Here is a 144,179-nt window from a genome sequence, read left to right on the forward strand (position 1 = left end):
AGTTACTCACCCTGCCGTCAGAGCAAAAATTTCCCCCATTATGACCTATTGTATCATCCTATTTTGCATTCTAGTCTGGCTTTTATGTCTGTGGCTGTCTAAATTGAGTTCTTGGAAGCAAGTGGGATCCTGTTGGTTGCTTTTTGCATTTTTAAAGCGAACATAGGAATTTCCTGTATGTCTGGAACACAGGAGTGCCCTGCATTTTTTTTTCTTGTGAGTTTAAGGTTAACTTTCTTTAATTATCCGATGAATCAGAACACTACCCCTCACCCAGGTCTCCTGGATACTGAAACACTGCCAGAGAGCTAACTAACTGCCCCTCTCAGTATCGCTGTTTTGCAATTTGGTTTTACTCTTTGGGCTATGTGTGAAAAATATGTAAGGAATGAGTTCAAGTTATTCTCCTTAAAAGCTAAAATGTTGCTGGGTGCTTCCAACTTTATACAGTGGATATTCACTACATGTAGAAAATGAAGAGCTGCAGGTAGGATGATATATACCTTGGGCTTCTTCAGCTTGGTTCTCCTGCCAATACTGTTAGCCAGACACTGGACTGCAAGCTTAAAGGAAGGACTTTCCATGGCTACAGAGTCTTACGGAGGTTTTCATCACCCTCCCCCCAACCCCCATCTCATTAGAGGTCAAGATAGCGAGGATCCTTCCACACTACTTTCTGAAGCCTGGGTTTTATTTGTTATTCCTTGTATAAGCGCATAGCCTTTGGAGAAATCGCTCATTCAGGAGCTGACGATCGTGTTTCTGATGCTTTACAAACACCTACAAAACAGAAATCTAAGGCTCCCAGGTTTGTTATGACCTCTCTGATGAAAATCAGGTTCTACCGTTGGTTTTCTATTGTGATTCAGTTTTATTTAATATGGTATTATACCATTTTTTTTTGTCTTTGTTTTTGTTTTTCAGGACAGGATTTCCCTGTGTAGTCTTGGCTGGCCTTAGACTCACAGAGATCCTCCTGCCCCTGTTTCCTTTAGTGGTGGGATTAAATACATATGCCACCATGCCTGGCTTCTAGAGATTTTTTTAAAGCTTGTTTATTGGTTTATAATTATTTTCTGTATTTTAAAGTATTACACAACAATATCACAAAGCTTTCTGTTTTAACTTTGTTTTCATTTTATGTGTGAGTTCTTGTCTTCATGTATGTATGTACGTCATGTGCATACAAGTGCCTGCAGAAGCCAGACGAGGGCATTGGATCCCTTGTGAGCCGCAATGTAGGTTCTGGGAACTGAACTCGGGGCTTAATCTTTTAATTAACCTCTGAGCCACCTCTCCAGCTCCCCTTTTAAATTTTCAGTAAGATCTAACATCTAGTTATCTTCCCTTCTGTTCTCAGATTCTTTGGGGTACTATTATAAAACATCACCGACCAAGCTGTAAACAACAAATTCATTTCCCACAGTTACGAAGCCTTGGAAGCCATGATGTTGGTAACAACAGCTGTTGGGTTTTGGTGAAAGCATCTTGTAGGTGGTATATCAGAATCTTCCTGTATTCTCTTGAAGCAAAAAGAAGAGAGAGAAGTCTCTGTGGCTATTTTCTTAAGACACAATCTCACCTACAAAGACTTCACCCTTACAACCTTTAAGACATTATGTTGCGCATTTAATATCAGACTTTGGGAGGTGTAAGAAATGACTCTATGCTATTTAGATTTTCATCTTATAATAATATAATAATGTAATAATATAATTCAAGGTCTGTAAAGAACTGTGTTGGAATTTTGACGGGGATTGCACTGAATCTGTAAATTGCTTTTGGTAAGATAGTCAATTTTACTATGTTAGTTTGACTGTAAAGTGAAAAAATGAATAAATATATTAAAAACAAACCAAAAAAAGAAATACAATAGTTATGCCTGTCTCCAAATTTAGTTTAAATACTTTAAATAATACGGGGAGTTAGAATTTCAAATATGAAATTATAGCGTGCACAAACATTCAGTATATGACATTACACCCATGGCCCCAGAAATCTGTCTGCTCAATTGCAAACCATATCCATTCCACCCTAAAAACCTCAGAGATGGCAACTCCCCCCAACACCACCTTTCAAACTTCAAGTACAAGGTCTCACCTAAACATGTCCAAAGTCAGATATGGATGAGACAGTCAAAACTCTTTTTTTTTTGTTGTTTGTTTGTTTGTAACTTGTAATGGGAAGCATGCCACATACTTCCAAAACACAATGGTGGGACTGACCTTTAAGAGATACTACCATCTCAACTGGAAAACATAAAAAAGAGTAGGAGAGTCCCAAGAAGGCACAAGAATCAATAAGGTGAGCCTAATGAGTTAGTCAAGTTTGAAAAGCAGTCCTGCTTGGCCTTACTCAGACAGTTCCTGTTGACCCTCTCAGACAGCAGCCTGCTTTCCTGAACCACCGGATTGGCAACTCAGCTGGGCACAGCGCTGAATGCCCTGTGGTTCCCTGCTGAGGCCCCACCCAGCCAGCAGTTTTCTACAGTGCTGGAGCTTAAACTCCCAGTGTGCTGTGGGGCTGTAGTCTCCCACTCTTACAGCTCCTCTGTGAATTGGTTCCATCTTGAAATCTAGGCTCTTCCTTGCCTCCTTCCCCACATTCTAGTTAGATTGGAAAATGGTGTGAAAGGCAGCCATGATGATCTGAGTTGGCTTCCCTTGTTTAACAGGACACAGAATATCCATCTTTTTAAAAAATTTATAAATTACAGTTTATTCACTTTGTGTCCCCACTGCAGCTCCTCCCTCATCCCCTTCCAACCCTCTCATGTCCACTGATAGGGGAGGTCCTCCTCCCCTTCCATCTGACCCTAGCTTATCCAGTTTCATCAGGACTGTCTTCATTGTCTTTCTCTGTGGCATGGTAAGGCTGCTTTCCAGTCAGGAGGAGGTGATCAAAGAGGGAGCCACTGAGTTCATATCAGAGACAGTCCCTGTTCCCATTTCTAGAGAACCACTTGGAGACTGAGCTGCCATGGGCTACATCTAATTGTTCTGTTATTTGTTTCTGGAGGGCACAGGTCTGCTATTTTATGTTTCTGTTATGTTTGTCTCTTCTTTTTCAGTCCCAGTTTCTCCTGGAACAATCCCTTATCTTGTTGGAGATGGTTCATGAACTCTTTACATTGCCGTCTTCATGCAGATGTAAGTGTTCGGGTTTGAACAGTCTTCCATGTAGGCCTTAAAGCTTGAGGCGTAGAGAGCACAGGATCCGCTCGGCATTTCCACCAGTGTTAATCTGGAGCAGAGAGGATGGCACGTTACAACCAGACTTGGTTAAGGAAGGATCTAAACACGAACTCTTCTTTATAGAATTTGAATGTGGGAATTTCAATAGATTTCAGGTGACTTTAGTACTGTTTAGCAAAACAGAGCCAATTCAGATAATAAAAGGAAAAATGTCATTCTTAATGTGCTCATGTCAGAAATTAATCACCTCAGAATTCAAATATCTCTATGTATCTGATTTAAAAAAAAAGCTTCAAATGTTTACTTAGTAATAAGTATTTACATTAGAAATGAATGTAGAATTAAACTTAGAATTCAAGTGCTGTAGTGTTTTGTGTAAAAATAAGGAATCCTCCATAGACAAACAGTTTACCATTGTCAGATAAAACTGGCTACAGACAACAAATATTCAAAACAAAGCCCACATCTGTACTGAGCATATGCCTTGTATCTTGTCCTGCTTTCCTAAATAATACATTGTGAGAACTGTTTACTTAATGTTTACATTCTACACGGTATTATACTCCATACGAAAATGATTTGAATTATGCAGAATTGTCCCTGGTTCACAAGCAGATTCTATGGCATTCTGCATAAAGATGATGACCATTCATGGGATTCAGAATCTGTGGGGAGAGTAAAGCTTTGGAACCAGTCTCCCATGGACACCAAGAGCTGACTGCATACACAATTTTACATGATAAAGAAACAAAAGTAATTGTAAAACCCTCTACACACATGCACATGTGTTGTATTTGGCGTCAATATTTACTATTGATACATCTTTCAGTAAAGCTGCGGTTATTCCTAAACAGCTGTATACCCAAATCCCCACACAGAGACTAGGATTTATTTGGTTAACCTAGAACACAATGCTGGGCAAGAGCTACTCCATCGTAAACCTCAAAGCCCGCATAGTTTCCTACCATTTAGATTTCCCACATTACACTTGCTTTTAGTGCTATCTTAGGTCTGATTCATTTCTCCAAGTCATTCCAAGACTTCTCCTCTAGCCTCTGCTCCCCCAGCTTCTGCCTCCTCCTCCCCTCCCACTCCTTCCTGTCTTCTGGCTCCTCTTCTCTCCCTCTTACTCCTTCCTCTCCATTGCTCAACATTGTGGCTGGTTGTTTTATTTTGGCATGTTTACACAAACTTGAGACAGGTGATGCTCAGACTGAGTATCACAATGCAATGTCCAGATTGAAACCAGAGAGTGGGGGAGAGAAATCAGCATTTGAATGAACAAAGGTAAGGTGTATACACTTCAAAAGAACATTATATCAACACACATGCATACACATAAATAACTGTGTATGTACACACATGAATGGGTGTGTGGTATGTGTGCATGCATATGTGTGCATGTGTGATGTATGTGATGTGTGTGTGTGGTAATGTGGTGTGGTGTATGTGTGCACACATGCGTGTATGCATGTCAATATGTGTGTTTTACTTCTGTCTTGACATTTGGAATTCCATGAACAATTTAACAAATGAAGTTGCTTTTTTTTTTTTTTTTTCCTTCTAAGAAAAAGTCAGAAAGAGAAGACTCAAGAAAGTGATAACGTCACTTCAGGGTAAAATTTAAAAACTAAAAGAACAATGCTCTGCTGTTATCCTCATTGAAAAGGATACAGAATACCGTTGGGATAAGAACAAAGAGCTGGTACTTGGAAGGAAATTTATATTAGGAACTGCTCTTTCTGGGTCTCAATTCAAACACATTAGAGAATTCATTTTAATTGAAACTACAATTGTATGTAGTTTGGGGGCATCCCCTCATGATGTGATAGGTGTCAATGCTGTGTATTGATCAAGCAAAGGTATTTAGCATCTCTGTGACCTCATGCCTTTGCTATTTCTCTTTGTGCCACTGGACAATAGAGTGACTACAGCTAGTAGTAAGCTACTTTGTATTTGAAAGCACCTGTAACCCCAAAAGAGATAAGAGGGTTCTAAGGTTGAAGGTTATGGCTTATTGTATGTTGATTTTTCCTCCGTAATTCTAGTCACGGATGTACAAAAGAAAATATGTGGTGCTTCAGCCTCATATCTCTAAAATTGATGTGCTATTGGATCGATCTGCCTCAGTTCTTAGCATGTAGTGATTTATGTCACTTGTTAATGTTGTTCATGCTGGCTACTGTGCCACCCTCCCTGCCCTTTAGATTTAGAGTCAAAATGATTTTTTCTAACTCTATTAGAATATGGTAATGTGTCAGATTGTGAAAAAGAAACTGAAAAATGAGTGCCCTTAGGGACAGCTGATCAAACTCCCAGCTTGAGACCCGCTGGAGTGAGACTCACTGGTTGGATGAGAGAGAGGAGCCATCTTCCCACTGCCAGGATCCATTTGCTTCAGTATGGACTAGTCCAATCCAGTGATATGACTTCACCAGCTTTAAGAATTCCTGTTAGAAAACCGCAAAAAAAAAAAAAAAAAAATACGGATGAAACACATGCATAGAATGTTAGAAACCCAAAGCCACTCACTTTCCACTTGGGGAAGGAGGCATTGTCCAGTGGCCACAGCAATTCTTATTGAACTACAGGTGTTCATGTGTTTTTGTTCTCTAAAATTTTCTATCTTTGGAAGTGGTCAGCAGCTGTGTGCTGTGTGTACGTGTGAGTGTGCAGCTGCTCATCCTGCACACAGAAGCTAGGACAAGAAGACAGCATCTATCTTCCTTCCTTGTTCCCTGCCTTATTATCTTGAAACATGGTTTCTCGCTGAAGCAAGAAGTCACCTTTTCAGTTAAGCTGCCTGGCCAGGAGCTTTTTTGATCTACCTGTCTTTGACCCCGGTACTGGAGTTATAGGCGTGTGCAGCAATGCCTAATGGGTGCTGTGAAGTTCATATTCAGGTCCTCACGTTTTCAGAACAAACACTTTGTCACTTTATGTCTCTAGCTCCTACTTTCTTAATTTTTATCACTGCTGTCTTAGGTGGGTATCAGAACACCTTGGTGGCTGTTGTATGTTCCAAGTTCATGCTCCAGTGACTTTCCTCCTGTTTTAGAATCAAATGGAATTAAATGCTCAACCTGCTCCTCTTTATTGTATATCTTCAGAAGGCTGGAATTTTGAGACAGACACGAAGCTTGGCTCTCGTTCCAGGTTTTGTTGTCATTAAAAAATTGGTAACAGTTGTTTCTATGACATATCCAGTTGTCAGGGCATGGGCCACAGTAACCTTCTAGAAAGAGAATAGATTAATTCTACGCATACCCGACTGTTGAAGCAGATTTTATCTAGTCAAATTCAATACCTTTCCTGTCTCAACTCTGAAATTCTAGATAATTGAATGATTATAATATAAAGAGAACAAAGGCCCTAAACTAAGGATTTTCTACCTTTTCTTCCTTCCTTTGTTGTTTCCTTCCTTCTTCCCTCCCTTCTTTTCTTCTTTCCTACTTTTCTTTTATTGAAAATAGATTCTGTTCTCATAAAATGCAGTCTGATTAACAGTTTCCCCTTCCCCTACTCCTCTTAGTTTCACCCCACCTTTCTGTTTCTCAGAAAAGAATAGACTTCTAAGACATAACAACCAAATATGACAAAATAAAATGTAATAAGATTAACCAAAAATTATCATATATGTTTACTTATTTTTACCACACAGGGACTCATAAAACTCATTTTAGCTTTTAACTATCTACACAGCCAAGGTTGACTGTAAAATCCTGATCGTCCTATCTCCACCTGTGAAGTGCTGGAATTAAACGAAGGCAGTACCATGACTGGTTCTTCCACCCATTACATGGCCTTCACAGCTAAAAACAATAAAGTTTACAGTGAACCACACACAAAATCCAACTACATTCTTCTCTTTTGAATGCATTTGAATATATATTGAATCTTGGCATACCTGTCTGCAATATGTGTTTAACATTAAAAAGATTCACTCACCTCTCGAGGAAACTGGGATTTCATTGTTGCATAACACTATAAAAATAATTATACTCGTTAAAACTTAGTAACATACTGTAAACAAAAGTAACTTGCATGCTTGTGGACTGCTGAAGCTATGGTTAAAAACACTTTCACTACTGTTACTGTATGTTTTTGTGCTTCTCTACTTTCTCTTACTTTTTAAAATATGTGTGTGTGCCTACATATGTGTGCATGCAGGTACGTACATGAGGGCACCTATGTGCCCGGGAGTGAGCGTGGAGGTCAGAGAGCAACTCTGAGGAGTCAGTTCTTCCTTCCATCTTATCTGGGTATCAAACTCAGGCTGCAGGCATATACAGCAAGTGCCTTTACCTGGCTGAGCCATCTCTCTGGTCCCCTCCCAGTGTGCTTCTGAAGTCTAACCAAGGTAATGCAGTACACCTGCTCGATTAACTCTCTGTCTTGTCACTTACAAGTTATAAAAACAACAAACCACATCACTGTGATAACAATGAAGCGAATTGCCATGGCTGCAGCAATGACTCGAACAAGGAACAGTGGAGACACTGTCAAAGAAAAACAGGAAAGGTTAGAGCAAAAGGAGGGCTAGGGGGCCAGCTGAGGTGGCTTTCTGTCTAGTATAAACGCTGGCGTGCATCTCTATGAGAAGGTAGACAAAGTGCTTTTCCTCAGACCCAGCAGTGTAAGTACTCTACAGGTGACTTAAATCTAAGAGTACAAAAGCATGGTATCCACTCCCATGATTGCTTCTATGCAAGTTTTCTAAACTTGTTTTTTTTTTTTTCCTTTACACAAAGTTTCAAAAGTAGCCTCAGGCTTGACACAAATTTGCAGTCCTGTGGCCTCAGACCCTGAGTTGGGGGGGGGCTTACAGACTGTGCTGCTATTTTTCACTCCCTAAATAAATCACACGTCTCAATTTTTTTTACAAGAGTTACTAGATATGAATACTTTGATAATCAATGTTTTAATAACATTCATTTCTATATTAGTAAAGTATTCTGCATCTTTTTTTAGGAGAATATTCTAGGGTATGTCATATTTTGACATATAAAGAGGTCAAATTGAATAAATACTTAATGTTCGCTTTCATTGATATCTGCATAAATTCTATTAACAGACTTTTAATTTTTCCAGTGCACATTTTAATTGTATGCTAATTTTGGGCATTAGAAGTAATAATATGTTTTATACTCATTTTTGAGTTCCTTAGGGAGCTTCCTCTTATGGTAACTAGTGTACAAAGGGCACACGTGTTACATTTTCTAGTAACTGAAACTTTCAGTACACAAAAGTTGCACTAATTTTATAGGAGCACAAATAAATGAAATTCCCTCCTTGGTTGCATCTTCCTCAGTAACATATTATTTGCATGTTTTAATTTATAAACTTAGTATGCAGTATTTTTGTTTTAATCTTTTTATCCTTTCATGATAAATTTAAACTCATGTCTAAGTCATAAGTTTTTATTTTTTTCTGAGACTTTTCTTGTTTTTATCAAGTTACTGGCTTGTTCTATACTTCTGAGTTGGTGACAAGGCATGACAACATACCTTGTCCTATATTTTGCATACATATGTTTCAAATATTATTTCTACTTTGTTTATGATCCTTCTGAGGGGTAGAGTGGCTTATTTTTCCCAGGTTGATTCCATCAAGCTTCCCTTTATGGTTCATATTTTTAAAATATGAATAAAATGTCTTTCACCAGGCTCATGTTTTCTCCTTCAAAAAAATTGTCACAAATTTTAATACTGATAATACCCAGGCTCAAAATGGTTGAGTACAGATTGTCTTCACTCCATTCAGAGAGGTTACTAAATATTGCTACAATTTATTTCTTCTATCATGTTTAAGAAGATAGCTGCATGATTTTTAAAATTTCTTTTCTATAGTCTATTTCTACATATTCTTCCTTAAAGTTAGATTCCCCAAATCCTTGTTTCAGTTGCCCTTATTATAAATTACATCATTACCTACAATTTGATTGTACTTTCTAATATTATCTTAGAGAAAATACAGCTTACTTCCCTGGGGAGGTAAAAGGAACAAGGGTTGTCACTGACAGCAACACAGTTTCCACCCTCACCTCACCATGAGGACACAAATGTAACCCAAGACTTACCATTTTCTCTGGACTGGCAGGTGATTAGTGCAGATCTTTGTTTCAGCTGTCCTGGAGAAGCATACTGCTTTGCTGGCTTGAGGTTGTAATTATGGCATTTGCTCATCTCTGGAGAAAACAACTCAAGCTAATACAAGTGCATGGACTTTGTGTCATTTGATCAAGACATTTCTATCTTCCAACTTGTGTTTCTCATGAAAATCCTTTTAAGAGGCAGCATGAGTTTCCATTGCTTTTGCCATCTCATTTTTAAGATGCTTACACTTCTTAACAAACATAACCATGCCCATCCTTTGGAGAATTAGAGTTAGAAAAATGGTATGGATTTGTGAAATAAACCAGGTCATAGTATAAAATGAAATCTAACATTGAAGCGAGCTTTATGTAATGGAAAAAAATAGCCGAGGAAGACAGATATATAATTAATTACACCATACACTCAGAATGTAATATTGGTAAGCAGAAGTAATTTAAAATCTTCATCCAGCTCCTTACAGTGTGGAAAAGAAAACATATCTTACAAAATCCTAGGGACATCATAACAATTATATGAAATGTGATGAACTTGGTATTAATAATTCCAACTGCACAAACAATAAATAGTAGTTTACCAAACTGCATGAAAGTTAGAGACACATAAAGACATAAATAGTAGACTCCAAATCTCAGAATAAATATGACAGTCTTGAGTTTGAATGAAGCAAGTTAAACAAAACCATATTGTTCTTTTCTTAAAATTTCCATAATTAATTGAATAATTTTATAAATGAAAAGACATTATCTACTTTATTTTAGGCTTAAATTTACCCTTAAACATTTCTTGCATATAGTTCAATTACTAGACCTGAAGAAAAGAGTATTAGTTATTATATTGGGTGAAAAATTTGAATTTCAAAAAATATTCACCATTTAATATTATTAAATATTCACTATTTAATGTTAGCAAGTATGAGAAATTCATAACATTTTTAGAATAAGAAGCACTTTCAAATTCTATATTCCATGAGTTTCAGAGTCTAGAATTGCACTAAGGTAAATCCGGCATGTTTTATTTTTCTATTGGTACAAAAAGAAATGAAAATGTATAGAGACCATGGACTGCCCCAATTTAAAGATGGAAAGCTGGAAATATTTGATTAGAACCCAGTTCCTCTGACTCCAAGTCCTCCTTCCCTGTCATTATTTCAAGCTCTCCTATGTTATAAATGACTTTACAGTAGTTAGGTGGTAAAGGGAAAATATCTTTGCACATCCTCAAAAACTACAATTTAAATACAATATAAACATAACATGAAATGCAAATAATGAGAATAGCAGTAAGAGGCCTCCTGTGCCTCACATTGCTTTGCATCGATGTTGGATATGTTAGCATCACAAAACAGGCTCATAGATTCACATGCGCACTACATACCTGGGCTGTGCTGAAACTTTCGATCACGAATCAATGCCATCGTGTGATGATTATGACACATTCACTTCAGAAATAGATCCAGGTCCTGGCTTTTGTTATTTAATTAATTAACTTTTTTTTTTAGACACTCTGTTTCTATGCAGCCTTGGCTGTCCTAGAACTTACTATATAGACCAGGCTTGTATCAGCTTTACAAGAGGTGACCTGCCTCTGCCTCCTGCGTGCTGGGATTGAAGACATGTGTTGCCACTCCTGGCTCTGGTCTAACTTCTGTGATGCACAAAGGACTCTTGAATAAGCAAGGCAGAGTCTAAAGATTTTTTCTGATATCTTTGTGGTGAGACTACATACTTGTATTAGACAAGTAAAATACAGAAAAAAATTCATTAAATATGAAATAATGGAAATAAGAGCTCACACAAGACAATGGAAAACCAATTAACATTTTATTGGAAAATAAAAACCCACTGTTTCAAAATATCATAAAAATACAAAAAGTATTTTTAATTCGCTTACATTGAGATATTTAATAGAAAAATATTTGGCTTCCTGACATTGAACATCAGCACATACAATTTTCTGTTTATGGTTTTTATTTGGTGTTGAGCAATTTTTTTTTGTAAATAAACTCATGTCAGATACATGAGTTTCTGTTGCACATTTTATTATCTTTTAGTAAAACTTCTATCATCACCAATAAAATGTTACCATTTTCATCAACAATTTCATATATGTTTATATTGTAACATTTTACATCATCTGACAGTGCTCACAGAGCATAGCTGTTTAATAAATAGTACTTGGACTTTAAAATGAGCACTTTCCACATTTGATTTGATAAGTTGATAAATGAATATAACTTGTCTCTTCATGAATGTGCAGTTATGCTATTTCAGAAGCAGAAATAAAACCACCTTCCATAAGATTAGTTCATTTGTGTGAGAATTCTTATTCAAACTTCAGCCTTTCAACCCCTCAAACATATCTTAGATGGAGGGCTTATTATCTCAGCAACACAAATTCTTACTCTTCAATATGCGGGTCTTGATTATGGACACCAGATATAGTGATACAGAGTATCCTTAAACCTAAGACAAGAGAAGCACTCTTTGCCTTCAGCAGCTCTACTCAAACATGTAAGCTAGAATTATCCGACAGTGTAAACAGTTATAGAACTCTTTTAACTTGACATTCAACTCTCATTTCGTGGAAAACATTTATTAGAAACACATGCCTAAGCACGTACACTCACAGACCTGAGCAGAGCAGAGAGGTCCTGTTTCTTGTGAATCAAAGCCTGGTACTCAACTAGAAATGGTGGCCTTGTCCCCAGCAAAGATATGGAACTGAAAATAGGGGTGTCTAGGTGACTTCTCTCTCTGAGACTGATTTGGTAGAGATTAGTCTCGTCTTCCTGTGAAGACACACCTCAAAGCCACAGCACTTCTGCATTTTCTGCGCGCACACAATTTGCCTTATTTGGTTAATGAGGTTTGTGAATAAATATCAAGTCCTAGGAACATTTTAGGACTTTTATAATGCTATGAAATAGCACGGAGTTTTGAAAAAAAATAAATGGTAGAATTATATAAGCTGGGGATCAAAAGTGAAAATATATAAAACATAGTTTTCAATCTCTGTTTGAAGTTAAATAAAAGATAAAATATTCAATGCTTTACTCAACCTGTGCATAAGCTTTGGCTCATTTGAACGGAATAAAATCTGTTGCACTGTGTAGGTGGGAACCATGGGAACTATTTTTCTTGACCAAACACACACATGCACACATATATGCTATATGCATACATATGAAAATAGAAAATGAATACATAGTAATAACCTCATAAGGGTTGATGATATGTTTATGTGCATAGAAAATAAAAACAAGCTAATAGGTTATTATATAGTAGGTCACTATTGTAGGACTAGTGGTAGCATAACAGGGTACCATTAATTTACAAACGTTATTGTATTCTTAAAGATGAATGGTTGACAGAAACAACCATTTCGTTAAATGTGCAATTATTAATAATGGAATAATGGCAAAACATTTGCGAGGAAATACGAAGCACACCTGTGTGGTATGGGAAACATTACAAATAACAAAATAAAAACGTACAGGACTTCTGTGTATGCATAAAGCTGTCAAGTATTCCTAGCATGCCTTAGATAGTTGGTTCAATTTTAGTTACCACTCTGGGTTTTGTTGTAGGAAAATCTTAAATATGTATTAAGCACATGGCCAAGAGCCAGGAAGCCACAACTGAAGAAACAAAATTTGGTGACATCATTTTTATTGTTTGCTGTTTTGTTGTGCTGCAGAGATGGCTCTGCAATTGAGAGTACTTTGCAAAGGACTTTGGATTAATTCTCAGCACCCATATTGTGAAGCCCATAACTCCAGCCCTAAGAAACTGTCAACCTCTTCTGGCCTCTGCACACATCAGGAAACTCTATGAGGCACATACACATACACATGCAGGAAAAACACACGTATACCTAGAAATTTTAAAATGTAATGTTTAAAAGACATTTTATTTTTAAACTTAAGTAAAAATATAATTACTTTGTTACCTCTTTCCCTTCCTTTACTTCAACCCCTCCCATGTTCCAAGGTTTCCCCTATTTCCTCTTAAATTCATGTTTTTTCTTTACCTTTGTTTCTTTAATTGTTATTCTTCAAGTGTTACCTATATATTATCTATGTATCTTTCTATCCACATATCATCTATCTAATATTACATATATGAATAAATATATAACTACAACTAGATAATTTTCTTTAGTGCTACTTGTATCTGATTTCAGGACTGGCCACTTGGTACTGAATAGTCAATTAGAGAACTCGTTCCTGAGGAAGATTATTTTCCTCTTATTTCATCATTCCTTTGGTTCCTGCAGTTCTTTGTCAATCGCAGGGCACCAAGAAATTTCCCCGTTGCATTGCTGTTAAATGCAATACTTGTTCAGGTCCTCTCTAGGCAGCCATATTGCTGAGATGTCATGATGAAAGCGACCTGTCATTTCTAGGGGATACAATATCAGAGCAGCTTTGCTGGTCCTCTAGCTGTTACAGTCTTTCTGCCCTCTCTTCCTCAAAGTTCCCTTAAATATGAACCACAACAATAACCTAAGGACCCAACAGTGACAGTCATATCTTGGCAGCAGATAACAGCTATAAAATTAGATGTAAGACTTACTCAAGAGGAGGGAAGTCATGCCTGGTACTGGAAACATAGCCAGCTCATTTCCCAAGGCTAGTGACTTCATGGTCCCCACTATTGCCACTTTCTTCTCTTTTTACTTACTTTATTTATTCACTTTACATCCTGATTGTAGCCCCATCTCTCCTCTCTCCCCAATCCCACCCTCCCAATCTCTTTCCCCATCCCCCCTCCTCTGTTCCTCAGAGAATAGGAGCTGTACAACCCAGCTCATCAAGTAGCATAAAGCATTGTGGGACATAATTATCTGTTCAAGGTGCTGTGCTTTGTGGACAGCCTAGGTGCAGGCCACTTGAGGAAAACCACCAACAAACAAACTATAACTCTCCCCTATTAGTTGAGATTAACCACCAAGATGAAACAAATGGCCTCTACCCTCCTGGCACATTATGTTCTTCCTGTGCTCACCACTGAAGCAAATGTGCCCTTTGCGGTAAGACAGAGAGAGGTGGGCAGGATGCTTACCTCAAATTGTGAAGCTAAAGCTGCCTGTCATCAGAGAAAGCTGGACACTTGCTCAGAAATGAAACTAACAGGCATGTGGTTATGGCTAAGTGCAAATTCTCAACCTTTCTGGAAATGTGTTTGAACTGATAAAAGACAAGAAAAATGAGCAGACTCTTAAATATCTACATGTATACACATATACATATATACACATATACATATGTATATATGTGAGCAAAATGAAGTACATAAGAAAGTAAAGAAAATCAGAGCTGAGTTATTGGATATGTGTGGCATATTGTAGTTGAAGAAAAATGGCTCATAACTGTTAAAAGAGAAAGAAGATTTGGAGAAACATATATCTATTTGTCTTTTTTCTGGCTAAGACTCCAAACATTATGTTGAATAACAGTTGAAAGGACAATCTTGTCTCCCATTTTTAGATGAAATGCTTTCAGTGTTTTACCATTTAGGATAATGTTGGTTGTAGGCCTTTATTATGCTGAGCATGTTTCTTATATTCTGTCTCTGTGTCTCTGTATCTCTCTCAGTCTCTGCTTCTTCCCCATCCTTCCCTTTCTCCAGGGCCATTATTGTTAAAGAATGTTGGATTTAGCTGGGCACAGTGGCACACACCTGTAACGTCAGCACTCAGGGAGAAAAAGGCAGGCAGAGCTCTGTGAGTTTGGAGACTGCCTGGTCTACAAAGTGAGTCCAGGACAACCAAGGCTACACAGAAAAACCCTGTCTTGAGAAACAAAATAAAACAAAACAAAACAGAACGTTGAACTTTGTCCAAAGCTTTCTTTACATCTTTTGAGGCAGTCATGAGATTGCTTTAAGGCCTGTTTGTGCACTTTGTTACATTCATTGGCTTGTGCATACTTAATCATCCTTGCATCACTGAAATGAAACTGTTGAAGCCTACTCCTTTTCGGTAGCATACTATAGCCATTTTTATTTCAAACCTACCAGCCACATCATCTCAGCTCATTGCTGACTTAAAAGAATCTCTGTATAAGGTTAGGTTAACCATAAACTATGTTTATGTTCAACGAGAAACTCCGTGACCTGGTTGTTCATAAAAATTCCCCAACCAGAGGCGGGACCTGGGGCATCAACCCGCATGCAATCAGACATGCTCTTCTCTGGGTCCAAAGCGGCTGACCCTGAGTGCAGTGCTTAGCCTCGCATCCTGAGCTTATCATTTTAGCTTTTTATGGTAGCCAACCATGCTTGGGGAGAATGTCCTGCTTCAATGGCTGTAAAGGCCTGAATGATCATGGCTGCATCACACTGTTCGGGTCTGATGCTCTTTAGGTGGATGACACCTAAATGAACATCTGTACAAAGTCCCAATTTATTTCTAATATCAGAGATCAGACCTCTACTCTTGCCTGATGCGTCTAAAACAAAAAGGGGGAACTGTAGAGAGCTGCGGAATGCTATGCCTTAAAGATGGAGCTGGTTTCTGCCTTCCACCTTCCCGATGGTGAGTGCTCTCTGTCACGAACAACTCCACATTTGGCTAAGGCCGAGGATCTGGCTTGCTTCCATGTATGTGGACCTATCTGCATTGCCCCCGTGGCACGCCTGGGTTGGCTACCCAGAGGCTATTTAAGCTGTGGGCTGGCTTTCCCCGGGGTCCGAGGATTGTTCAATGTTCCTGAATAAACTGCATTGAAAAAAAAAAAAATTCCCCAACCATAGCATAGCCGACCCCAGATGCTAAGTACACTTTCAAGGTTAGCTAGAACTGTTTGTCTAGTTAGTGAAAGTAACGAGTCTGAACTATCTAACTTACCTCACTTGGGACCAACCAACTTAAAGGTTAGCTGATAATACTTTGTCTAATTAGCCAATACATGTGTTACAATGTATTACTGCCATCCTCTTGTCTTCTGCGCTTGGGCTTCCTATAAAAAGATAGCCCTAAGAAGAGATCGAGGTCACAGTTTGGCTCTAGAGTCCACTGTGTCCCTGACCATGGTCACTCAGGGTGTTGCATTCAATAAACCATCCATATCTAACTAAGATCGGTGTCTGAATGGTTTGTGCTGCTTCCTCTGGACCCTAACAGAAACCAACATGGTCATGTTCTATAATATTTGTAACATGATGTTGAATTTAGTTTGCAAATATCTTGATGAGATTTTTCATCTGTGTTTATTAGAAAACTTGGCATATAGTTTTATTTTTTTGTTGCGTTCTATCTGCTTTTGGTTTCAGGGTTCTGGTTTTATTTATGAGTTTGGTGAGTTTTTTCTTAATTTTTAATATTTATTTTAATTTTTTTGAGAATTTTATATATAAATACTATATCTACATCATTTCTACCTCGTATTCTCCCTACTCCTGCTTCTCCTTGATCACCAACTGTCTCTCATGACCTCTAATTATTACCATGATGCACACATATACGTATATACGTGTACATATGTATATACAAATATATGCTAATGAGTCCATTTAGTGTTGCTCATGTATATATGTGTTTAGGGCTGAACACTAAGGATTAGATAACCTTTTAGTGGCCTCATCCCCATAGAAGACCAATTCTCCCTCCTTCATTAGCCTGAAGAGCCTCATCTAAGGGCTTTCTGAGATTCCCCACGTCTGCTTTGGAAATCATACTGTTGAGAGTTCATCTGTTGTGACTCTCTGTTATATATAGATGACGCTACCTTACAGCAGACATCCTGGTCCTCTGGCTCTTAGAATCCAGAACACACCATCCTGTTATTACCTTAATTTCTTTTTCTGTTATCTTTCGTGCCCGACAAAAGAAAGCTGAGGGGGTAAGATCCCATTGTGGCTCAGTGATTATAGAGGGAAGTCAAGACAGCAGGAGCTTGAGGCAGCTGGTCACACTGCATCCACAGTTAGGAGTCAGATGTCAGTGGATGCATATTGCTACTCAGTTCCAGACATACAGCCCAGGATTCCACCCACGGCCCAATTTCCAGCAATGCAATCAAACTAAGAAGCATGGCCAGAGGCTGCTCTCTCTAGTTGGTCTAGATCCTGTAAAGTTAATGGCTGACACTCGCCACCACAACTCCACCCCTTTGTAACTTGACACCCAAACCCTTTAAGCCACACTTTCCTCACATTGTCCGCATAGTTTCATGACCATGTTATAACATAAGATGCACTCGGTCTAACTTTAGAGTTGCCACAGTCTTTAGCCGTTTCAACGAATTTAAGAGTCCAATGTCTCTTAACTGTGAGGCCATGCGGTTCAAGATGTCCCAGGTGTGGCTCACAGTTATGGCATTGTAATTCTCAAGGTTGCAAAATTCTAGTTAGATAATGGCTTCCTCCTCATAAAAATTCAAATCAACCACCAGAGAGCCTGGAGCCTGGAGCCTGGCAGAAAAACAACTTGTAGGCTTGGATTTACTGTTTAAGTTTCTGTAATGAGCCATGTGAGCAAGGCTGCATTCAGGATGCTAGCGGGTGATAGCCACTGGTAGCTTGCTATGCCTACTTGGGGATAACACCCACATCAGTTTTTTTTTCTACTTTTTAAGCCTCCCCTTCCTTCTTTTCTCCCAGTCTCCCCCCAACCTCCTACCCTATATCCACCCCCACCCTACCATCCTCCTGTCCTCCTCTTTTTCTACAAAAGCCTCAGAAAAAAGGAGAATTCCCTTGGACTGGTATCAATTTTGAAAAAGAACAACAACAAGAAGAACAAGAACAAAAACAAGCAGAAGCAGAAGCAGAAGCAGAAGCAGAAGCAGAAGCAGAAGCAGAAGCAGAGCGGAATACTTAAAAATAGTCCTGACAGTACTCGTGTTTGTGTGTGTGTGTTTGTGTGTGTGTGTGTGTGTGTGTGTGTGTGTGTGTGTGTGTGCAAGTCTCATATCTGCCCAAGTGGCCAAACCAGCAGTCTCCTGTCTCTGCTTAAATTATTCAAAGTGGTTGCTTCTTTTTTTCCCCCTAGAGCTTTCAGGTGTGCTGTTGGTTGCTAGTATGAGATCATTTCAATTCCTTCCTTCTTTCCTTCCTTCCTTCCTTCTCTCTTTCTTTTTTTCCTTCCTTCTTTTTGGTTTTTTGAGATTTCTGTGTAGCCTTGATTGTCCTATACTCGCCTTGTAGACCAATATAAGAAAATTGAAATAACCCTTTGTATTTTATCACATCACCATGGATCAAAGCTGGACCTCAACAACAACAGAAATAACAAAAGGACTACACACTCACGGAAACTGAACAGTTCTCTACTCAATGACCACTGGGTTAGGGAAGAAATAAAGAAAGAAAGCAAAGACATCCTAAAATTCAATAAAAATGAAGGCACAGTATACCCAAACTCATGTGACACAATGGAAGCAATGCTAAGAGGAAAGTTTATGCTGGGACTCACAACCAAACATTAGCTAGAGCTTGGGAAGAGTGAGACTAGTGAGAAACATAGAAGGACCCAGAAGGGATAGTATCGCCACAAGAGAACCAACAGAGTCAACTAACTTAGGTCCACTGGGGCTTACAGAGGCTGAAGCACCAACCAAAAAGCATGCACGGACTGAACCTAGGTGCCCTATACAAATGTAACCTGTGAGCAGCTTGGTCTTAAGGTAGGTCCACTAGAAAGTGCTCTCTCTGACTTGGACTCTGTTGCCTGCTTTTAGATCACTTCCCCCTGGTGGGGCTGCCTTGCCTGGCCTCAGTGGAAGAGGATGCACTCGGTCCTGAGGAGACTTGATGTGCTGGGGTGGGTTGGTAAGGGGAGCTCCCATTTTCTGAGGAGAAGGGAAGAGGAGAGGAATGTGGGAAGGTGGGACTGGGAGTAGAGGCGGGGGGGGGGATATTGGAATGTAGAGTGGATAAATATAACATGAAAACAAAAAGAAATTGTTCAAAGTGTAACCTGGGTCTGGGACCTGAAGAGATTTAACTATGTCAGCATATATGAGATGGATAAGCCTAAGTTCTATAAAGGCTGGTAAATTCTTTTTTTCAAAGCTGGTTCCATTTGTGAGTTAGCCAGAGCCAGTTGTGCCTTGTAATTAAAGAGGTTTTTCTTTATGTGTTTCTTGTCTCTATATGTACAGAGTGATTGCTTACTAGAAAGACATTTTCATTCAACACCACTACAGCCTTTCTCATGAAAGTGGATTTTTACTAGTTCTTTGGGGAGCACATGCTTTGCTCTTCTCTTTGTCACTGGACTCCCATAATACAGAGTCACAAATGAATATCAGCCTCTTCCCTTACAGATTACCCAATCTGAGGCATTCTGTTAGAGGGAGATGGGGAGAGAGAGAGAGAGAGAGAGAGAGAGAGAGAGAGGGAGAGAGAGAAAGAGAGAGACTTTGGAAGGAAAGGTTTTCAGTTTCTTCATCTTTTTACAAGAATGGACATTATTTATCTGGCACCAAATGATAAGGGGCTGAAAGTTTTATTGCTAGAATGTGGCCTTTGCAATCCAATTGTCTCCACTTCCATAGAAGATGGCTTTTACGTATGTGTGTGTAGAAGAACACATGAGGGGAAGAGATTGAGCATTTTGAGCACTAAGAATAAAAATGTTAATTTTTACAAATAGAATTCAGTAGCTAGAACATTTACTGTCTATATATGGAAGATACAAAATTTAAAAAAAAACTACTTCTTTAGAATTCTCATCTATTTGATATAGGGTGAATTAGTTAAACTAGATTAATTTTTGATATCTGAATTTTATGAAACAATAACTATCTTACAGGTTAAAAGAAGACTGTTTCCTAGGACTTGATTCTTCATAGAAGTTAGTTTGTTGCTATATTTGATGAGACTATGATGCTTTAAGTACTGAAGACTTAGGGAGTATTTATGGCCCAAAACATGTCTCTTAAAAGCTTTTACAAGTGTGCTTGAGTTGCCCTATGAATAAGATGTCTTGTCTGTCATATTTTGTAGGTAAGGACAGATGCTTGACTGAGTTAGTAAGTAATGGAATGCTACCAGGGTTAACAAAATGAAGTTAGATGACTCAACGAGAATGACTGTGGTTACAGAGAACTGAGTACCATGACACCTCCATCCATGTTGCTACACCCAACATTACTCTTTTCAGGTTCAATTGCTGTAAGGTTCATTATGAAATGATGGGGATTTTATAAAGTTTTGTTTTGTCTTTGCGTCTTGTTCCATTCTGAATCTACTGATAAGTTGTTTTATACTCCATTGCATATTCTCTGTCTTATTTTCTTCTCCTGATCCTGAGATAAGACATATTTAAAAATTTTTTTATTAATTACACTTTATTCACTTTGTATCCCACCTGTAGCTCCCTCCCTCCTCCCCTCCCAATCCCTCCCTTCTTCCGGCTTCTCCACACATGCCTCTCCCCAAGTACACTGATGGGGAGGTCTTCTTTTCCTTCCTTCTGATCCTAGTCTATCAGGTCTCATCAGGAGTGACTGCATTGTCTTCCTCTGTGGCCTGGTAAGGCTGCTCCCCCTTTCAGGGGAAGGTGATCAAAGAGCAGGCCAATCAGTTTATGTCAGAGGCAGTCCTTCTTCCCATTACTATGGAACCCACTTGGACACTGAACTGCCATGGGCTACATCTGTGCAGGGGTTCTAGGTTATCTCCATGCATGGTACTTGGTTGGAGTATCAGTCTCAGGAAAGACCCCTGTGCTCAGATTTTTTGGTTCTGTTGTTCTCCTTGTGTAGCTCCTGTCCTCTCCAGATCTTACTATTTCCCACTTCTTTCATAAGATTCCCTTCACTCTGCCCAAAGTTGGCCATGAATCTCAGTATCTGCTTTGACAGTCTGCAGGGCAGAGCCTTTCAGAGGCCCTCTGTGGCAGACTCCTGACTTGTTCCTTGTTTTCTCCTTCTTTTGATGTCCATCCTCTTTGCCTTTCTGGATGGGGATTGAGCATTTTAGCCAGAGTCCTCCCTCTTGATTAATTTCTTTAGGTGTACAGATTTTAGAAGGTTTATCCTATATTATATGTCTATATGAGTGAGTATATACTGTGTGTGTCTTTCTGCTTCTGGAATAGCTCACTCAGGATGATCTTTTCACCTTACACCCATCAGAATGGCTAAGATCAAAAACTCAAATGACAACACATGCTGGAGAGGTTGTGGAGGAAGGAAATCATGAAATTTGCTGGTAAATAGTGGGAACTGTAAAAAGGGACAAGACATCTTGACAACTTAGCAAAGAAAACATTTATTTTCACACATATTTCAGGTACAGTTTATTCTGTGAGGAAGTCAAGGCAGCAGGGGTGTGAGGCAGCTGGTCATACTGTTCCCACAATCAAGGAACAGAGAGTGACAAATGAATGAGGCTATTTACTTCCCTCACTCTCCTTACTCATTCCAAGATCCCAAACAGAAAATGGATATGGGTTCATCTTCTACCTCAATTAACTTTTACATTCTCCAAGTACACATTGCTCAGCAATATATAAACATGTCTAGCTTCTGAAGTACATAATATGTGACAAAATAAAATGTAATTTTGCGTTTATCTCAGAGAGACACTAGTCTTTGTAAAGATTGTGTGCCAGGCTCTGAAGATAAGATACAAAAAAGATTTCAGCCGAAGTTGTTGGCTGGAACCAAGTATCTTCAAGCTCATCTTAGATTACCTGAAATCAAGGAGACCACAAAGCTTGAGTGAGAAATAAATCTTTATATTTTAAATGTCATCGCAGTCTGTGATTTTTATTACACAGCTTAACAGTTAGGCTTACACATAACTTATGTATTTTATAAAATTAAATTTGAATACATAGTTCCTAATTTGATGTCAAAATAGAGACTACAAAACATCTTTCATATAAAAGCATATGAAACTTTAAATTATTTCGTGAATAATTTTTGTCTTTTTTTAAAATAAACCACAGTTCTCTAATCATTGCTAAATTACTAAAATACAATGCCTCGTCACAATACCAGGATGCTTGGCTCAGGCAAATCTTTTTTAGCATTTTACTTATTATTTCTTCATTATTTAGTCTATTTTCTTTTCAATCAAGGTATTTTTTAAGTAGTATAGTCATGAGAGAAAGGGAGACGTACATAGTTCAAGCAAACAAGTCAACTCTCAAAATATTCTAAATACACTGGTGGAAAGCCCGCAGGTGTGAAATATATCTAACAACGTTGATTATTAGCAAAAATATCTGAGGCTGAAGAAATGGGTCAGTGCTTAAGAAGACTTCATTGCTCTTGCAAAGGACCTGGGTTCAGTTTGTAGCATTCGTGTCCGGCAGCCAACAATAGCCTGCAACTCCAGCTCCAGGGGATTCGATATCGTCATCTGGCCTCTTTAAGGTGTTTCTTTGGTCTCTGTGTATGGATTCTAGAATGAATAGATATTTTTTGTGTGTGTGTGTGTCTCCTGAGGAAAATTAATGCCAACAGGTTGATGCCCAGAGACCCAACAGAACCCAAATGAGTGTTAGAATGTCCATTGCATGGGCAATGAAACACATGTGAGGTTGAACTGAGTGTAGAGTGTCTGTGGAGAAAATCCCAAAGGGATCATATTTCCCTTTAAAGAAAGGAATAATATTTTTCCTTGCCATAGTGGGATAAAAAAGGGAAATAGACATGCAGGAGACTCCCTCCATACTTGCCTCAGCTTTGACAGGAAAATTGGCTACAGAGATGGGGTCACAATGGGTAGGAGAGGAAAGTTATTTCCACATCACTTAAAAGCTGATGTAACAAGGTTTCAGTTGAGGTTGGGTTCTAAAGGATAAACTTGACAGAAAGCCAGATGTTATGCTTGTGGACCTGATGGGATTCCCAGCCTAAACAATTGCTCCTCAAAGAACAGGGAATGAATGTGGACTCCACTGCAGCTACTGCTGCTAAGGAACATTTTTTTTTTCTGGGCACTATCTTAGCCATTTCTATAACAGCACAGCCAATGTTGCCTACAGATGAGGGTCATGCAGGGCGTGCAGAGGCCCAGGTTCAATGGTGGATTCATTGGCCTTCTACTAATGATCAGATCACTGTTTCAGGGTGGATGCTGGGTCCCGGTGTGTCTTAGGTTCTAACGGTCCCAGTAGCATTAGGGTCAACGGGAAGCAGTGTATAGCTATATTGATAGAATAGTACAGATGGAAAGGCTGTTGTTTCCTCCACCCCGAGTATACTGTGTTCCTTATCACAAGCAAGAAACGGTTGTCAAGAAGCACCCTGCTTAACAGTTTTGGTAAATTTTGCCTGAGGGTGAAAAATGAAGCTAGATGGCTCCAGGAGAATGGCTGTGGATTACAGAGAACTAAATCCTGTGACACCTCTGTCCATGTTGCTATACCTAATATTACTCTTTTGATGTAAAATTGTTGTAAGTGGTAGGATACTTTCATGTTGAGTTGGAATTTTGTAGGATTTTGTTTTGTCTTTGTATCTTCTTCCATTCTGACTTCAAAGCCCATTTGGTACTACCTGGAAGTGTAGATCAGTGACTGAGTATTTAAAAGATTTAGAGAAACATCCCAATGAAACAGTTCACACACATCGAAGATAGAGGACCAAAAAAAAAAAAAAATCAGTTCATACAGGGTACAGGGTACAAGCATTAGAAATTCTTGGAAGTTTCGTAGTTGGGTCATATTCAGATGATGCTTGACAAAATCCTACAACAACTTGCACCTATGAAAACGAAAATAACAGATAATATCTTTAAACATGGAAGAGGTGGTTCAGAGGGGCCTTGGGGTATTCAAAACACTGAGTTATGGAATGGTAATTCCAGTGAAGCAGAATTACCTCCCTTCGATTATTGGCCACAGAGGTCGCTGAGGACTCACACATTATACGGGTTATTGCGAAGGATATTGGCTGCACACCAGTGTTAGGTGATAACCTCATGTTTCTGAAAGCCTCACATGCTCTAGTGGCAGGGCATATGGAAATCACGACGGGGTTTCTGAAAACCTTATTTTTTCTGGATAGCATGTGGTCTGGAAGACAACATGCAGGCCATCAGGTAAAACTGTCACCTGTTTAACTATGGAACCTTTTCGTTAATGCCACCACCATCATCATGCCAAGGAAGCTGTGCCCTTTTGTGTAATAGCGGAATGAGTGATATAAGTGTAACCAATTGCTTTTTAAATTTGTTTTAAGGCGCTTCTTATGAAAGAATTTTTATAGAAAGTCAGCATAAATACTACGGCTGGTAAATACTAGATTCTGATGAGCTAACTGCTTTTGTGGTTTGCTAATAAAATGATTTCTACACAGTTTTGTTTATGGCCATAGATTACTTCCTTGGCTACAGTGATTGAAAAAAAAAAATCTTTGTATAGTTACTAGAAGAGACTCATAACCAGTTACACTGCTGGGAATAAGCTTCCGTTGCTGTCATTTATACTGTGGCTGTATAATGATTAAAAAAACAATCACACATCTGTATTGTGCTTTAGGAAAAACAGATGCCACCTTCATTAGATCAGCTGTGTCTGAGTTCATAAGTCCAAGGGTCCGACACAACGAGCTTTATGGTGTTACTATTCCCTCATGGAAAGTGATGGGCTCTGAAGGGTTATTGTGCCTCATTTCAATATATCTATGAGACAAAAAGCTCTTAGAACACATTTGCCTACACACACACACACACATACACACACACATACACACACATGAAAATCTAGGTAAAAATGAATGACCTAAATATAATAAAGAAGCTAAATATGTAATGCAACTGGCAATGCTACAAAGTCCTATTACAGTGCATTGAATGGTAAGTTTGAAAAGTAACAGCAGTTCTGAACAAAGCCTTCTGGCATGTATAATCTGATAAAATGTAATATTATAGAGACTATCCTGAGCAAATCAGATACAAAGGTGGTATTTGTACTTTTTGTGTGCTTACTATATGTCAATGATTGCTTTTGAAAGAAAGTTGTTATTAGGACAAATAAAATAATTTGCTTTAAAATGTACACGCTCACAATTCTATTCAGGTTATGAACTCTGACCTTACCTGGCAGACTCCCCGTGCAGGTGTCTCAGCTGGTGGGCTTACACTTACAAACATATGAGTGTAAAGTTGCACAGTTCTCTGCTGTGAGACCAGAAGTTGACAGCATGGCACAGTTATGTTCATCATGGGAGAAGTCTGCTAGCCTGCAATGGCAGATCCACAAAATTCATATATGTGTGTGTGTGTATAACACGTATATGCTATATATACATATATATACCATACACACACATATATCTACCAAATGAATGACTACTATAAGCCAGTGCAGAAAAGGATCTCATCAAAGTGGGCAATGGCGTCTTTATTAACAGTGTGGTAAGAACTGATTGTTATGAAAGCCAAGCTGCCCATTCTCCAGATTCACATGAGCAGGTCATGAAGGTCTGCATCATTCTGTCTGTCTATAACTCAGCTTCTTTTATTGACACCGTTCTTCTGAGGGTTTCTTTTCTTCTTTCTTGTTTATTGAGTCATTAATGAAAACTTAGTAGCTGGGTGAGGTGGTGCACACCTTTGATACCAGCGCTCTGGGAGTGCAAGGCCAGCCTGGCCTACAAATCGAGTCCAGGACAGCCAAGACTCCACAGAGAAACCCTGCCTCAAAGAAACCAATAATAATAATAATAATAATAATAGAAAGAAAACTTACTTTGGTTTGAAAGTTGAGTCATTTTTCCAAACCCAGGGTTGACTCCTGCTCTTTCGAAAGACTCCAATCCATGAGACCACTGAGAGGGATTTCAGAAAGTCCTGCCAGAGAAACAAGAAATTTTCTTCAGCAGGAAGGCTTTTTTTTTTTATTTTTAAAACACATTACTGTAATCTGTCATAGTGTGGTTATTGTCCAACACAAATCAACTTATTAGTGCCAGCAACACTTTTTACATTATCAAACACTTACATATGCGTGTAATTTTGATCTGGAATTAACTGTTGAATGTTCATAGTTGGAAGTGGTCTTTTTTTTTTATATTAGTACAGAATTTGGTGATTGATTTATGTAAGTTAGTAGACACTCATGTTAACAACACAAGCATAGCAGGGATTCAAACAAATTTCCAGAAACTGTGCATGAAATTTTCTCAATGTTGTACTCAAATCAACTTTTCTACTCTTCATCAAAGTTCAGTTTTAGAAGGAAGTTCATGTTTTGCTCTTGAAGAAATGAGCGATGTAGTAGACAAAGATGCTCTTTTCTGTCTACTATATTATCATTAAGCAGCTGAGACCTACTGTTGTTTATCACTGTAGGGGTAGATTACTGACAAGGTAGCATCAATATTTCTTTTGGCTACTGTGATAACTACAAGGGCAACTTGGAAAGTAACAATAAAAGACAAAACCAAGGAATGCTGAAGGTTTGAAACAAAAAAGTGAAAGGGCTTGACACCTGAAGATGAGGGACTCCAGAGTTGCAAGAAATCCAGTTTTCTCGGTCCAATGGAAAGAAACGATGTTGCAAGCTCTCTCCCAGGACCCAAGCAACAATAGATGGATGCTGGGAGATCTCTTTCTTTGTGTGTAAGGGAAGCTGGGTCAGCAGTGCTGAGCAAGGTTGAAAACACCTAATGTGGTGAATGGCTTCTCCTACCTACTGAAGGACACCAGGGTAAGAACTGGAGTAGGGGATCCCATGAGTAAGAAGCCCATGTGAGATGCCTCTGTCCTTGAGGCTGTGTCACTCCCATCCAGAGACCCCAGATGAAGTCTGTTTTAGAATGTTTTGCTTTACATAACAGAGCAGTGAAATTAGCAAAATGCAGATCAATGCAGGAAAATGGATCAATGATTTACTGTATATCCATGAAAGAGTTACAGTGGTGGTTCCCAGCCTTCCTAATGCTGTGACCCTTTAATTCATTCCTCACGCTGAGGTGATTCAAAACTGTAAAATTATTTTTGTTTCTACTTCTTAACTGTAAATTTGCTACTGTTATGGACCACAATGTATATATTTGGCATTTTCCATACTTTTATGTGACCCCTGTGAATGGGCCACTCTACCCTCCAAAGGGTTGTGACCTACAGGTTGAAAACTGCTGAGTTACAGGATGTCTATGCAACAGTGCACACATGTGCCTGAACCTTGTCTTACAAAACTCAAAGGGTTGTGGAGTTAACTATAATACAGATCAGATAAATGGTTTTGGGCAGGAAGACCTGATGACAGTATTTTCCCACCATTTGCCTGCAAATTCATGTTTTCCTTGCTGAGTAGTATCCCATTGTAAAAATGTACCACAATTTCTGTATCCATTAATCAGTTGATAGAAGGGGAGGATATCCTTCCCTATCAGTGGACTAGGGAAGGGGGATGGGGGAGAAAAAGGAGGGTATAGCTGGGAGGATCTGAGGGAGGGGGGCTACAGCCAATATACAAAGGAGTAAATTGCAAAAAATAAATAAATTAAGCAGATGCTGAGACTCATAGACAAACTCTGGGCAGAGTACAGGGAATCTTATGAAAGAAGGCGGAGATAAAAAGACCTGCAAGGGATAGGAGCTGTACAAGTTGAGTTACAGAACCAAAATATCCTGGCTCAAGTGTCTTTTCTGCGACTGATACTCCAAACAAGGACCATGCACGGAAATAACTTCGAACTCTTGTACAGATGTAGCCCATAGCAGCTCAGTCTCCAAGTGGGTTTCCTAGTAAGGGGAACAGGGACTGTCTCTGACATGAACTCAGTGGCTGGCTCTTTAATCACCTTCCCCGAGGGGGGAGCAGCCTTGAAGGCAATGCAACCATTACTGATGAGATGTGATAGGCTAGGGTCAGATGGAAGTGGAGGAGGACCTTCCCTATCAGTGGACTTGGAGAAGGGCATGGGCAGAGAAGAGGGAAGGAGGGTGGGATTGATAGGGAATGAGAGAGGGGGCTATATCTGGGATACAAAGTGAAAAAAGTAATTAATACAAAAAATAAAAATTATTAAAAAAATAAATGTAAGGCTAAGCCTTGAAAAAAAAGATAGTATTAACCTCTTGGCTACTGTGATAAAACATAGATAAACTTATAAAATAATAGTGGAAGGCACAAGCAATTACTTGGAAAATACAATGGAAAGGCAGAAGCCACTAATTGTTAGAGAGAAAAAGTTGAAAGGGTTTGGCACCTGAAAACGACCAATAATAGAGAGGCAGGGCATCTCCTGTCCCTCAAATGACAGAAAGAGATGACTTTACACGCTGTCCCAATCACCCGCTTCACAACAGGTGGGTCCTGTGAGTGCGTGCCTCCTCTGTGTGGACGGGGGTCTCGCCAGCAGCAAGTCTAAAAGCGCTGGACTGCAGCATCTCTCATCATGGGCCGGCATGACCTCTCAGAAGTGCTGGTAAGCATGGTTAACCAGAGGGAGTGGTTTTGTTTTTCTCACTAAAGGACACCAGCGCAGAGCTGTAGGTTGGAGTTGGATGACTACATGTGCCTAAGGGCATGGCTCTCTCACAGCTTCTGCTCAGGGACACAGGTTTTAGAGCATAATCCTCAGACACTACAGCAGTGATAGTCTAGAAAGCCGCAGATATCAGAGTAATACTGTGGACGGACTGCCCCAAACACCATCAGAGAGGCTACAGTAGCAAGATAAAAATGCGTGCAGGCTGATTCTATGCCTGTGCAGCTCAGTGTCAAGCACAATTTGTGAGAGCAAATGTCAGGAAAAAAGTTTAGGCGCAAAACCTGATGAGAGCATACACAGTGAAAGGGCACGGGGGAAATGGAGACATCTGTTCTAATAATTGACCAGAATCGCCTCCATCTAGTCACTTACTGATCAGTCTGAGCCACCAGGACATGTATAGATCATTTTTTTCATTTACAGTAAAACTAAATGGCAAAGTTTATTTCAGACTAAAAGCACTTGTACAAGAATGGGTTTCATACATAAAAGTAAAAAAAACTGGAAATAAATATTTACTGCCAGTACACAAATACAAATAAAACATTGTAAAATAAAATAGCAAAATATTATACAGGGCTGTACATAAATGAAACATAAATAAGAATAGGAATGAGCAGGTTGGCAGTAGTACATGCCTTTAATCCCAGCATTCCGGAGGCAGAGGCAGGTGGATTTCTGTGAGTTTGGGGACAGCCTGATCTATAGAATGAGTTCCAGGACAGACAAGGCTACACAGAGAAACCCTGTTTTCAGAAAAAAATAATATGAATGGCCTCTACAAACATCACATTGACAGAATGAAAGGTTAAGCAATGATTGACACATATCAGCTCTTACCATCTCCTCTTCACTATTTATATAAAGCAGATCACAGGTTTTGCTAATGCAGGACTCCAAACTGTCATTCCAAGATTTTTTCTCCACACCAACGTAATAACAATTGTGGGAAAAGGATATCCCATCCATCGGACAATGACCACAAGGATGTGCTGAAGAAAGATTATGATTTATTAACTAGAAACCACATGGACTTAATAATAAAAATTAATTTACATGTTTGCACAGTTTTGAACATCCATGTACAAAACGTACCTATGTTCCCCATATGCTGTTATACAGAACACAAAATACACACCCAAATACATTCCAACACAGAGTTAACTTCTGGTCCATAGTTTATGTGTCCATATAAAGCATATAAATAAAAAACAAATCATCTCAGCAAATTTTTTTCATAATTTCACTTAGTATAATCTCTATTCTAAAAGACTGATTTCACTTCTAACTCAACATAGTTTGCCAGTAGAGAACTTATGTCAACCATCAAATTTTTGAATCGTTATTTTACCTTATTATCTCTTCTTATTGCTGAACAAAAAGTATTTTGATCCTTTAATGTTTATTTACGAGAATGTAGTGTTAACGTTTCTAGATTATTTCCTTCCTAGAAATATAACTTAAGCCTTTGCATGGCTTAAGTTAGACACAAAACATAATGTGTACAAACTTCAGAACTTTGACAAGTGAGGTGTACTTTTTGGGTTCTGATCATGAGGGAGTAGTTCTGTTCCTTTGGTTCAATATCTGGAGAGGTAATGTACTGCTCAAAAAATACAGCCACTTTTGATGTGAACTGACAGACTAAGATCAGAAAGGAGAGGAGAACCTCCCCTATTAGTGGACCTGGGGAGTGGCATGCAAGCAGAGGGAGGTGGGAGGGTGGGATTGGGATGGGAGGAGGGAGGGGCTTATGGGGGGATGCAGAATGAATAAAGTGTAATTGATGAAAAATTTAAGAAAAAAGGGAAAAAATAATTTAAGAACCTTAAATGACTTTCAAAATTGGAGGAAAACATGGAGTTAGTCAATTGGCATGGAGCACGTCTCGCCCCTGGGGGCAATGGTCTCCTGAACCTACTCAGACCTCGGACACCACCACTGCTAGTTCTAGAACTGACGCAGGATGTTCCAACGAGGGGTTAAGGCTTCTCATAATATTTCCTATAAGCCCACACCTGTTTGTCTATATCCCCCATTTTTATTCATTATTAGCCAGATAGAGCCAAGTAATTGTGGTAATGATACTTGCTTTTTTGCCCAATGCTGGAATGCTAGTAAAGTTAGGTATGCCCTGGTTACTCGCATGCCTCACTGGGTGCCTGTGCCCATTGATGCCCCTCATGCTATGACTCTCTTCAGACAGAAAAGGGATCTTGGAACTACAGCCACCATTGTTACTACCATCTCATTGACGGCTGTTGGAGCTACCACCAGGGCATTAGCCATGAGTCATACTGGGCAGACTGCTCAGACCCTGAATAATCATTTAGCCAATGTAGCTCATGCCTTAGTTGTACATAAAGGAATTAATGCTCAACTAAAAGGAAGCTTGATGGTGTTCAATCAGAGGATTGACCTCTTGCAGGAGCAAATTGATACCCTATGGCAAATCGCTCAACCTGGCTGTCAATGAAAGTATGCTGGACTTTGTGTCACTAGCATACAACATGAGAATTTTTCCTGTGCTGCAAATCTGTCTAAACAATTGTCGAGCTATATTTTAGGTAATTGGTCTGGAGAATTCGATACTACGATGGAGCAGCTGAGAGTGGCCATTGTCACAGTAAATTCTACCGGTGTGGACGCAGGACTAGCCACAGGATTATCATCATGGATTGCTGCAGCCATGAATCATCTGAAGGAATGGGCGGGCATGGGAGTGTTAGCAGGCCTTCTGGTGTTGGTCTCCTTGGTTTGCCTGTGGTATATATGCAAGATTAGAGTCTCACAACAGTGTGATGCAGCAATGATCATTCAGGCCTTTACAGCCATTGAAGCAGGACATTCTCCCCAAGCATGGTTGGATACCATAAAAAGCTAAAATGATACGCTCAGGATGCGAGGCTAAGCACTGCACTCAGGGTCAGCCGCTTTGGACCCAGAGAAGAGCATTTCTGATTGCATGCGGGTTGATGCCCCAGGTCCCGCCTCTGAGAAAAAGGTATCGGACGGGTCTGATGCTCTTTGGGTGGATGACACCTAAATGAACATCTGTACAAAGTCCCAATTTATTTCTAATATCAGAGATCAGACCTCTACTCTTGCCTGATGCGTCTAAAACAAAAAGGGGGAACTGTAGAGAGCTGCGGAATGCTATGCCTTAAAGATGGAGCTGGTATCCGCCTTCCACCTTCCCGATGGTGAGTGCTCTCTGTCACGAACAACTCCACATTTGGCTAAGGCCGAGGATCTGGCTTGCTTCCATGTATGTGGACCTATCTGCATTGCCCCCATGGCACGCCTGGGTTGGCTACCCAGAGGCTATTTAAGCTGTGGGCTGGCTTTCCCCGGGGTCCGAGGATTGTTCAATGTTCCTGAATAAACTGCATTGAAAAAAAAAAAAAAAAAAAAAAGAAAACTATAAGTCCACTAAGGATTCTCAATATTAGTTTTATTGGCATCACTGTATTTCTGGTTCAATTTTGGAAAAGAAAGATAAAGGAAAACTAAGAAGCAATATCTTCTTGGCTTGTATGATTGCAAAAAAGGTCGTGCATTGCACTCATGAGACACGTAAAAGCAATCTTTTTCTATTATTCTGTCAATATTGACTTCTAGAAAATTGTTCCTTTCAATGTCTGCTGGTGTCCTGTGAAACAGCTTTGGTAATAAAATTCCAGAACCTTGTTGACCATACACTTTTATTTCACTTTTTATTTTATATTAATTTCCTGTCCTCAATAATATGTTGTTGCTTCAGTTTTCATATGTACTTATTCTTCAAATGAATTTTCTCATTTTTCAGGCTTTCCATTATAGTGATTTGAGAATTTGATATTTGAAAAACATCAGGGAGCTATATTTTCTCTGAATTATAAAGTGTATTTTACTATATTTTCAGTCTGACTGTTTTGAAAGATTATCCTGAATTGTTATCTTCTGTGTAGCATCTCAAATATTGCTAAATGAATTGAATAAATTTTCCAGATGTTTACAAAAAAAAAGAAAATGAAGATAACTGTTAAGACAAAATCATATTGGACTTGCTATTTAAATATTTTTTAAATATCCTGATTATTTTATAAAATAATTTTATAATAACATGATCAACTGTCTCTTTCATACTCTAACACCTATGTTTATTTATCTTGAGAATATTAAATAAAAAAACTAACACATCCATGACAAAAAAAAAAAATTGGACATCCAAACAATTTTACCTTCTTAGCTTGAAAGTGATGAACTATATGCATTAGAATAAACACAGAATACATTTGCATTTGCAAAAATATGAATAATATGGTAAAATCTTGGGGAAAAATTAGTTCAAATGAAAGCTTAAATTTCAACATCTTCACCATACAAACCATGAGGGGAAACACTTTCAAAACTTAATCTGTGTTTCTCAGTGGAGTATTCTAAAGAGTGTTGTTGAACTTTAAAAGTCATAACTGGTATACTTAACAGCAAATATATTGTAATGCCCCTGTCATTCTTAAGTTTGACAAAATTACAGTAACCATTTCACATTTAGTCTACATATGTATTTGAAAATAAAAGCTATGTTTCTTAATAGGAAGGAACATTGAGAGACACTTGGTCATCAAGGGGGAAGGCTCTCCTAAAATGTCTCGAAAGTATGCTTACATGGAGAGGCAACTCTGGCTGATATCACCAAAGCGACCAATAAGGCAAACCAGATGATGCCCAGGATCCCAGAGATGAGCTTCTCTGGAGGTGATAAAAAGTCTGTAGAGATAAATGGAAGTGATGAGAAAGAAAACGGGCTCATGTCCACAGGGTTTACACAGAAGAGAGCTCAGAGAAGCAGGAGGATAAACTGAGCCCCAGGCCTTCCTCTATGCTGCAATCAGTCAGTAGGAAATACCATCGCATTTGCAGATGGTCTTGCGACAATGCCTGAATGAAAACTATGCCCACAGCTTACCTTATAACAGCCTGGGCCACATTGGAGCTCCTTTTCTTCCCATAAGGGACACATTCCCACCTCCGCATGCCAGCGGAAACCCCAGAGCAGTTACAATGAGATTGGGTGCCTTACTTTTGCAGCGGTGGTGTCTGCTGGTCTTGGGGTGGTTCCAGGAAGCATGTTGAAGGCTGAACTCCAGCGGGTGATCTTTTGCTCCCTTGCTGAAATGGAGCTGTGATTGGGTTTTCTTTGCTGCTTCCCTGGATTCTGAGCGACATTCATGTCCCAGCAAGTCCCCCATGATTCCTGTCTGCGGCGCAGTGATACCTGCTCTGTGCTCTTCAGTGATTCTGCTGTGATCTGTGCTACGGAGATGCTTCTTGAGAAGTTGCACATCCTGATGCAGTCACGAAGGAGGAGCCCACCGACTACTGGAGCCTTTGTACAGTTTAAATATCTAAATTTTAACTTGTGCTTTGAGCTCCTGTGCTATGGCTAAAAAAATACTCTAACTGTGACAAACTGATTTTAGTAGGGGAAATGAAAATAAATTAGTGAGACCAAAAGGTTCACAAATAAAGGGTAAAATTTATACATTAAATTCAGTTTTCATAGGAATAACACCGTGAAATATTTCAATGCCTACATGAAAAGGCCCAATGCTGTAATAAAACTAACTATGCATCAGTTTCAATAAGGAGTAGAAACTGAATGTTCTAAGACTGAATGACTAGGAAGGTTGATATTTTAATTACTTGGATTATCTTATTTTTAGTCAATAATTTATATGAATTTAATAAAATAAAGTGCTATTAAATTAGAATCTATTTGGAGTAATGGAGGGGTTCAGAGAAATTAAAAAAAATTAAGGATATGGTAAGTATTAGAAAATGTTTTGTGTCAAAATAAACATGTGCAAATTAAATAATAATTGAAATACTTTACATGTTATTTTTCTTGGAAGTGATTTTTAATGCTCATTTTACTTGAGAAAATCGTTATTCATACCATGGCTAAACCCTGAAACTACAAAGTGAGGAAATGAACGTACTATGAAATTGAATATTGTTGGTTCATACTTGCCCAGAGAACCTATGGTTGTTATAACACTGTTTTAACTGATTGTTAATTCAATTGCACTAGAAGATTTGATCGAACAATTTAATCCATGAGTTTTGGAATTGGTGAGATCTAGAATTAATTCTGGCTTTGAGGCTCATAACATGTGACTGTTGAAAAGTTGCTGGAAGTTGGAATCCAGGAACCCTGTTTACTCCTCTGGAAGGTAAGGTCAAGTGTACACAATAAATGTGAGGTAGTTAAGGTAGTTAATGCCCAACTTGGTCTGTGACACTCTCCATCTGTGCCCTTTGGGACAAATCGATGTGTTTCTCTCCAAAGATCCACAGACCACAAACTGCAACACTTAAAAATCACGCTTCCTCCATCCGGTCACCCGCAGCTGCAGGCGTAATTACATTGACAAAGAAACAGAAACACGAGGGGATGACTAAGCCTCCACAGACAAGGACAGAAATGTGGGACAGTCCTCCAGTGTGTGTCCATGTGCCTGGATTTATCCTGGTTGTTTAAAGGCATCCGTGTCCCAGTTTGAGTCTCTGTCTGAACTGTGCCTCAGCTGCTCCCCGTGCAGCATAGCAGAGTCTCCTCACTGACTGGACTGGTGGAGACAAGGGAGCAGTGACAAACTCCCTCTGTTGCCAGAGAGCCAGGCCTCCTGCGGCGAGGTGTGGTGCTCACAGGGGGCCTGTGGGAGCTGAGCACCAAGAGGTGAGAGTCAGTGGCAGAAACCTAGGACGTCAGCGACTGCCAACTTCGCAGGCTGCCTCATGAAGCTCAGAGTGAGTCAAGGGAAGAGGAGATTTCTCACTAACGTGTCACCAAAGGTTGAACAGGAAATTCTCATACTCAGCTGCGTTTGAAATCAGTTTTTCTCATGACACCTTTACACTGTAGGACCCTTTGGGTTCTTGTTGAAAGGACACAGTGGTCCTCTCAGTGTGTTGTGTAGAGTAATTTTCCGAGTATCTCACGAGAATTGCTATGTTTTCTAAAAAGGCGAGAAAGGACTAACCACAATGACCAAGCTTTCCCTTTACAAGAAGTTCTTAGATTTTTTTTCTCGTTCATTGAAAAAGATGCTTTCATATAATATATTCTGATTAGTTTCCCCTTTCCGACACCTTCCAGTTTCTCCACCTCTCACCTCTCATCTGTCTCTATGCTCTGTTCGTCTCCCGTTAGAAAACAATTGGGGATCAAAGGAATATCAATAAAATAATATAAATCAAAACAAAACAACTCACAATGGGACAAAACAACAGGCAGAAAAAAAAGTGTCAATCAAAAAGCACAAGAAATGCATACCGACACAGAGACATACACATTCACACACAGGAATTTTAAATAAAGTTTAAAACCGGAAGCCAAAATACATACGTGAAGGATCTGTAAGTTAAAAAAACAAAACAAAAACAAAGACTGACAACATTGGAGACAAAGAACCTCCAAAGATGCTAAAGAGTTAGTTTTGAGTTGGCCATCTATAGTTGGGCCTGGACCTAGAGCCTACCTTTCAGCGTGAGTTTTTTTCCTCAATGTGACTCCCTTTGAGAAAATTAATTTTACTTGCAAGTGTCTATCAATTGGAGAGAGCTTCTGGGTTAGAAATGGGGAAGTGTTTATTTCACCTTCCAGTTCTAGGAGTCCATCTGGTTCAGGCCCATGCAGGCCCTGTGCGTGCTGCCACAGTCTCTGTATTTATTATTTATTTAAATTTATTTACTTTGTATCCCTGCTGTAACCCCCTCCCTCACCTCCTCCCAATCCCACCCTCCCTTCCTTTTCTCCTCTCATGGCCTTCCCCTAGTCCACTGATAGGGGAAGTCCTCCTTCCCTATCTGACCCTAGCCTATCAGGTCTCATCAGGACTGGCTGCAGAGACTTCCTCTGCAGCCTGGCAAGGTACAATCTTTACTTAGGTACCAACTAAACTTCTCTGTGTTCAATGAATTGTGTAGGTGTTGTCTTCAGCAACAAGGCCTCACCCTCAGTTTGCAGAAAGCCACCAATAATAGCCTTGGCAATAGCCTGGTTTGTTTGCGTGTTTACATTGGAGGTTTCTTAGATATGTTTTTTTTTAAGTCTCTAGAAGCATGTTACTGAATTACAAAATTACAACATATAGAGATGAAATAATTTTGTTATTGCAGTTTTGATAAATTCAGAATAAACATTTGACAGATTTCTATTTACAAGAACACATAAATAAAAATATGTTAAGTGTCTCATGACTACATACAGAGAAATATGTACAGAGGCTTCCTGCCATCAGAGTGAAAAATTCCCCTATACTCATCCAAAAATCATTCTTACAGGCAGCAACAATTTTGTTTGTCACTGCCAAATGGGATGTTTAGAGGGAGTAGATGATCCTTTGTATTCTAGTCTCAAGTTCATCTGATGGGAACAAGAAATCTGCAGGGAGAAATGGAAGCCATAAGAAAGTCAAGGACATAGCTGTTCATGGGGTGGTTACATGTATGCAGAATAGAAAAGATAAACTCATTCCAAAATGCCTCAACCACAAATCTAATTCTCTTTTTAGAATGGGTTTGCATTTTCAGTAAATGTGTGTTTCAAAAATGATAGAGATTTTAGCAGCACATCAGTAATATATTTACCATACCCAATTTAGATGTTGGACTATTAAATGTGAAATGAATTATAATGAACCAGTTTCCAATTTCAAGTCACCATTGCCATGCGTGTCCTCTGACACACACAGAAAGGTGAATACGTATCTTATTTGAATCATGGCAATTCTTTTCACTTCCTTCAAGGTGCTGGGAGCACTTTGAGGGTGTAATTCCAGTCAGGCTACTTCTTGTGTAGTCACTGGACTGGAGTGTAGCAGGAGATGTCAGGGATTATGCTTTAGGTAAATGGGCTTAAAGCTTAATGTAGTAAGTTTCCCATAAGCTTATATAGGATGGGAAGCCTAGGACCATCCAGCTGGGTGAGATATGAGGTGAACACTATGTTGCAGCTGGATCCAAAAATCTAGTTCAGATTTCCACAGACCTCTGAATTGTACCTCACTGTAAAAATGAGCATGTTTCAATAGATGTGTGGGTTTAATATAAATTGATAATTCAGACCATGAAGTACAATAGATTGGCAAAAAATTAAAGGAAAGCATGAAAGCCTGGCATTCTGGTTGGCTTTTTTGTTTCTGTGATAAAACATTTTGACCAGGATGGAAGCCTACCATAGATGTCTCCTGAAAGACTCCACCCAGCAGGGGTTAGAAGCAGAAAGAGACTCACAGCCAAATTTTGCGCAGAGCACAGGGAGTCTTATTGAAGAGTGGTGGGATAGAGAGACCTGGAGGGGACAGGAGCGTCACAAGGAGACCGACAAAGACAACAAATCTGGGCCCAGTGGGGTCTGCAGAGACTGATGCCCCAACCACTCATAGAGAAGATGCCTTGCTCAGATGTAGCCCCTAGGCAGCTCTCCATGTGGGTTCCCTAGTAAAGGGAACAAGGGTTTTCTCTGACATGGGCTCTGTTGCCCACTCTTTGATCACTTCCTCACTTCCTCCTGGTGGGGCAGCCTTGTCAGACCACAGAGGAAGAGGATCCAGGCAAGTTCTGATGAGACTTGATAGGCTAGAGACAGATGGTAGGGGAAGAGGGCTCCCCCTTTCTGTGGACCAGGGGAGAGGGATGGGGGGAAATGGGAGGGAAGGTGGAACCTGGGGGAGAGGAGGGAGAGGGCAATAAGATGAATATAGTACAAAAAAGTAAATAAAAAAATGTGAAACAGAAGACATTTTGACCCAAAGCAACTCAGGAGGGAAAGGATTTATTTCAAGACATACTTTCAGGTCATATCCATGACTGAGGGAAGCTAGGGCAGGAACTGAAACAGAAAGCCAGAATGAACACCGCTTCCATTTCAAGCTTTCTTATACGGCCCATGACAATGTGGCTAGAAATGATGCCATAGACAAAGGGATGGGCCATCCCACATCAGTCATCACTCAGGATAGCCTCTCACAATAGTGACTAGAGAGTCAATCTGATAGAGGCAATTCCTCAGTTGATACTTCTTCCCGGGTTGTGTCAGGTTTACAATGAAAAAGTAACCAGGACGTCTGGCCTAGTGGTTTAGATTTATAATCCAAGTTACTTGGGAAACTGAGGTAATAAATACAGTCTCTGAGCATTCTGAGGAGTGCCTCAAACTCAGTGATGGCCTGGTCTATAGAGATTCATGCTGGTTCCAGGAATGAAACTATGTAAGGTCTGTCCCTAAAACAAAAAAAGTGAAGGAGTGTTTCTGGGCACCAGCTCAGCCTCTAGTCTCAGGGACTGTAGCCATTGAACACCAACAGCTGAGGTGAGGTCTGTTCTGTGACCTCCGTATGGCAAAACCAAAATGCCAGCTTAGCCTGTGGTCTCAGGGACAGCAGCGATTGGAGATGGACAGCGGAGGTGTGGTCTATTCTGTGAACTCCACACACCAACTCCTGGGCAGCCAGCTCTGCTTGGGGTCCCAGGGACAGCAACGATTGGAGACTGTCAATAGAGAGAAGGCAGACATCAGCAACTATCAAAGGTGACAGCCATCAGTGACTACCAGGGTCCTTCAAGCCTGTCAGCATTAGGGACAACCGTTTGTCTGGAGGACAACATAATAATACAGACAACAAAACCCAGGGTCATCAGAACCCAACTATCCTGCTACAACAAAACCTGGATATCCTAAGACACCTGAAGCTCAGGAAAAGGAACTTAAATCTAATCTTGTAAAGCTAGCAGAGGCCTTTAAACAGAAAATAAATAAATCCCTCAAAGAAATACAAGAAAATACAAACAAACAGGGGAAGAAAATGAAAAAAATCCCTTAAAGATAAACAGAAAAACACAAGCAAACAAGAGAAGGAGTTGAATAAAACTGTTTAAATCCTGAAAAAGAAAACAACTGTGATAAAGAAAATATAGTTTGAGGCAATCCTAGAAATGGAAAACCTAGGTATGAGAACAGGAACTACAGATGAAAGCAACACCAACACAATAAAAGAGATGGAAGAGAGAACCTCAAGCATAGAAGATACAGTAAAAGAAATCTACATCAGTCAAAGAATATGCTAAATCTAAAAAAGTTTCTAAAACAAAACATCCAGGAAATTTGGGACACCATAAAGAGACCAAACCTAAGAATAATAGGAAGAGAAGAAGGTGAAGATTCCCAACTCCAAGGCCCAGAAAATATCTTCAACAAAATCAAAGAAGAAAATTTCCCTAACCTAAAGAAACAGGTGCCTATAAATGTACAAGAAGCCTACAGAACACCAAATAGAAAATCCTCCCACCACATCATAAAAACACTAAATATACAGAGCAAAGAAAAAATATTAAAAACCGCAAAGGATAAGGGACAAGTAACATATAAAGGCAGACCTATAAGAATTACACCAGACTTCTCAACAGAGACTTTAAAAGCCAGAAGGGCCTGGACAAATATCCTGCAGGCCCTAAGAGACCACAGATGCCAGCTCAGAATACTGTACCCAGCAAAACTTTGAATCAACATAGATGGAGAAAACAAGATATTCTATGACAAAACCAGGATCCATCATTCTACTACATACAAGAAACACACCTGAGCAACAAAAATAGATATTACCTCAGAGTAAAGGACTGGAAGAAAAGATATTACAAGCAAATGGAGCCAAGAAACAAGCAGGAGTAGCTATTTTAATATCTAATAAAATACACTATCAAGCAAAAGTTATTAAAAGAGATGGGGAAGGGCACTACAGACTCATCAAAAGAAAAAATACACCAAGATGACATCTCAATTCTGAACATCTATGCCCCAAATGCAAGAGCACCCAAATTCATAAAAGAAACATTCCTAAAGCTTAAATCGCACACTGAATCCCATACATTAATAGCAGGAGACTTCAACACCCTCTTCCCACTAATTGATAGTCAACAAGACAGAAACTAAACAGAAATAATGAAACCAACTGATGTCATGAATCAAATGGACCTAACAGATACCTTCAGAACATTTCACCCAAACAGAAAAGAACATCCTTTCTTCTGAGCATTACATGGATCCTTCTCCAAAATTGACCAAAGGGGAGTTTGTTAACTGTCTCTTCAGGGATGTACATGGCCATGAAATGTCTGGAAGACTGAGCTCAAAGAAATCTAAGTTTTTATTTCCTAAAGTCTACAGAAATAGAACTTAGGTCTCTAGAGCCATCAGTATGACTTGTACGGTCATTGGCTACATAATTCTGTGGCTAAGAATGTGGCTCAGTGTCATACAGTACTTGACCAGTATGTGGGAACATTTCCAGCAATCCAACAGACAAAACAAACCAACAGCAATGAAATTATTCTGGTCAGCAGTGAATCACTTTTAACTATGGCCCCACAATTTTATGTAGCTGAAGACAGTACAGCTGCGGCAGTCGGCCTATTACAGTTGGCCTCATTACATGAGACTATGTAAGATACATTTCTCAGAATGTCACTATCACGAATTGAATCATGAATTGTATGGTTCTCTGCTACCACCACGGCCAGCAGGGTAATGATCAGAGGGTAACAATGGAAATTAGCCAGCGCTGATTCAAACTTTAAGACTCTGACCTCAAGTAGTTTATTTTAGACATATTTATGCACAGCACAACTTGGATAAAAGTTTTCTGATGAAAATTAAGCCTTTGTACACAACAAAGCCTAAGAGATGACCATATCTAAACTCCGTAAAGTACAAAGTGACATCAAATAGAAATGGATTAACGAAAACAATAGACTCAAGGTGAAGATCTGGGGGGAATACTGTATGGCTTCAGCCAGACATCCAGTGCAAAAGGAACCAGGCAATTAACCACCTCCACTTCCAGCTTTCTGGGTAGAAAACAAGTTATACATCTTTCTCTTTGAAGAGACAACATTGCGTTTTTAACATTCCAGGTGCTCCTAGTATTTATCCGTGAGAACATGGACCTACATGTCTTGCCTAATGGTCTACCTATATTGCTATTAACTGTGTTTTGATTTTTACCAAGCCTTATTTTCAAATGCTTCGTGTATGTCCTCTATGCATGTTCAATGAACTAAATTTATTTTGTTTACATATTAGTACACTTAAGATTTAAAGCTCTCAAATAGTGTAATCACGTTCTATTCATTTATGTTAGTTTTTCATATTTGATGTAGCTGTATCTATCACTGCTGTAGGCATTGACTTGAAGTTTTAAATTATGTAATCCTACATATGACATATAGAACATATTTTTATTATATACAATAATGTGGGCTTTTACATTTTTGGGATGTAACTATGAAATCCACATTCAGACAATGATGTAATAAAACTTTGAAAACAAAGTAAAGTGATTTAATATAACAAAATAGCTAGAATTTATCTTTTAAATATAGGAAAATTTATTTTTTGAAAAGGATAATTGCGTTTTCCAAATTACCCATCTGTATGGAAAGTACTATGAAAATAACTGTCCTTTGGTATCTTATTGAAGGAATGTTGACACAAAGATGACTAACTTGGAAGTAAAAAAGAAGTCAATGTTTTGTTTTTTAAACTATGGTGCAAAGTTAATTCATTTCTCAGGAATCAGCCAAAGTAGGCAGTCACCAGTTGATTGTGACTAAAGGAAACACTTGAAGTTCTCCTAAAGGTAAACACTTCCTGTAGATGAGAGCCTTGGGCATGCAAAAAAGAAGGGTAGAAGGAATTATTGGAGATTTCTTAAATAGATACTGAGTGGGTGAAATAATGGCAACAAAGTATCAAATTTAAAAGTTCATTAGTATCAGGAAGTACACTGTAGCATTTCTGAAAGAAAATAATAGAATAGACAGTGAGTAAAAGTTGAAGGTTGTCAGAACTTTTGTGAATTTACTGATTTCTTGGATTTTTTTAATATAATAAAAAATATATAATAAAATATAATATAATAAAAATAAAAGTTTTTTATTTTTAAAATTCATTACCATTTATTCACTTTGAATCCCAGCTGTATCACCCTCCCTTGCCCCTCCCAATCCTGTTCTCCCTCTCCCTTCCCTTTTTCCTTTGCCCTTTCCCCAGTCCACTGATAGGGGAGGTCCTCCTCCCCTTCCATCTGACCCTACCCTATCAGGTCTCATCAGGACTTTCTGCATTGTTTTCCTCTGTGGCCTGGTAAGGCTGCCTGCTCCCCAGTGGGAGGTGATCACAGAACCAGCACTGAGTTCATGTCAGAGACAGTCCCTGTTCCCATTACTAGTGAACCCAAGATAGAAAGACCTGGAGAGGACTGGAGCTCTACAGGGAGAGCAAAAGAACCAAAAAATCTGAGCACAGGGGTCTTTTCTGAGACTGATAACTCCAACCAAGGACCAATCATGGAGATAACTTAGAACCCCTGCACAGAGGTAGCCCATGGAAGCCAGTGATTTATTGGATTTTAATGAGTAATGAATTATACTGTAAAATGTGAGACATAAATAATGTTTAAAGTTAAATTAACAAATTGAAGTTAAATTAACAAATTCATGTAATAGAATGTGATCAATGCAAATACTATGAAAATACAAGGATACAAAAAGCAAAAATACAAAAAGATACAAAAAACTTTATCCTGTAGTTTACAGGATAAAAGTGTTGAAAATTAGTTAATTAAACTTTTTTGTTTTTATTTTTTTCAATATTAATCACAGGTTATTTACTTTGTATCCCAGCCATCGCCCCCTCCCTCATTCCCTCCCAATCCCACCCTCCCTCCCTCATCTCCTCCCTGTCCCTTTCCAAGACAACTGCTAGGAGAGGTGCTCCTCCCCTTCCATCTGACCCTAACTTATAATGTATCTTCAAGACTGGCTGCAATGGCCTCCTCTGTGGCCTAGCAAGGCTGTTCCTCCTTTCAGGGGTGGAGGGTACATAAAGAAGCCAATCATTGAGTTCATGTCAGAAATAGTCCCTGTTCCCATTACTAGGGTATCCACTTGAATACTGAGCTGCCATGGGCTACATTGGAGCAGGGGTTCTAGGTTATATCCATACATGGTCCTTGGTTGGAGAAACAGTTGCATAGAGGAGCCCTGTGCCCTGATATATTTTGTCCTTGTGAAAGCAAGTTATAAATAATATTTTAAAAATCTAATAATACATTAAATATAAGCTACATAATATTTACCTTAAATAATATGGGTTTGTAGTTCAACTTTTTCATTAATAAGAAACCTTCAACATAAGCTTAAAGAAAGATCAAAGTAACAAAACAAAATGAACCAATAGTGTACTATCATAAGATGACCAAAAAATTAACGGAGATATTAGTAATGACAAAATTATCATTAAAACCACTAATAATATTTCATTAGTTGTTGTGCACTTAAAAATAAGGGGATAAATAATAATAAAACATAGAATTAGAATACAGGAGTTTAATCTGAAATGGGACCTAGATATGTCTGTATCATACCTCAGTCAACAGAGGAATCTGTGAAGTTATGGAAACAACACAGGTTCTCACTTACTTCTGTGAGCACAGAAGGCTCTTAGAAAAACAAGGGAAAGTTTCACAGAAACACACGAATATTGCTAAGCATGTAATTAGAAATGGTTGCGATGAGCCACACTTGCACAAGGCATTAAAACTGTAGCTATTCATGAAATGTTAAATAAGTTTTTCTGTCTTACTAGCCATATCCAAAGTCACATGTCAACATCATTAAAAATCACCTTACACCCACCAGAAATGACTAAGTTAAAAAAAAATTCAAATGACAACACATGTTGGATAGGCTGTGGAGAAAGGGAAATTTCCTCCTTTGCTGGTGGGAACTTAACCTGTATAACCACTTTGGAAATCAATCTGGCACTTTCTCAGTCAATTAGAAATAGCGCTTCCTCAAGATCCAACTATACCACTCCTAGGCATATATCCAAAATATGGTCAAGTATACAAGGACATTTGCTCAACCATGTTCGTAGTAGCTTTGTTCTTAATAGCCAGAATTTAAGTAATGATAGGAAAAATAAATTATCATTAAAGCTCTTTTCAATTATGAATTGTATGGAAAATACAGAAAATTTTTCCTTATGGATAACTGATATCTTCAAAGGCCATATGACAGAAAAGTGAATAAAGTAAAATTAATAAAAATTAAAAAAAGAAATTAAAATCAGAAAATCCAAACAAGTTGAAGTTCACAATGACTGAAGCAAAAAGTAGAAAACAATAAACTGTTCAAAATTATGATAAAGAACAAAATTCCAACAGAGACGGTCAATGAGGACACAAGTCAGTTTCACTGAAAAGATAGAAGAAAGCCCACCTCAGGAACAAATGCCTGTAAAACTCTGCTCTCGAGAGACAGATGGTTGCTGGCAATTTGAGGTCAGTCTGTATACAGGGAGTTATTGTCTCAAAAAACCAAACCAAAACAAAAAAGCAAACAAACAAAAAAATCCCAAAGGATTGTGGGATGTTTGCCGTCAAACATGCCAAGCTGAGTTTAAATTCTCAATCCTACATGGTAGTAGAAAAACAGCTTCTGTAAGTTCTGTACATGCTCCATGGTATGTGAGTGTGCGTGCGCATGCACACACACACACACACACACACACACACACACACACACACACACAAACACTAACAAAAGAAGACAAAAAATAAAATGTGAAAGAGAATTTAAAACAAAAAAGATGGAGGGAGGATGGGAGTAGCAGGAGATGAGGGAGGAGGCTAAACAAACTACTAACTTGAACATAAAACAAAAAGAAGAAACAAAAGATGCATAAAATTGATTAAAGAAACTTGAAAAAGAATTAAGGCATAAACATTTTATGTTCATATTTAAAAACAAACTTTTCTATATAAATTTTACAAACATTAAATATTGAAACTTTATTAAGCAAACATTTCAATATGTCTATGAGACAAAAAGATCTTAGAACACATTTGCCTACACACACACACATATATACATGAAAATGTAGGTAAAAATGAATGACCTAAATGTAATAAAGAAGCTGAATTTAAATACAACTGGCAATACAACAAAATCCTAATACAGTGCATTGAATGGTAAGTTTGAAAAGTAACAGCACTTCTGAAAAAAGCCTTCTGGACATGTGTAATCTGATAAAATGTAATATTACAAAGACTATCTTGAGCAAATCAGATACAAAGGTGGTATTTGTACTTTTTGTGTGCTTACTATATGTCAATGATTGCTTTTGAAAGAAAGTTGTTATTAGGACAAATAATATAATTTGCTTTAAAATGTACACGCTCACAATTCTATTCAGGTTATGAACTCTGACCTTACCTGGCAGACTCCCCGTGCAGGTGTCTCAGCTGGTGGGCTTACACTTACAAAGATATGAGTGTAAAGCTGCGCAGTTCTCTGCTGTGAGACCAGAAGTTGACAGCATGGCACAGTTATGTTCATCATGGGAGAAGTCTGCTAGCCTGCAATGGCAGATCCACAAAATTCATATGTGTGTGTGTGTGTGTATAACACGTATATGTTATATATGCATATATATAGCATACACACACATATATCTACCAAATGAATGACTACTATAAGCCAGTGCAGAAAAGGATCTCATCAAAGGCAATGATGGGCAATGACGTCTTTATTAATAGTGTGGTAAGAACTGATTGTTATGAAAGCCAAGCTGCCCATTCTCCAGATTCACATGAGCAGGTCATGAAGGTCAGCATCATTCTGTCTGTCTATAACTCAGCTTCTTTTATTGACACCGTTCTTCTGAGGGTTTCTTTTCTTCTTTCTTGTTTATTGAGTCATTAATGAAAACTTAGTAGCTGGGTGAGGTGGTGCACACCTTTGATACCAGCGCTCTGGGAGTGCAAGGCCAGCCTGGCCTACAAATCGAGTCCAGGACAGCCAAGACTCCACAGAGAAACCCTGCCTCAAAGAAACCAATAATAATAATAATAATAATAATAATAATAATAGAAAGAAAACTTACTTTGGTTTGAAAGTTGAGTCATTTTTCGAAACCCAGGGTTGACTCCTGCTCTTTCGAAAGACTCCAACCCATGAGACCACTGAGAGGGATTTCAGAAAGTCCTGCCAGAGAAACAAGAAATTTTCTTCAGCAGGAAGGCTTTTTTTTTATTTTTAAAACACATTACTGTAATCTGTCATAGTGTGGTTATTGTCCAACACAAATCAACTTATTAGTGCCAGCAACACTTTTTACATTATCAAACACTTACATATGCGTGTAATTTTGATCTGGAATTAACTGTTGAATGTTCATAGTTGGAAGTGGTCTTTTTTTTATATTAGTACAGAATTTGGTGATTGATTTATGTAAGTTAGTAGACACTCATGTTAACAACACAAGCATAGCAGGGATTCAAACAAATTTCCAGAAACTGTGCATGAAATTTTCTCAATGTTGTACTCAAATCAACTTTTCTACTCTTCATCAAAGTTCAGTTTTAGAAGGAAGTTCATGTTTTGCTCTTGAAGAAATGAGCGATGTAGTAGACAAAGATGCTCTTTTCTGTCTACTATATTATCATTAAGCAGCTGAGACCTACTGTTGTTTATCACTGTAGGGGTAGATTACTGACAAGGTAGCATCAATATTTCTTTTGGCTACTGTGATAACTACAAGGGCAACTTGGAAAGTAACAATAAAAGACAAAACCAAGGAATGCTGAAGGTTTGAAACAAAAAAGTGAAAGGGCTTGACACCTGAAGATGAGGGACTCCAGAGTTGCAAGAAATCCAGTTTTCTCGGTCCAATGGAAAGAAACGATGTTGCAAGCTCTCTCCCAGGACACAAGCAACAATAGATGAATGCTGGGAGATCTCTTTCTTTGTGTGTAAGGGAAGCTGGTCAGCAGTGCTGAGCAAGGTTGAAAACACCTAATGTGGTGAATGGCTTCTCCTACCTACTGAAGGACACCAGGGTAAGAACTGGAGTAGGGGATCCCATGAGTAAGAAGCCCATGTGAGATGCCTCTGTCCTTGAGGCTGTGTCACTCCCATCCAGAGACCCCAGATGAAGTCTGTTTTAGAATGTTTTGCTTTACATAACAGAGCAGTGAAATTAGCAAAATGCAGATCAATGCAGGAAAATGGATCAATGATTTACTGTATATCCATGAAAGAGTTACAGTGGTGGTTCCCAGCCTTCCTAATGCTGTGACCCTTTAATTCATTCCTCACGCTGAGGTGATTCAAAACTGTAAAATTATTTTTGTTTCTACTTCTTAACTGTAAATTTGCTACTGTTATGGACCACAATGTATATATTTGGCATTTTCCATACTTTTATGTGACCCCTGTGAATGGGCCACTCTACCCTCCAAAGGGTTGTGACCTACAGGTTGAAAACTGCTGAGTTACAGGATGTCTATGCAACAGTGCACACATGTGCCTGAACCTTGTCTTACAAAACTCAAAGGGATGTGGAGTTAACTATAATACAGATCAGAAAAACGGTTTTGTGCAGGGAGACCTGATGACAGTAGACATGACGGAAATAGAAATGTCTGCCTAGTTATGTGACCAATAGGATACTTTCTGACCAATTTGTTTTATATGGTAAAATTAAGTGGCAAAGTTAATTTCAGACTAAATGTGCTTGTACAAGAATGGCTTTCCCATAACATTAAAAAAAAACTGGAAATGAATATTAACTACCAGTACTCAAATACAAGTAAAACTGTGCAAAATAAAACAATGAAAATATTATACAGGGTTGTAAATAAATGAAGCATGTATAAGAATATCAAGGGGCTCTACAGACATCACACTGACAGAAAGAAAGGTGAGGTAATGGTCGATACACTCCAGCTCTTACCATCTCCTCCTCACTATTTATATAAAGCAGATCACAGGTTTTATAAATGCAGGACTCCAAGCTGTCATTCCAAGATTTTTTCTCCACACCAATGTAATAACAATTGTGGGAATAAGATATCCCGTCCTCCGGACAGCAACCACAAGGGTGTGCTAAAGAGAGATTGTGGTTTCTTTAGAAGCATTTTGAACTTAAAAATGAAAATTAATATATATTCATAGCTTCAAATATTCATGTAATATATATAAATATACATATATATATCCTAGAGAATAATAAATATAAAATTAAATATACATGTAAGCTCACAACCAACAAAAGAATTGAGTACCTCTCTGGCTCCGTTTGTATATGTGCATCTAAAGCAAATAAATAAGTGTTCACCCTACAGATTGTTTTCATTGTCACAGAAAATAAGCTCTGTTCTAAAATAGTGACTAATTTCTGTCTTATCAGAGTTTGTCAGTAGGACAATCAAGCCATTATTAAAATTTTGTGTGGTTATTTTGCGTGAATATTATTGTGGGACAAAAAGGTTACATTCTTAATGTTTATTTATGAGCATATAGCATTCATGTTTTTATGTTATTTCCTACCTAGAAACCTACAATTATCTTTGCATGGTCAGACACAAACTATAATGTGTACAAATATCAGAACTTCGACAAACAATGTATACCTTTGTTGGTTGTAGGCAAAGATGAGTTGCTCTGTGCCTTTGCTTCAGTATCTGAAGAGTTAAAATAATTCTTATGAAAATTAACATCCAAAATATTTGTAACAATTTTAGTTGCTTAGTCTGAAGTTGATGTACCACTTTGAATTAGGATTCTGTGGAATACAGCTTAAATTGCCAAACAATAGATAACATGGGAAAAACTGGGGAGAAAAGAACTCTAATGAAAGCCTAAATTTTAATATCTTTTACAGTGTAACCCAAGGCAAACTCACTTTCAAAACTGTTTTCATACCTTCAAGGTTCCAAATTATGTGTTTGAGTTATGAAATCATTGATAAAATCAAAAGAAAAGTGTGGTACAATTCCTCTGATAGTCATATTAAGAAAACCACAATAATGATTCCACATTTAATCCAACTACATACTTTAAATTAAAAGCTACAGTTCTTGATAAGAGATTTTGAAAGGCACTTCCAGTTATTAAAGTTCAAAGGTCCTTTATAATCTTAAAAACAAAAACAAAAACAAAAGCATGCTTACATGGTGTGGTGACTGTAGTAATTACAATCACAGCAGCTAGTAAGGCAAAGCTGATGATGCCCAGGGTCCCAGCAATGAGTTTTTCTAAAGGAGATGGAAAACCTGTAGAGAGAAATGCAAGCAAAGGCTGGCTGTTCACACGTTTATACACACACACACACACACACACACACACACCTACACACAATGAGTCAGACAGATAAACTTTGGCTGCAGGCCCTCCTCCATGCCACAGTCTGCTGTAGGCAATATCAATTCACCTTTGGTGAACAGAATGATCCACAAATTATCCACAAATTCTTTCAACAGTATGTCATCCATGCTCACAATTTAAAAAAGCAAGGGTTGGTGTTTAATTTCTTGAGTTCTTTATATAGTCTGGATATTAGCCCTTTGTCAAATGTAGGGTTAGTGAAGGTTTTTTCCAAGTCTATAGACTGTCATGCTATTCTGTTGACAGTGTCCTTTGCTTTACAGAAGCTTTTCAGTTTCATGAGGTCCCATTTATTAATTGTTGATCTTAGAGCCTGAGCTGTTTGTATTCTGATTAGGAAGTTGTCTCTTGGGCCAATCAGTTCAAGGCTTTTCCCCAAGTTTTCTTCTGAAAGATTTACTGTATCTGGTTTTATGTTGAGGTCTTTGATCTACTTGGACCTTAATTTTGTGCAAGGTGATAAATACAGATCTATTTGTACATGTACATATCCAGTTAGACCAGCACCATTTGTTGAAGATGCTTCCATTGTATGGTTTTGGCATCTTTGTCAAAAATCAGATGTCCGTAGGTGTGTGGGTTTATTTCTGGGTCTTCAATTCTATTCCATTGATTCACCAGTCTGCTTCTATACCAGTATCATGCAATTTTTATTACTGTTGCTCTATAGTACAGATTGAGATCAGGGATGGAGATACCTCCAGAAGTTCTTATTGTACTGGATTGTTTTAACAATTCTGGGGTTTTTGTTTTTCCACATGAAATTGCTACTTGTTCTTTCAAGGTCTGTAAACAATTGTGTTGGTATTTTGCTGGCAATTGCATTGAATCTGTAGATTGCGTTTGGTAGGATGGCCATTTTCACTATGTTAATCCTACCAATCCATGAGCATAGGAGATCTTTCCATTTTCTGATATCTTCTTCAATATTTTCTTTAGAGACTTGAAGGTTTTTTCATACAAGTCTTTTACTTGCTTGATTACTCAAGAAATTAAACACCAACAAACCAAATAATCCGATTAAAAATGGGGTAGAGCTAAACAGAAAATTCTAAACAGAAGAATATCAAATGGTGGAGAAACATTTAAAGAAATTCTCAATGTCCTTAGTTATCAGAAAATGCAAATCAAAACTACTCTGAAATTCCAACTCACAACCATCAGAATGGCTAAGATCAAAGACTCAAGAGACAACACATGCTGGAGAGGATGTGGAGAAAGGATAACCCTCTTCCTTTGCTGGTGGGAATGTAAACTTGTACAATCAATCACTTTATAAATCAATCTGACGCCTTCTCAGAAAATTTGGGAATAATGCACCTCAAGACACAGCCACTACTATACCACTATACCACTCCTGGGCATATACCCAAAAGATGCTCCACCATACAACAAGGACATTTGCTCAACTATGTTCATAGCAGCTTTTCATGTAATAGTCAGAATCTGGAAACAACCTAGATGTCTCTTAACCAAAGAATGGATACAGAAATTGTGGTACATTTACACAATGAAATACTACTTAATTATTAAAAACAAAGAAATTATGACATTTGCAGGCAAATGGATGGCACTAGGAAAGATCATCTTGAGTGAGGTATCTCAGAAGCAAAAAGACACACATGGTATATACTCACTTATAAGTGGATATTAGCCATATAATATAGGATAAACATACTGAAATCCAGGCGTAAAATAACAAAATACTAAGGAGAACCCTGGGGAGGATGTTTAATTCTCATACAGAATTGCTAACAGGATAGGCACCAGAAGCAGTGAAAGAGAGGGGACAGGACAGGAGCCTACCACAGATGTCCGCTGAAAGTCTCCACCCAGCAGGGTATCAAAGCAGATACTGAGACTCACAGCCAGACTTTGGGCAGAGCACAGGGCGTCTTATGGAAGAATAGAGAGATAGAAGGACCAGGAGAGGAGAGGAGCTCCACAAGGAGACCAATAAAGCCAACAAATCTGGGCCCAGGGGGTCCTGCAGAGACTGACACACCAACCATGCATGGAGAAGATTCAGATGTAGCCCATAGGCAGCTCAGTTTCCAAATGATTCCCTAGTAAAGACAGCAGGGGCTGACTCTGACATGAATTCTGTTGCATGCCCTTTGATCACCTCCCTCTGGTGCGGTGTCCTTGCCAGGCCACAGACGAAGAGGATCCAGGCAAGTTCTGATGAGACTTGATAGACTAGGGTCAGGTGATAGAGGAGGAGGCCTCCCCCTTTCAGTGGACTAGGGATGGGGGATGGGGTGGAAGAGGAAGGGAGGGAGGGGGAAGAGGACTGGGAGGAGGCTACAAACAGGATATAAAGTGAATAAGTTTTCTTTTTAAAGCGCGGGTCTATTCAGAGCTCTGATCCTCACAAGGAGGCCATTTTCACTGCTGCCCACACCCCGTTATGCTCCTGGCATCCTATTGCAGTGAGGTCCCATTTGGTAGGTTCCATTTGGTACCTCACCTTTGCAGTGGCGGTCCCTGCAGACTGGGCGCTGCTCTGGAGAAGCATCGTGAAAGCTGAATTCCGCATAGGTGATTTCCTGCTCGATCACTGAAATGGAACTGCGCGGACCCCTTGCTTTTCTTTGCTGGTTCCTTGAGCTCGTTGCCACATTCAGCTCTGCGTAGGTGACTCTTTCGTTCATCATCTCTGAAGTTGAGTGATGGTAGGGTCGGGTCTATGTTACGGCGGGCGGTGTTTCACAAAAAGGTATACGTTCTGATGAAACCAAAAGGGGTGGAGTTTAGAACATCAGAGCTCATTTCACAGTTGGAAATTTTGATCTAAAGTTATTGGTTTTTCTTGCTCAATGAGTACGTGTGCTGTGATAAAATAACAATACTAACAAAGTTTTAAAAAGATAATCCGCTTTTGATAAAATACTTTGATAGGACAATAACTTAGCGAGGATGAAAGATGTTTGCAAAACAATTGAAATGTTTTATAAATTAAATTTAGTTTTCATAGTACTAACACCATGAAATGTTTAATGCGTACATAAAAGATATCAACAATGTAACAGAAAACAATGTTGAATTCATTTCTTTAATTTAAATTTTTTATTGTTTAGAGAATTTCACATTATTTCCATCCTTCTCTCTTCTCTTCCAAACTGTTCCATGGTCTCCACTCTATCGAATTCTTGAGCTCCTCTTTAATTATCACTGCTACATATATGCAGATATGCTCATGCACACACAACAATATGCTAAACTTTTGTAATAAGTTGAAACCAACCACGAGTGCTCTACATGGATAGTCTAGGAGGATTGATACAAATATATGAATATAAAACTTGCGTATTACTTTTAATAGCTAATATTTTTGTTAAAAATAAATTGTATGTTCTTACATTTGTTTTATTTGAAATAACTGAGTTCAGAGGAATGACTAAAAATTTAAACATATTGCAAATGCTAAAAAATGGCATGTCAGAAAACCTGACATAAAACAAATGATATTGGAAATACTTCAAAAGTGATTTTAATACCCATTTTATTTAAAGAAATAATTAGCTAACATGTGAAACCATACATGATAAAAATGATTCATAGTAGAATGTTGATGGTTTAAACTTTCCCAAAGAGTCTAAGGCTGTGAAAGTCAGTGTCATTTTAGTCACATAAAATATAATCCTAATAACTCAACATAACTTAACAATTCATTCAATTAGTCCTGGAGTCAGTGGGATCTAGAATTAATTCTGGCTTCAAAACTTGCATGTGAACTTTGAGAATTACTAATCGCCCAGTGCATTCATCTAAAATGTGAAAAATAAATAAATAAGGAAATTTATACTCACCTCTGGCATGCGGAGCCTTCGATAGCTCTGAGCTATTGAAATTACTATTTTAGCTTCGACTTCCACTATCGCTGTTTGTCATCGCTCAGTGAGAGTCCTTTTAAGAACCTGTTCCTTCTGGGATAAATCGATGTGTTTCTCTCCAAAGAGCCACAGAGCACGACCTGCAGCACTTAAAATTCACACCTTATCATGTCGTCTGCAGCTGCAGGCGTAATTACATTGACAAAGAAACAGAAACACGAGGGGATGACTAAGCCTCCACAGACAAGGACAGAACTGTGGGACAGTCCTCCAGTGTGTGTCCATGTGCCTGGATTTATCCTGGCTGTTTGAGTCCCAGTTTGAGTCTCTGTCTGAACTGTGCCTCAGCTGCTCCCCGTGCAGCATAGCAGAGTCTCCTCACTGACTGGACAGGTGGAGATAAGGGAGCAGTGACAAACTCCCTCTGTTGCCAGAGAGCCAGGCCTCCTGCGGTGAGGTGTGGTGCTCACAGGGGGCCTGTGGGAGCTGAGCACCAAGAGGTGAGAGTCAGTGGCAGAAAACTAGGACGTCAGCGACTGCCAACTTCGCAGGCTGCCTCATGATGCTCAGAGTGAGTCATGAGTGGAAAAGGAGATTTCTCACTAACGTGTCACCAAAGGTTGAACAGGAAATTATCATACTCGGCTGCGTTTGAAATCAGTTTTTCTCACACACCTTTAAAATATAGAACCCTTTGGGCTCCCTTGGAAGGGACAAGGTGGTCTCTAAGTGTTCTGTGCAGTATGGTCTTTTTTAAACTGTTTCCCTGTAACTGTTTTCATATGTGTAAGATCAAGCAGTCAGGGCAGGGAGCCTGGCCATGCAGAGTTAATTGTTTTCAACATCAATCATAATCATTATGATTATGATAGAAGAGAAACTTAGATTTGTAAGTCTCAATTTTACCAGAGAATACCGTTTCTTTTTCCTTCCCTTTCCTTCCTCCCACCTCCTCATTTTCTTCTTTGCTAATTTTTAGAGCTCCAGCCTTATGCAGCTCATGCCAAGTGAATGCAAAATTATGACACACATACTATATAAATATATATGCAACATTATAACACATAATAAGTATATATACACACATATACAAAGAGAAACATATATCCCAAATCTTAATTATATCATGATGGAAAAATTAAAAATTCATAGGAATATTATCAATACATATATACCCAATGCTATCTGTTACTGATTTTTTTGAGCAGTGAATATGTTTTCAATTTCTTATGTCTGGCACAAAAACATCATTGCATAGTCATCTCAAATCCTTGTGTTTGAGATCTTACAATTTGTAATTTATTTAATTTTATGCATACAGGTGGTTTTTCTTCATGTATGTCTGTGTACCATGTGCATGCCTTGTGTTCTTGGAGGCCAGAAAAAGGGCATTGGATCTCCTCAGACTGGAGTTACAGAAGACTGTGTACAACCATGTGGGTGCTGGGAATTGAACCTGGATCCTAGAAGAGTAGGAAGAGTGGCCTGTACACTTCCTGGATTCCGGAAGAGTAGCCAGTGCTCTTTTCTTGTTTCTTTGTTTTTCGAGACAGAGTTACTGTGTATAGCCTTGGCTATCCTGGACTTGCTTTGTAGATCGGATTGGTCTTGAACTCACAGAGATCCACCTGCCTCTGCCTCCCCAAGTGAAGTAATTACAGGAAAGCGCCAAAACACCCATCTTGGCCAGTGTTCTTGACCTCTGAGATATGTCCCCAACACGCCTATATTTTATTTTATAATTTAAGAACAATAATCTGTGGGATTTCTTGACAAAAATAGAGACTGAATAGATGAAACATTATTGATCTTTAAGCTGTATCAATTTACCAAATATTAGAAATTTTATCTGCTTCAGGGTTATCTCACTCAGGATGATCTTTTCTAGATCCCACCATTTGCCTGCAAATTTCATGATTTCCTTGTTTTTAATTGCTGAGTAGTATTCCATTGTGTAAATGTACCACAAATTTATGTATCCATTCCTTAGTGGAGGAACATCTGGGTTGTTTCCAGATTCTGGCTTTATGAATAAAGCTGCTACAAACATGGCTGAGCAAATGTCCTTGTATACTTGAGCATATTTTATTTTTTTCAATTAAATTTTTATTTTTTTAATATTAGTTACAGTTTATTAACTTTGTATCCCAGTTGTAGCCAGCTCCCTCATTCCCTCCCAATCCCACCCTCATCTCCTCCCTGTCACTTTCCAAGTCCACTGATAGGGGAGGTCCTCCTCCCCTTCCATCTGCCCCTAGCTTATCAGGTATCTTCAAGACTGGCTGTAGTGTACTCCTCTGTGGTCTAGCAAGGCTGCTCCTCCCCCCATGGGGGGGGGGAGGTCAAAGAGCCAGCCAATGAGTTCATGTCAGAAATTGTCTCTGTTCCCCTTTTACTAGGGAAACCTACTTGGATACTGAGCTACCATAGGCTACGTTCGAGCAGGGTTTCTAGGTTATATCCATACATGGTCTTTCGTTGGAGATACAGTCTCATAAAAGACCCTTGTGCCCAGATATATTTGGTCCTTGTGGAGCTCCTGTCCTCTCCAGGTCATACTAACTCCTCCTTCTTTTATATGATTCCCTGTACTCTGCCCAATGTTTGGTTAAGAGTCTCAGCATCTGCTTTAATACACTGCTGGGTAGAGCCTTTCACAGGCCCTCTGTGGTAGACTCCTGTCTTGTTTCCTGTTTTCTCCTTCTTCCAATGTCCATCTTGATTTTCTTTCTGATGGATTGATCATCTTACCTAGAGTCCTCCTTCTTGCTTAGCTTCTTTAGGTGTACAGATTTTAGTATGTTTACCCTCTATTATAGGTCTCCTATCCAATTTAAGTGAGTATATACTGTGTGTGTCTTTCTGCTTCTTGGATACCTCACTCAGGATAATCTTTTCTAGATCCCACCATTTGCTTGAAAGTTTCATGATTTCCTTGTTTTTAATTGCTGAGTAGTATTCCATTGTGTAAAAGTACCACAATTTCTATATCCATTCCTCCATTGATGGACATCTGGGTTGTTTCCAGGTTTATATGCCTAAAAGTGGTATAGCTGGAACTTGAGGAATCACTATTCCTAATTGTCTGTGAAAGTGCCAGATGGATTTCCAAAGTGGTTGTACAAGTTCACAATTGCACCAACAGTGGAAATGTACCACTATATCCTCTCCTGCATGTATTATCACTTGAGTTTTTGATCTTAGACATTCTGATGGGTGGAAGGTAAAATCTTAGGGTTGTTTTGATTTGCATTTCCTTGATAACTAAGGAGACTGAGCATTTCTTTAAGTGTTTCTCTGCCATTCAATATTCCTCTATTGAGATTCTATTTAGTTCTGTATCCCATTTTTTAAATTGGATTACTTGATTTTTTTGCTGTTTAACTTCGTGAGTTCTTTATATATTCTGGATATTAGCCCCCTGTCAGATACAGGGTTGGTGAAGATCCTTTTCCAGTCTGTAGGCTATCGTTTTGTTCTGATGACAGTGTCCTTTGCTTTACAGAAGCTTTTCAGTTTCATGAGGTCCCATTGATTGATTGTTGCTCTTAGAGCCTGTGCTGTTGGTGTTCTGTTCAGGAAGTTGTCTCCTGTGTCAACGAGCGAGATATCCCAGAAGCAGAAAGACACACAGGGTATATACTTACTTATAAGTGGATATTAGACATATAAGATAAAAATACTAAAATCTGTACCCCCAAAGAAGCTAAGCAAGAAGGAGGACTCTGGGTAAGATGATTAATCCTCACTCAGAAAGACAAGTGGGATGGACATTGGAAGAAGGAGAAAACAGGTAACAGGATAAAAGCCTACCACAGAGGGCCTGTGAAAGACTCTATCTATCAGGGTATCAAAGCAGATGCTGAGACTCATAACCAAACTTTGGGAAGAGTGCAGGGAATCTTATGAAAGAAGGGGGAGACAGATGTAGAGGGGACAGGAGCTCCACAAGGAGATAAACATAACTAAAAATTCTGGGCACAGGGGATCTTTTCTGAGACAGATACTCCAACCAAGGACCATGTATGGAGATAACCTAGAACCCCTGCACAGATGTAGCCCATGACAGCTCAGTGTCCAAGTGGGTTTCCCTAGTAAGGGGAACAGGGGCTGTCTCTGATATGAACGCAGTGGCTGACTCTTTAAGCACCTCCCCCTAAGGGGGGAGCAGCCTTACCAGGCCACAGTGGAAGACAATGTCGCCAGTCCTGATAAGATCTGATAGGCTGGGGTCAGATGGAAGGGGAGGAGGACCTCCCCTATCAGTGGACTAGGGAAGTGGCATGGGAGGAGATGAGGGAGGGAGGGTAAGATTGGGAGGGGACAAGAGAGGGGGCTACATAGCTGGGATACAAAGTGAATAAATTGAAATCAATAAAAAAATAAATAAACTTAAAAATAAATAAAAATAAATGCCTACTTAAAGAAGAAATTCTAAATAACCATCCATTATTTATTCTTTTATCTTCTATCATAACTATTTTATTTTAATAGGAACATATTGCTTTAAATAAAAAAAAATCCAAGTCAAACTATGTTGGGAAATAGACTGAATTTCAAATGTTTACCTATGAGATATGAACAGATTTGGGGTGGTATTACAGGGAGGTCCCCCCTCATCTCCCCCGGTAGCAACAGTAATTTTGCAATCATCCACAGATAAAGGGATATTTGTGGGGAATTTGAGATTCAGATAGGACTTCACAACATTCCCATGAAACCTGACATCACAGACAGGTCCTTTGGAAGGGGGAGATGCACTCAGGTGGCACCTTTGTTGAAGATTGTTCTTGTTCCAGAACCAGAAATGGCCTCGTTACCCTAGGAGCCCCATGACAATTCTGATAGGAACTGTTACCAAAAACACCTGCCTTGAGATTTGAGCTTCTCCTTAGCATCAGTCTTCTACCCAAAGGGACCACTTGCTAGACTTGTCTATGTGCATCCCGAGAGCAGGCTTGAAGACCCTAGTCCGACAAAAGATACTTAAATGGCCAAGCACTGTGCATGTGCCCATATTCCTGGCACTTGAAAGTGCAAAGCTAGAAGGCTAACCCTGAGTTTAAATGACCTTGCTGGTTTGCATAAGGGTTGTGTGTATTACGACCTGTGTTGGGACATGGTGGCCAGTATAAAGAAACAGAGAAAAATCCTGGGAACATGTTTGTGTCATGGGGCTCTATTTTTATAATGGAATTATTGTGGTTGCCATGAAACTAGACACATTTCCTTGAGAACAAGCCATCACAATGTGAATGCAGCATCCTTGTCTTACTCTCTTGCTTCTGCCTTCATCACATGACCAGTCATTTCAGTACAGCAACTGGTATGGCATGAGGCTCAGGCTAGAAGAAAAACAATTGTTAACACCTTCCCAGCAACCAGAACCACAAGAGGAAAAAAAGTCAAAACGCCAAAACTCTTTTCTTTATGAATTAACCATCCTCAGGTTTTATCTTCAGTGACAGAAAAGAGATGAGGTTATTTTTAGCCCCTCACAGTAGCAGCTTGGGTGCATCCTTGCCCACCCAGGAACCCAGCAGACATACCGAGTAAATGACTTGACAAGCCAGGTTAGCATCATATTCAACAGAGAATTTATATATATATTTTTCTCTAACTTCAAGAACAGGCAAAGGCAGTTACTCTTATCTTCTCCATTTAGCAAAGTAGTATAAGCCCTAGGCGAAACATTTAGACAAAGCGATGAAAGCTGTCACCTTCAGGAAGGTTTTTCATGTTACATAATCTTGGCACAGAACCCTAAACACACCAACAAAAAGCTTAGGAGGAAATAAGTGAATTCAATACAAAGTGAAGTGATTGAATTAAAATCCAGTAGCATTTTGCCTTAGAAATGAAAAACTGAAGAAGAAGCACGATTAACAATAACATCAAAAAGAGAAAGATGACACAGTGTTATCAGCCATCATGACAGGGTTGAAATGGTGAGGTTGGAAACAGAGGAATGTTAATAAGAGAGGAGTTGTGGCTGGCAATGGGATAGGTACACTGACAAGAGGAAGAACAGGGCTGTCAAACAAAAACCAACCAAACAAGTAAAAACAAAAACCAAAACAACAATAACAAAAATCAAAGCTGATTTCCACAGGCTCTATGAAATCTCCACCCAACCAGAGGAACACACTCACACCATTTTTGAAGGCTAGAGAAATGGCTCAGCAGTTAGGAGCACTTTGGGTGCTTTTCCAGAGGCCACCAGTTCAAATCCCAGATCACAATCACCTGTCACTTCAGTTGGAAGGAGATCTGATGCTCCCTTCCAGCCTCCAAAGGCACTTTACCACATACAGCATAGACAGAACAAACATGCAACCAAAACCACCCACACATAAAAAAATAATAATAAATAAATTTTAAAAAGGACTGCCTCTCCCCCTCATAAGCATCTCAGCGTAGTGAGCAGTGTAAAGATTAGCCTTAACTGTCAACTTGACACAATGTAGAATCCCCTGAAAGGGACTCTCACTGAGGAATAGTCTGCATTATGGTTACCTCGGGGCCTACCAGTGAGGGATTCTATTTATTGTGCTAATTGAGGTAGAAAGTGTGTGCGGGAGGCCTGGACTCTGGACTGAATGGAACGGGAAAGCTACTGAACACCATTATGCATGCATTAATTCATTGCTCTCTGCTCTTGGGTGTAATGTAAAGTAATTAGCTCCTTCAAGTTCCTCCCAATGTTGAGTTTACGGGGATGAACTGTAACCTTCGACCTTAAGCTGTTTTTTTTTTTTTTTTTTTTCACGGCATTTTCTCACAACAACAGAAATGCAACTGAGACAGGTAGTTACACCATCACATCTTCTTGCATCTAGTCCATCTAACTATAAGAAACTGAATTGTGATTGAAATGGCTTCAAAGCTGGCTTCTGCCTGTTCGAATAAAGAGAGCAACACAGATTGCCCCAGGGACGCACAAAAGTTAGGGAAGGGGTAGAGCAAGCCTTACAACTGCAGATGCTAGAAGCTGACCTGCACTGGCTTCCTGCACAGAAATTGTGGTACATCTACACAATGGAATATTACTCAGCAATGAAAAACAAGGAATTCATGAAATTTGCAGGTAAATGGTGGGACCTGGAAAGGATCATCCTAAGTGAGCTATCCCAGAAGCAGAAAGACACACACAGTATATACTCACTCATATAGACATATGATATAGGATAAACCTACTAAAATCTGTACACCTAAAGAAACTAATCAAGAGGGAGGACTCTGGCTAAAATGCTCAATCCCCACTCCAAAAGGCAAAGAGGATGGACATCAGAAGAAGAAGAAAACAGGAAACAAGTTAGGAACCTTTCACAGAGGGCCTCTGAAAGGCTCTGCCCTGCAGACTATCAAAGCAGATGTTGAGACTTATGGTCAAACTTTGGGCAGAATGCAGGGAATCTTATGAAAGAAGTGGGAAATAATAGTTAGATCTGGAGTGGACAGGAGGTCCACAAGGAGCACAACAGAACCGAAAAAAAGAACAGAGGGGTCTTTCCTGAGACTCATACTCCAACCAAGTATGGAGATAACCTAGAACCCCTGCACAGATGTAGCCCATGGCAGTTCAGTATCCAAGTGGGTTCCATAGTAATGGGAATAGGGACTATCTCTGACATGAACTGATTGGCCTGCTCTTCGATCACCTCCCCCTGAGTGGGGAGCAGCCTTACCAGGCCACAGAGGAAGACAATGCAGCCACTCCTGATGAGACTTAACAGACTATGATCAGAAGGAAGAAAAAGAAACCCTTCCCTACCAGTGGACTTGGGGAGGGGAGTGTGTGGAGAAGGGGGAGGAAGGAAGGGACTGGGAGGAGAAGGGGGAGGGAACTAGAGGGGGGATACAAAGTAAATAAAGTAAATAAAAAACTCAGACTATTGTTGCAGTTGGGATGTGAAGGATGCAAGGGGAGATCTGTTGGTTTCTCCTTATCCACAATTCTTGGGAGTAGATTCAGCTGAAGGAATGGTATTTTTGTCATTGTTTCCTGGGTATAAAGATATTCCTTATATTTATTTATTTATTTATTTATTTATTTATTTATTTATTTATCTTCTTGAGACAGTACCCCTAGCCTAAGTTGGTCTTAAACTCCGTATGTAACAGAAGATGGTCTTGAACTTTCAATACCCCACCTCCACCTCCACCTCACAAGTACTGGGACTACAGGCACCGTGTGATGTTTTAGTTAGGGTTTCTACCGCTGTGATAAAATGCCATGAACAAAAGCAACTTTTTGTTTATCTGCCTTACACTTCTACATCATGGTCCATCATTGAAGGAGCTCAGGACAGGAACTCAAACAGGGCAGGAACCTGGTAGCAGGAGCTGATGCAGAAGCCATGGAGGGGTGCTGCTTACTAGCTTGCTTCTGCTGGCTTGCTCAACCTGCTTCCTTAGAGAACCCAGGGTCACCAGCTCAGGGCATGGCTCTGCACCACAAATCATTAATCAAGAAAATGCCTTACAAGCTTACCCACAGCCAGATTTTATGGAGACATTCTTTCAACTGAGGCTCCCTTTTCTCTGATGACTTTAGCTTCGGTCAGGTTGAAATAAAACTAGCCAGCACAAATGGGTTACCACGCTCAGTTCCTGGTTCCTGGTGCTTGGAATTGAACCTCAAGCTTCAGGTATGCTAGAAAAGGCCTTTAGCAACTGAATTATAAGCCCAGCTCCTGCTGCGACATTTTTCTTTTTCTCCCTTTACTCTTAGAAGACACTGTTCTTTCTTACAGATAATTTTAGTTTTTCATTTGCACATTAGGAATGATCATGCCTTCCTTCTCCATGTACACCAAATAAAGCTTGTCTAAACCTAGCCGAATCATAAATAAAAAAAAATCTTTGAACTTTAAATTCAGAGAACAAGTGCAACCACATCATGAAACATGTAACTGAAGATGCATGGCATGAAAACCCTCGGCCTACGTAGTGGTGTTTTCCTCTCTCCTCCATGATACTGTGATGTTGCCAGGGAAGTAAGATCTGGCCACGCCGTGGTGTCTGGATTTCTCAGCTACTGCAATTTGGAGTGGCAAAACCTTATTTGTTTAATTATTATGCGCTGTCAGGTATTTAGTTATAGCAACACAAAATAAAATATTCAACACAAAATAAAATATTTCTTTTGACATATGAGGTTGCAAGAAGGAGGAAAGATCTAATAGGAGCTCTATTTAAAGCTGGACTTCCATTTAAATGATGCTTAAATGTCTTCCCATGACATTACCTCAGAACTAAGGAAAGATCTGTATCCAAGCAAAGCATTCAATAATTCCGGACTTTTAACATGATAATTACACTTTAAAAGAGCAACTAGGGTTTTGTTCATGTCACGTGGATGTGATTCCACCGATCTACATCTCCAGCCCAGTCATTGATAGATTTATAACATAACTAAATATTAGTTAGGAATTCTAGCAATCTCTTTAGCCAGGGAATCAGTTTATTAATGTCCACATTACTAATAAATGTCATTCAAGAAACAGATCCAGACAATGACCCCAAATTGTGTGTGTGTGTGTGTGTGTGTGTGTGTGTGTGTGCAGACCTAAGTATTTTGGGAACATTGAGAGGACAATGTGCTATGTAACTGAGTGTTTGTTCAGTTCTGACTTTGTGCCATACATGATGCTATGCACCGAAGCACTATCAGGTGCTAAGATGCACAAATATATCTCAGTCTTACATAAGATGGTGAACAAGCCAAGCCAAACGAGCTAAGGAGGTAATACAGTGCCTATATTAAAGAACATAAATACTATGGGCTTTCATGGAGCTCATTACTCAGAGCATAACCAAGGAGTACAGGCTTGTGATTCCAATGTTTTAAACAGGATATGCAAGGGCAATAATGTTTGTATTATAACTTGAAACAGATGACTCAAGATCTATGTGAGCTTATGTAAAGGAACAGAATCTAGAAAGAAATAAAACATCTAGTGTCAAATGCTGGTGGGAGAAATGTGTGGTGGCTTGAATAAAAATGGCCCCCAAGGGCTCATAGATTTGAATTCAGTTAGTGGAGCTGTTTCAAATAGGAGGTATAGCCTTGTTGGAGGAGGCATGTCACTAGGAATGGGTATTGGTCTTTCAAAAGGTCAAGCTATTTCTAGTCAGCTCCCTCACTAATGGTTGCAGATCCAATGTAAGCTCTTTGCTACTGCTCAAGCACCATTCCTGCTTGCTGGATGCCATGGTCCTTGACATGATGACCATGGATTCTAGATATTTGGAACCATGAGCCCCAGATTAAATGCTTTCTATATGAATTATCTCAGTTATGGTGCTCTGTCACAGTAATTAAAAATGAGCCACGACAAGGAGTTAGCATGCTTGAAAGAACAGCGAAGATACTGTAGCAAAGTGAGTGATGTGGGTGGTGATGCAGAACCAGAGGAGAGAGGAGACTGAGAAACAATGATTTTTTTTTAATCAATAAATTATTGGAAGATATTTGGCAGGAGCATTAAAAAAGATAGCTTCTTGTTTTAAGTAGTCACTTTGAATGGTCTCTTGACACTAAATGTTTAGGGGTGAGGATCTGGAAAGTATTTTAAGCTGGTTACAGGGTTACCCAGGAGTTTCTTGGAGTCATCCAAGGAACACACAATCATGGTTTCATTGTGATTACACAGGTTGGTGCTGGTGACATGGAGCCAGAATCTGGGCATAGTTTGATAACATGAAAGAACAGTCACACAGTTCTAATCATCTTTCTCCAGCAGCTGTAAAGATGTCATTACCATTGTCTCTGGTAGGGAATATCAAAACTTCAGCCTCAGATATGAGCTTGAAGGTTTTATTGTGTGTTTTGATATCTGTGGGGACATTACATAGGCAATTTGATATATAATTAGAAAGTTCTTATGAGGTGATGCAAATTTAGCATGTCCCAATGCTTTAGTGGTGTTGATTAACATTATCAGGTAATAATATTATGAAGGGTGATAATACTATGACCATTGAGTTATCTTAGGTCTGACTCTTTGGACACCCAAGTGTGTAAGGTACATCAGTGGTGAGCATGATGTACCTCAAATGATTTCTGAGAAAGATAAAGAGATGGGAGACAAACCACAGGAGGGTAGTTTACAGTGATAGGAGACATCAAATCAAGCTTTTCAAGGGAGCAAAATAATAAATGGAATGGTGGTAACCTCAGCTGTGATCATTTTTGTTAGTTGATTTTCTTAATTTTATTCATTAGTTTATGTACATTGTGAAACAAATTGGAATTCTGGAACATTCCCTTCTGCCTATTCCATGATTTAATAGATATTACATATTTGGCCTATCATGCAATATTCACTTTCTCTATTTTTACTGCTCAGTTTCACAAACCATTAACTCTGTGTTTCATATGAAAGATGATAAATTCAGAGGGGAAAAAGTAATCCATGCTAGTATCACCAGTAGCCTTCTATATTGGAATGAGACTAGGAGGATAGCCTTCTGCCCTTTGCAAGTTGATCTGAGTCATAGGAAACTGAAGTTATTATTATGTCTTGGTACAATGTGTCATACCACAGATTTGCTGCGTTTAGTCATTTTCCAGAAATTTCATAAACGTTAAAAGAACTTTTGTCAAAGATTCCTTAAACCAAAACGTATGACCTTTTGCTTCCAAAGACTCATGTTACTGTCATATTAGAAATATTCTCAGGTCGTCTCTAAAAGATATCACCCTCTGCACTACTCCCCCCCCCAAATCTTTGAAAGGACAAATAAGAAATTCTGTTTTATCAATCAATATAAACTACTGTATAAGGCACTGTGAAATCAAGTACAATTTATTTAAGTTCAAAGCAGAATGGTATACAATAAGCAATCCCAAGTAGAGGAAATAGAAGAAAAATAAGACAGGAAGAGGCTAAAGTAAAATCAGAACTCAGGAGGGAAAACATTAAAACCTATATTTTCATATCCAGCAACTGGGCTATGGTCTTATGATGTGGAACTCAACTGACTTGGCGGCCCCATCCGAGAGCCCATCCATTGATGCGGCCATCCACTGTTGGGTGGGCTTTTCTTGCTACCTACCATTTCCTAGGCAAGTTCCACATTCCTGGCATCTCTAACTTCTCAGAGTCTTCGCCGTGTGTTCAGCTTCACCCTCACACCTTCATTTTTCAGTATCTTCTGGGAAGACAATATGAATTGTGGTACCTTGTCTGGTTGTACATTGAAACCTAGTTGGAAGCCTCCATGACCCTGTAACGGTTTCTTTCCAGTGATAGTTCAAGCAATATCCTGCCCTCCTTGGGCCAGTGCTGACTGAGTGCTTAGATTACTGTACCTGGGCAAATGCTTTGCCAAGGGGCCCAGAGCCAGGCAGACATGCTGGAACTTTCCTCTCAAAGGAGTCTTTCAAATGAGCCACTTACCCAGATGCATTCAAAAAACATTTCCTATTGCTTATATGCAAAATGCTTGTTCTTTTTTTTTTTAATGGCACTGCTCCTTCTAGACATCCCACCCCACTCACTCTCTGCTGTGCACAGACTGTTGTGAATTTTTAAAACTTTTATTTATTTTCATTCTTTCATATACTACACCCCAACAGCAGCTTTTCCTCCCTTCCCTCCCCCCAGTCTCTCCCCAGCATGCCTCCTCTCCCCCAGATCTACCCCATCTGCCCCTAAGAGAAGAGCAGGCCTCTTAGGGACATCAACCAAACATTGCATAAAAAGCTACAGTAAGACCAGCCACATAGCATCACATCAAGGCTGGATAAGGCAGCACAGTGGGAGAAAAATGGTCCCACACGTAGGCAAAAATGTAAGGGACAGGCCCTGCTCCCACTGTTAGGATTTCCACAAGAACATCAAGTCCTCAGGCATAACATAACCCAGAGGACCTCAGTCAGACCCCTACAGGCTCCCTGCTCTCTTCAAGGTCTCATGAATCCTGGTCAGTTGATTCTGTGAACTGTGTTCTGTTATGTCCCTGAGCCCTCCGGTTTCTCCAATCCTTTCTCCTTCCTCTGCAGTAATTCCTGAGCTCTGCCCAGTGCTTGCCTGTGGGAGTCTGCACCTGCTGCCCTCAGTCACTGGATGAGGTCTCCTGTTCTCTCTCATGATGATTCTCCTAGGCTCTGGTTCCAGCCCACTCCGCAGGCAGGACAATCAGCAGGTAGGAGCCCAGCGGCTGGGTTGGTGTCTGAATCCCTTCACAGGCCCTGCCCAGCCACAGAAATTGGCCAGCCCAGACTCCCCACCCCCACCACTGGGAGTCCCTGCCAGGACCACCATTACAGACTCCATTTAATTCCATTCTAAATTCTGCCCCATGGCTGGTTACCTCTGCTCAGTTTCATATGTCCACCATCTTCAGAATCCTGAGGCTCATTTTCAGGCCTCCTGTCTCCATCCAAGAGTTCCCCCCTCTCCCTGCCAGAACTCCCACTTCCTATTTCCTGCCTCAGTTAATAGGCCAATCTGCTGTTTACTGACAAGAAGAATCCATACAACACACAAGAAATTATACCTACAATAGAGCACTGTAGTTTCCACGATTTGTAGAGACAAATGAAGAAAACCTTTTTAATTCTCACAGTTCAAAATGCTACATGACCCTGAGGGTGGGTGGCAGCTCTGGTTGGCCCTGGTGACACCCTTCCTTAGACTTGTCATCATGAATTGGTCAGGGACTCATGAGGCCCCTCCTCTCATCGAAGGACTGTGGACAGTTAATGTGTGCTGGGGTAAGACATAGCATCATTTTCTTCAGCGGTGTGGCCACAGAGAAATTGCCCCTATTCCAGTAAAATAACTGAATTCCTGCTCATGTAAGCAGGCAGAAATCAAACTCATTGTGTTCAGACTACATTTAATCACAATAAACCAGCAGTGAGCCTTGCTAGCAGCAGCTTCATGAACTCACTGCCATGCAATGGCAGCCCTGCAATGGCCAGAAGACCCTGTTTCACTACAGTCTTTCCATCTAGGCAGGGGCTCTTGTGTTTGTCTGCCGTGGTCCTTTGCTTCAAAGCACCCAATGTTTTGTAGCTCAATTCAGAAGTCCTAATAGGTTGTTAAATTTACTTGTGTCTGATGAAAATGTTTGTATGATTGTTGCATTGACTATGGGAATTATATTGGGCTGTATTCCATATACAGTCATTATCACATTATTTTTTTACTACTATTATTCCATATTCAGTCATCATCATCATAATTCTTTTATGTGAATAGCTCTTTTGGCTGTAACTGTACCACATGTGTGCCTGGTGCTCTCTGAAACCATGGAGAGTATTGGATCCATTAGAACTGGAGTTACAAATGGTTGTGAGCTGCCCCGTGGGTACTGGGAATTGAACTCGAGTCCTCTGGAAGCATAGGCTGTGCTCTTGACCATTGAGCTGTCTCTGCAGATCCACAGTCATAGTCATCATGTCTAAATGACGTGTAGCAGTAGCACAATGGTTCTTAGAACCGTGGCTTTCCTACGTGAAAATCCTCTTGATGTTTTCACAGCTTCTTTTATGTTAATCCAGACACTAATTCTTAGAACTCCACTTGGAGAACTGTTAGCCATTGCTTCTTCAAAGATGTGAAATATTAGAATTTTAAATGTTCAGTTATAGGCCATTTAACACTAAAGTTTCTTTTGTTTTTCCCTCATGGTTTTCATTCCTCTGCTATGCTCTCTCTCTCTCTCTCATCATCATCTCGTTTTAAGTCACTTTTAAATCACTGAAAGTGCAGTATTAGCTCCTCCCTAGAAAAGGTAATGTATTACAACTGTGACCAGACTCTTGAGTTTGTTTTTTTTTTAATTAATTTATTTAGCATTTTATCTTGTAATAATTTATACAGGAAAGATACAGAAAACTATGCTGAATAATCAAAAAAATGTAAGTACCTTAGTAGCTGGCAACCAAGAGCCAGATGTTGAGGATCATGCCTCAACATTTCTTGATGCTATAGCTCAGGAACACAGTAGTTTTAAAAGCAAAAACTACAAAGACCATAATTTATGTCAGTGTTAGATGAGGGTCAGAGTAACTTTGAAACATTTATATTTCTGGCAGAACATAGTAATGATTTCAGATACAGCATAACAAGTATTTTTGAGTCATAACTTGTGAGTTATTTAGCTTATGTTAAGTATGTTTAAATGTTAATTATCTTGGTATTAACATCTGGAACTATGGAGATTTTAATTGCATTCTGGGGAAAATGGTGTGGTTGGGTAGAGAAGTAAAAACTGTCTAAGCAAGAACAAAATGAAGTCAGGACAAGGTTGCCATGATAGTAGTCATTTCTATAAACCTGTGAGTGGAAATGTGAGTTTTTATGTGTATCATGTGAATGCAGGAGCTCAGGGAGATGAGAAGAGGATGTCAGATCTTCTGTTTCTAAAGTTACAGGTTGCTGTGAGATGCCAAGTGGGTGCTGGGTATCAAACCTATGGTTTTTGCAGGAGCAGTAAGCACTCTTGACTTCAGACCCATCACTAGTGCCCCAGACTTCAACCCAAGTCACACTTGTTATTTATTGTTTTTTTATTAAACCTCTTCTTGACATCTCAAGGAGAATAATCAACACATCTCTTGAACAATCTCAAAAGGTGTCTATGTGTTAGGACTCACTGTGTGAGGTAGGTTGCATCTCTGGTCTACCTATTAGGTCTGCTGAGACACAGCAATAGTTTGAGCCTTGGACTACAGACCAGACTGAGCGACAGCATGAGCACACTCCAAACACAAAAACAAGGCCAGCAACATGGCTTGGTGGGGAGCAGCACTTCATGCAAGCCCGGGGACCTGGACTTGATGCCTGGAATCCACATAAATGTGGATGTGGGATGCCCTGCTCCTTATACACAAATACATATTTTTTAATTTCCAGTCAATTGATATGGGATCCCCTTTTCACTTTAAGTCTTGCAAAGTTACTGAATATAAATGATAGTGACTGTTTAATTTATTAATAATGACATGGACTGTTAATAAAAATTTTACTTACTCTCAATACAACATAGAAGGTAAAAAATTAATCAACAACTCAGTTTAGTAAAACATGTTCAAAATTTAAAAAAATCATGTATTGGCATTTTGGCTCATATCAAGTATAAACATTATAAGCAAAAAATAACAGACATATTTTTATTCATAAATTATTAAAAAATATGCTAGTGAAATAGGTGTCATCATATATTAAATTCACAGGTGTATGATTTCTTAGATGAACAGCCAGTAAGAACAATTTGTCTTCCATGCAGATAATAACAGCTCTGATACTTCTTTTCTGAATCATTAATTCTGTGTAAAAACAATTTTAAAAAAATCAGATATCAAAAGGTGGTCATTGCAGATAACATTTTTCATTTCAAGGTTAGAATTAGCTAAAACTAGCACAGGCCAAAGAGATGAAAAAGTGTTGTTACAGGAAGAAAACAAAGAGCCAAGAGGAGGAATGGCCTTTAACTCCAAAACAGTCAGCTTGATGGAAAACCTGAAGCACAAGCTGATCCTACACTGTCTCAGAAGGTAGAACTGTGATTCCAAGAAAAAGGAAATGGTACAAGGCTTTAGCAGTGGTTCTCAACCTTCTTAAAGCATCCATCCCTTAATATGGTTCCATGTTGGGGTGAGCCCCAATCATAAAATTATTTTGTTCTTACTTCATAACTGTAATTTTGCTACTGGTATGTATCATACTGTAAGTATCTGATGTGCAGGGTATCAGAGACTGAGCCCAGTGAAAAGGTTGTTCGATCACCAAAGGGGTCATGACCCGCACATGGGGAAATCACTGCTTTAGAGTTACAAACTTCAAAATAATGCATAAATGTCTTCAGAGAGTCCAGCAGAATAAAAATATAAACATTCTAAGGGTGACATTCCTTGGGGCTAATATGGCCTCTCTGTTATGGCCACTGCTCCTTCCCTATCAGAGCTCTTCCTGTCTTCTGCACACTCCTTGTGTGCCACACAGACAAGACAGACATGCACAGCAATCCCAGTACTTCAGCAAAGCCCACTTTGTACAAACATTGTACTTACAGGGTTTGCTGTGTTTTAGTGGCATTTTCCCACAGCCAGGACCCATTGAATTCGTCAGTTCTGAGATGGATCCAGCCATTAATTTCAAACAATAACAAGTTTTCCTGTTGAGTGCAGAAAATCACAACCCATAACTGAGTGTACAATCCTAATTCTTTTTCTTTTCTCTTCTTCTTAAAAATAATTTTTTTAGAGTTAAACTCTTTTCTTTTTATTTAGACAAAAAGGGGAAAATGTTGAAGGATATTTGATCACACTGTGAACCCTTAGATTGTGTTGTTTGTTAAAAATAATTTTTAAATTTGTGTATGTTTCTAAAATTTGAGACAGAATTTTAACCCACAGTCCAAGCTGGCCTGGAAACTCACTATGTAACCCAACTGGCCTCAATTCATGGTGGTCCTCCTGTCTCAACCTCCCAAGTGCTGGGGTTATAGGAATGAGTTACCATGCTGGGTGATCTGTTTTTTCTTTACTACATAGCATTTCTGGGTCCTTCTGAGTAGAACATGCCAGCTGGAACTCATACACTGCTTTGGTTTTCTTGTAGCATTAGGCATTGAAATGCTGGAGTGCCCTCCCTAGTGTCTCAGTCAGGATAACAGTAAATCACCATCAGCAGGTAGCACATGCCCTCCAGAACACTCAGCTTGTCAAATCCTAATGTTCATGAGCAGTGAGTGCTTCCAGGGCCATCAGTTACAAAGAAACCGAAAATCAGGCCTGTGTGACCTACCAGCTCTGCTTTGGAGTCTATCTCCACAAGATGAGAATTCAGCTCCTCACAGGCAGACTGACTGTCTGCCCAGGTTTTGATTTCACGAAAAACACGATAGAAATTGTTTCCAAAAGCAATCCAGTCATGTGAACAATGATGCCAGGAGCAGTCTAGGAAATGCACATGTAATAACCATTTATTAATATAACACCTTGGCTTTTGTGAGACTCATGAATACTACAGAAAGCAATGTTTCCTCAGTGGCTTTGCTGCTGCCCCAGGCTGTACAAGCCTCCAGGATGCTCAGGCAGCATCCTGCCCATGAGCTGCACTCCATGCCTAAGCAATATATAAAAGTGATGAGTAATCTTTGCACAGTCTTTATCTGAAAGCAACGAGTAACTACACATTTTTGGTTTAAAATTTTCTTCATAAAAAAATCAATATAACTTGGTTCCTGTGAGAAAAACAAGTAAATTGGATATATTTAAAGATAAATGATATATAATTATATGAACAGAAAAATAAGGAACTACATGAAATGATTCTCAATTTGCAGCTGTTTTTATGAATAACTGCTCTAAGTACACAAAATTAAAGTGTAAAGTGGTAATCTAACTATTTAATAAATGTACTATGCATTTTCATTTCTGTAACATTTATAATAATCCAAAGTCATTTATTTATTAATTACATTTATCTTCAGAAACATGAGGGCATTTTCTAGTCGATATCTCATTTCATATTTTTTATAGCAGCATGTATTTATGAAGTATAAATTATGTTTCTTCATTTTGCTAACTTACTGAAATTAGCATTGTTAACACTCAAAAGTGTTTTATAGGTAATACATGTCTGGGAAGGTATATAAAACTGATAAAGCTAATGCTTTATAAGACAGTACACATATGACATGAATCTCTCATTTTAAAATTTATGCCTAGTATAAAAATATATTTTGACCATTTTAGTGAGGTACTAAACAAACATGCTATTAGGCTATCCTGGTTTATCTCTATGAGAATTACTGAAAGTATATTTTGAAGTATGAAAAGAAAATTTTCTAATAGAGTCATACATTGTGTAGATAAAAACTTCACCAAGTGTGAATTTTTACCTTTTTCTTTTTCTCACATTTAAAATGTTTCCTGCTTTAAAGCCTCATAGACCCAGGGACACCAGGGAAGCAACTCCCACCCCCCAAACCCCTGCTTGCCAACTCTCCCGAAAGTGCTACCAACAGCAGTAAACTGTGCCCCATACATGCACCCATACCCCCACCTGAATTTTGGAAGCCTGACAGACCCAGGAAGAAGGCTAGTCCCTCCCCACAATTCCCAGAAAGTTCCCTGAAACATCCTTAAGAGCGATAAACGGAACCCCGTACTGTGTGACCCATTTTTCACCCCACAATTTGGCCTGCTTTTCTGAAGGCTTGCAGTCACCAGGGACAACCAGGTAAGACCTTGTCCCAAGCCCTTGCCTTCCATAGTCCCCTAAAACACAACCATAAGCTTTAAACTGCACCCAAACCCCTGGACTCCATTTTTCAGCCCACAACCCGGCTTGCTTTCCCAGAGGCCCACCAGATAGTCAGCAGAACTACAGGCCACTCAGGCCACTAGACAGAGAGGAAACAGAAACCAAAGGGAAAACATTAAAAAAAAACAACAAACCAAAAACCACCCACCCATCCAACAAATACACATTTATAAATCAACATCTAGACCTATACTAACCGCAAAACTGAGATGGCTAAAGGACAGTGTAAAAACACAATCAACACGTGCAAGGGCAGTATGGTATCACCAAAGCCCAGCTATCCTACTACAGTAAAGCCCAGTTTATCCTAATGCAGCTGAAGCACAAGAAAATAACCTTAAATCCAATGCTATAAAGATGATAGAGGCCTTTAAAGAGGAAATGAATAAATCCCTTAAAGAAATAAAGGAAAATGCAAGCAAACAGGTGAAGGAAATGAACAAAACTGTTCAAGATCTGAAAATGGAAATAGAAGCACAAACTGAGGAAATTCTAAAGATGGGAAAATAGGAAGTATAGACACAAGCATATATACATATACACATACACATATACACTCATATACATATATATGTGATGGAAGAGGGACTCTCAGGCATGGAAGATACGCTCTAGTCAGGATACAAAGTAAATAAATTAATTTAAAAAGAAAAAATGTTTCCTAATTTAGACACGGGTCAGTTGTCTAGGTTTGGAGTGACACGTCATTAAAACAAAATCATCTATATTTGCTAGTGGGCTTCAATATTCTCAAGGCAAACACACTTAAATGAGAAAAAGAAATAAATTTATTCTTATCCAAGTACGCGTGATCATGGATCAAAAACAGGGATCCAGTGGTGAATATAACATTTCAGTGCCAAAGCAGGTTTAGGAAATATTAGTACCCTCTAGAGGTTTTTATGATAGCTGAATGAATTTTAAATCAGACAGAGAGATGGGCAATGAAGTCTACAAAAGGAGCTAAAGATGGACCCAAATGATTTGGTTCTGGATCTGTAACATTCTTACTCTCCATTATGTATCAACAATTATTCCACTTTGTAGAATGTTTCATGATAGCTATATACTTTTTTTTTCCCTGAGAACTTTAGTTTACCAGATTTTTTTCATGTGAATTTTATAGTTTGACTCTCTTTTATGATTGATTTATTCCTATCCTTTATCCCTATTTTCATTGGATAAGCTCTTTTTCCCCCATTTTCTTCCTTTCAATCCTGTGCTACTCAAATGCATTTTCTGACATAATAACTACCCTGTTTGCTGCCCTGTGTGAATAACCAGCACAGCCTTTTTACTTCTGGGTACCTCCAGCCTTATTTGGCTTCTTCATTACTGTGATAAACACCAGGATCCAAAACAAAAAGGTTTATTTGGCTACCAGGGTACAGGCCATTGTAAGAGAAGGCAGTGCATGAGTTCAAGACAAGAATCTGGAGACAGGAACTGAAGCAGAGACCACGAAGGGCAGCTACATGCTGGCTTGCTTCTAGACTCTGGCAGCTTCTTTCTTTCTTTCTTTCTTTCTTTCTTTCTTTCTTTCTTTCTTTCTTTCTTTCTTTTTGTTTTGTTTTTACATGTACACATGTAAGCTTTATTAAGATTCAAAATAATCAATTTAAATGAATTACCCACTAGGAGAATACAAAATGTAAAAGCATTTACTCTTATCTTAATCAGAGTTTCTTTCTTATCATTTAAAGTTTCAAGATTGTGTTATATAAATTTTAAAAAGGAGCATTATGTATTGGGCTACATAATATTTGTTATTTTTAGCCTTAAGATCATCTCAGCAGCACCATTCAAGCCACTATCACAAACAATAAGACACAGACACCTGTTAAATCCGTAATTTCCCCATTTACCTTGGGCCAGGCAGATATTTCACTTACACTGTCTCCCAGCCCTCATCCAATGCTGTCCACCTTAAACCTTCCTATCTGGACTACCTTCCATCCACAATCCCATTGTACTTGCTTCTGTTCTTCATTTGTGCCTTTTCACACCATTATTGGAGGCTTTCCTCTGCTCATGTGGTGTTTTCTCCAGGTTAACCCATCCTGTTATCCCCCTCTCTCCTCTTCCTGTCCATCTGTCCTTCCTGTGATGCCCATGTGGTTCTCCAAAGCCTGAGTACATTAGCCATGTCTCCACATTCTGCCTTGCCCAGATATAGGCCATTTAATGAACCAATCAGGTATAATGTTTTAGGCAGGTTCACACAAACAGGGTTGGGTGTATCCGGCGGGCAGTAACCAGACCTTGAGTGCCAGATATTACATTAGGCCAACTCCAACAATTCTCCTTTTCTGTCTAAATAAATGGCCGCTTTTTATATAACAAGAATTATTATGAAACAATTACAAGAACCAATAGCCAAGGCTAACAAATATAGTGTCTAGTGTAAATGTATGGGGGCTGGGAGATGGATGGTGAGGAGATTGAGACAGTGTATGAAATATCTGCCCTGCCCAAGCCAAATGTAGCAATTACAAATCTAGCATGAATCTCTGTCCCACCACCTGTAATAGCAGGTTAAATAATACTGCCATGACACTGTTAGGGCTAACAATACAGTACAGAGCCCAGCACACTTTCTTTAAATTTGTTTTTCTTGCTTAGCTTCTTTTTTTTAATATTAATTTTTTTTCCTTCTTTCTTATGCATCCAGGTCATCTACTTGAGGATGACAATACATCAGAGGAGCTGGTCCCACCTACACAATATAAGAAATAAGAAGATGCCTCACAGACAGGCCAGCAGTCCAATCTAATGGGGGCAGATTCTCAGTTAGGGGTCCCTCTTCCCAGGCTTGTCTTGGTTTGCATCAAGTTGACAGGACTGAAACAGTTCTTCCATAAGTCCTTGATTACCCTCATTGATTTGGATGCTGGTCTCTCCAAATTAAAATTTTGTTTTTTCCTTGCCTTGGGGTCAATTACTTCAAAGAGTGAGTCAAAGATTAGGTTTATTTATTTATTTATTTATTTATTTATTTATTTATTTGTCAGCTTCAAAACATCTGAGACAAAAGGGAAGCTAAACCTCATTTGCAAATACAGAGATGCCTGACCTGGGGCTGGTCAGCAGGAGGTCTGGCTCCCAGCCCCTTCCAGCAGCCTCTGCTCTCCTATGCTAAGTCAGTGTGGCTTGTGTTTATGAATGCCAGGTTTTCCTACACAACTATCCTAGCAAAAGAATAAGAAGTAAAGAGAAAAACAAAAGAAAGACACTAAAGAAAGAAGGATGCAAAGAAAACAAAACAAAACAAAAAACAGGGAACATTTCTGCAAAATATTTTAAGAAGTAGGCTATAATGCCAGGGAAGGAATGGGCTTGCCATGGAGAGTTCGGGCAAACAGGAAGAGCAAAAACTCCCTTCTTTCATGTTCTTGATAAAGGCTGCTACTACCCAGAAGGTGTAGTCCAGATAAAGGGTAGATAATCAGACCTCAAAATATCCAGATTAAAGTTGTGTCTCCCCACTTCAAATGATTTAATTAAGAAAATTCCCTCGGAGGTATACCTAAGTTCCTTGAGTTTTAATTACTTCCAGATGTAGCCAAATTGACAACCAAGAATAGCCATCACACTTGTCAATTATCAACCTGGTGAGAGCTGTTTCGAATGCTTACAGGTAAGAGATGCTATGATGAAATGTTTAGAAATATCTGCGCATAGTTGTTTGTGTCTAGCTATAGCTTTCTCTCCGCGTGTTCACATGTGCAATTGTAGAATTCATGAGAATGTGTACAGAGCTGCTCTCTGTACAGGTCCATCATGCTTCATCCTGGGAATCCGTACATGTTTGTTTATATTCCCCAGGATTTCTATTTCATTGATCTTTATTTTCAAACAACAGTAACGAGCAATTCATATTTAGTATTCAACATGTTTAATCTCATTTTTCTCCTAATAAGGATTTAAAAAAAACAAAGAACACACATACTTGTAACCTTTGGAAATTTTGTTGTTCAAATACTTTTTTCTTAATTTTAAGCCATGTGAGTTCTTTCCTGGTAAGGAACTGAATGAACAACACTGTATCAGTCTGTGGTGACTGACTGATTGACATTTGTGGAAACAGAAAGATCTTTTGCCCCAGTAGTGAAAAGTCTTGGGAATGAACTCTACAGAATTAACTCTCACCAACATCCTGAGAATTAACACTCACCAACATTCCCAGAGTTAACACGATCCAACATTTTCAGAATTAACACTTACCAACATCCTCAGAGTTATCACTGACATCCTCAGGGTTAATACTCACCATCCATCTTAGGACACAGATGAGAGAGACGTGAGGTTTTTATGCTTTGCTCTTCTTGCCTAGAAAATACTGGGGCATTACCCATGGTAGGAATTAGTAGTGTTTAGGATAGGATCTCTTGGATGCTGTAAAATGTAGTTAGGCTATCATCATATTGCAGAAAGCACAACTGCTATAACAATGAAGTAATTGCAGAATTGCTTACATTTTGGAAGTAAGATCCCTATGATTGTCATCAGCAACACACACAAGGCTCCAAGTATGACGGTCACCACTCTCCATACTGTTGAGTTGGGACCTGGAAAGAAAGAGGAACAGTGACAATAACTGCATTTCCAGGGGGAAGTGATCAAAGAGCAGGACACTGAGTTCATGTCAGAAACAGCCACTGTACCCCTTACTAGGGTACCCACTTGGATACTGAGAAAACAATGGGCTTTCTTTGAACATGGGGTCTAGGTCCTCTCCATGCATGGTCCTTAGTTGGAGTATCGGTCTCTGCAGGACCCCTTGGCACAGGTATTTTGGCTCTGTTGTTCTCCTTGTGGAGTTCCTGTCCACTCCAGGTCTTTCTATCTCCCTCTTCCATAAGGATTCCGGCACTCTGCCCAAAGTTTGGCTATCTGTCTCAGTATCTCCTTCAATACCCTGGTTGGCAAAGTCTTTCAGAATCTGGAAACAACCTAGATGTCCCTCAATGGAGGAATGGATACAGAAAGTATGGTATAGTTAAACAACGGGATACACTCAGTAATTAAAAACAAGGAAATCGTGAAATTTGCAGGCAAATGTTTGGAACTAGAAAAGATCACCTTGAGTGAGGTAACCCAGAAGCAGAAAGACACATATGATATATCCTCACTTATAAGTGGATGTTAGCCATATAATATAGGATAAATTACTGAAATCTATAGTCCTAAAGAAGCTAAACGACAAGGAGGACCCTAGGGAAGATGCTTAATCCTCATTCAGAAGGGCAAACAGGGCAGACATTGGAAGTAGAAGAAGACAGGAGAGAGGACAGCAGCCTTCCACAGAGGACCATGCAGTTCAGAGTCCAATTGGGTTACATAGTAATGTGAAGAGGGACTGCCTCTGACATAATCTGATTGGCCTGCTCTTTGATCACCTCCCTCTGGGGGGGAGCAGCCTTACCAGGCCATAGTAGAGGACAATGCAGCCACTTTTGATGTGAACTGACAGACTAAGATCAGAAAGGAGAGGAGAACCTCCCCTATTAGTGGACTTGGGGAGTGGCATGCAAGCAGAGGGAGGAGGAAGGGTGGGATTGGGAGGGGAGGATGGAGGGGCTTATGGGGGGATGCAGAATGAATAAAGTGTAATTGATGAAAAATTAAAAAAAAAAAAAGATGATTCGTAATGGACCCAGGGCTGGCTTTCAGCGCAAACCTGGTAACCTCCCTGGAGCCCATGGAAAAGCCTGCGGTGTGCAGGGGTGCATTTGTGTCTGTACCTGCTACCCCAGCAGGTGGAGACAGGATTGGCAATTGCGAGCTCACAGTCAGCTGCCTGGGGAAAGGCTGCAGAAGCTAAAAAGACCCTCCCTCAAAACAAGGTGCAAGACTGGAGCTGTGTGCATACATTCAAACCCCTCCCCCCTCCCCACCCTCACACATCTATAAAAAAGAAAGTTATAAGTTTTTAAAATCACATTTAACTTCTTAATCTCATTCTGTTATCTGGTTAAATAGGACATAATTTTACCTACAAAATATTTATCTACAATATATTTACCTCCAAAATATTATGAAAACGATTTCTCTATAATCTACTTTTCCTGTGACACTAAAGCATGACATTTCTTTCAATCCAGTGCCCATTTCTCCTTCATCTCCTTGGACTGAGCAGAGTAAAAGTAACATCAACAGTTATTTTCAAAATAGCAAGGAATGAAGCCAGCCATGGTGGCTCACAACTGTAATCCTTCCATTCTAGGAGGCAAAAGCAAGCGGCTTTGTGTTCAAGGCTACATTATAGAACTCCATCATAAATGGGGAAGAAAAATGAAACAGAATTTTAGGACGCAGCATTCAAGTGTGTATACAGTTCTTAAACATACAATTCTGTTGGAATCTGCTTCTATGATATTTGTGAAAAACATATTAAAAGATAATTTATTAGTTTTCTAGACTAGCTAAGAGGGGAGGTGTCTTGCACACACAAACATATACATATATACATATAGAGATATGTATATATATATCTATATATGTGTATATATATACACACACATATGTATATGTAATGTGACCAGTTTAGAACGGTTTTGTTTCGCTTCTCTTAATCTGTGACTGTGACAAAATACCCTGAAAGGCACCGTAGGCATCTTAGAGGCCTATTCAATTGAAGATTCCCATTCTCAGTCCATCAGAGCAGTAACACCCAGTGCAGGAGCTGGAAGCAACTGGTCATATGCTCAGCCAAGAGCAGAGAGAAACGAACACATTCAAGCTTAGTGCTCGCCTCGCTTTCCCTGCCCTTATGCCACCCAGTGCCCCAACCTGGAAATGGCGCCTCCCATTTGCAGTGAGTCTTCTCACATCAGTTAGAGCGTGAGTGAAAACAATCCTCTACAGACATGCACACGGGCCAAACTGACCTAGACAGTGCCTTGGTAAGACTCCTCCTAGGGGATTCTATGTTATGTCACACCGACAGTGAAAAGGGTCATGACAGGCCATGATCTAAACGCTGGTGCGCAGAGCTGTCAGTTGTAGAATAGGCACACCACTGTACCTTGTCTTTTTCCTCTGACAAGTTGTCTGGCCGGGAGCTGAGGCGTTCTCTGGAAGGTCAGCTCTGCATAGTTCACCTGGTCTTCACTTAGCACTGCAGGGCTCTGCTTGGCGGTGGGTATTCTTTGCTTCTGTGAAGACTTACATTTCTTCACCTCCGTGTAAGTAATGCCCCGCTTGTTTGCTGTGTATTCATGGTGTTTACTGTGAGGCATCTCTCTCTGTGTTACCTCCGTCTTGGTAACTGTTGCCCTTGATCTGCTGTACCTCTGCAACAAAGAGACACATACGCACTGCGTTGCTGAGTCATCTCCGAGCCTTAGCCCTCACATAGAAATATTTGCTTATGAAATTGGTGGATGAAATAGAGGGAATGAGAGTGCAAATGCCTCTCTGAATGTGATACTTTTATTGATTCAGAAGAATGGTTCTACCAGCCCTGAAAAAGCTCACACCCACTTTTCCTCTCTGAGTCTGTTTTTAAAGGTTTGGACCTGGAATGTCACACAATATTCCTTCTCAGCATTCCATGAATCGTGATTAGTCCATAATAATAAAAAACAAAACAAAAACAAAAACAGCTAAACTATCACTCTATTAATTAGCAATTTGAAATTTAAATTAAACCAGGTGTCTATAAAATGTATTAATGAAATAAAGTATAATTTGGTAGAATAAAATATTAAGAGGGTAAACGTAAATTTACCTCAGACACTTGATAAATTCTACATTGAGGTAGAAGCTTGCCAGTCCCTTTACATAAGATCAGTTGACCTAAGCCAAAGCAGTTCACTGTCTCCCTCTCTCTCACACACACACATACACAAGGGAAAGAGAGAGAGAGAGAGAGAGAGAGAGAGAGAGAGAGAGAGATCCAATCATCAAACTAATGAAACAGGATCTATGAAGAATAAGCAGGGAAGGGAAATAATCAGGCATTCGCAAAACCCAACATAAACACATAATCACAAATTGGAAATAGAGTCATGCAAATTAAAGGAACAGTGGCCACCCATGAGAACAAGAAATATTTTTAATGAACTGAGATTTTCTTTTTGAGATAGGGTCTCTGTGCTTAGCCGTGGCTATCCTGGTACTCAATATGCAAACCAGCAGACAGGCTCTCTGCATTTATCCTTGGCTATCTTTCCCAGTACTCACTATGTAAGCCAGCCTACACAAATGTTAAACATGAGTTTAAGTTATGCAACCCAAGATTTTGTCACCATTGAATTTTATCTAATAAATATAGCGGGAAGCTGAATGAAAACATAGTGATTATTTAAAAAAAAAATGATCCCGAGTAAGGAGCTGAGTGAGTTACAGTTCCTGAGACACTAGAGTAGCAGGAACACCATTGATGCTAACCAATGTTCTCGACATGCATACAAAGTAGCGGAGTTGCAATAGGCTGTGTTTGCAGGTTTGTGTGGGAATCTTGAAAGGTTTCTGTCTCACTGGAAATTAAAGTACATGTTTGAAAGCTGCTTCAAAGATAGAGTTTTGAATACTTTAAAGTAGCAGAAAACATCTTAATATGTAAACTATTTCGATATCCATGATTTTTCCCAGGAATAATTTTATAAAAAGGGAAAACTGAAGTAAACATTTTTAGGGTGGAGCATTTTTATATTTTTCACTCTTCAAAAAAAATTAGTTGAATTTATATATCCACCAACACAAACACAGTCCTTTTAAAGACTTGGTAAGGAATTAAGAATGCTGTTTCACGACAATCAAAATCTGAAGTTGTGGAGCACACAGTCCGTGTGAAGCACAGACCCTGTGGAGCACAGACCCACTACAAACATCTACAAAACACTCCCATATCTGAGGCTCAGGGCATAGTATGAAGAAACATGTTTATTTTCTCCTGAGAAACAGAAAGGGAGTGGATCCAGAGGGGAGGGAATGTGGTTAGGAAGTGGAAGGAGCAGACGGAGGGGAAACTGTAATCTGGATATATTATATAAGATAAAAGCTTATTTTCAATAAAAGAAAAAAGGAAATTATCATTCACATTAGATGACTGAATGTCCGAGATCTGTATATGTAACTCAGTCAATGAATAAAATACAAAAGCAAAATAATAAAATAATTTCAGCAAACAAAAGATTTAAAAATCATGATTTTAGACACGCGTAATTGAGAAAAATAGTAGATATGTAGATAGGGCTATAATTACATAGAAACACATGAAAAGAATTTTACAGTTAATCACAGATAAACAAACAATTACATGTCATTTTCTGTTATAAAACCAGTACTTACAGACTAAATATAAAGGTACAAATCAGATAAAAAAAAAGCACAGACTATCACACACACATACACACACACATACACACACACACACGAATAAGAGATAAACTATTTTATCCACATGCCAGGAAAGAAATCTGCCAATAAACATAAAAAAAAAATGACATACTCCCCCACTTAGCAAACATTTAAGATAGTGAGAGAACAAGCACATATTAATTAATTAATTCAATTTGAGTGAAGCTAGGCAGTTGGCAAGATAAAAATTTAATAAAAAATCATACAGAAAAGGATAACAAGACTCACTTTACACTATTCCTTCTAAGATGGAGACAGACCATATGACACAGAAACAATTTTGTCTCCAAGCTAATATTTCAATGTTTTTGTTGAGCTGTAAATTATCATCCAAAAGTGACACATGCGCACAACTTGAAAGAAATGTGTTAAGGCAATGCACTCACCCAGAGTAATCCACCCTCGAGGAGTCAGTCTGGTGGCTTTATCAAAGAATCCTGGGAAGTAAACAGTGCCCCAGTGTTTCACTAGATGAATAAAACTGGACAACTGATGATGTGGTGCCCAGATGTCCAGGACAATTCTAAATTGCAAAAACTTTAACATGCTGTTTATTTATGAATTAGTCAGTGAGAAAAAAAAAAAGAAGTGTTCTGTGCACTGCTAATTTATTCTGCACTGCCCCCAACAGATACCTCCCAGGAAGAGAATATGTGACTTTAGCATGCCATTTTGAAACACATTTCACATATCATAGCTCGTTCTTTCCTTTTAAAATGTGGGAGAAAATGTTCCCTGTAAAAGTTCTTGAGTAGTAATATATCAAAGAAACAGAACGATAAGCAAGGATTACATGGAAGTTAAGGCCCACAGAAGTAACGGGCAATATTATTATGGTGATTTTGTACATTTTTATATAAATTATAATGTGTGCATTTCAGTGAAAAATTACTTAGTGTTCTCTCAGGATTTGCTATAAGATGTGTATAATAGCATACTCAATGTAATAATTTTTATAATTTAAAATAAAATACAGGAAAGAATGTGAACAAATCCAAGCTCAGAATCATAAGCCTAAAATTCTAAACATTTGGGAAGCTGAGGTAGTGAGGTGGAAACTTCAAAGGTTTCCTGGGTTACAGGCTGAGTTCAAGGCCAGACTCAGCAGCTTGGTGAGACCATTTTCAAAGTTTTTAAAGAGGGAAAAGAGCTGGGGATGTAGCTGTGCCATGGACAAGTGCTTGTCTAGGATGAGCTAGGCTCACTCTTCAGTCCCCAGTAACCACAAGAAAATGGCAACAAAACCCAGAACACTTAAGAGAATTCGGATTATCAAGATTAATGGTGAGAACTCATTTCCTGCACTGTTGTTTATGGCAAGAAGACACACTATGTTTCCAAGAATAGATCTTCTTCCCAGATACTATTTAATACAAGCGATGGTCATACGCTTCTGGGTATTAAAAAAAATAATCATACCACAGTTTTACCCAATTAAACACCTTGGCTGTATCTGAAGACACAGTTACATAATGCTGAGCATTCTATGCTGTGGACAAGTGTCTTTTAAGCTGTTTTCCTTCTCTCATGATTCCCATCTCCCCTAAGAAGTCACTTCTTGTGTCAGTGATGATGGAGCTCAGCCTGCTCATGAATGGGATAGAGGGGCGAGGGAAGAAAGACAAGTATGAATAAAACAGGCATGGAAATGCTATAATGAAATCTATTATTATGAATGCCAACTTTATCAGTTTTTTTAATTAATTTATTTTTTATTATTACAGTTTGTTCACTTTGTATCCTAGCTATAGCTCCTTCCCTCATCCCCTCATACCACTCTCCCTTCCTCATCTCCTCCCATGCCCCTCCCCAAGTCCACTGATAGGGGAGGTCCTCCTCCTCTTCCTCTGACCCTAGCCCATCAGGTCTCATCAGGACTGTTTGCATTATCTTCCTCTGTGGCCTGGTACAGCTACACTCCCCCTAGGGGGAGGTTTTCAAAGAGCCAGCCACTGAGTTCATGTCAGAGACAGTTCCTGCTCCCCTTAGTAGGGCACCCACTTGGAGACTGAGCTGCCACGGGCTACTTCTGAGCAAGGGGTCTAGGTTTTTTCATTGTGTAGAAGAACAGATTTTTATTTTTTCATTTTCCAACATGTAAACTTTTGCTAAATTTACTTTCAGAAACTATACTATCTTTATTTTTTATTTACTTTATATCTCAAGGTTGCCTCCTCAATTCTCTCCTCCCAGTCCTCCCCATTTCTTCCTTCCCCCTTCTTGTGCCAAAAGGCATATAACTGAACATTTAAAATTTCAATCTTTCAGATGCGCTCAGTAGACTCCTATCATACGTTCAATGCACATCCCATCTGTCTTTCTAAATGAGGATTGATCATCTTACCCCATGTCCGCTCAATTGATTATCTTTTTTAGGTGTATAGATTTCATTATGTTTATCATATGTTATAGGTCTATATAAGTGAGTATATCCCATGTTTGTCTTTCTCCTTCTGGGATACTGAGCGCATCTGAAAGACTCTAACTAGCAGTGTTTTCAAAGCAAAGACTCATGACCAAACCTTTGGCAGAGTACAGGGAATCATAAGAAAGAAGGGGAGTTAGTCCGATGGGGAAAGGATAGGAGCTCCACAAGGACCAAATATATCTGGGCACAGGGTCTTTTCTGAGACTGACATTCAACCAAGGACCATGTATGGATATAACCTAGAACCTCCACTCAGATGTAGCCTGTGGTAGCTCAGTAACCAATTGGTTTCCCAAAGTGAGGGGAACAGGGACTATTTCTAACAGGAACTCGATGACTGGCTCTTTGGTCTCCCCACCCCCGAAGGGAGGAGCAGTCCTGTTAGGCCACAGAGGAGGGCTTTGCAGCCAGTCCTGAAGATACCTGATAAATCAGGATCAGATGAATGGGGAGGAGGTCCCCCCCATCAGTGGACTTGGAAAGGGGCACGGTGGAGATGAGGGAGGGAGGGAGGGACTGGGAGGGAATGAGGGATCGGGACACGGCTGGGATACAGAGTTAATAAAATGTAACTGATAAAAAAAAATTAAAAAAAAATAAAAAAAATAAATAAATAAAAAAAATAAAATTTCAATCTTTAAAATATTCTAATATTAAAAATATTTTCTTTTTTTTGTTTCTTTGTTATTTTTGTTCCTGTGCTAGGCTCTCTCATCATCACTGAGTCACATTTAAATCCCTGAAAGTGCAGTATTTGCTGCTCTCTGGAAAAAAGTAATGTCTTTCGACTGTGGACAGATTCTGAGTTTCTTTTCTTTTTGTTTTTTGAATTGATTTATTTAGTATTTTATATTGTAAGAAAGATATAGAAAACCATGCTGAATAAGACAAGTAAAAATATATGAATCCTTTATTAGATGACGACCAAGAGCAGGTTCATGCCTCATCATCTCTTGATGCCGAAGCTCAGGAGCACAGTATTTTAAAACGCAAAACAAACAAAGACCATAATTTACATCAATGTTAGATGAGGATCACAGAAACCTTCCAACATTCATTTCTGGCAGAATGTAGTAATAATTTTAGACACAGCATGACAATCAGTTTCGAGGCATACCTTCTTCAGTTATTCAGTTTCCATTAAGTCTGTATAAACATTAATTATTTTGGTTAATACATCTGGAGCATAGAAACTTGTGTTTCTAGAGTAGATGGTGTGGTTGGGTAGAGAGGTAAGAACTGCCTAAGCAAGCATAAACGGAGTCAGGACAAGATGGCATGACAGTAGTCACTTGGGTAAATCTGTGAGGCATATGTGAGCTTTAATGTGTATCGTGTTCATGCGGGATCCCAGGGAGATGAGAAGAGGGTGTCAGATCTGCTGGAACTAGAGTGACAGGCTGCTGTGAGATGCCAAGTGGGTGCTGGGACTCAAACCCGTGACTTCTGCAATAGAGTAAGCTCTCTCAACCTCGAGCCCCAACTCCAAGTTTCTTAAGTTTTTAACCTGAGCTGAATTTGCTATTTATTGTTTTTCTATGAAACCTGCTCTTGCTATTTCAAGCAGAATAATAAATACGTCCCTTGAACTATCTCAAAAGGTGTCTGACCGTTAGGAATCTTACACTGCAAGAGGTAGGCTGTGTCTCTTATCTGCTGGGACTCAAAAATAGTTTGGGCTCTGGAAAACAGACCAAGCTGAACAACGTACTCTAAGTATAATACGAAAAAAAAAAAAAAAAAAAAAAAAAAAACAAAAAACGAGGCCAGGGCCTGGCTCAAGGCAGGCACTTTATGCAGACCCGGAGACCTGAATTTGATCCCTGGAATCGACATAAAATTGGGAGGAAGAGGACCGTTTCCACCATTTGTCCTCTGACCGCCGTGTGTGTCCTTTGCCACCCCCTGCTCCTCATGCTCAAAAAATACAAGAATAGCTTTTTAAAAAATCTATTCAACTAATATGGGATTCTCTTATTATCTTAAGTCTCTTGAAGAGAATATAAACAGTATCGGTTATTCAATTTATTTATTTTTTTTTCAATGCAGTTTATTCAGGAACATTGAACAATCCTCGGACCCCGGGGAAAGCCAGCCCACAGCTTAAATAGCCTCTGGGTAGCCAACCCAGGCGTGCCACGGGGGCAATGCAGATAGGTCCACATACATGGAAGCAAGCCAGATCCTCGGCCTTAGCCAAATGTGGAGTTGTTCGTGACAGAGAGCACTCACCATCGGGAAGGTGGAAGGCGGAAACCAGCTCCATCTTTAAGGCATAGCATTCCACAGCTCTCTACAGTTCCCCCTTTTTGTTTTAGACGCATCAGGCAAGAGTAGAGGTCTGATCTCTGATATTAGAAATAAATTGGGACTTTGTACAGATGTTCATTTAGGTGTCATCCACCCAAAGAGCATCAGACCCGTCCGATACCTTTTTCTCAGAGGCGGGACCTGGGGCATCAACCCGCATGCAATCAGACATGCTCTTCTCTGGGTCCAAAGCGGCTGACCCTGAGTGCAGTGCTTAGCCTCACATCCTGAGCGTATCATTTTAGCTTTTTATGGTATCCAACCATGCTTGGGGAGAATGTCCTGCTTCAATGGCTGTAAAGGCCTGAATGATCATGGCTGCATCACACTGTTGTGAGACTCTAATCTTGCATATATACCACAGGCAAACCAAGGAGACCAACACCAGAAGGCCTGCTAACGCTCCCATGCCCGCCCATTCCTTCAGATGATTCATGGCTGCAGCAATCCATGTTGATAATCCTGTGGCTAGGCCTGTGTCCACTCCGGTAGAATTTACTGTGACAATGGCCACTCTCAGCTGCTCCATCGTAGTATCGAATTCTCCAGTCCAATTACCTAAAATATAGCTCGACAATTGTTTAGACAGATTTGCAGCACAGGAAAAATTCTCATGTTGTATGCTAGTGACACAAAGTCCAGCATACTTTCATTGACAGCCAGGTTGAGCGATTTGCCATAGGGTATCAATTTGCTCCTGCAAGAGGTCAATCCTCTGATTGAACACCATCAAGCTTCCTTTTAGTTGAGCATTAATTCCTTTATGTACAACTAAGGCATGAGCTACATTGGCTAAATGATTATTCAGGGTCTGAGCAGTCTGCCCAGTATGACTCATGGCTAATGCCCTGGTGGTAGCTCCAACAGCTGTCAATGAGATGGTAGTAACAATGGTGGCTGTAGTTCCAAGATCCCTTTTCTGTCTGAAGAGAGTCATAGCGTGAGGGGCATCAATGGGCACAGGCACCCAGTGAGGCATGCGAGTAACCAGGGCATACCTAAATTCACTAGTAAGAGCTGGAGAGGACAGGGTCTCCACAAGGAGAGCAACAGAACAAGAAAATTTGAACATAGGGAACTTCCCAGAGACTCATACTCCAACCAAGGACTATTCATGGAGATAACCTAGAACCCCTGCACAGATGTAGCCCAGGGCAGTTCAGAGTCCAATTGGGTTACATAGTAATGTGAAGAGGGACTGCCTCTGACATAATCTGATTGGCCTGCTCTTTGATCACCTCCCTCTGGGGGGGGGGGGAGCAGCCTTACCAGGCCATAGTAGAGGACAATACAGCCACTTTTGATGTGAACTGACAGACTAAGATCAGAAAGGAGAGGAGAACCTCCCCTATCAGTGGAATTGGGGAGTGGCATGCAAGCAGAGGGAGGAGGGAGGGTGGGATTGGGAGGAGAGGAGGGAGGGGCTTATGGGGGGATGCAGAATGAATAAAGTGTAATTGATGAAAAATTTAAGAAAAAAGGGAAAAAATAATTTAAGAACCTTAAATGACTTTCAAAATTGGAGGAAAACATGGAGTTAGTCAATTTGCATGGAGCACGTCTCGCCCCTGGGGGCAATGGTCTCCTGAACCTACTCAGACCTCGGACACCACCACTGCTAGTTCTAGAACTGACGCAGGATGTTCCAACGAGGGGTTAAGGCTTCTCATAATATTTCCTATAAGCCCACACCTGTTTGTCTATATCCCCCATTTTTATTCATTATTAGCCAGATAGAGCCAAGTAATTGTGGTAATGATACTTGCTTTTTTATTCAATTTATTAATAGCAACATGAACTGTGATAGAGTGGTGGTTACCTTTGAATAAAATTTTTCTCACTCTCAATACAATATAGAAGGTAAAAATATTAACCAATATTTCAGTGCAATAAAAAAAGGTTCACATTTTTGAAAAAGAGAATGTATTGACCTTTTTGGCTAATATCAACTGTAAAAATTATAATCCCCAAATTAACAGACATATTGTGTTATTCATAACTTAAAACTAGGTTAGTGAAATAGGTGTCACCATATGTTAAATTCACAGATGTATGATCTCTTAGATGAACAGCCAGTAAGAACAATTTGTCTTCCATGCAGATAATAACAGCTCTGATACTTTTCTGAATCATTAATTCTGTGTAAAAAAATTTTAAAAAAAATCAGATATCGAAAGGTGGTCGTTGCAGATAACATTTTTCATTTCAAGGTTAGAATTAGCTAAAACTAGTACAGGCCAAAGAGATGAAAAAGTGTTGTTACAGGAAGAAAACAAAGAGCCAAGAGCATAATCAACACATCTCTTGAACAATCTCAAAAGGTGTCTATGTGTTAGGACTCACTGTGTGAGGTAGGTTGCATCTCTGGTCTACCTACTAGGTGTGCTGAGACACAGCAATAGTTTGAGCCTTGGACTACAGACCAGACTGAGCGACAGCGTGAGCACACTCCAAACACAAAAACAAGCCCAGCAACATGGCTTGGTGGGTAGCAGCACTTCATGCAAGCCTGGGGACCTGAACTTGATGCCTGGAATCCACATAAATGTGGAAGGAGACAACCCATTCCATCACTTGTCCTCTGACCTCCACATGTGTCCTGTGGCATGCCCTGCTCCTTATACACAAATAATTTTTGAAAAAAATTTCCAGTCAATTGATATGGGATCCCCTTTTCATTTTAAGTGTCTTGCAAAGTTACTGAATATAAATGATAGTGACTGTTTAATTTATTAATAATGACATGGATTGTGATAGAGTGGTGATCACTGTTAATAAAAATTTTACTTACTCTCAATACAACATAGAAGGTAAAAATATTAATCAACAACTCAGTTTAGTAAAACAGGTTCAAAATTTTAAAAAAATCATGTATTGGCATTTTGGCTCATATCAAGTATAAACATTATAAGCAAAAAAATAACAGACATATTTTTATTCATATATTATTAAAATATATGCTAGTGAAATAGGTGTCATCATATATTAAATTCACAGGTGTATGATTTCTTAGTAGAACAGCCAGTGAGAATAACTTCTTTCACGCAGATAATAACAACTCTGATACTTCTTTTCTGAACCATTAATTCTGTGTAAAAACAATTAAAAAAATCAGAAATAGAAAGGTGGTCATTGCAGATAACATTTTTCATTTCAAGGTCAGAATTAGCTAAAACTAGTACAGGCCAAAGAGATGAAAAAGTGTTGTTACAGGAACAAAACAAAGAGCCAAGAGGAGGAATGGCCTTTAACTCCAAAACAGTCAGCTTGACGGAAAACCTGAAGCACAAGCTGATCCTACACTGTCTCAGAAGGTAGGACTGTGATTCCAAGAAAAGAAAAAGGAAATGGTACAAGGCTTTAGCAGTGGTTCTCAACCTTCTTAAAGCATCCATCCTTTAATATGGTTCCATGTTGGGGTGAGCCCCAATCATAAAATTATTTTGTTCTTACTTCATAACTGTAATTTTGCTACTGGTATGTATCATACCGTAAGTATCTGATGTGCAGGGTATCAGAGACTGAGCCCAGTGAAAAGGTTGTTCGATCACCAAAGGGGTCATGACCCTCAGATGGGGAAATCACTGCTTTAGAGTTACAAACTTCAAAATGATGCATAAATGTCTTCAGAGAGTCCAGCAGAATAAAAATATAAACGTTCTAAGGGTGACATTCCTTGGGGCTAATATGGCCTCTCTGTTATGGCCACTGCTCCTTCCCTATCAGAGCTCTTCCTGTCTTCTGCACGCTCCTTGTGTGCCACACAGACAAGACAGACATGCACAGCAATCCCAGTACTTCAGCAAAGCCCACTTTGTATAAACATTGTACTTACAGGGTTTGCTGTGTTTTAGTGTCATTTTTCCACAGCCAGGACCCATTGAATTCATCAGTTCTGAGATGGATCCAGCCACTAATTTCAAACAATAACAAGTTTTCCTGTTGAGTGCAGAAAATCACAACCCATAACTGAGTGTACAATCCTAATTCTTTTTCTTTTCTGTTCTTCTTAAAAATAATTTTTAAATTTGTGTATGTTTCTAAAGTTTGAGACAGAATTTTAACCCACAGTCCAAGCTGGCCTGGAAACTCACTATGTAACCCAACTGGCCTCAATTCATGGTGGTCCTCCTGTCTCAGCCTCTCAAGTGCTGGGGTTATAGGAATGAGTTACCATGCTGGGTGATCTGTTTTTTCTTTACTACATAGCATTTCTGGGTCCTTCTGAGTAGAACATGCCAGCTGGAACTCATACACTGCTTTGGTTTTCTTGTAGCATTAGGCATTGAAATGCTGGAGCGCCCTCCCTAGTGTCTCAGTCAGGATAACAGTAAATCACCATCAGCAGGTAGCACATGCCCTCCAGAACACTCAGCTTGTCAAATCCTAATGTTCATGAGCAGTGAGTGCTTCCAGGGCCATCAGTTACAAAGAAACCGAAAATCAGGCCTGTGTGACCTACCAGCTCTGCTTTGGAGTCTATCTCCACAAGATGAGAATTCAGCTCCTCACAGGCAGACTGACTGTCTGCCCAGGTTTTGATTTCAGGAACATGATGATAGAAATTGTTTCCAAAAGCAATCCAGTCACGTGAACAATGATGACAGGAGCGGTCTAGGAAATGCACATATGCGAAATGGGTGCTCAGTTGTAGAATAACCATTTATTATTACAACATACAGGCTTTTGTGAGACCCACGAATACTACATAGAGAGCAATGTTTCATGAGTGCCTTTGCTGGTGCCCCAGGTTGGTGCAAGCCCCAAGGATGCTCAGGCAGAGTCCTGTCTATGAGCTACACACCAGTCCTAAACAGTGTATAAAAATGATGAATAATTTTACATAATCCTAATCTGATAGCAGTGCATAGTTTCAACTTTTAGTTCAACATTCTCTATACAAAAATCAATGTAAATCAGTTCCTGTGAGAAAAAAAATTGAATATTTAATTCATCATAAGGATGTATACATATGTAAATGGAGAAATGGCATATAATTTTATGAATAGAAAAAGCAGGTGCTGAATGAAATGATTCTAAATCTGGAGCTGTTTTTATGAATGATGGCTCTGAGTGCACAAAATTAAAATACATAAATAATTTTAATAGGTATTCTATTTAATAAAAGTACTCTGCATTTTTCATTTCTGTAACATTTATAATTACTCAAGGTCAAGTCAGTTACATTTGTCCTTATGTTAATGAGGGCATTTACTTTTCTATTGTTTCATATGGCTATTTCAATAGCAGCATATATTTATGAAGAATAAATTATGTTTGTTCATGTTGTTAATTTATTTAATCAGCATTGTTAGCACTCAAAATTACTTTTCGGGTAATGAAAGTCTAAGAAAGTACATAAAAACTGACAAAAGCTTTATAAGATAGTACATATATAACACAAGTCCTTCATTTAAAAATATATGCCTAATATAAAAATATATTATTACCATTTTAATGAGAACTATGCAAACATCCTATTAGGCTCTGCTATTTTATCTCTGTGAGGATTACTGAAAGTATATTTTGAAATATGAAAAGGATTTAAAGTATGAAAATACATTAAGTTTGTATATCACAGTTTCACCAAGAGTATGTCTCTTTTTTACACCTTTTTTTCCCCTCACATTTAAAATGTTTCCTACTTTAGGCACATGCTAAGTTTCTAGGCTTGAAATCATACATCATTAAAACAAAATCATTCATAATTGCTAATGCACTTAAATGCTCTCACGGCAAATCAAAATGCTCAGCTCAAAGTAAAAAAAGAAATAATTTCTTTTAAGCCAAGTATGAGTGATCATCGCTCAAGAACCTGGATCCAAGTTGTACTGATTATTACGTTTCAGTGCAGATGCAAGTTTAGGAAATATTAGTACCCTCCAAAGGTTTACATGATAGCTGAATGGATGTTAGTCAGACAGAGAGATGGGCAATGAAGATTATAAAAGGAAGTGAAGATATCCCTAAATAATTTGGTTTAGATCTAAACATTCTGTGTTTCCACACATCAATGTTTCAATCAATTAATCCACTTTGTCTAATGTTTCACATAAATGAGTCTTCTTGTTTTCTGGGAATTTTAGTTCACTAGATGTTTCCATAAGAATTTTTGTAGTTTGACTTTCTTTTTCATGATTGATTTATTCTTATCCTTCACCCAGATTTTCATTCTACAGTTTTTTTTCTTCCTTTCATCTCTGTACTACTCAAACAGATTCATTTACCATGAAGCTTTTTAACTATTAACTACTCTAAAAGTTTGCTTCCCTATGTGAATAACTAGCACAGCCTTTTTACTTCTGTGTCACTTGAGCTTAATTTTGCTTCTTCATTACTGTGATATGCACAATGACCAAAACCAGCTTGGGTTGAAAAGGGTTTGTTTGGCTTAGAGGTTTCAGGGCATTGTAAGGGAAGGCAGGGCAGGAGCTCAAGGGAGGAACCTTTTTGCAGGAACTGAAGCAGAGACCAGTGAGGAAAGTTCCTTTCTGAATTGCTTCCAGACACACAGAAAGCTACCTTTCTTAGGCATCCACATGGTCTACTTAAGGATGTCAGATCAGAGAAGCTGTGCCCACCTACACAATACAGGAATTAAGAAGATGCCTCACAAACAAGCCAGCAGTCCCATGTAATGGAGGCAGATTCTCGTTGGGGTCCCTCTTCCCAGGTTTGCCTTGGTTTGCTTTAAGTTGACAAAACTGAAACAGTTCTTTCATAAGTCCTTGATTCCCCTCATGGACTTGGATGTTGGTGTCTCCAAATTAAAATTTTCCATGTTTTTCCTTGCCAAAGACTCAAAGACTTCAAAGAGTGAGTCAAAGATTATTGTTTTTGTTTGTTTGTTTGTTTGTTTTGCTTTTTCAGTTTCAAAACATTTGAGACAAAGGAAGCTGAGCTTCATTTGTAAATACAGAGAAGCCTGACCAGGACCTGGTCAGCAGCAGGTCTGGCTCCCAGACTCCTCCTGGCTGTTTTTACTCTCTCCTATGCTAGGTCAGTTTGGCTTGTGTCCATGAATGTCAAGATTCCCTACACAAGTATCACAGCAAAGGCATAAAAAGTAAAAGGAAAAACAAAAGGAAGAGAATAAAGGGAGAAGAATGCAGAAAAACAGGAAAGGAAAGCAGCACGGAACATTTCTGCAAAACATTTATAAACTTGAGGCCAAGTCATTAGGGGGAACTTAATGCCTGTAAGCTAGACAACCGTCTATGGCTGGAGAGGTCATGGACCCTAGAGGAGAATCTACTACTACCATGTTTTTAAGCCTATGTAATTTGAATCTATATTCTAAATGCTTTTCTTTTCAGCCACAGATTAGCATGTCTCTCACATCTCAACAAATGAGTCTCTTCATGCAGCAAACAAAATTTAGAAAGTTCCACAACTGATCAATCTGCAGAGAAGAAGTAATTGTGTAGTTTCCAGCAACAAGTGACACACTTCTACAATGTAACCAGTACACCTGAGGCCCAGGGACATTTGCAGAAGAGGAATCACAAAGATTGTAAGAGGCAGAGGACCAGGGCACCTACTGTAAGATACTGTCTTCTAGACATGACAAAGAAGCTGTGCCCACGAGCTCTCAACAATATGGTCACCTAAACAGGACTCACATAATGACAACACCTATTTCAACACGTCAACACAATGGGTGAGACTTCACCAAAGATGACCTCCCTGACAGTTTATGTAATCTCCAACGATAGCCCTAAGCACATGTCCATAGAATTATCACTATATATATTCAGTAGGTTGTATGTATACATATATACATACATGTAGCAATAATAATTAAAGAAGAGATATGAATTTGAGGGAGATCGGGAGACATACAGAAGTTGGAGGAAGGAAATGTAAGAGTGGAAATGATGTAAATACAGTACTTATTTGTGAAATTCTCAAAAAAAACCCATGTAAGTAAAAAAGATATAGAAAATATTGTAAAGGACAAGCTTCACGCCTGAGGCATAAGTGAGTACTGGAGTTCACGTTAAGAAATTCTTTTTTTCCATATTTCTATCCCCTCTACCCTGCCATTCCTTAATCTTTAAGGAAAACAAAGCTTAAACCTCTGGTGAGCTGAGATTAGCAGGTTTAAGACTTCCAGATGCTGGAGAAGTGAAGCAGAGGCCTGACACATAGAGCCAGGTTGCAGCCTGGCTACCTGAGTGTCCTTTGCTTACTGCCCTTCTCTCAAGAACTGGGCTCTAGAACAGCAACCATCATGTCTATATTTCCTGAAGCCTAAATAACCAAAATCTCCTCTCCAGATGCTGCCTCTTCTAGGAAGTAGCCTGTGGGGATGGAGATGTTGCTTACAGCAAAAGAGACAGCTGTGTAGCCTGCAGCAATACAGAGGCAACAGCAGCCATCAAGAACACAATACCCCCTCGTACTGCAGTATCCACTAGCGAAGACTGAACCCTGAGTCTACAGCACAGGGAACAAGTCAGTCAGGTTACATCACACAGTAAAAGGGCAACAGCAGACTCCTGTGGTTAAACGCAGTGCATCCAGGTTTGAGCTGAAGACCAAAGAATTTGAGCAGAATGGTCATTACATCACCATCATCTGTGGCAACAAAGTAGAAGAAGAGAATGGTGAGCCACAACCATTGTGTCCACGTTGATCGTGACAGGAAAAGACCTCAAAACCATCTAAAATGAATAACTTAACAAATGGTGGTGAGAACCCAGGATCTTGAAACATAAAGATGTTGAAGAAAACTTACAGGTAGGAACATTTGAAACCCCTTGGGAGCAAAACCAAGTGATAAATAAGGTAAAGATAGGAAGATATAATTTTATGTTACTCATCATATGCTATGCTTAACAGTTGGTTTGAGGAGTTTAGATCCTCATTTTCGGCTGTTTCCTAGTTGAGACTGGAACTAAGTTTCTCGTTCCCAGGTTCTCTCACGTTCTTCCCAGTGCAAGCTGCCTAATGCCTCCTCAATGCTCTAAGCAAACATGGATCAAATGCATAACACAGCCCATTTCTGTTGCCTTCCTAAACAGTGGACACAATTTTTCGCATGAGCTGTCTTTTATCTAAACAAAAATGAAAACCAACAAAACCAAAACTAAATAAGTGAAATGGGTGCTTAGCACTAGATTAGCCATCATTTATATAACTACTATCTGCATGCATTTTTAACACAGAGAATATTAGACTTTTTCTAGCAAATTTTTAGGTTTTTTTGGGTTGATTTGATTTGATTTTTTTTGTTTGCTTTTTTCTGGGGTTGTACCATGTAAGAGCTTAGTAAGCCTCCCACCCATAAACTATCCACCCATTGGTAGTGTCCTAACAAATCTATTTAAATTTTACAAAACCCATATCTGACAATTATTGTTAGTCTGATATACATAATGATGTTTTCAATATGATAATCTGTACAAGGAGGCTCTCATAAGGAATATATTTCAAATAGTATAAGGATTTCGACAGGATAACAAGGTATGCATATGTGAATAAATAAACAACATGTAAATAAGAAAACCGATTTCTTATTGTTAGTCAGCTGAAACCATTCATCAACAGCAACCTGTGTGTACAGGACTGATGTGAAGGATGTCTAAGATGCACGCTTTAACTTTTAACTAAGCCTGTTTCACGTCCCCATCTTCTCAGGTTTGTTATTTTTACAAACAGAAAAAGAAAAGAAAAGAAAAAGACAAGAAGCGGCCTTGTTTTTAAGGTGAATGTAGCCTTCTCTGTTGTTTGTGAAGAGAGATATTGGCTTCTATTCCTCTCTAAGGGTTACTTAGTAGAAATCTGTTCTCTGAGATATAAAATGCCTTACTTTATATTTTATTAAGTCATTAATAGAATGATATCTTTTTATTCATTGTTTTGCTGATAATAACCATGTTAAGAAAAGCAGACCAACACTAAAAGCCTAGTATTTTTTGAGACATTGCACAAATATCTAAAATAATTCACAGCGTTTATTTTATATTATTTCAGAGTTTTAGGTTATTTTAATGAGTGTTGCATCAGATGTCTTGCCATATTTATTTCCTAATATGTCTCTGACAGTACTTGGGAAAGTTGGGAGAGCCTACACAGCCCACAGACTGCAAAGCTAATTTTGACCAGCAGAGACTCCTGCTGTGCAAAGCGGGAAGGGTACTCCACTGAAGACACCCCTGTTGGCCACCTGTCCAATTTGGGCTAAGCGCCATCATAAATCTCAGAGACAAGAGTCTTCAAGTCCAATTGAGCCTTTTTCAGCATCCAGCTGGCAGAGCCCAATTTAGATGATAAGATGATATTCCAATGTATCATCTTGTCTTCATCCCTTTTTTCTTTTTATTGCACTTTCGATAGTACTTTGTCTTTTGCAATCTCCAAAACTTTATTATCATTCTCACTGTTACATTTCTCCCACTTTGTTTATATATCTTTTTTTTCTCATTGGGAAATCTTTTTAAATTTATTGCTACTTTTAAAATTTTCTTGTACTCCTTATGATGTTGGTTTCTTTTTTATTTTTTTGTGGGGGGAGGGTTCTTGTATTTAACCTTGATTCTCCACTAGTTTTCACCTTTCACACACTTTTAAACATCTTATTAATTTTCTATTTCTATATTTGTCCCAGATAATTTTTAACTTGATAGCACACTCTGCACTAGTTTGGCCATTTTTCCTACATTCATTAACTCTGTGAAAAAGAGACAAATGCTAAGTATCCACAGAATAGAAGGATCAGACTAAAATAATAAAAATAGCATAGAAAGTGTATTCAATTAGCTGGGTGTGGTGGTACATGCCTGTAATCCCAGCATTCAAGGAGGCAGAAGCAGGTGGATCTCTGTGAGTTTGAGGCCAGCATGGTCTACAAAGTGAGTCCAGGACAGCCAAAGCTACACAGAGAAACCCTTTCTTGAAAAAAAAAAAACAAACAAAAATGTATTCAATTAAATTGTAGAATTGTAGAATAAGAAATGGATGTCTAAGCACAAAAGGCATTCAGAGCCCCAAAATCGACTTGAGTAGACAATCTCTTTGTGGTATATTATAATCAAGATGTAAAGAATAAAATGTAAGAAAATGATGTTACAATCAGTGAGGGAAAACAACAGCAAACATTAAAGTGATATCAGACCTCCCAACAGAAATGCTCAAAGGTAAGAAAGTAACAATTAAGATAGAACCCTGATTGTAAATGACTCCCGACCAAAATTGATGTATCCACCGAAGGTATCTGTGAAAATTAATTGGGAAATTTTTACATATTTCAGGGCAAATACAAGCTAAAGCAATTTGTGATGATCAAGTTGGCATTGGGAAAAATACACGAAGATCATTAGCATGGAGGAGGGAGTAAAACAGGGTCAATAGACGGAGGAAGGAAAGAATACATTTCATGAGATGTACGAGTGAAATCAACCACGAAAGACAGACTCCATCATGTTTCATACAAACCAGAAAACAACCAATACAACTTAGGCGTGGGATGACAGGAATTAGGAATATTTGGAAACATTTATAGATACATGTGTGCCTGGGGAGGTCAGAAGACAGCCTCAAATGTCATTCGGTAGCTGCCCCCCTACCTTGTTCTTTTGTTTTGTTTGTTTTTAAACTTTTGTCTTTGCCTTCTGGTTTGTTTGTTTGTTTACTTCTGAGACAAAGGTCTGTCACTGAGCTAGAACTCACTAAGTAAGAAGTGAACTACAGAGATCCGCCCGCTTCTACCATAGCAGGGTTAGGACTACAAAAGCTACCTTGCCTGGCTTCCTTACATGGGTCCTGGGCTTCAAACTCAGGTCCTCTGCCTTGCAAAGCAAGCACTGCACTGACCCAGCTGTCTCCAAGGACATTTGTTTTTTGTTTTCCTTATTTGATGTCTAAGAGTAGAATCGTTTTCAGTGTGGGCAGAGTCTGCCTGCATAGCATTGCGGCCATATTCTGACATGTCGACCTTTTCACATTAGGTCACGGTCGTAGAATGCAGATCTAACTCTTGGGGTTTGATTTACATTGTCTGTGGTTAATTCCAATTCAATTTATTTTATTTCTTTTCAAGCTAGGTAAACAAGGGGAAAAAAACCAATGTGAATGGTTCACATTTGCATTCACTATACTTACATCTAACATTTTTTTTTTTTACAAAATGACAGTATTCACTTATATTCGCAATACTTTTGTTTTTGTTTTTCACATTCTCTACCATGTCATTTTTTTCTTCCCTGAGAAAGAATTGAACATAGAACTTTGCTTTTGTTTATTGTTATCAGTGAAGTCTGTGAATTGTCTTTACCTCAATAGTTAGAAGTGTTGAAAATAAATTGTACAAAGTTAATACTCACCAGCATTCTTATGACATAGAAAATCAAGAAGGGAGGTCTCTTTGCTTTGCTTCTCTCCTCTAGGAAACACTGTGACAAAAATTGCATCAGTGTTAACTAGATTTAGCATATATTTGCTAGGGCAATATCAAGTTCAGTCTTCATGGTAAATTATTATAGCAATAGTATGCTGATGGTAAAACCAATTTTTTTTTCTAATTTGATAAATCAATGAGTTTATTGGGGTCACTTTTTTTTAATTTATTTTTTTATTTTTTTATCAGTTACATTTTATTAACTCTGTATCCCAGCCATGTCCCGATCCCTCATTCCCTCCCAGTCCCTCCCTCCCTCCCTCATCTCCACCGTGCCCCTTTCCAAGTCCACTGATAGGGGGGACCTCCTCCCCATTCATCTGATCCTGTTTTATCAGGTATCTTCAGGACTGGCTGCAAAGCTCTCCTCTGTGGCCTAACAGGACTGCTCCTCCCTTCGGGGGTGGGGAGACCAAAGAACCAGTCATTGAGTTCCTGTTAGAAATAGTCCCTGTTCCCCTCACTTTGGGAAACCAATTGGTTACTGAGCTATCACAGGCTACATCTGAGTGGAGGTTCTAGGTTATATCCATACATGGTCCTTGGTTGAATGTCAGTCTCAGAAAAGACCCTGTGCCCAGATATATTTGGTCCTTGTGGAGCTCCTATCCTTTCCCCATCAGACTAACTCCCCTTCTTTCTTATGATTCCCTGTACTCTGCCAAAGGTTTGGTCATGAGTCTTTGCTTTGAAAACACTGCTAGTTAGAGTCTTTCAGATGCACTCAGTAGACTCCTGTCATACGTTCAATGCACATCCCATCTGTCTTTCTAAATGAGGATTGATCATCTTACCCCATGTCCACTCAATTGATTATCTTTTTTAGGTGTATAGATTTCATTATGTTTATCATATCTTATAGATCTATATAAGTGAGTATATCCCATGTTTGTCTTTCTCCTTCTGGGATATTTCACTCAGAATGATCTTTTCTAGATCCCACCATTTGCCTGCAAATTTCATGATTTCCTCCTTTTTGATTGCTGAGTAGTATTCCATTGTATAAAAATACCACAATTTCTGTACCCATTCCAGCGTTGATGGACATCTGGGTTGTTTCCAGGTTCTGGCTATTACAAATAGAGCTGCTATAAACATGATTGAGCAAGTGTCCTTTTTGTGTACTTGAACAAACTTTGGGTATATACCTAGCAGTGGTATAGCTGGGTCTGGAGGAAGCACTATTCCTATTTGTCTTAGAAAGCGCCAGATATCTTTCCAGAGTGGTTGTACCAGTTTACATTCCCACCAGCAGTGGAGGAGGGTTCCCCTTTCTCCACAACCTCTCCAGCATGTGTTATCGCTTGAGTTTTTCATCTTGGCCATTCTGATGGGTGTAAGGTGATATCTCAGGGTCGTTTTGATTTGCATTTCCCTGATGGCTAATGAGGATGAGCATTTCTTTAAGTGTTTTTCTGCCATTCGATATTCCTCTGTCGAGAATTCTCTGTTTAGCTCTGTTCCCCATTTTTTAATTGGATTACTTGGTTTGCTGCTTTGATGGCTCAGCCGTTAAAGGCTAGGCTCACAACCATAAATAAAACCAATTTGTTAAAGAGTTACTTACAGTTTGGAAGCAAGAAGCTCACTTTTATAATCAAAATAATGCATGCAGTTCCTAGGAAAACAGTTATCAATCGCCATGTTCTCAACTGGGGATCTAGAAGCAGAAAGAAAACAAGAGTGAGTTTCTCACTTCTCAGACTTGAGGACCATTGCTTCTCAATCTCCCAAGGGTGCATAACATCCTCTAAATTTTCAGGGGTCACTCCTGAAGTTAACAGTTTCTTGGTGGCCTTGACAGCCCCGTTCTGTGTGCCCTGAAGTCCTTCCTGTCAACTCCCTGTTTTTTTTTCTTCTTCATGTTGCAGTGCAGGGCTGGTTTTCTCATTTGCTTGACCCCTTTTCCTATTTTAATATATTTTATTTCTACTTCTCCCTCATCATGCCTGCATGTCTTCTTGTCCTGAATTTTTCTCCTGCCCAAATCTTTTAAGTTACTTCCCTGTGGTAAATGTTTTCTTCCATAGTTTCTACCTGCAGGCCTGTCTCCTCACATCAGCACTTCTTGCTCCACATCATGGATCAGCAGCTTAAATCCAATATATTTATGAATGTCTTTCTCTTAGTTCTGGAAGACATTTATTTGAACATCTTTTGTCTTTGACCGGGTAAACCAATAGTGATAACGTTTTTTCTCATTGACGGTGAAGTCACTAAACTCCCCAGTCTCTTAAACTAAGAATATTGCTAATATCTTAAACTAAGAACCTCGTGCATTCAAACTTTCAACTTGAATTCTGTTATCTCCCTAAAATGAAATCCCTTAAGTTTTACTTCCAAAATGATCTTACAATTTTTTTCTATAATGTGGCAGGTGTTTCTGGGATGTTTATGGAGTTGAATTAGGCTTGGCATAGTTTAAAAACATACAACATCAATAATTACTTTTAAAACAACATGGGATAAATAGAAAATACACAACTTCCATACAATTATGTGCACAGTTTCAACAAGTAATACAATTCGATTGAGACCTGAGTCAATGATATGATAGAGGTAGTAAACAGAGACGAATCTGCTTCATGGCAGTATCTAGAGATAGTTAAGATGATAAAAAGACAATTAAGATAGTGGGAGAATTTAATGATTTGAAGAGATAAGCACCCACACGAAAGAGTTAAGATCTAGCCTTTACAAAATACATACAAAATATATTGCCGTACCTGTTCCTTTGCCCCTTACGAACACTGTGCTTTGCTGGAGAGACAATGCTCCGTGAACTTTCAGTTCCTGTTTTTTCTGTTCTTCTCTCCACACATTAGCTCTCTGGTCTGTCCTGAAGCACCCCTGCTTCTCTTGAAATGTGGAAGATTCTGGTCCTATGTTAATAAACTCCTGCTTGTTTGTTCCAAGTTCATTTTGCTTTCCCTTGAGCATTTTCGTTCTGAGGTGACCGGAACAGCTTCCTCTCAGTCTCTGTAATTTGCGTCTGCTGCTCTACAACCTCTTCCACGTAACAAAATGGAAAGAAGAGTAGAGTTCTCACTGCATACTGCACCAGGGAGCGATGCCGTAGTTCTGATGTATAGTGACATACATAAAGACATTGCGTCTATAATGCTAGTGCATCCACAACATTGAAAATCAATGCATACTAACAATGAAAGCCTGTCGGGGGCAGAATGTGTTGTTCTGTGAATCCATTACTTACATGGTAAAAATTACCTGCCTCACACCAACTGGAAAAATGTGTGGTTTTAGTGTAATTGACACTCAGTGTGTACATTGCATCTTTTTATATCTAGGATGATCATATTTATTTAACACATGCACATACAAACACAGATAGACATCTAAAATGTAAGATACCAATGAGCTGCTTAAACTTAAAAAAATATGAGCAGATTTTGACAAATTCCAATGCAAACATAAACTCTTCTTTTACAAATATATAAATGTGGATTAGGATAATGGGAAATATTCATCAGTGAGTGCATAGAATATCTTATGTAATTAGTAAATTTTTATATTAGCAAATGACAGAAAAGTAATTATAGTTATTTAATAAAGCCAAATATGCAATTTTTCACTTTCAATTCTAAGTTATTTATGTCATGATTTTTGTTCCTTTTACCTTGCTTTGTAAATACATTGGAAAAAAAATCCAGAATAACAAGAGAGACAGTGATGAAGAAGTAGCTGTTGAATGCGTTATGTCCATCTGTGTGACTGCTTAAGAAAGCAAACGTGCTTGTTCATGGAGACAACAGGCTGTGTTTGCAGGATGTGTGGAGACAGGTTTTGAAAGACCCGCATTACTTTCCAGTTTTTGAAAATTTCAGGTGAACGTTTGAATTAAAAATTTTTATTGTGTTTGTGTGTATGATGCGTGTGAGTAGGTATAGTCACACCACAACATGCGACAGAACTTAAAGGACAACTTTGTCAAGTTGTTTCTCTCCTTCCGTGTTCATAAAGGTTCCGGGGATTGAACTCAGGCTGACAAGAATGAGAGTAACTGCCTTTACTTGCTGAGCCATCCATCTTACTGTCTCACAGGTGAAATTTCAAAATTGTAATATTGAAAAATAAATGGTATTATACATTGAAGACTCTGTATACCCATAATATAGGTATATTTAAAAGATCTGAAATAAAACAAGAAAATAATAAGATTTTCTTGTTTTCTTGTTAATGTACATTAACAGCCAGGTGTGGTGACACATGCCTATAATCCCAGCACTCCAGAAGGCAGAGGCAGGTGAATCTCTGTGAGTTCAAGGCCAGGCTGGTCTACAAAGGAAATCCAGGATAGCCAAGGCTGCACAGAGAAATCCTGTCTTGAAAAACCAAAAACAAAGTACATTTACAGTATATATGACAACAAAATCACATATATGTGTATATGTATGTGTGTATATATATGTACGTATATATGTGTATATGTATGTGTATATATTTTACACACACATCTTTATATCTATATATTTTACACACGCTCAAGCAATACATATATGCATATATACATATATATAAGCAGATATAGTAAGTTCATTTCAAGCAGTGATAGGTTTATACAAATATTGCTGATCAAATATTTGTAAATAATAGTTACATAAGTTTTGTAGGGGGAGAAAATGAAAATATCCATTATTTTAAAAATAACCAACAAGATAATTATAGAGATAATCCAGAAGAAAAGGTGGTTAAAATTCATTCTCACATAGACTTGCATTACAAATTTCACATAATATATATCCAAAAGCTTTAAATAAACTCAAATGTTATACATAAACAAAGAAAAGATTGAAAACATAGACAGGCTTTGGCTATATACAGATGAAAAAAAAAGTTTAAGTTTAAATAAAGTTTGTTAACATTAAAATTTCATACAAAAATATAAAGACATTTTATTACTAATCATAAAAAGAAATACAAATGAAAAGAGCTATGGTATGACACTCTTACTCAGAAAATCTTCTGTAGTTGCACAGGTTGGACACAGTGCAGAAAAGAAAAATGGGTATTCTTGGCACCTTCAACTATATAAGGTACTGATTGTATTATCCACCATTCTAGGAAAAAAAAGAAAGAACAGGGAGATAAAAAAAAAAAAAAAAAAAAAAAAAAAAAAAAAAAAAAAAGACCTGGAGGGGACCTGAGCTCCGCAAGGAGACCAACAGAATCAAAAAATTCTTGGCCCAGGTGTCTTTGCAAAGACCAATACTCCAACCAAGGACTGTGTGTGGAGATAACCTAGAACCCTTGCTCAGAACCCATGGCAGTTCAGTCTCCAAGTGGGTTCCCTAGTAAGGGGAACAGGGACTGTCTCTGACATGAACTCAGTGACTGGCTCTTTGATCACCTTCCCCTGTGAGGAGTGCAGCTGTACCAGGCCATAGAGGAAGACAATGTAGACAGTCCTGATGAGACCTGATAGGCTAGGGTCAGAGGAAGAGGAAGAGGACCTCCCCTATCAGTGGACCAGGGGAAGGGCGTGGAAGGAGAAGAGGGAGGATGGGTGGGATTGGGAGGGGACGAGGGAGGGGGCTACAACTGGGATACAAAGTGAGTAAATTGTAATAAATAAAAAAAAGTAAATTAAAAAAGAAGAAAGCATTTAGTTGGGTGCTTGCTTTCAGTTTCAGAGGTCCATGATGGTTATGACAGAGAGCACAGCAGCTGGATGAGTAGCTGCGAGGTACATCCTGATCCACAGGCAGCAAGTAGAGAGAGAGAAAGCCTGGGCCTGGTGTGGGCTTTTGATACCTCAACCCACACCTACCCAGTGACACTCTTCACCAACAACGCTGCATCTACTTCAATGAGGCCATACCTCCAAATCCTTCTAATCCTTCTCAAATAGGGTCACTCCCTGGTGACTAAGCACTTAAATAGTACGAGCTTACCAGGGCCATTCTTATTCTAACCACCACAGCGGTAGTGTCCATCATCTTAAGGTTCCATGTGGCTTACAACCTCATCCGATGTAAAACCCCCATGTTCTCACCATTCTCCTTCTCTCATCATCCTAAACAGAAAAACATGTGGTTTCTTTCTCACACTCAACTCCCTGGGGGCCAGCTCCTCTCCTGTCACGCCAAGTCCTCAGCTCTTTACCCTCTCACAGGATCTTCCTATTCTGCTTTACAGGGGCTGTGGTGACATTTGACAGTTTGCCATGCTCCCTCCCCGCTTTCTTCCTTTTTTTAATCTCATGCCTTATTTTTTATTCTCTTAGTTTCCTCATCCAGTCTGTTTCAGTAACTCACCTAATGGCTATTTATAAATGTAGGCATTTTCCTTTCTGTCTTCATCTCATATGCTGAGTTACAGCAATTAACTTCTCTCAAGGCCCCAACCAGTCGCTACTCCATCTCAGTATCTCTAAAGATCACAAAGGCCTCGGGGTGTAGCAGAGTCCAAGACCATTTGCTCAATAAGTTTCTTAGTTTAATTCCTTAGAACTATGATGTAAAAAATAAAAACTTTAATGATGATGATGATGAAAAGAGAACAGATATAAACAGTATGATACCTGGCATATATCTGTATATATGCCCCCAAATTACTTATTTTATAAGACTCTGTAAATTTGACCTGGTAACATTAGCTACATACAAATAAAGTTTTTTTAGATGTACTTATTTTATATTATTTTATTTTATTTTATATGTATATATCTTTTCCTATGTATTTGTCTTCATACCATGTGTGTGCCTGGTGACTTTGAAGGTCAGAGGAGGGCATTGTATTCCATGGAAGTGGAGTTGCAGACGTATGTGAGTTGTCATTGTAAGTGCAGGAAACTGAACCCAGCTCCTCTGCAAGAGCAACAAGTGCTCTAAACCACTGAGCCATCTCTCCAGTCCTACAAATATGTTTTTATTTTTCTTCCCCCATCTCATGTTATTATTATTAGAATTTCTAATATATGTTCATTAGCAGTTGTTTTGCATTATAATTATTCTTAATTTTCGTTCTTCCTAATTTCATACTAGGGTAAAAGATAAATTATTCATTAGTTTTATGCTAACACATTATGCTGTCTTTTTCTATCTTAACTTTTGTCTTGACATTTAAGATCTCATATGTTTTGTGTTATGTAGAATTATTTCATTCCAACTTGAACGTCACTTGTTAAGCAAGTGTAGTGGTGACAAGTTCCCCAGTTTTTGTTTACCCAAACTTCTAAATTTCATCCTAATTTTTGATGTATCTTTCTTCATTCTCCGAGAATTCATACATGCTTAAGGTGTATTTTGATCATGTTTACCCCATGACTCTTTCCACCAAGTCCTATAAGATCCACCCCTTTCCTTCACCCAACTGATTTTGTGTCTTGATATTTGTTTTTATTTTACTTTTTTATAACCCACCAATTCCAGTTTGTACCACTCATGTATTCATGGGTGTGGGTCTCTCCACTGAGAACGGCCAGCCCACAAGTGACACATCCTTAGTTTCTTAGTTGTTTCTACATTTTAAAAATATCTAGCTGGTGAGGCATGCCTTTAATCCCAGCAGTCTAGAAGCAGAGGCAAAGGGATCACTGTGAGTTCAAGGCCAGCCTGTTGAACACAGTGAGTTTCAGAATGGCTTTGTTTGTTTGTTTGAGACAAGGTATCACTATGTGATGGGGGGGGGGGGGCTGGAACTTGCTATGTAGACCAGGCTAGCCTCAAATATCCAGCAGACTCTGTTATTGAATTCCATAGGAGAATCCCAGTAATTGAGAAAATCTTGGCTACCATGCATTTCAGGAATTCAATTTTGTGTTTCCTCATTCCTTTCTCACTCCATCTCTAACTGATTTTGTGTTTTTGTGTTTTACATACAAAGGTCCTTCCATAATCCACATAGACAAATTTTGTCAAATCTTTTCACCAAAATTTAGAAACAAAACCACAGAGAAAAACATTAAACACAGCATTTAAAGAAACATACTGCAAATGGTATCTTACATTCATCACCCTTAAATCTTATCTATGTATATAAGATATTTCATGTATACAAAGCACAATTACTTTTTCTATAACTATTGGAAATGTTAATTCACAATTAAAAGAATTTATTTCAACCAATACCCCTGCAACGGGCAAAGACACCTTGTTGTTGGTGCTATTCTTACATCAGTCAGGGCAGAGCTGACGGCAGACTTCTGTTCATTCTAGCTTGATGCCTGGCTTGGTGGCCAAAACTGCCCATGACTCATAAAAATCCAATCCAATCCAACCCAGGCAGTGCAGCACAGGAGGAGGAAGACAGACAGACACCTGCAGGCTGCCATGCCAACCACAGACCTGCCCTCCAGTGCAAGGAACATGCAGGCCCTGCTTCCTGACATGTCATGTAGAGTTGATGGAGGAGGTCACCCAGGGGCCTTCCAGCCATGTGGCCAGCCTGCAGCTGGAGCCACCACAATGTGTGAGTGTGTGGTGGTCAGTTGGGAGAGAAACAGAAGTGGAGAAGCTTAAGCATTATGAAGAAATATGGAACTGGAGGCTCGAGGTTGGAAAGGAGTAGCCTGTTGTGAGTAGCCAGTGCTGCCACACTGGTCCATAGTGAGGTCCCAGCCTGAGCTACCATCATTTCCTTCCTTCCTTCCTTCCTTCCTTCCTTCCTTCCTTCCTTCCTTCCTTCCTTTCTTCCTTCCTTCCTTCCTTCCTTCCTTCTTTTCTTCTTTCTTTCTTTCTTTCTTTCTTTCTTTCTTTCTTTCTTTCTTTTTGGTTTTGTTTCTGAGACAAGGTTTATCTGTGTAGCCTCAGCTATCCTGGAACTCACTCCATAGATCAGGCTGTCCTGGAACTCTCAGAGATCCACCTGTCTCTGCCTTGTTAGTGCTAGGATTAAAGGTGTGCACCACCACCGCCTGGCTTAATATTATTTTCAAAACCTATCCATGTACCAGCACATTTCATTCATAATGAAAGACTCATAATATGAATATAGTAAATCTCATGTAATTTAAACAGATAATTAAGAGAAGATCAATTCTGGAGTAAGAGAATAGAGGTTTCTCAATAGTTAAGAGTGTTTGGTGCTCTTATAGAGGACCTGATTTCAGTTCCCAGCATGTCAGGATGCTCTCATGTGCCAGGAGCTCCAACATCCTCTACTGGCCACCGAGGGAAACTGCACTCATATGCACACGAACACATACAAGGATACACATAATTAAAACTAGTAATTTCAAAACATTTGCAATAAATTTATGCAAAGTCACTTTGGGTCAATGGCTCAAAACCCTAGGTGAAACAGTTCACACATAACTCAGGCCATCCTTCAGCCAAAAGGCGAGCAGCACCTCTGACCATGCTGACGTCACATGCAGGGCCTCACATCCTCTGGAAGCCACAGCTTCCACCACATCCCTGGCAACAGTGAGCACTTGCTGTGTGTTGCCACGTCAAGGGCGTGTGTTATGTTACTGTTAACATTTTGGTTCTACACATAACGCGTTTGGTTTTTGCACATTGCGGTCAATTCTTTGTGTTTCAGTTCTTTCCCAAGCAAGTATACACCTCTAGTTTCTTTTTCAATTCTTTGTAGTCCTTAAAAGTGAGAACGTATCTAGTTGGTGAAATGCCGCTTTTTTGACGCTTTTCTGTCTTGTTTGATGCATTCATTTCTCACTTTCTCTTGGTTCAGGTTTTAAACAACCCATCCAGAAGCAACTTTGGAATGCCCTGACTCTCCACCCTTCTGGGTGAAGCCACCTTAAACACCTTTACAATCTGTTCACACGGAAGGCCACACCCTTGCTGTGCTCTTGGGCCACATTCTCTGCCCTGTGTACTGCAAAGTCCCTGGCGGGATACACTTGTCCCTGTAACCCTGGGACTGTGGAATAACTGGCCATAAGAGAAAACCAATGGGAATTAATATGTGTTTTCAAAATATCGCAATGCAACTTACTAAGTTTCATGAGTTACAGAAAAAGAAAATAGTGCTTAAGAAAAAGGTGTAAGTGCAGTTCTAGAGGATTCCACACACTCCTCTATCCTCAGCAGAAAGTGCGTGTACGTGGTGCCCTGACATAGGAAAGCAAAACAGCCCCAAAACAGATATTTTAAGTACATAAAAAACTCCTTTAAAGAAAGAAATGCCCAGCACCAATTATAACAGAAACACTAGAAGCACCAGAACTCTAAGTTTCTGAATTTGAAAACTAGGGAAATAGAATGTTTAAGAGTAATGCATAGGAAAAGAAAACATTAAATTTCAAACAGAAATTACTGAAAGTGAAAATGGAAGGGAAAAAAAATCAATAAAATAAAAAGCTGGTTCTCTTAAAATATCATTAAAATTAACATTTCTCTGTCTGGGATAAGAAAAAGATCAGGTGCTAATTAAAAATATGCGAAATGAAGGAGGCATCATTTCACACAAGGAAAAAGCACAATAAAAGGATATTATAAACAATTATGTATTCATAATATTTTAAAATTTTTTATGGATTCTTTGTGAGTTTCACATCATGCTCCCAACTCCACTCAGGTCCCCATCCCTTTGTATCCACCCTCTGCCCCCCAAAGAAAATAAAAAACAAAAAATAAACAAAACAAAGCATAAAAACCATTTCATCGTGGAAGCTGTAATGTGTCGTGGTTTGTCCCACAATGTGCAATCTTTACTTGCAAACGTCACGGCAATGAGTCATTGGTCTGGTTTGAGGCCCCTGGCTTCTGCCACACCATCAGTACTGGATTCTCTCTACAACTCCTCTCAGATAGCCTGTTGTTGCTCTGTGTCATGTAGATCCTGCAGCTTTGAATCTGCAGGACTGGCCCTTTCACAAGCTGCAGCAGTTCACAGATGAGGTAGACATTGTGGTGGGCTCTCGATCTGGGTGATAACTGAGTTGGTCAGCCCACCAGCCCTCACGCACAGGCACCATCTAGGTGAGCTCTCCACCAGGAGCCAGATGCTGAAGTGAATGCCTGCTGTCTCAGAGAGACAGAGAAGGCACCCAGCTGACCTTCCTCATTGGCAGATGTCCCAAAAGAAGGTTCTCCTCCTCCATGCTGGCTCAGGAACTCTAAAACTGAATGTTCTTCCCTTCTTCTTCATATGCATCTGTCTGTCCATCCTCCCGACCTTTTCTTACTCTCTGTGTTTTTCTAATGTTCACTCCCGGTCAACTGGTTGCTTGCTCTTCCTCTTGACTGATGGTTGACTTTATTTAATACTGTTTAAGCATGAAGCTCTTGCATTAAAGATGTGTTCTAGGGCTGGACCACACCACAACAAGAAACAGTTTTGTTTTTTTCCAGTAAACAACACAATCTCTGGGTTCACAATGTGATAAAATACCTGGCTATTGAGAGTACTCAAAGTCACATAAAGATCAATAGGTAACCTAAAACAATTTTATAGTCATTAATTAAATAATTACAGCATCGTGTAAGTAAGGCACCAGGTTTAAGTGATAAATCCTACCAAATATTTGAGGAGCGATGATACAAACTCTTTACAATATTGTCCAGAAAATGAACACAGAGGCCTTCTTTCCTTATAAAGTGAGATATTATCAAAGCAGATGCTGAGACTCATAACCAATCTTTGGGCAGAGTGCAGGGAATCCTATGAAAGAAAGGGGAGACAAAAAGACCTGGATAGAACAGGAGGGCCACAGGAGAGCAACAGAACCAAAATATCTGGGCACAGGAGTCTTTTCTGAGACTGATACTCTAACCAAGAACCATTCATGGATATAAAGTGAGATATAATCTAATAGCATCAAATAAAGCCATTCATCAAAAAGGAGACTTACTGACAATACCACTCATGGATGCAGATGCAAACACTTCAAACATAATATTTTAATATTATTAGTGCATAAGGGACTCCAGCCAGCCTGATCATGGCAAACATGGCTGGCCAGCCTTGCCTCTCACCATTCCCAATGCCTTGCTAAAACCCATTAGATTTCATTCCTAAAGCTAACTCCTAAGGTCTATTATTTTGTATTTGTCCACTTACTCCTGCTGAGATTAACAAGATCCAGCTATTAAAGTACTGAAGTCCAGCAATCAACACTCCCTCTTAACATGCCTAATTAAAATTAAACACCTCATCCTAACACAAGGTTTCCTTTTAACCTTCATAAACTGCCATTTTCCTATGGGGTATGTCTGTCTCCTCTCTATCCAGAGATAGTCCTTTGCCCCTCCCAGACAAATATCCCTCCTCTCCTCCCTTGTTCCCTTCACCTTCTCTCTTGTTTTTTATGACAAATATCCCTCCTCTCCTCCCTTGTTCCCTTCATCTTCTCTCCTTTTTTTTTTATCTCCTGTCTTTGTTTCTTATTCCGTGCCCTTTGTCCCACTGGGCCAAATAAATATCCTTTGTGCTGAAAACTTGATCTTGAGGATACTGAGTTAATACTGTTACCCTTACAAATACTAATAATAAATAGTAACACTTATTAACTAATAATTATGATAGCTAATACTATGCTGATGGCTAACTTTATGTTTAAAAGTTTAAAAGTTATCTGCTGATGACTTGTCCAGAGTGCATCCAGTGGGCAAAGGAGCCAGATGCTGGGGGGCGGGACTGAATCAAAACTTGAACGTCAGTGTTGTGTGTACTACCTCATTTTTGTGCATCGCAAGCATGCTGGGATGTGACATGATGAACTTCCAACAAAATTGCTCAAGACACACTGTAGGTAGCTGGGTACCTCGGCAGGGAGCTGTCCGCGCCTGAAGGCCAAACCAGATAGTGTGAAACAGAATGACAGCGCAGTCACCTCATACAACTGAACCAACAGGAAAAGACACTGCAGGGGAATGACTACCACTGGCCCATGGCTGAGCAGAAAGCTTTGGGGCCCCTTAGCGGTTCCTGTCTTTGGAATCAAACACTGAAATCTCTGACTCTGTTTTCCATGTAGTGAAATGAGGTGGAGCATCTCCAGGCCATGCCGTCTCCTGCTGGGGTGTGGGACCAGGGGCTTCAGCTTTGGGAAGAGGAAGACAAGGTGGCTTAATGTTGCTGTGCTTTGGCAGTTAAATGTCTTGTTATTTATGTGTCCTTTTGGTGTGTGTCCTCCCCTCCCCCATCTTGGTTGGTATTTGGTACCATGTTAGTGTTCTTTTTTCTCTCAAAAGGATGTGTATATAACTTAAGAAAAGAGAAATGTAAAGCGTTATAAATGAAATGGCTGATGAAGGTGCAGTGGCCACCCCCATTCTGTGTTCAGGGCTGGCTGTCCCTCGGCGTGGTGAAGAGAGACACTATTTTTATACTGCAAAACCACTCGGGGTGAGGGCCTCCCAGAACCAGCCAGGGTGTTTGGCAGACCCGATATATTTTATGATTAAATCTCGTGGCTTGACACATCTACTGGCTGAAACGGATGTCGTAGTCTAGGTTACTATTTTTTGTCATATGGAACTGAATAAAATGCAGGATGTCATATTAAAAAAAAAGTTTAAAAGTTACTATGATTAGGATAACTATAAAGCAAAATTAGGCTTTCCAAACTATGAGACCTGTAAAGGTTGTTTTCATTGCCTGGTCTTGTACAAATTTAAAAACTGTTCTTTCTGCACAGTAATAGGTCATAAGGGTAACTGCGGTTTCTGCTTCTGTAAACGAGCTTGTTTTGCAGGAGAGGGCTTTCTGCTTGCATGAGAACAGAATGTGAGTTTGTATCTTTGCCTTTATAAACCCCTGACTGATATGGCAGGGCACCTATACTTGCCAATCTCCAGTCCTGGGTGTAGACCTGGTGTCAGTATAGAAATAAAAGCCTCTTCTTTGTCAAAATTTACTTGGTCATACATGTGAAACTCTGAAGGACCCATAACTATCCAACATACCAACAGGCTAAAGTGAAGATGATAATAAGTATTGCAAAAAAAAAAAAAAAAGTCTTTGACAACAATTTTTCACCTGTCCACACATTCTCAGTAAATTAATATTAAACAGCCTTCTGAGCTTGAGATCAATATTTTGAATTAGATTTAGTCATTACCCAATACACGTGTGGGAAGGTTACATGCTACTGTGTGTATCTTACAAGATTTTTTATATATGAGCTAAACGATTTTAAAACTTAAAAAGAAAGACATAGAAAAATGCTGCAATGTTACCATGCTCAGTGGGAGCATCTAGATCTTATCTTTCCCAGTGCTATTTATGCTTATTTTTGCTTCAACAAAGACCACATATAGATAGATCTATTTTTTATCTTAATTTTTAGATAAAATACATAGGTATGTGTCTAACAAGGAATATACAGAACTTTCATGTGAAAAATTAAAACATCTCTGCAGTAAATTAAAGTATATATAAATGAATGCAAAGATAGTCTGTGTTGCTGTAAATGTTGCTTTTATTTCCTCAGATGAAGGGATGAGTTGAGAGCCATAACAAAGCTGTGTAAACATATGGCTTGGGTTGAGCTCACAGCATTTTCTTCTCTGTTCTAACTATCTCTAGGTATAGGCTTGGAAGCTTCTAGCCTCTGTACAAGCTAGTTTACTAGTTTACTAGTTTCTTTTGGAAGGTGGTAGTTGTGTGCACATGTTGTGTGTATGCGCATGTGCATGCGTGTATAAAAAATTGTTGTCAATTTAAATGTTTTGAGGAGAAATGTGTTCAGAGTACATGATACATTTGCGTAAATTTTTCTTTATGTAACCTTTTATAATAATAAATAAATGAACGAATACAATAGTTTTGATTATTGTTTTCTGTGTTCTCATAGTAACTTCATGCTGATGAAAAAAAATCTGTCAGTGCACAGGGATGCCTGGGGAACTTGGCTGGATGTCTTTGTCAAGAGCATCCTCTTCTGTTAAAGTAGCACAGTACAGCTTCTTGCGTGGACTGCGGAGAAAGATGGCAGTGTGTGGTGTGTGCACAGGTGTGTGGTTCTGTCTGGTACTCTCCCACCACCCTCCCCCTCTGTACACACAGTTGGGTACTTTCTTCCTCCTCACCGAGCAGTTTTCAAGTGTGCTTCTGTCCATTTTACCCTCTTTTGCCTTCAAGGGCTGTCTTCTGCAGACCAAATTTGACAAGTCAGAGCACAATTTTGTGCCTTTTCCTTCTGCCCTTCAGTTTAACCTGTCCTGAATTTTAAAGACTTTTCACTAATGTGTTCTTCTTACTCTGTTTTCACTTTCGTGTGTCCTCTGAGCCCAGATATACGTCTAGTGTAAAGTCTATGTTCAGAAAGCATTTGCTGAATTAATAAAAAATCTGTATTTGAGACAATGTAAACTTGTTTTTATTATGATGAACAAATATGTATTACATAAATCTCAGAGAGAAATGAAGACATAGAGCATGTTTATTTCGGTGGGGTTATAAGCTGTGCCTATGAAGAGGGGATGAACATCTGTGGAAATGGGAATATTCCCAGGTGAGATCGCCCCATTACACATTATATGCGCTTAGGACATTGTATCCAGTTAGGTACAATGCTGTGTCAATTACTTCTTATGACAATAAGTATCTGTGGAGTGGCCAGCAACCAATGGGAGATGTGTTTTAGCCTTTTATCCAAGGCTCAGAGATCATCCAGAAGAGGGCAGAGAGAGTGTAAGAAGCAGAGGTCGGGAACACCGCAGAGAGGCAGTGTCTCCTGGACACGACAGGAACTCTGCACTTGTGACCTCACAGCAGCTATGGTTGCCTGAACAAGTTCTAGCCAGTCAACATTCCGCTATGTAGGTAAGGGGTGACCAAGCTCCCACCTACTGAGGAGCATCTGCGGACAGCTGGCAGTTTCCAGGGAGGTGGGCAGGCTCAAAGTTAATTTTAAAAAATTTAATATTTTTAAATTAAGAAATATGACGCTTGGAGACTGAGCTGTCCATGGGCTACATCTGAGCAGGAGGTCTAGAGCCTCTTTATGCTTGATCTTTCATGGATGCATCAGTCTCTGCTGTCCCCCCTGGCCCAAGTTTTTTTTTTTTTTTTTTTTTTTTTTTTTTTTTTGGCTTTTTTGGTCTCCTTGTGACACTACTGTTCCTTCAGGGGCCTTCTATATTCCCCTTCTTTCATAAGACTCCCTGCACTCTGACTAAAGTTTGGCTGTGATCTCTGCATCTGCTTCTATTCTCTGTGGGATGTAATCTTTCAGAAGACGTCTGTGGTAGGGTCCTGTCCTGTTCTCTCTCTTCTACCACTTCTGGTGTCTATCTTGTTTTCCCTTTTGAATGAGAATAAAGCACCTTCCCTAGGGTCCTCCTTGTTGTTTAGCTTCTTTAGGTCTGTAGATTTATCCTATGTTATATGGCTAATATAAGTGTCTTATAAGTGTCTTTCTGCTTCTGGGTTAACTCATTCAGGATGATCTTTTCTAGTTTCATCCATTTGCCTGCAGATTTCATAAATTCCTTGTTTTTAATAGCTGAGTAGAAGTGGGTACCCTAGTAAAGAGGAGAAAAGACAGTCTCTGACATGAACTCAGTTGCCTGTTCCTTGAGCGCTTCTCCCTGGTGGGGTGAATTAGCCAGCCCACAGAGTAAGAGGATCCAAGCAGTTCTGATGGGATCAGATAGGCTAGGGTCAGACAGTAGGGGAGGAGGACTTCCCTATCTGTGGACCAGGGAAGAGGGATAGGGAAGGAAGAGGGAGGGATGGTGGGACCAGGAGGAGATGAGGGAGGAAGCTACAACTAGAGTACAAAGCAAATAAATTGTAAATAATAATAATAAAGAAATACGACACATGCACCACTATTTTCCTTGCATTTGGGGTTTTGTGAGATTCCATATAAATATTAGGATTTTTTTTCTTGTAGAAAAGTCATAGGAATTGTTTTACATTTATAGACCTGACTGAGAATGATGGACACATTAATATTAGGTCCTCTCAATAAGCAGCAAAAGTGAAATCAGACAAGTGTGACCTCATTGACATAAAGAAAAGAAAAAACAGCAAAGCATACAGAGTGAACAGCTGTAGTGGAAAATATTTACACGTAATTTTGGTTAAGGGATTAAGAACCAAAATCCAATAGGGATTTTTACAACCAAATAGCAATAAATAAATAAATTTAAAGGCAGTCAAAGGTCTCATTAGACATGTCTGGAAAGCAGACGTCTACATGGCTAACAGTTACATGAAAATGTTGCTCAATGCCATTAACCATCAAAGAAATGTAAACCAGATTCACAGTAGGATGTACCCAATGTTTGCTGATGTGACTATTGAAACTGAAAAGACAAGTGGAGCAGAAGAACCAAACAATCCTCAGCTAGAGGAGGTCCACCCGGAAGTGCAGAAAAGGGAGTGCCCAGCGCTTTCGCAATTATCTCTGCAGGGATGAATGTGTAAAGTCAGCACAGAAATCCCTGATAATAAGAATAAATTTCTTACATTAGACTGAAATCAGACTAAAAACAGACAAGGAACTAATTACAAAAAAGTTAAGTAGGTACAAGAGAGACGGGTGGGACTGAGAGGAGAGGAGGGAGGTTTTCTAAGGTTAGAGAGAAAACAGCATTAGTAAGCATCAAAATATAAACTGAAACAACAAAATGAATTTTGCCATGTAACTACCAAAACTACCCAAACTTTGAAAGATTATCTAGCACCAATGAAGCAGCCTACGCTTGGGCTTTGTGCCACCATCATCTGATGCCACATTCCTGGAGGGAAATTAACCACACACCTGAGGACCATTGAAAAGGCCAGCCACTTTGGTTGAGGACTGACAGTTCTGTACTTATTTTAAATACTCAGAAATTTACATGGAATAGTGTTATTTCCCATATATTTATTACCAAATATTGAAATCAATCAAGTCACCTAATAAGAGAATCATATCAATAGGAGTTCTGAAATGTCTAAATGACTCCATGATTATAAAACGGCGAACAACATGCTTATGAAATAACAAAAGCAGAAAATGAAAATTTTGGATAACTTTCTTTATTTCTCCCAAATAAAATACTTGTTATTGATCCTTCAAAAATTATTTAATATTTTCTGTGGTGGGTGATTTCCATGTCAGCATGTGTGTGCCAAGAGGCCAGAAGTGGATGTTGGATTCTCTGAAACTAGAGCCACAGACAGTTGTGGGCTTCCACAACTGGGAATGGAACTCACATAGGGTCTCTGGAAGAGCAGTCAGTGCTCTTAACTTCTGACCTATCTCTCTTCAGTTTATGAGCATAGACTCTTTATATTGCAGTTTGATTAGCAAAAAGGCCAAAAATAGGACTTAGCAAAAATTAGCAAAAATAGGACTTCACATCAAAAACTCTTGATCTTAAGGGAGAACTTCATAAGCCAGTCACTAAAACTTGTGAAATGAAAAAAAAAAAAAAGCAGTTTGATTGTACAGTGGAAACTCACAGTCCAGGAGAAGGAGAAAAGCCATCCTCACTTCTATTCATCGTCCTCTTCCTTATACAACGGGCCAAGCCAAGTGTGATTTACTGAAAGTAAATTCTTGATATTCTGATTGAAGATAAAATGTCTAAAACATGTCCCTTAATACTAAAAAACATTAGTGATGATAAGTATCAGACTCATATCCAATAGGAAGCATAGAGGGATCATAAAAGTAAGCAGTCCCTGTACATATTGACAAAACAGCAAAAATAAAATATGAGGACTGCACTGAGGATGAGCTTTTAAGGCCACGATTTAAGCACAAAGAGAGGCACAGAGACAGAGTGGTAGATTTTACACACAAGCACAGTCTCACAACATAAATTCCTTTGTTTAATTAGATTTATGTTTCATTCAACACTCTGCTTGTGCTTTGAGCTTGAAATATGACTGAGTAAAATGACAAAAAAAAATCCTTGCTGCTGGGGAAATTCTCTAAGTAAAAGTAAGCAATGTTACATGGACAGTAGATGGTAATGGAAAACATCCATCAGGAGGCGAAAAATATGAACAGAGCCAAAGGGCCGCACACTCCAGAGAGGGATGTTTGGAGGGACAATGATAGACCGAAGTTGCTTAGAGCTGTTAGGGCAGTCCTATTAGTAATGAGAGCTAAATAACTATGCAGGAGGAATGTTTAACAGTGGTTATATCTGAGGCAGTAGTGAATGCTGAGTGGTCAGTGGATGCAGAGGGCCTGCAGAGAGAGATGCCTCCTATGTTTAAAAATAGGGAGGAGGTAGACTGCTAAAGTAGCACTGCTGGGAAAGATTCCTGCAAAAGGAAGCTAAAAATAATGTTCTTTTCTTCTGTATGACTTGCCCACCCAGTTCTTCCTCTGCCTTGCTCTTACTACATGTTTATTTCATAAAATTAAAAGGTGAAGCACAACCTCACCATCAGTGAACTTCTTTCTGTTATTAAAAATGTAGTGTTCAAAGCCAGGCATGGTGGTGCATGCTTTTAATCTCAGCACTTCAGAGGCAGAGGCAAGTGGAGTTCTACATAGTGAGTTCAAAGCCAGACTGAGTTACATATTGTCTTGAATCTCCTTGTCCTCCCTATAATGTAGCATTCAAGGTCATGCAGGGACAAAGAGAAGCAGCTCTCTGGCTTGGTGGAAAGAAGTCACACCACTTGGAGTGATAGTATTCCACCCACGAGTCAAAGGCTATCTGATGAAGCTCCAGAAAAGAACGTTTGTTCCTTGACTGCAATTGGACCTTGCTGTGCAGTCACTGAGAAAATATAGAAACACAAGGACCAAAACCAAAAGTATAAATTCCAGTGTTGGCCTTGACAACCTGAAAGTAAAATATTTATTAGAGTAGAAGAGATGGTTAAATGATTCATTACGGAAATATGTTCCAGAGAAATGCTATTCAGCAATTAGTTGTTTCTATATGCTGATAAATAAGAAACATTTTAGCACTGGTTGCCTATTTGAGGATGGGTATTTGGGATCAAGTACTATGGAACCGGAGGATTTAGATATTGTGTGTATTGTGTAAGTTTTACGTAGCACAAGTCAGTGGGTACAATTATCAGAACAATCATGTTTAGGTTGGTAAAACATGTTTTTCTTTGGGGATCTGAAGTTTAGATATGATCTCCCTGTTCAGCAGGAGAATGGGGCATCTTGGTCAATATATAGAAGTAATGGAAAGATAATCGACATTCCTTTATCATAGAGTTTAAGAGAATTACAAAGCAGGGTCTTGATGTTTACCATCAATACCAGTAAGGAGCACTCTGGACCAGATGGTTGAACCAGAGAAAGTAGTCAGGATACAAAATGGTACTCAGTATTGTAAAGACCAAAATTTCATTTCTGCTGCGTCCAAAGCTAAGAGAGAGTCAACCATGGTGAGTCCCTGTATAGAATCAGGACCTCATTGGTCCTCAAAAAGAGGAGCCTCTTGTCTTGTGCTTCTTACATTCCACGAACAAAATTGTGGGTATTTGTTCATGTTTAGGTTTGAAATGAGTGTAAGATTCTTCTTGAATGGAGGTTAATTTTCCTTCACGAGCAGTCATGAAGGGGACATTCCTATTTCCACTGACCAGCACTCTGTAGCCTGGACATGGCTTTGAGGAGGCTTGTAGCCCATATCTGGGAAGACTCTTGTCTGTAATGTTCTGGCTGACCATAACAATTGGAAATGATTCTTAACCCCAGGCTGGGTTAGCACCCTTAGGCTGAACTGGTGGTCACTAGATGGAGCTCTAGCGTTCCCTGAGATGACCAGGGAGGAAGTAAGTACCAAAGACATTTACTGAGCTTGCCCCCTATCTTTTTTGTTTGCCTCTGTGGCTCTTGATATATCCTCCCAGTTACTTAAGATGTCAGCGGCTACATTTAATATAACAGGAGGAAGGATGTTGGAGAATTTGGCCTAAAACGTCAAATTCATAAAACATATGTATCTGATACCTAGAACAGCCTGGCTTATAAAACATACAGCCAGGATTGTATTTGCCTGACTCTCATATTTCTGGTTAGTGTGCTTGCTCATGGTTTTGAATATTCTAGATTCAAAGAAAACATGTTTTGGGAAGGTTACTGTTATTATCTTCCACACATACCCTGTTTATCCCATTATTCAGTTCTAAACTCATACTGCAATCAGTAAACTTTGCCCTAAATTTTAATACCATGGATTAGAAGCAGCTAATAGTGACCTTTATTAATGAGTGAAAGTCTAGAAGATGCCACATGTTGAGTCTGATTTCTTTGACTCAGAATTGTGTTTGTAAGCAGAACAGTCTACTGGTTTCCAAGACATAGGCATGTCAAATGGTAATTACACTGAGTTGATTGTTGCTCAACTATATATATATATATATATATATATATATATATATGTATCAATATATATTACCCACTGCCCATAAATATGTACAATTAACGCGTTGTTTAACAAATTCAACTATAACTTTTAAAACTACTGAAAAGTTTTTAACTTTCAAGGCTTTTTGTTCAAGCATGAATTTATATAGACATGCACAAGTTAAAAAATATGTAAATGCCACAAGTTATCATATATAAATGGGTAACTGTTTATTTAAATAATGAAAAGTACCTTTTTTGAAAAATATTTTCTTAACCAAATAAAAGGCATTGACATATCGTACTGATGTTTTAAATATGAGGAACCAAGCATTGGTGAAAATGACTGTTTAGAGAAATAGTAAAGGCGCAATGAATGTGAATGATAGTTAAAATATCTACTAAAATATACAATTTTGACCCAGAAATTCTAGTGGCAGGAGTTTATCATGGAGACACTCTCCATGCTACATAAAACTGTGTGACATCTCACTCAGTCTGGGTCTTATGTAATCATAAAGTCTACAATAGGCCTAAATACCAGTGTTTTCCAATATTTTGCAATAAGAATGGTTAAGTTCATTTTGGCACATTTCTTACCAGAGCAATGCTTATGGATGCTTCCAAAAAGTGAATATCTCCTTTATGTCCTGACAAGAAACAGTCTGCCATATCTAGATACTGAAAAGCAAAACTGAGGCTGATGGTGCAGCCCTGCAATCCTAGCATTCAGGAGCCTGGGGCAAGAGGCCCGCCACCAATTTCAGGTTAGCCTGTTCTACTTGAGTTCCAGGCTAGACATAGCTACGTAGTCAGGCACCACCTAGACCCTGCTGTGAAACTGAAAATACCAATGTACACTTTATGCACACCTAACATTTGCTTTACAGGTAGAATGTGTTTCCATGTGATATCCCTAGAATGACACCTAAATTCTCGTTGTTTGAGTCTAATGAGAGGGGCTTGGAAGACAGGAGAAGGAAGAATAGGTGTATTTACAGTTCAGTTTTTTTTTTTTTTATTTTAAGCAATGAACATAGAATGCTCTACCGCGCAATTTAATTTGCCTAGATGATTAAGAGAAATACATACAAGGTCTTTCACCAAAGCAAAATAAGTGCTTCATGGTTCTCCATTTACTGGTTCTTACCATTTCAAAATAGAGACATACTTCTTGAATTTGCTTCATTTACCATCTAAAAACCTGTGCTTCGTCCTTGCTTCAGGGGAGCAAGGCTTCATAAGTCAGGTAGAGTTCCCTGATTTGGGTGAATGTTAGAAGTTGTTGAATTTTACTTTACTAATAACCATTAAGGGATAAAAATTGTGATTTTACCAATTCTTCGAAGTCATAAGCAGGTAAACTTCTTCTCGCAAGTATAAAGGAAATGTCTACTACATGGGACACAGCTGAACCCCACTGGCTCAACGAATCCACACTCTGCATCTGCTAAATAATTTTCATGAAAATCCTTGCGCCAAAAGAAAGCTTATTTTAGAAAAATCACTCCTTAATGATAGTTTTTATTACCACAATATAAAAATGTAAACGGTGTTTCAGTTTCATAACCTTCTGATGATAGCTACTAAGGGTTAGTATGGGGATTTAGTGTCCTTTGTCTTAACAGAAGGGTTAGCAAGATGGCTCAGCAGTTAAGAGCATTTATTGCTCTTCCAGGGAACTTGTTTCCATTCCCAGCACCCAGCTACCCCCCAGAGACCTGTAACTTCAGTGCTAGAGAATTTAATGTCTTCTTCTGACTCTGACTGTATCAGGCATGCACATGGTACTCAGACAGAGATGAAATATGCATATACATTTACAAAAGATAATGAAATAATTCATAAAAAAAGAAACATGGAAAGAAATGCTTCTTTGTTTTTAATAATTTGGCCATTGTTACTGCCATCTCATTGGTGGCTGTTGGAGCTACCACCGGGGCATTAGCCATGAGTCATACTGGGCAGACTGTTCAGACCCCGAATAATCTTTTAGCCAATGTAGCTCATGCCTTAGATGTACAAAAAGAAATTAATGCTCAACTAAAAGGAGGCTTGATGGTGTTCAATCAGAAGATTGACCTCGTGCAGGAGCAAATTGATACCCTATGGCAAATCGCTCAACTTGGTTGTCAATGAAAGTATGCTGGACTTTGAGTCACTAGCATACAACATGAGAATTTTTCCTGTGCTGCAAATCTGTCTAAACAATTGTCTAGCTATATTTTAGGTAATTGGACTGGAGAATTCAATACTACGATGGAGCAGCTGAGAGTGGCCATTGTCACAGTAAATTCTACCAGAGTGGACGCAGGACTAGCCACAGGATTATCATCATGGATTGCTGCAGCCATGAATCATCTGAAGGACTGGGCGGGCATGGGAGCGTTAGCAGGCCTTCTGGTATTGGTCTCTTGGTTTGCCTGTGGTATATATGCAAGATTAGAGTCTCACAACAGTGTAATGCAGCCATGACCATTCAGGCCTTTACAGCCATTGAAGCAGGACAATATCCCCAAGCATGGTTGGCTACCATAAAAAGCTAAAAGGTTACGCTCAGGGTGTGAGGCTAAGCACTGCACTCAGGGTCAGCCGCTTTGGACCCAGAGAAGAGAAAGTCTGATTGCATGCGGGTTGATGCCCCAGGTCCCGCCTCTGAGAAAAAGGTATCGGACGGGTCTGATGCTCTTTGGGTGGATGACACCTAAATGAACATCAGTACAAAGTCCCAATTTATAATATCAGAGATCAGACCTCTACTCTTGCCTGATGCATCTAAAACAAAAAGGGGGAACTGCAGAGAGCTGCGTAATGCCACGCCTTAAAGATGGAGCTGGTTTCTGCCTTCCACCTTCCCGATGGTGAGTGCTCTCTGTCACGAACAACTCCACATTTGGCTAAGGCCAAGGATCTGGCTTGCTTCCATGTATGTGGACCTATCTGCATTGCCCACATGGCACGCTGGGGTTGGCTACCCAGAGGCTATTTAAGCTGTGGGCTGGCTTTCCCCAGGGTCCAGGGTCAGATGATTGTTCAAGGTTCCTGAATAAACTGCATTGAAAAAAAAAATTGAAAAAGAAAAAAAAATTGAAAAAGAAAAAAAATAATTTGGCCTTAATTGTGTAGGAGGTTCTACATATGAAAGGAAAAAGTAGTGAACTAAAGGCGTGATATAAGTCACAAGGACCTTCCCTTACACTATTAGTTGTGAATCAGTGATTAAGTAAGTATATGAAGCAATAACTTACAAATCTGAAGAAAGTGTTGTGTCCTTCTGGTGTACCCACTGGAGTTGACTTCCTTTTTTATGTAATCCAACCCAAGAGCTGAATGTCAATTGTATTTGAATAATGCTCTGTGAGAAAAGTAGAATTTTAGTGTTCCTTATAGCATTGATAATATCATCTAAGATATTGTACACAATCCAGCTACACTAAATTTATAATTTCTATATATAAAAAGACATTTTATAAAACATGTTTTAAAAAAAAGCCTCAGATTTGGAGATGCTTGTCATTTTAAGGACAAATGAAGACCTCTTGTCAGTCAACATGAAGAAATTTGTCCAGTAGGTAAAAGGGAAAAGAAACAAGAAGATGTACTTGACATAAAGCAAGAACATACAGCCTGAAATGCCCGCCTCCCATAACCACAAAAGACTTCTAACAGGGAGCTGGGGACACCAACGTAGCCATAAAACCTCGAGAAAATGACCAGCCAATGACTGGCCCAACTTGAGATCCATGCCGTGAGAGAGAGCCAACCTCTGACGCTACTGATGATACTCTGCTCTGCTTGCGGACAGGAGCCTAGCCAAGTTGTTATCTGAGAGGATTCACCCAGCGGCTTGTGGAAACAGATGCAAAGACCCACAGCCACGCATTAGGTGGAGCTCAGGGAATGTTCTGGAAGAGGGGGAGGAAGGATTGAAGGAAAATTGAAGGAACCAGAGAGTTCAAGGACACTAGAAGAAAACCTACAGATTCAACTAACCTGGGCCCGTAGGGGCTCACAGAGACTGAACAAGAGAGCTTGCATGGGACAGGCCTAGGCCCTCTACTAATAAGTAACACATGTGCAGCTTGGTCTTCATGTGGGACACCTAGCAGCAGGATCAGGGGCTGTCTCTGACTCTGTGGCCTGCCTTTGAACTCCTTTCTCCTAACTGAGTAGCCTTGTCTAGCCTCAAAAGGAGAAGATGTGCCTAGTCCTACTGCAACTTGATAGGCCAGAGCAGGTTGATATCCATGTGAAGTTTCCTTTCTCCAAGGAGAAAGGATAAGAGGATGGGGGAAACGGAAGAGAAGAGGGGATTCAGAACAGAGGAGCATGGGAAGCTATGACCAGGATGTAAAGCAAGTTCATTAATTAATGGGAAAAAAGAAACATAAGTGGTTATATTTGCTAGGGCACATCATTTGATATTAAAGCAATTTTTGAAAAATAATCTATTTTAATAAAATAGTTACATTAATGAGCATTATGGTGGATTTGTTTTGTGTGTGTGTGTGTGTTATGGTGTTTTATGCATCCTCCATATGATACCATTAGAAGCAACATTTCTAAAAGTAAACATAGAAATGGACTCTAATGTATAACTTGAATTGTTGGAAATAAATCTACAGAATCAATGAGAGCAACCCCTTCTTTCTTAAACTTTGACACCAATAGCAACTGTCATGTACAAAGAACAGAGAAACTCTTGTCATCCTGAGTTATGAGTAAGTTAAAAATTATTTCTGAGGAATGATTATACCATCTTTCTTTTATTTGTTTTGTCTTGATTTTAAGTCCTACTTTTCCCATGTTTAGTGACAGAGACTCATGTTCCACCTTAGAAGTATTTCTTTCCAGATAATGATGATAAAAGAACAGAACTCACAAATAATTACCTATGTTAGACCACATGTACCATCAAAAATTGTCTTTTCATTAGCTTTTCATGAACTATAGATGGTCTGCTCTAGTTAAAATCTGAAGGAAAACACAGTAAAATGGCTGAGAATTGTCCCTTGGCACTCACCTCTGGGGTATTTCTTGTGGTATAAAAACATTCTTCCGGGCCTTTTTTTTTTTTAATGTACCCTTTTCTCTGAAGTTATATCTGTGCCAACACATGCAAGTGCTTCTATTATGTAAGCCAATAAAGGTAGAGGAACACAAATGATTATCACAGCTCAAGCCATCTAGACTTGTCATGAAACACATACCTTCTCCCTTCTGTTGCCAATCTTCGTGAGACTAGAACCCAGGTGTCTGCAAGAAGCCTCACTGTCATCCCATGTCTTCGTTTCTTCTGAAAAGTAGTAACACATTTCTCCACAGCAGGTCCATATTCCTTGATACATGTAACAGTCTTTGTCTTAAAATAAAAGCAACCATTATCCCTCAGACTCATTTCAGGCCATGAATTTTTTGGTGTTTCATTGTTTGTGCCATATTTAACTCCAAAGAGTAATTGCTCTCACTGAGAATAGCTCTCCTGCCACGTTTTACCGGAAAGAATATTGTGGATATAGAAAATGTCTCTAACAGATCTGAGGAATTTATTCTGGTTGCATTGGTAAATCTTGACTCCTCAAGGAGAAAGACACCAGCATTAAGCATTTCTATCTCAAGAAGAGATGCAGCAAAATGAGTAAAATGGGGTTGACATTGATCTGAAGGGCTCTATGTGAAGTAAATACACCATAGTATAAAATGCTCAATAAAATTAAGGTGGCAACCAATAGCAACTTCGTCAGTGAAAGCCAAAACTTTAACTATAACAAAAGATGAATTTGATAAGGAAATGTGAACAAAGCTCAAGGCCTGCCAAAGTTCAATGTAAAGTTTTAAGACTGCAATTTGAAATGGGACAGAAGTGCAAATGTCATTAAAGGTATGCCAATTTTCAGTTCAAGTTAGATCTGGAGAGGACAGGAACTCCACAAGGAAAGCAACAGAATAAAAAAATCTGGGTACAGTGGTCTTTCCTGAGACCGATACTCCAACCAAGGACCATGCATGGAGATAAGCTAGAACCCCTGTACAGATGTAGCCCGTGGCAGTTCAGTGTTCCAGTGGGTTCTATAGTAATGGGAACAGGGACTGCCTCTGACATGAACTGATTGGCCTGCTCTTTGATCACCTCCCTCTGAGGGGGGAGCAGCCTTACCAGACCACAGAGGAAGACAATGCAGCCACTCCTGATGAGACCTGATAGACTAGGATCAGAAGAAAGGAAAAGAAGACCTTCCCTATCAGTGGACTTGGGGAGGGGCATGTGTGGAGAAGAGAGAAGAAAGGTGGGATTAAAAGGGGAGGAGGGAGGAGTTTATGGGGGGATACAAAGTGAATAAAGTGAATTAATAAAAATTAAAAAATATTTAAAAAAAGAACCTTGAATTTTAAAAAAAACCCTTGGAATTTTAAATCATTGGTAGTATTTTTAAAGACTTTGTAACTTTTAAACGTTGTACTCTGTTTTATATTATACTGTCCTGAGTCTTGGGGACATTGTTGTTTTGCAGTGAAGTGTCAAGTTGAAGAAATGTGGGATTTGGATGGCTAATCTTGATTTTTCAGCTCGACACAACTAGACTTGCTTCTAACATTTGTCTGCAGACTCGTCCTTTGGAGAAGCTTCTTGACAGCTAATGAATGTAGCTAATCAATGTCGGGGAGCCTGCCATTGTGGTTGGTACCATCCCTAGGTGGGAGGGTGTGGGCTATATAAGAAAAGTATTCTGTCTCTGACATGAACTGATTAGCCTGTTCTTTAATTTCCTCCCCCTGAGGGGGAAGCAGCATCACCAGGCCACAGAAGAAGACAATGCAGCCACTCCTGATGAGACCTAATTGACTAGGATCAGAAGGAAGGAAAAGAAGTCCTCCCCTATCAGTGGACTTGGGGAAGGGCATGCATGCAGAGAGTAGAGGAAGGGAGGGATTGGGATGGGAGGAGGGAGGGAACCACAGGGAGGGATACAAAGTGAGTAAAGTGTAATTAATAAAGAAAAATTAAAAAAAAGAATTAATCACCTAAAAAAAAAGAAAGAAAGAAAAGTAGCTAAACCTGATACAAGGAACAAGTCATTAAGAGAGTTCCTCTGTGCTTTTTTCTTGAGCTTTCACATAATTTCTTCTTCCATATTCCTTCAACATTACACAGTAACATGTAAAATAAAATAAAGGATTCCCTCCCAAGTTTGTTTGGTTCACTTTATTATTACAGCAATAGAAAACAAACTAGGACAGTGCCAATACATATTTTTGATCCTAATGGAAACAAGTCCTTTTCATGTTTCCCAGTTTTTTTGAACTTGTTTCCAGCAGCATTCATCTTTCATGATTTCTGTTAAGTCTGCTGCTAGAGTTCTGTTACTCGTCCATTGTGTTCACAGTGTAAGCTTTATGCTGTTCAGGCAGTCATAATCTACTTGTTGAAGTGATCAGTTAGTCTGCCTTCAGAACAGAAGACGTTCAGAGGCTGACAACTGCACTAGGCAGCTAGGAGCAAAGTGGCTCTGTTCATCAAACACTTTGAAGTAACTGAAGTGTTTTGTGTAGGTGCAAACCCGTAAGGAGCCACTGCCACTTGTGTGAGGGCTACTGGTTATGTGAGCTGTATCTACGGTAACAGAATGTGGAGTGGTATTCCATCCATCCATCTTATCTATGTATCTATGTGTCTATGTGTGTATGTATGTATGTATCTGTCTATCCATGTATCTATCTATCTATCTATCTGTCAGAAACATTCACATCTCACATTTTATCTACCTAATAACTCTGTTCTGCTTTTTCACATAACTTTTATCAGTAGAGTTGATAATTTGATGATTTATTATATTGTTTGATGTTGATTTAGCTTAGGTGGCCAGGTGGCTGGTGGCTTTGGTCAGTGTAGCTGAAGGTCCTGGCTTAATAGCCTGTATGCCATGACACACTGTCTGGTTCCTTTTGCTGCTCACAAATGTGTGGTCCTTCTCCTCATTTTCCTGTATAAAATCTGTTGATTTACCTCTCGTTGTGCCAGACAAATCAACATCTTCCGTTTTCTTAAGTGGAAATGAATATGTATCCAAGTGAGAGGCCTTGATGAATGTAAAGCATAAACCATGTCACCAGCATTCCCTTTTCTTAGCCATAAGTTCAAGGAGAAAGAGAGAGAAAAAAAAATTCTCTTTTTCAGGTATCCACACTAAGTCAGAACCTTCTGTTGAACAAGACAGTTCTTACTAAGCATGTCTACAAGATTGTAGTGTGGAACGCTATATGAGAGACCCAAGGGGAAGAACACACGCACACACACACACACACACACACACACACACACATACACACATACACACAGATTTAGAATTTATTAGATCTCCTATTAAAAGAGTAACCACAGTTAAATCCCTAGGGAGAGTGGAAGACCAGTTTGTTGTGAACTCGTGTCTCAACACTTGGAGTCCCATCACGGTCATCTCTCACTGGGAAGGTCCACAAGACTGGGTTCCTCCACAGTCCCAGTGTGGCACCAGAAATTTTTAAGAGTTCTGGAGAGCAGCAAGTTCCTAGTTCATGATGGAATCGTGGAAATCTGGACTTTACTATCAGCTGATTCTAATTTGTGGCAAACTGAAATGAAGGCCAACTGTAAAAATGTCCTAAGTCTAAACAGTCCCTGAGATGTTAATTCTCTGTGTCCTTCTGTAACTTCTCTATAGCGTTAATTTGCTTTATCCTCACCATCTCATAAAACTTCCCATGTTCAGATCAAGACTGCAGAACAGGTATTAGGGTATTTTTTTTTTTTTTAATTCTCATCTATGATTTTCTTGTCTCTTGCTTGATCTGTCTTTGAGGAGCAAATGCCTCTTAGGAAAATATTATAGACTGCCTCTTTTGTGTGGAGAGTTCCTTCTGTAGTTAGGATGGCAGAATGGCATTGTTCTTCGCTCCTACCTTGGTGAGGCTGTGCCTTGTTGATACATTAATCACACTTTCGTTCCAAGGGCTTATTCTACTCTCCCACCATTTTTTCACTCCTTTCTTGGGATCCACCACTAAGTAGACTTTACATACCATGGTGCTTTCTTATCTTCTGTTGATCTTCATTCTTGTTTTCTTGTTCTTCATTCTTAATTACTAGGTATTGTCTTTGTAACTTAATCTGAGATGTATGGTATCACTTGTTTGTGTGATTGTGTGTGTGTGGTAATGGAAACCTTTCAAGTGTCACAAACCTTCCCGTACAGGTGTTCACACCAAGGATCTTTAAATTTCTTTCTTTTTTTATATGTATAATTTTAAAACATTATTTTTTAATTATTTATTTACATCCTGATCACATCTTCCTCCCTCCCCCACCTCACTTCCCAGTCCCTCCCTCTTACTTCCCTTCTCTGCACCTACCTCTCCTCTGCTCCTCAGAAAGGGGGAAGCCTCCCGTGGATATCAACCACCCTTGGCATATCAGGTTGCAGTAAGCTTAGGCTCATCTTCTTCTAGTGAGGCCAGATAAGGCCCAGTTAGGGGAAAGGGATCTAAAGTTAGGCAATGTAGTCAGATACAGCCCCTGCTCCTGCTAAAGGTGTCCCACGTGAGGACCCAGCTGTACAACTGTTACATATGAGCAAAAGGCCTAGGTCTGTCCCATGCATACTCTCTGCTTGGTGGTTCAGTCTCTACAAACCTCAATGGACCCAAGTTCCTTGATTCTGTAGGTTTTCTTGTTGTGTCCTCGATCCCCTCTGGTTCCTTCAATCCTTCCTCCCCGTCTTCCACAGGATTCTTCAAGCTCCACATAATGTTTGGCTGTGGATCAAGTATTCTAACGATTGCATCAGCAGCATGTGTAAAGGGGAAGGAACACAAAGTTTCCATCACTTCTAGTAAGACTCTTTGTAGACTTTACTTCACCACTACAGCCTACAAAAAAACATTTAAGAGAGAAATTATAGCTCTACTCTATTTTGTCTCAGTTTATATAAACAATCAGTTTATATTAAAACTCAGGATAGATAGGTAGATGACAGGTAGATATGGATAGGTGATCGAGCAATAATGATAATTAGTAAGTAGATGATAGGTAAATAGATGATAGAGATAGACATAGATGATTGACAGGTGATAGATAGATGTATAGATAGATAAATAGACAGATAGACAGACAGATAGAAATGAGCCTTTCTATGTAGCCAAGGCTAGCCTAGAACTTGTGTTCCTCTGGCCTCTGCCACCCCAAGTGCTTGAATAGCAATTACATATGAATCTCTAAATTTCCACCCATGGCTGTGATGCAATTATGATTTAGATATCTCCCATAGCATGTTGAACATTTTACCACTGCACAGCCAAAGCAACAACAGAGAACAGCAAGAAAGTCTAGTGAAAATGCTGTGTTCAGCATGCTTTCCTATAATCTCTTACTAATTTGTGCACATTTTCTTTTCACTTTTCAGTGAAATGCCACTGTATGCAGTGAAGTGTTTAGGAAAATATTTCATCAGTGCCAAGCTGTTTTGTCTTATAGGCATGAATGTTTTGCCCACATGCATGTCTGTGTAGCAGATATGGTGCTCCTGGTGGTCACACAAAGAGTTAGAAACCCTGGAAATGGATGTGCAGACATATTTGGTCATAATGAAGGTTGCTGTCACTCAAAACTGGGTCCTCTGGAAGATTACCCAATGGTCTTCCCTGCTTAGGAAATTCTATAGCTCATTATGTGAACATGTTTTTTTTTTTATCAGAAATACAAATAATAGATGAGATTATTTGCATCTTCAACTATTAGACACCTCTGTCTTTACTTAAAACATTTGAGAGGTGTTATTCTGGGCTAAGGTATAAGTTGAACCACAGATCTGTTTGATTGTTTAAGTAGCTGGAGTCCTAGGCTTACTGGATAGTGAGCTATGATAGACTATCATACCAAAATAAGAAAAAAATGCACAACAAAAATTAAAAGAATGCTTCAAGTGCTGAACTCATTGGCTCACCCTGTAATCCATGAACTCACACATTGGAGGGACAAGGATAAGGAGTTCAGGCCTCTCTTCAGCTCCATAGTCAGTTCTGGGCCATCCTGAACTATATCAGACCACACATGTATCAGAAAAAAAAAAAAGAAATTTAAAAAATAGAGTGCTTGGAGGAGGATGAGCTCATCCTGCAGACTCCACAGAGGGTGAAGTGAAGTTGGAGAGCTACTTAGAGTCTCCCTTGAACTATGACACTGAGAGAACAGGGACTACAGCAGCAAAAGTCTTATTTATGGATTGGTGCTTAACTGTCTTCTTCAGCCTATAAGTGGTTTTTATCCCTGGGTATCGAAGAGCCTAGATAGTCATCTAAAACCCATTTTGGGGTCTGTTTTTTCACTCCTTTTGAGATCCCAAAGCATCTTTTTCATCCTTGCTCTTATAGCTCCAGCAAGAACTGTGTGGGCAGGCAGAGAACGCAGAGTGTTAGAACAGCCGTGATGATAAATGCTAGGACCCATGGGTTGGCTATGTGCACAGGAAATCTCAAAATAGAGCTCGTTTTGGTTTTCTTGCTTTAAAACTGTGAAGTTCAGTGTTGAGAAAGCTTGACCTCAGGAGAAAAATACCAAGAGGTGGGCAGCTACCGAGGACCGGCAGCTCCTCCCAGTGAAGTGATTCAAACCAACCTTCTCAGTGGGCTGTTAGCCATTCCAGATGGCCTCCTGAGCCTGGACAGGAAGAGCAGCTGCAGATGCAAGATGATAAAGACCCTGCTGAGGGCTGAGGGTTTGAAGGTGTGACTACACAGATGTACGCAGCGTCCAGGCAGCTGTCTAGTCGGAAGTGAGTGGCTCAAGATGTGTTTTCCCAAATAAAAATGGCTTTGGCAGCAAGGCAGCCTGGAACAGTAATATATACTTGAATATATATTCATATCTGTGTGTATGTGGATTTTTTTCCACAAAAGTGAAATTAGAAGAAAAAAAATCAAGAAAATGAAAAATGTTGTTTTGAGTTTCTTGCCTTTCTGTTTTATGAGCTGGTTGAGATGCAGTTCTGTACTTCCCATTTTTTTCTTTCTTTCTTTCTTTCTTTCTTTCTTTCTTTCTTTCTTTCTTTCTTTCTCTCTTTATTTCCTTTTTTATTTCTTTCCTTCTTCTTTTTCTTCTTCTTTTTTGCTGTGCTTTGCACACAGAACTACAATGTGAGTGTCAATACAATATGAAGGACAGTATATTCTAATGTAATTGTCTTCATTAAAGACTTTTCTTTTTCAAAACCTCAGAGCTCTGTAATAAACAGAAGATAGGATTTGCAGCTGCTGCTTTTTTTTTTTTTTTTGAGTTCCAGGTTTTGGTGTAATTCTGCTTCTTTCTAAAGCTGAAAACTCTTCACTTTGTGTTCAGTTTCTGTCTACTCTATTGTCCTCATTTGTTAAGGACATTGGTGGCACCATACTTTCTGTCCACTCCGATGACACAGAGATGAAGGGAGGGATTTAAACCTCGAGGGAGAGGACCCAAAGGTGAGCATGTGCTCTGTCTGTACCCGGCTTAGTGTTCATCCTGAGGACAAGAGCCTCCTACCAGAGATAAGAATGAAATCAGAAAAACGTCTCAACAGCAGTAACCTTCCTGTGGGAAGTTTGATATGAATTCCCAGATCTCAGCTCATCAGTGGTGTTTTCCAGAGCAGCAGGTTCTCACCGCTGTGGATTTCCCAGGTCGTCAGTTTTACTTATTGTCTCTACCTTTTTCTTTAAAAACCACCTGCACTCCAAGCATCTTAAGTTCTTTTTCTGTTTTGCTAAAGCATGTACAAAAGTGACTTAGAAATGAAGGGTTTACTTTAGCTCACAGTTCAAGGTTACAGTCCTTCACCATATGGAAGTCATTGTAGCTGGAGTGTGAGGCAGCTTGCCACATTCATCAGTAACTAGAAGTAGAGAGTGACTAAAGAGACTTGTACTGAGCTTGCTCTTTCTGTCTATACAGTCTGGGATCCCAGCACAGGAAAATGGTGCCAATTACTATGGATGAATCTCCCCTCTTCAATTGACCTAGCACAGATAATCCCTGTAAATATGGTATGTAATTTCTTTAGTCTACAAATATGCCAATTAGGAGTTGTATCTGAGTTTTGTCCCTGGGTGTTAGAATTAAAAGCATGTGCCATTACCACCTTTCTCACTGTAATTCTAGAATTTGGAAAGCAACTATTTTACAGAGATCGGCCTGTCTCTGCTGGGACAAAGGCATGGGCTACCACCACGCTTCTCAAATACCTATCATAGCTCCAAATCATGCCAGTTCTTAGAGATCTAAAAAACAGCTTGATCTGTAGCAACCCTCTGAATCTACATAAATCATGTTTAATCTCTTACTGTGTTTTTAATACCAAAAACAAAAATATCCTTTTTATTTAAGAAGAAAACTCAAAAGCGGTTTCCAAGATGGTGTGGGCCATCTATCTGGTGCTCTCCATTCTAACGTTCTGACATGGAAGCAGGAGGCATGGTTTAAGACAACTCCATTTCAAGTTTTATGCCGTTAAGGCATGTGTGCCTTTGGTAAATTATCATTCTATAATCTTATTATTTTTATTTTAATTTTTCATACCTGATGAAATGAAAGCATTTGTTAGTATTCATAAGTTAATTTGAACTCAATGACCAAGCTGTTGCTTCTCCTTATTCAGTATTTCCCCTGTTTTGAATCTAGTATTTTATCAATTTTGATGGTATTCACAGCTTTTCCTCTCTCATGGAACCAAAGACAGAATTCTTCTTCAATGTAATATATATCCTTGTTTACATTCTGAGATCCAGACATCTTTGCAATATACAGGCTGATTTAATTCAGCAGTTTTTTTTTTTCTTACTATCCAATGTCTCTCCAAAGCTGCTCTTTCTTTCTCATTAGCATTTAAAAAAATTAAAGTTAGTAAAGAACTCAGTAATCCGGCTTTGGGGGTCTTTATTACTTCTATATATTAATCATATTTTTAAAGTATGATTAGTTCTTTCCATAACTGCTAGTCCTGTAGGATTGTGTGGTATACCTGTAACATGCTTTATTTTGTTTCATTTTATGAGAGACATGTGCTGGAGCATTGAGTCTTAATTTGTACCAGTATACTAATAATAGACATAACTTCTGATAAACATTTAATTACAGAATCAGAACATAGAGAGGTTGACCATTGAATTCCTGAATATATATCTATGGTACGGTGCACACACTTTAATTTTCCAAAATCTGCAAAATAAAACATATCCACTAGCCAAATTTCATTTCTTTGGGTACTTTTTGAGTTACTTCCTGCAGGTAGTGGAGTTTGGTTATACAAAGAACAAGTAGGATATTTCCTTATAATATTCTTGGCTTGCAGCCAAGAGATAGAAAAATCTTTCTTCAAACCTTTACTATTAACATGGTGCTTGTTATGAAATTCTGAGGCTTCTAGCACATTTTCTATTAATTTCACTATTACTTTGTGCTAGAGGGCCTGGTAGATCCATATGAGATCTGATGTGTACAGTGGATGATTTCTATTGCTGATATTTTTGTTGTAGTTGTATAAATAGCAAAGTTAATTCTGAATCATCTGGAGTAAGTTCAGCAATTTCAATATGTAAAATGACCTTTTCTGCATATTGGAAGTCAGTAACCATAATAAGACACTCATGAAAATCACACAATGCATAAGAATGACATAGAACACTGATTTTTGAATTGGATCCTAAATACTGCGAGCCACTTATTTTTTTACTTATAAACTTACTTTCCTGATATATTTGCATCAGTATAAAATGTAAGGGCTCCAGAAATTGGTGTCTATTTTACTAGAGGAGAGAGAATTCAATTAGTGCCTTTTGTAAACTGGAGTCACTTGCTTCTGAGATATTTTCTCTCAATCTCTCCCCAAGATTACTGCAAGCTCTTTGCCGATGTTCATTTTCTGCCCATGACAAGGCAATTTCAGCATTAGTAAAGGGTAGTACAGTTCCTGCAGGGTCTATATCTGTTAACTGTCAAATCTCATTTGTTTTTCTTTCAGAATTAGTTCAGAAACTTGAACAGTCTGTTACCATCCTTGATAATACCTTTATTTTTTTTCCTCAGAAGCATTTTTAATTTTATGGTTTGTTTCTGAGATTGAAGGAATGTTAATCTGTTTTCTATTGCTGCAACAAATCATGTCTCCATAAATTCATTGCTTCATTAGCCACATATGACTTTAATATTCCTATTTGTTCTTCTGCCCCTCTACGCTCAACCCCTCTTGTACTTTATTTTACTTGAGATAAAGTCCTAACCCCTAGAAGCTGAATATTTACCTCCTGAAGAAGCTAATCTTGAGGCCAAGTTTTTGGTGAAATTATTGTTTTATGTGCTCCTATGGCTACTATACCTTCAATTCCAATGCCATTCATGTGTATTTTTACTGTCGGTCGCTAATCAGTTATAACAGTTTGCCAGTTTTCTGGTCTCTCATGAATTTTTTGTTTTATCTACTGAAGCTGTTCTATCCTGATTACATTCAGACCAGTGTTACTTTTTAACAACAAGCATTAAATCTTTTAATTGCTCTATGGATGAGTTTCTCTGATTCTTATGGGTAATATTTGAATTGAATTTGATATCTATCGGGGCCTCCAAGAAGCCCCTAGGGCATTTCACTGTTGCAAAGGGCTACCTTGCTTGTACCTGGTTGATCTGCATTCATGACACCAATGCTGGCCTTTGCCACAACCTCCTCATACTCCAAAAGGCTGAGGCCTCCTTTTTGGATCATCTCTAAACAAAACAAAACAAAACAAAACAAAACAGAACACCCCATTGTTTCTAGGAATGCCTTGCTTACAATTCCACTTTAAATGGCCTTCCTTACCACAAAGAAAACATCTGCTATTTTAATTTTTCCTAAGTCTTTTAGAAATTATTTCTCCTACCAGAGTAGCAACATAAATGTAAGGTCCAATAACAGCTGTATTTCTAATCCACTCATCTACTGTTGCTGATCTTGTTTTTAAAGGTCTAACTACCCTTTGCAGTCTGAATTAGCATCTTCAAAAGCCAAAGATTTGTTTAATATTCCTCTGATTTTTGTATTTTATCTGCAGCTGAAATCAATATTAGCAATAAATCAATGAAGGCTTCTTTTGGTCCTTGTAAAATTTTAGTTAATTACCCAGACATCTTTCGTGATTCTTCAACCTGATCCCAACCATTTAAAACTGGTAGGTAACATAGTGCCAACGGGTGATCATCAAGTTCAAACTGTTTTTGTAAATTATCATATTGACCTTCACCTTCCAACTGATGCTGGGAAATATCAATACCTCTGGCTTGATTCCATTGTTTTATGACTTTTGCTTCTTTCCGCCATGATTGCCATTGTAACTGAGGATCAGTTTCCAATATTGCTTCCGCCAAATCTTTCCAGTCTTGGAGGATAATCCTGTTCTGAGTTGCCTATGAATTTAGAATCTGCTTCACACAGGATGAATGCATACCATAGCAGACGAATGCTTCCTTAAGTCTCCTCAAATTTAATATGTCTATTTTTTCATTCTATCATAATCTTGGAGGTGCCTATCATCTCCTGGTATGTCTTGTATAGTAACTGGGTGAACTAAGGTTGGTTTTCTGACAATCTTAGGTTGCCCTGTTTCAGTTTTATCACGTGGCAACATGGTAGTCACTTGTCTAAATTCCTTTGTCAGTGTATGAGAATTTTCATTATTCTCATTTATAGGTGTTTCTAAGGCTTGGATCTTATCCACTCTACTTATCTTTTTTTTTTTTTTGTATCTCTAAAAGTTTTTCTTTGAGGTGCTACAGAAAGCCATTATGACTATTAAGAATAAAGTATAAAATACCAAAATGATAATAATCATAATTGATATTGAGCCAATTTTCAGTGAAGTTATAAAGCTTTTTATTTGCTGTTTCTATTTTTAAGCCATCTGGAGAAACAGTAAACTGGGTTTGAAAATCTTCCCTTATGGTACTTCCCATCCTTAACTCTTTCCTAGAGGACTTCTGAGATGACTTACCAAATCTGATAGCTTTTTAGCTTGTCCATAGCTGGAGTTATCTCTTTGTTTGTGGGGTCATGCCCATGTTGGGTGCCAAAATGTTGTTTAAAAAAAAGTGAAAACAGAGAGGGGCAAGATGGCGGCGCCAGGAGGACTCTCATTCTGAGCAGCAGCACAGCAGGATCAGCACAGTGAACAGCAATCAGAACTCTCGGCCATAAAACACAGTCATTGTGTTTCCCAGGTGAGAGGATACCCCACGGTGGGGGATTCAATCAGCTTTTAACTCACCCGGCTAAACCGCGGAAGAGATCCCGGTTCCGCCAGACGCTTGGCTGCCGGCCGCCAGCCCCAGCCCCAGCCCAGAGCCACAAGCCAGTGTCTCTGGTCACGGTCCCAGACTGAACCTTGGGCACCACACTATCAGAGACTGGAATTTTCAGTCGAGAGATAACCCCAGGGTACAGGAAACAATTGGGACCGGCCTTAGGTCACCCAGACATCCCCTGGAAAAGACTCGGGCGGGTTCCACGGGCACCCCAGGAGCCAGCCCGGAGCCAGAGCCGGGGACCCAGGTTCCTGCACAGAGCCCTGCCTGCCTGCGCGCCTGATTCGCCGCCAGAGATAGAAACGGCAGGTCTGATCTCAGAGCACTCAGCTCACCCCCAACCTGAAAAGGTCCCCGGAAAATTACCCAGCTTAGGGAGCCACTCAGACTCCCAAAAGCCACAAAGGCAGACACAGGCAGTTTCTGCGCACCAGACAGCTGGCAGAGACTGAGCCGCCATCACATAGCTGTGCTCCAGGCACAGGCAAATTTCTGTGGCCAGCCAGCTGGCGGACACTGAGCAGTGTGCACCAGGGCAAAAAAAGACACTAGGAGTCCGTCCTCCAGAGAATTCACGGGGAAGGAAGGAAACTGTACTGATCTAAATCACCCAATCCTTCCCTAGAAAAAGTCTAGCAGTCTAGTGGGGCCGAGGCGCCAGCACTCAGCTGTGCTCCAGACACAAGCACAAACAGTTGAGGCGCGCCTGATGTCCAACTGGGTCACAGCAGCTGATCATTAAATTTGCAACAAGAAACCCAGAAACAGGGCAGCTGCCCTCAGGACTTCCCTGGGTGAGAGGAGAACCCTCTCGACTAACAAAGACCACAGTTACCACTCAGGTCTATATCCCTGAGGTGAGCAACTCCTGAAAAAACACCAGCCATCCAGGGACTATACCCAAAAAGCTGAGAAGACATCCTTCAGGAAAATCCAGCTTTCTGCAAAGGGGATTCTCTCCACCACAGGATCCCCAGGAACCACCAGAAAATAACCCCAAACTCCTAAGATAACACAATGGGTAGAGGCCAGCGTAAAAGCTCAAGCAACAAAAGACAGAGCAATATGGCATCTCCAGAACCCAGTTACCCAGGGGCAAGTAGCCCTGGACACCCCACCATAACTGAAATCCAAGAAGATGACCTAACAAGTATGCTCATGAAGATGATAACAGAGGAAACAAATAAGATTCGTAAAGACATAGAGGAAGATAAACTCAAACAGAATATTGCCATCCATAAAGAAATAGAGGAAGCTGCAGCCAAACAGTTTATGGCCTTTAGAAAGGAAATGCTTAAAACACTGAATGAAATGAAAGAAACAGAGTTGAAGGAACTAAAAGAAAAACAGGAAAGTACAATCAGACAGGTGAAGGAAGTAAACAAAACAACTCAAGACCTGAAGATAGAATTGGAAAAATTAAAGAAAACACAAATGGAAGAAATAATGGAAAGAAAGAATCTAGGGAAGAAAACAGGAACTACAGAGGTAAGCATAACCAACAGACTACAAGAGATGGAAGAAAGAATCTCAGGTGTAGAAGATACAATGGAAGAAATCGATGTATCTGTCAAAGAAAATGTTAAATCTGAAAAATTCCTGACAAAGACCATCCAAGAAATGCAAGACAATATGAAAAGACAAAACCTAAGAATAATAGGTATAGAGGAAAAAGAAGACTCCCTTCTCCAAGGCCCAGAAAATATTTTCAACAAAATCATTGAAGAAAATTTCCCCAAGCTAAGGGAGAGGCCAATTAGAATACATGAGGCCTACAGAACACCCAGCAAATTTGACCAGAAAAGAAAATCCTCCCGCCACATAATAATCAAAACAGTAAGTATACAGAACAAAGAAAAAATACTAAAAGCTGCAAGGGAAAAAGGCCAAGTAACATATAATGGCAAACCCATTAGAATCACACCTGACTTTTCAACAGAGACTATGAAAGCCAGAAGGGCCTGGACAGATATCATGCAGACCCTAAGAGAACACAGATGTCAGCCCAGGCTACTATACCCAGCAAAACTCTCAGTCCTCATAGATGGAGAAAACAAGATATTCAATGACAAAAACAAATTTCAACAATACCTACAAACAAATCCAGCATTACAGAAGACACTGGAAGGGAAAATACAACCCAAGAAAGCTAGCTACATTCAAGAAAACACAGGAAATAAATAACCTCACTTCAGTAAAACAAAAAGCAACCAAGCACACAACCTGATGACCACAGCCAACATCAAAATCAAGAGATCTAACAGCCACTGGTCATTAATCTCTCTCAACATCAATGGACTCAACTCTCCAATAAAAAGACACAGATTAACAGAATGGATACGTAAACAAAACCCAGCAATCTGTTGCATACAAGAAACACACCTAAGACACAAAGATAGACATTACCTGAGGGTAAAGGGTTGGAAGACGACTTTCCAAGCAAACGGACCCAAGAAGCAAGCAGGATTAGCCATTCTAATATCTGATAAAATAGACTTTCAACCAAAATTAGTCAAAAGAGATGGGGAAGGACACTTCATACTCATCAAGGGAAAATTCCACCAGGAAGACATCACAATCCTGAACATCTATGCCCCAAATACAAGGGCACCCACATTTGTGAAAGAAACATTGATAAAATTTAAAGCACATATAGATCCACACACATTAATAGTGGGAGACTTCAACACCCCACTCTCAACAAAGGACAGGTCAACCAAACAGAAATTAAACAAAGAAACAATGTCTCTGACAGAGGTCATGAATCAAATGGACCTAACAGACATTTACAGAACTTTACACCCAAACACAAAAGAATTTACCTTCTTCTCAGCACCTCATGGAACCTTCTCCAAAATAGACCACATAGTAGGTCACAAAGCGAGCCTCAACAGATACAAGAAGATTGAAATAATCCCATGTATCTTGTCTGATCACCATGGAATAAAGCTGGACCTCAACAATAACAGAAATAACAAAAAGCCTACACACACATGGAAACTGAACAACTTGTTACTAAATGACAGCTGGGTCAGGGAAGAAATAAAGAAAGAAATTAAAGTCTTTCTAGAAATCAATGAAAATGAAGACACAACATACCCGAACTTGTGGGACACAATGAAAGCAGTGCTAAGAGGAAAGTTCATAGCACTAAGTGCCTTCAAGAAGAAATTCGAGACAGCTCATTCAAGCACCCTAATGGCTCACTTAAAAACCCTAGAAAAAGAAGAAGCAGACACACCAAGAAGGAGTAGACGGCTGGAAATAATCAAACTCAGGGCTGAAATCAATCAATTGGAAACAAATAAAACAATTCAAAGAATCAATGAAACCAAGAGCTGGTTCTTTGAGAAAATCAACAAGATCGACAAACCCTTAGCCAGGCTAACTAAAAGGCAGAGAGACACCACCCAAATCAACAAAATCAGAAATGAAAAGGGGGATATAACTACAGACACTGAGGAAATCCAAACAATCATTAGGACTTACTTCAAAAGTCTATATGCCACAAAATTTGAAAATCTAAATGAAATGGACAATTTTCTTGATCGATTTGACTTACCAAAGCTGAACCAGGACCAGGTAAATCAACTAAATAGACCTATATCCCCCAAAGAAATAGAAGCGGTCATCAAAAGTCTCCCATCCAAAAAAAGCCCAGGACCAGATGGCTTCAGCGCAGAATTCTACCAGACCTTCAAAGAAGAGCTAACACCAATTCTCTTCAAACTATTCCACAAAATAGAAACAGAAGGAATATTACCAAATTCATTCTATGAAGCCACAGTCACCTTGGTACCTAAACCTCACAAAGACTCAACAAAGAAAGAGAATTTCCGGCCAATCTCCCTTATGAACATTGATGCAAAAATACTTAATAAAATACTTGCAAACCGAATCCAAGAACACATCAAAGATATTATCCACTATGACCAAGTAGGCTTCATCCCAGGTATGCAGGGGTGGTTCAATATACGGAAATCCATCAATGTGATCCACCATATTAACAAACTGAAAGAAAAAAACCACATGATAATCTCCCTAGATGCTGAAAAAGCCTTTGACAAAATCCAACATCCATTCATGTTCAAAGTATTGGAGAGATCAGGGATACAAGGCACATATCTAAGCATAGTAAAGGCGATATACAGCAAGCCTATAGCCAACATCAAACTGAATGGAGAGAAACTTAAAGCAATCCCACTGAAATCAGGGACAAGACAAGGCTGCCCACTCTCTCCATATCTCTTCAACATAGTGTTGGAAGTCCTTGCTAGAGCAATAAGACAGTTGAAGGAGATCAAGGGGATACAAATTGGAAAGGAAGAAGTCAAATTATCACTATTTGCAGATGATATGATAGTATACGTGAGTGACCCCAAAAACTCTACCAGGGAACTCCTACAGCTGATAAACACCTTCAGCAAAGTGGCAGGATACAAAATTAACTCAAAAAAATCAGTAGCCCTCCTGTATACAAAAGACAAAAGGGCTGAGAAAGAAATTAAGGAAACAACACCCTTCACAATAGCCACAAATGACATAAGGTACCTCGGAGTAACCCTAACCAAGGAAGTCAAAGACTTGTATGAAAAAAATTTCAAATCTCTGAAGAAAGAATTAGAAGAAGATATGAGAAGATGGAAAGATCTCCCATGCTCATGGCTTGGTAGGATTAACATAGTAAAAATGGCCATCTTACCAAAAGCAATCTACAGATTCAATGCAATGCCCATCAAATTACCAACACAATTCTTTACAGACCTGGAAAGGAAAATTCTCAACTTCATATGGAATAACAAGAAACCCAGAATTGCTAAAACAATCCTCTACAATAAAAGATCTTCTGGAGGTATCTCCATCCCTGATCTTAAGTTGTACTATAGAGCAACAGTTTTAAAAACTGCATGGTACTGGCATAGAAACAGAATGGTGGATCAATGGAACCGAACAGAGGACCCAGAAATAAACCCACACACTTATGGACACCTGATCTTTGACAAAGACGCCAAAACCATACAATGGAAAAAAGATAGCATCTTCAACAAATGGTGCTGGTCTAACTGGATGTCTACATGTAGAAAAATGAAAATAGATCCATACTTGTCACCCTGCACAAAACTGAAGTCCAAGTGGATCAAAGACCTCAACATAAAACCAGACACATTAAATCGGCTTGAAAAAAAAGTGGGAAATACCCTAGAACTCATTGGTACAGGGGGAAACTTCCTGAACAGAACACCAACAGCACAGACTCTAAGAGCAACAACCAATAAATGGGACCTCATGAAACTGAAAAGCTTCTGTAAAGCAAAGGACACCGTCATCAAAACAAAGCGACCACCTACAGATTGGGAAAGAATCTTCACCAACCCTTTATCTGACAGAGGACTCATATCCAGTATATATAAAGAACTAAAGAAGCTGAAAAGCAGCAAACCAAGTAATCCACTTAAAAAATGGGGAACAGAGCTAAACAGAGAATTCTCTGTAGAGGAATACCGAATGGCAGAGAAGCACTTAAAGAAATGCTCAACCTCATTAGCCATTAGGGAAATGCAAATCAAAACAACCCTGAGATTTCACCTTACACCCATGAGAATGGCCAAGATCAAAAACTCAAGTGACAACACATGCTGGAGAGGTTGTGGAGAAAGGGGAACCCTTCTCCACTGCTGGTGGGAATGTAAACTTGTACAACCACTCTGGAAATCAATCTGGCGCTTTCTCAGACAACTAGGAATAGCGCTTCCTCAAGATCCAGCCATACCACTACTGGGCATATATCCAAAAGAGGCTCAAGTACACAAAAAGGACATTTGCTCAACCATGTTTGTAGCAGCTTTATTTGTAATAGCCAGAAGCTGGAAACAACCCAGAAGCCCCTCAACTGAAGAATGGATGCAGAAATTGTGGTACATCTACACAATGGAATATTACTCAGCAATGAAAAATAAGGAAATCATGAAATTTGCAGGTAAATGGTGGGATCTGGAAAGGATCATCCTGAGTGAGTTGTCTC

General features: G+C 39.2%; 5 protein-coding genes and 1 pseudogene across 7 annotated transcripts; all 6 read right to left on the bottom strand.

The window, feature by feature from the left end:
- Window positions 1-2,689: 2,689 nt before the first annotated feature.
- On the bottom strand, window positions 2,690-12,072 carry Klrk1 (killer cell lectin like receptor K1). Of its 3 annotated transcripts, none has more exons than XM_060384296.1 (7): window positions 11,941-12,072; window positions 9,274-9,381; window positions 7,601-7,693; window positions 7,143-7,178; window positions 6,278-6,429; window positions 5,541-5,644; window positions 2,690-3,243 (listed from the first exon to the last, which is right to left on the bottom strand). In XM_060384296.1, the coding sequence occupies exons 2-7, from the start codon at window positions 9,377-9,379 to the stop codon at window positions 3,126-3,128; spliced, it is 609 nt and encodes a 202-aa protein (XP_060240279.1). In that variant the 5' UTR covers window positions 9,380-9,381; window positions 11,941-12,072; the 3' UTR covers window positions 2,690-3,125. The 3 variants fall into 3 exon arrangements, with proteins under 3 accessions (XP_060240279.1, XP_060240278.1, XP_060240277.1); XM_060384295.1 differs by lacking the exon at window positions 11,941-12,072 and adding an exon at window positions 10,685-11,130 and having other exon boundaries at window positions 6,278-6,426; XM_060384294.1 differs by lacking the exon at window positions 11,941-12,072 and adding an exon at window positions 10,685-11,128.
- Window positions 12,073-25,320: 13,248 nt separating this feature from the next.
- LOC110564297 (NKG2-A/NKG2-B type II integral membrane protein-like) lies at window positions 25,321-34,070 on the bottom strand. Its single transcript, XM_060383370.1, has 6 exons — window positions 33,784-34,070; window positions 33,369-33,470; window positions 30,256-30,305; window positions 29,559-29,735; window positions 25,967-26,067; window positions 25,321-25,457 (listed from the first exon to the last, which is right to left on the bottom strand). The coding sequence occupies exons 1-6, from the start codon at window positions 33,950-33,952 to the stop codon at window positions 25,340-25,342; spliced, it is 717 nt and encodes a 238-aa protein (XP_060239353.1). The 5' UTR covers window positions 33,953-34,070; the 3' UTR covers window positions 25,321-25,339.
- Window positions 34,071-38,525: 4,455 nt separating this feature from the next.
- LOC110564293 (NKG2-A/NKG2-B type II integral membrane protein-like) lies at window positions 38,526-54,146 on the bottom strand. The gene is made up of 8 exons (XM_060383372.1): window positions 53,807-54,146; window positions 52,465-52,722; window positions 49,781-49,882; window positions 49,241-49,291; window positions 48,562-48,713; window positions 46,711-46,811; window positions 46,041-46,183; window positions 38,526-39,257 (listed from the first exon to the last, which is right to left on the bottom strand). The coding sequence occupies exons 2-7, from the start codon at window positions 52,649-52,651 to the stop codon at window positions 46,066-46,068; spliced, it is 711 nt and encodes a 236-aa protein (XP_060239355.1). The 5' UTR covers window positions 52,652-52,722; window positions 53,807-54,146; the 3' UTR covers window positions 38,526-39,257; window positions 46,041-46,065.
- A 15,771-nt stretch (window positions 54,147-69,917) lies between these two features.
- On the bottom strand, window positions 69,918-83,004 carry LOC110564296 (killer cell lectin-like receptor subfamily I member 1). The gene is made up of 7 exons (XM_021661677.2): window positions 82,875-83,004; window positions 80,150-80,417; window positions 77,598-77,690; window positions 77,393-77,461; window positions 71,599-71,750; window positions 70,863-70,966; window positions 69,918-70,118 (listed from the first exon to the last, which is right to left on the bottom strand). Exons 2-7 carry the CDS (start codon window positions 80,361-80,363, stop codon window positions 70,007-70,009), a joined length of 744 nt encoding a protein of 247 aa, XP_021517352.1. The 5' UTR covers window positions 80,364-80,417; window positions 82,875-83,004; the 3' UTR covers window positions 69,918-70,006.
- An 8,030-nt stretch (window positions 83,005-91,034) lies between these two features.
- On the bottom strand, window positions 91,035-102,617 carry LOC110564295 (killer cell lectin-like receptor subfamily I member 2). Its single transcript, XM_060383373.1, has 5 exons — window positions 102,353-102,617; window positions 101,194-101,286; window positions 99,553-99,621; window positions 91,689-91,840; window positions 91,035-91,165 (listed from the first exon to the last, which is right to left on the bottom strand). Exons 1-5 carry the CDS (start codon window positions 102,564-102,566, stop codon window positions 91,058-91,060), a joined length of 636 nt encoding a protein of 211 aa, XP_060239356.1. The 5' UTR covers window positions 102,567-102,617; the 3' UTR covers window positions 91,035-91,057.
- Window positions 102,618-122,157: 19,540 nt separating this feature from the next.
- LOC132654164 (NKG2-A/NKG2-B type II integral membrane protein-like) lies at window positions 122,158-136,583 on the bottom strand (annotated as a pseudogene).
- Window positions 136,584-144,179: the final 7,596 nt, after the last annotated feature.

The sequence above is a fragment of the Meriones unguiculatus genome, chromosome 5 (assembly GCF_030254825.1).
Source record: "Meriones unguiculatus strain TT.TT164.6M chromosome 5, Bangor_MerUng_6.1, whole genome shotgun sequence".
Taxonomy (NCBI): Eukaryota; Metazoa; Chordata; class Mammalia; order Rodentia; family Muridae; genus Meriones; species Meriones unguiculatus.

Coding starts and splice junctions, on each gene's coding strand:
- Klrk1 (XM_060384294.1), bottom strand. CDS start 10,745: ATGTGTCATAATCATCACACGATGGCATTGATTCGTGATCGAAAGTTT. Junction 7,694..9,273: donor CTGCCAGTCCAGAGAAAATG/GTAAGTCTTGGG, acceptor TTTCTTTGACAG/TGTCTCCACTGTTCCTTGTT. Junction 5,645..6,277: donor TATACAATAAAGAGGAGCAG/GTTGAGCATTTA, acceptor GTTTTCTAACAG/GAATTCTTAAAGCTGGTGAA.
- LOC110564297 (XM_060383370.1), bottom strand. CDS start 33,952: ATGGGGGACTTGCTGGGACATGAATGTCGCTCAGAATCCAGGGAAGCA. Junction 33,471..33,783: donor CAGACACCACCGCTGCAAAA/GTAAGGCACCCA, acceptor TTATCTCTACAG/ACTTTTTATCACCTCCAGAG. Junction 30,306..33,368: donor AGCCAGAGTTGCCTCTCCAT/GTAAGCATACTT, acceptor TTACCTCTCCAG/ATATTGAACCAAAGGAACAG.
- LOC110564293 (XM_060383372.1), bottom strand. CDS start 52,651: ATGATGAACGAAAGAGTCACCTACGCAGAGCTGAATGTGGCAACGAGC. Junction 49,883..52,464: donor CAGGGACCGCCACTGCAAAG/GTGAGGTACCAA, acceptor TTCTCTCTACAG/GTTTTCCATCTCCTTTAGAA. Junction 49,292..49,780: donor TACTACAGTCACCACACCAT/GTAAGCATGCTT, acceptor TTAACTCTTCAG/ATACTGAAGCAAAGGCACAG.
- LOC110564296 (XM_021661677.2), bottom strand. CDS start 80,363: ATGCCTCACAGTAAACACCATGAATACACAGCAAACAAGCGGGGCATT. Junction 71,751..77,392: donor TCTGTGTCCTAAGATGGATG/GTGAGTATTAAC, acceptor TGCATTTCCTAG/ACTGCTCCTGGCATCATTGT. Junction 70,119..70,862: donor ACTAAAACACAGCAAACCCT/GTAAGTACAATG, acceptor GTTTTTACACAG/AATTAATGATTCAGAAAAGA.
- LOC110564295 (XM_060383373.1), bottom strand. CDS start 102,566: ATGCTCAAGGGAAAGCAAAATGAACTTGGAACAAACAAGCAGGAGTTT. Junction 99,622..101,193: donor GAGCTTCTTGCTTCCAAACT/GTAAGTAACTCT, acceptor TTTTTGTCACAG/TGTTTCCTAGAGGAGAGAAG. Junction 91,841..99,552: donor TCTATGTCATAAGAATGCTG/GTGAGTATTAAC, acceptor TGCATTTCCTAG/ACCGCTCCTGTCATCATTGT.